The sequence below is a fragment of the Podarcis filfolensis genome, assembly GCF_964270895.1.
Source record: "Podarcis filfolensis genome assembly, chromosome: 8".
Classification (NCBI taxonomy): domain Eukaryota; kingdom Metazoa; phylum Chordata; class Lepidosauria; order Squamata; family Lacertidae; genus Podarcis; species Podarcis filfolensis.
The window spans coordinates 70,264,667-70,387,985 of record NC_139611.1 but is presented as its reverse complement, the minus strand read 5'-3'; the positions used below and the strand labels follow the sequence as shown (position 1 = coordinate 70,387,985).

Below are 123,319 nucleotides of genomic sequence, written 5' to 3'. Positions count from 1 at the left end.
TTCTTTTCTCCGTATATGGTGCTGAAGAGGATGTGATTATTTGCTATTACTTCCTTGTCCCCTCTGTGTCCTCCTCAGAAAGGTGCCCCACTTTGAAAAGCTGTCTAATAGCAGGGTTCTTGGATTGATTTAGTACAGCAATTGTGTGTTAGTGTTAAAATAAATTAGTAGACCAAAGACTACAAACTTGCATCTTCCAAAGTACCCATAGCAAGCGGTTGATAAGAGCAGCCATGCTGCTGTTAGACCTAATTCATTCAGGCAACCGTTCTGAGCATGTTTACAAGGAAGTAAGCCTCATTGGATATAGTGCTATTGATTTCCAAGCAAACATGTATGGGGTTGTTATGTGTGTAGACCTTACTGGTGTGTGTATGCAAAAGTTTCTGGGACTTCGCTCATTGCTGCTGCTGGTATCAAAATTGTTAAGGCATTTTCTCAGTACATTGCTGAAATTTGGTTTATACCCACAGGATCATTGAGAGACTGATTTGTGCAAATTCCCTCCATTGTAGCTTAAGGCTATGTAGATTTGTAGAAACCACAATGGATCTGTGGTGGAAATTAGGGCAAGTTGTAGTGTATGGGATTTCCCCCATTTTAATTTTATTAATGGTATTAATTCTGAAGCTACAGAGACAGACAAGACTTTAGCCACGCCCCCACATTTCTCATATCATGTTTCCTTTCTCACTCCCCCACTCTTGAATCAAAGAATAGGGAAAAGGAAAATGTGGAGAACATTGAAGAGGCATCAAGTAGTCAAGTAGAATTAGGAAGTTCTGCCAGCTACTTTAAAATGTCTCAATGTTCTATTACTCTTGGCAAAAGTCACATTTTGCTGTTAGGCATAGCTTCTGCCTTCTATTTTTGTAGGCGTTTGTTTATTTACTTGTATGAAAATTTCTACCCTGCCTGCATACATTGCTAAGAGTGCCCACAAGGTTAGTTCTTTAGGCCCATTGATTTGTTGTTCTATGCCCAGGCTTTGGAGCAGATTCCAATATCACCTGTGTCATTTTGTAGTCTTGGAATACTTTGTCACTAACAATCTTTGGATAGAAAGAAGAGTGGCTTCCTGTGACACCTGAGAACAGAGCTTTAGAAGGTATATGGTAACTTGTATTTACTGCTATGTTTAAAATATTTCAGAGGACTGTGTACAGGACAACCACCCATGTTCCACTGGAATTAGGACCAATCATGGACTCGGAAACATTTGAGAAATCTCGCCTTTATCAATTGGATAAAAGTGCTTTCAGCTTTTGGTCAGGGCTGTACTCAGAGATAGAGGGCACAGTAAGTATCTGTTTTTCCTCTTAAGTTCTGTGGTTTTTCTTTATTAGTTAGAATGTAAAATCGTATTTCAAAATGTATTGGGAATGAGACTTTCATTTAAGCATCAGAAAATGCACAATATCAAGCCTAATCCTATGACAGGATGTAAGAATCTTCTGGTATTTCAATTTCTTAGGACAGTCTTCAGACTTGTGGGGTTCCTCCTTTTTTTACTAGAACCCCCACAATCCAGCACTGGAGCCTCATGTAAATGGTATACTGATAGATTTAAAGAATTATGAGCGTGGGAATTTTTTTTAGTATCAGAGCTGAATGAAACCCACAGTCTTTTTACATAAAATTTAATTTATGGTTACCTCTCTGCCCCACCCACCCCACAAGCTTCCTTCATTTCAGCAGCACAATTAGGACAGAGATAGTCATTTTGTTGCTATTAAACAAATGGGAGTCATAGATCCCTACGAATCCACTGAAAATCACCCCAGAGATCTACCTTCTGCCCTCCCTTGTGCTAGAACACTGTCCGGCCAGTGATGTAGAATTTAGGGGGTGCAATGCTTTTTCTAGAGATGCTTCTGTCAGGAGATGATGCATGCTGTCTGTAATGATTTTGCTGCTTATTTAATGTTGGGATCAGACTGAAACTGTTAGACTTTGTGACACTCGGCTGGTTTAGATGTGACACCAAACCATGGTTTGCTGCTACATGGACCATGATTTAACATCACATGAGTAAGCCCTGATTTCTTCTCCTACTGCACTTCCTCTTTTGCAGCAAACAATTGTTTGCCATTTATATTCAGGTTGACAAGTGTTGGTTTGTGCTTTGCTTTCAGAAAAGAGTCACATACCAAAATTGAATGCTGTCATATATATATATATATATATATATATATATATATATATATATATTATCAATCTGACTTGGAAGGCAAGCACAAACCATAGCTTACTGATTTGCATATAATGGCAAATGATGGCTTGCCATGAAAGGGAGGAAATTGCCCAAATTTTGTAAATACCTTTACCCATTTACCAGGGCCTCTTAGGCTGTGATCCTATACCAACTTACCTGTGAGTAAGCTACAATGAATCCAGTGGGACTTACTTCTGAGTAGATATATAAGATTGCAGTTGCCTTCTGCTTTCAGTGTGAATTGCTGCTGTTCTCCCTCCCTCCCTCCCTCCCTCCCTTCCTCCCTCTCTACCCTGCCCCGGTTTTCCATTTTGTTGATTTTAGTCTTATATTAAAATCTTGATGGTTTTGTTTTCTAATTGCCTGCTACCCTACGAGTACTTCTTGACCTGAAGGCAAGGATAACAGGTGCATTCAATAAATACAAATAAAATAGACACTAAGCTACTAGGATTTCTTTTCTGGGTGCTTTCCACTGTAGCTTGGCTCAATCATTTCAGTTGTCTGGATAGTTTTAACCGAACTATATCTTGAAGTGGGGAAAGCACTGTGGCATAGGGGACTCATACTTTTGCTTGTGGTTCAGCCTTTCCCCAAGCAGCTCAGAGTGGTGTTTTGGCTTCACAAAATCCCGTGAGATTAGTTAAGGAAGGGAGACCGAAAGGCTTTCCCAAGGATAGCTGAAAGCAGGGTGGAACATCAACTGAGCAGATGGAGCTTCAGCTGAGTGGGCACTGGCAGCAAGATTTTTCATATCCTAGCTCAGCAGACACTAGCCCCTGCACAACACTGACTTTCTGGCTCTGTGGGTGCTATCCAGCCCCCTCATTCTATTAGCACAAGGATTTGTGCTTGCGCAGCACAATTTCCTCCACCTGCATGTGTGGCGTTCGTACGGAGCCCCCGATCATCTCACGGACTATTGACCCGTACACCACTAATCCGCTGCCACCAACCAGGTCCTCCCTGGTAAAATCACTTCAGTCTCAGTCAGATTTTCAATTAATAAAGAAGAGTGTATTTTATTTCAGACATAAAACAAAACTTTTACATCATGCCAAATGGTGTTCCTCTTGACTTTCTTAATCTTATGTTCCTCTCTCTATCTCTGCTACCTCCCCACACTCAAGGACCAACTGCCCTAACTGTCTATTACCAACTGCCTTTCCCAACCAGCCAACCCATGAAATCCAACCAACTACCCACCCACAACTCCCCACAAACTCTCCCCAGAACTAGTTTTATAGACCCGCTGACTCCACCCCCCTGGGTCCTGTCTGAGCATCCTATTTAACTATTTCCCCTCCAGCACTCTCTCATATATGTTAACGTCACAGCATGTGCCCCCTGCTCTCCCCAAATCTGCTCTGAAAGGTATGGGGAACCCCCAGAACAGATTTAGTGGATGTACAGAGGAGGGGGGAGCCTTGTGCTAACAGAATGAGTAACTTAGCACCACTTTGGATTCAAGTCATTGTAACTAGAGGGCAATGGGTTATTGCAGTAGTCTTCAGCAGTTTTGCTGATCCTGGACCTAGTCTGCAGTAAGGGGCCCTCGTTTGCTTTTAAAAAACAAAAAAGCCACAAATATGTCACTAGATTAAGAACTAGCAGGCACGGTTCTTACTCCCTAATAGCTGCACCAAAGAGGGGATTCTGAAAAGAGCAGCTTGCTGGGTGAGGTGTGAAGCGGCGGCTGAAATTCCCTCTTCACGGCTATTAACAGGAAAGACGCTCCGTTCTCTTATTTGCGTCTCCTCTTCCCTTGTTAAGGTGCTCTTACGGTAGTGCAAAGGCGGAGGATGAGAGAGGCTTGATTTTGTTGTTCATGAGATTCCTAAACTTCGGGGCTAGCCTGTTCCATAAAGCTGTGGGTTGGCTTTTTACAGGTGATTCTTCTGTGTGGAGGAATCCCTTTCCTTTGGTCTGTATCTGGAGACATTTCGGCTCGTGCTGGTTTTGGGCCTGAATATGAGGTAGGTCCCTATGTCCCCCACCCCACCTGTAACTAAACTATCCATTTTTAATAAAATTCCAGCTGCTATTCCCTTTGCATTTTTAAATATGAGCAATGAGAACATGGAAAAAGCCCTACCGAATGAGACCAAAGGCTGATCTTGTTCAAGACTATGTTTTCCTGCAGTGGCAGGCCAGATGCCTTTATAGGAAGCCCCTAAGCAGTGCGGGTGGCGCAGTGGGTTAAACCACAGAGCCTAGGGCTTGCCGATCAGAAGGTTGGCGGTTCGAATCTCCGCGATGGGGTGAGCTCCCGTTGCTCGGTCCCTGCTCCTGCCAACCCAGCAGTTTGAAAGCACGTCGAAGTGCAAGTAGATAAATAGGTACTGCTCCGGCGGGAAGGTAAACGGCGTTTCCGTGTGCTGCTCTGGTTCACCAGAAGCGGCTTAGTCATGCTGGCCACATGACCCGGAAGCTGTATGCCGGCTCCCTCGGCCAATAAAGCGAGATGAGCGCCGCATCCCCAGAGTCGGCCATGACTGGACCACGACTGGTCAGGGGTCCCTTTACCTTTACCTTAAGCAGGGCATGGAGGCAACATTGGGATAATCCCCAGAACAGTATGTGGGAGGAGGAGAGAGGCAATCATTCTGTCTGGCTCCCACTAGCACAATGGGGATTGTTCCATCTGGAAAGCAGAGATGCTTGCACTGATGGAACAATCGTAATAGCATGGCATTGAATTCCTCCCAATATGTCTGAAGTTAGGGAAGTACTGACTTGTATTTCCCCCCTCCTTGCACATAGATTGTTCAGTCCTTGGTGTTCCTGCTGCTTGCTACACTCTTCAGTGCTGTTACCGGTCTTCCGTGGAGCCTCTATAATACTTTTGTCATCGAGGAAAAACATGGCTTCAACCAGCAGGTATCTTATAGTATTTGTTGGCCACCAAATTGATAGCAGTTTTCTTTCATTGCCTGTATGATTTGTGCTTATTTGGCTTTTAAATCTGTAAAGGAGCTGTGGGAAGCCTTTGGCCCTCCAAATGTTGCTGAATTACAACCACCGTCATTGGCACGCTTGCTAGGGTTGATGGGAGTTGTAGTTCAGCACCATCTGGAAGGCCATCAGTTCCCTATGCCTGCTGTACCGATTCTCCTGCTTCAACTAACTGTTATCCAATGGCCTGGACGAGTTTTGAGCGGGGCTAAACAGCATGCGATTTTTGAACCTCTTATATATTCACATAGCTGGCTTCTAAACATTTCATCTTAATTATCTCTTCTTCTGCAGACTCTGGGATTCTTTTTTAAAGATGCAATCAAGAAGTTTATAGTGACCCAGTGTATCCTGTTGCCAGTAACGTCACTTCTACTTTACATCATTAAAATAGGTGGAGACTATTTCTTCATTTATGCATGGCTTTTCACCTTAGTAGTTTCTTTGGTGAGTATGTGATGCAGTCTGCTGTGTCCAGAATTCCTTCATGTGTAACTCTTATTAAATTGGGGAGTTGGTTGTCTCAAGTCACTAAAACGGCTTGCCTGCTTATCATGGTTTCCTTTCCATCTCGCCCCGTAAAACTGTAACTTTGCTAACAGGTCAGTTTATCTAAATTATTCTTATTTAGTTAACCTGGCAGCTGTGGCAGGGGGCACAATCTAGTCCAGGTTAAGCGCTATTCAATCTCTGGCTACAACATTTAATTAAAGAATCAAATGAAAATGTGTCTTGATTAATCAGGCAGTTGATGTTTAAGTTTGATACACATTTTAAAATATACCAAGCAGCATTTTAGAGGAAGCTGTTTCTTCTGTGTGTGACAGAAGGGCAGGGGTGCCAACAGGCTTTTTGGGGCCCACTGCAGTGTATATGGATCCCCCCCCAAAAAAGAAGCTGTTGAAGGCGGTCATTAGGAAATTTTGAGCCAGGTGTCATCAGTATGTTGACAATAATATCTGGACCTGAGGTGCACCACCACTGCATTAGTAACTCTAGGCTGGATTACTGCAATTCTCGCTTATGTAGAAGTGCCTTTGACATTGTATTGCGCATTCCTGGAGATAAATGTTAATGATGAGTAAACTGGCCTAAGGTGTCTCTGTTTTAACAGTTGTGCTCCACTATAGGTCCTTGTCACAATCTATGCAGACTACATTGCTCCCTTGTTCGATAAATTCATCCCACTCCCTGAAGGAGAGCTGAAGCAGCAGATTGAGGAGATGGCAAAGAATATAGACTTTCCTCTGACCAAAGTGTATGTGGTGGAAGGTGAGAGTCCGTACATCTCTGGGACAGCACATGTCACAAGGCAGCTCGTGATGATAGGAAAACAGCAGAATATATTATCAGGATCCAACCCCAACGCAACTTAAAATGCATTACACCCTTACAATACATTACACCCTTACATATTTATCATTTTACTATATTTTTTACCATATTTACCACAATCCATTTTAGATTGTAAAAATTTGGGGTGATAGCCAGCCTTCTTTGTAGAGTAGACCCAATGAAGCCTGCGGATGCAAGTATTACTTAGTTGACTATCGCCCTTGGACTAACAGGGTAGACAACATGCAATGCCACCAGTCATGCTTTCCTGGGGAGGGACAGAAGGACCACCATTATAGGGTACCATCAAAGGAAGTGTATTTTATAAGAAGGGCCCTGCTGGGTTGGGCCAAAGGCCCATCTAGTCCTGCAGTCTGTTCTCACAGTGGCCAGCAACAGTCACCCACCTAACCTCCAAGGGCTGGGCCAGCTGACGATCTCGGCTGAAGGACAGATTTATGTGGACTTACCTCCCCACTTAAAATCTGTCCCCAAGATACAGGGGACATGTCCACTCGCTTGCTTCTGTAATGTGATTTCGTTCCCACCCTTCTCCCACCTGCCCCAGGCTCCAAACGGTCTTCCCACAGCAATGCCTATTTCTACGGCTTCTTCAAGAACAAGCGAATTGTGCTGTTTGACACACTCTTGGAGGATTATTCTGCCCTTAACAAAGAGCGCCCTGAGGAGCCTGGCTCAGAGAACCAGGTGGCTGGAGGAGACGGGGATGATGCCGAGGCAAAGGCTAAAGCCAAAGTAAGCATCCAGATTGGGCGGGGGGGGGAGGGGGAGGTTATATCACTAAGGTGCAGCCGTTCTGATCTAAGATTTCCTAGGTGGACTGGAAAGAAGGCAAGGGCAATTGTTCAGGGAGTGCAAGTGTGCACATCAGATCCTTGGCAATAAATGCTAAAGTGGTTGTAGGTGGCTTTTACTCAGGGCTGGGGAACCTGAGGTCCAGAGGCCAAATCCAGGCCTCTCTATTCTGGCCCTCGGGGCTATCCCCAGGCCACACTCTTCACTGACCCTGTTCCTTTGCATCACGTTCCTTTGCATCGATGGTGGAATGTAGCCTTCTGCACAAAGAGAGGTCACCCATGTTCCCCCCTTACTTTTGCCTCTGGCCACACCCACCTCTGCTACGCAGCCCCTGGGAGGTTGCTTGCCAGAGAATGGTTTCCCATTTTTGCAATAACCCCAAAACCTGAATGTGGCTCATAATTCGTTGTAGCTATGAACTTTTGTTACCTGCTATTCTGCACATTTCTTTTGAGGACAAAGCTCTGAGCAACCAGAGCTTTGCTGCAGTAGCTCCATTACTTCACAGATCTCTTCCCAGGGAGTTAAGCCATGGCTTCCTCTCTTATTTATTTTTAGGGAAACCCTATTTTAAAATCAACTTTTGAACGACCTTATTTTTCTGATGCCACTTTGAGCTGTTGCTGTTATTGTATGGCTAGATGTGTTCTGCCGTGCATTAGGATAATACGCTTGAAAATATTTATATTATGAGCCATCTTGGCCTCAGTAACCCTGACAGGAGGCCTATAGATACAGTATTATGGTCCCAGGGTTGGTTATGCAAACTATCAAAATTTAAAAGGGGCTTTCCCGAAGCGTCCAGTATTGACCCTCTGGGATTTATTAGATTGTGCAGCAGGGATGACTAAGGACCCAGAGAGCCAATAGAGTGTCAAAAATCACCCAGGTGTAGGAAAGCTATTCGCAAAGTATCATGTGAAGAATTTCTGCTTCCTGTCCTGCATTCGTGAGCTTGGAAAATGGTCTTTGCTCATGCTTGGATAACATGTTCCTTCTCTCTCCTCCTCACCCCCCTCCCCTTTACTCGAGAATAAGAAGCAAGGTTGTAAAAATGAAGAAGTCTTGGCTGTTTTGGGTCATGAGCTGGGGCACTGGAAACTTGGCCACACGATTAAAAACATCGTCATCAGCCAGGTGAGCAGAAAGCACTGAGGAAATTCCAATGGGTTTTGTTTGAGTGTGCTTATATTGTCATGCAGCATCATTCCTTTAGTTATGGAAGCAGTGAAAAGGAATGTGGGCAAGCAAGAGTGTAAATGGGGAGGTGTGTTAACAGAGAGGTGACTTAGAGCTGAACAGCCCATTACACAGAAATCTGATTGACCTCCTACTTTCCCCCTCTTAAGACTTTAACAGCAGTCCAGGAGGCGGGGGCGGGGGGGGGGATAGAAATGGATTGCATCAGTGCTTAGGTGTCATTGGGGTGGAGGTTAGCTTTTCTCTTATTTCTCCCCTGCACTGTGTTCCTTGGAAGCTGCTATAAGCCACAGTGGCTGGGGATGTATTTACCTGTATTTTGGTCCCAGGTGTGGAAGCTCCAGCTACTGCTGGATGCAGTGCCACGACTGCTGATGCAGGCAGATGGCTAACAGCATGTGATACCTTTCTTAAAACATCTACACTGCGCTACAGGACCAGGTTCAAGACTCTTGTGCTGATCTGCAGAGCCATGAATAACTTGGGTCCAGGACATCTTAAGGCCTGCCTGAGCCCTTATATCCCAACCCGATCACTGAGATCATTTGGAGGAGCACTGTTAATTGCCCCACATGTTACAGTGCCCCGACTGGCCTCCACTAGAAGTTGGGTACTGAGCGTCACAGTCCCCATGGTGCAGTACACTCTTCCAACAGATTCAGCAGGCATCTTTGCTTCTGAATTTCAGGTGCCTATTCAAGGGTTTTTAAAGCCAACTGCAGTTCCACATTTTCTAATTTTAATGATTGCTCCCATACCACTTTAAAAGGTTTAGTAATTTATTTTTATATTGTTGTATACCACTCTGATATTTTATGAGATATTGGTATATAGATACTTTTACAAATAAAAAATGGTTGCTAACAAATCATTAAGGCAACACATGTTGCTCTTTTTTTCTTTTTCTTTCCTAGATGAACTCCTTCTTGTGTTTCTTTTTATTTGCCGTGTTGATTGGTCAAAAGGAGCTCTTTGCAGCTTTTGGATTTTATGATACTCAGCCAACCCTGATAGGCCTGTTGATCATCTTTCAGTTTATTTTCTCTCCTTATAATGAGGTAAAGTTCTGCTTTTGATTGCATACTCAAGCCATTATTGCTGAAATGCTAGTAGTTTCTTTGCGGACTTAAACCCTCCTGTCCCACAATAATGCTGTCAGAATTCTGATTCATTTTTTAATAATTTCCTCAGTGGTACCAGTTGTGTAGCATTTCTTTGTTTTTATTTTGCAGATTTATAAACTGCTTCACACCAAGAAGCTGTTGAAGTAGTATACAATTTAAAGAATTGTCTTTACCATGCAGAAGGCTAGTGGGTACAAGGCTGGGGTTTGGAGGATTCTGAAACATGTTCTTCCCTATATTTTTTCCCTTACAGGTTCTCTCCTTCTGCTTAACTGTATTAAGTAGGCGATTTGAATTTCAAGCAGATGCATTTGCTAAGGATCTTGGAAAGGCTACAGACTTGTATTCCGCTCTGATCAAGTTAAACAAAGATAATCTGGGATTTCCTGTTTCAGACTGGTTGTTTTCAATGTGGCATTATTCTCATCCTCCGCTGTTAGAAAGACTTCAAGCACTGAAACAATCTAAGCAAGACTGAATGAAATAACTACTGGCTCAAAGGAGCTTCCATCCCAAAATAAATTTCCAGTTTTTAAAAACCATCTATACATATATATATTCATTCCATTCCTGAGCACACCATTCTGCATAGCAACATGCGCTGTTCACCTTATTTGAAAGTAGCGCCCAAAAATCCTGTATCCAATTTACGGAACTGAATTTTAAAGAGAAATACCTTGCGGGGACTGAATTGGAAAGGAATGTAACCTGTAAAGTTTTATCTGAAAATCTTAACAAAGCAGTACTTGAGGGGAAAGTTTAACTTGTCACAACCTGAAGTATCCATGCTTGAATTTGTGAAAGCTTTGAATGTGACTTTTGTACCTTTTAAGCAGTTTGTCTGGGTGTTCTTACAGTACGATAAACTTCTAGCTTTCCTACCTCATCCAATGAGGGGGTCTGATCCTGGATAACTATCCTTCCCCCCTCCCCTTCTGACCGTTGGATTTCAAGCATTTAAACCAAACGCTGTCTGGACTGAAAGTGTGAACTTTCCCCTTTAGGTCCAAGTTCATACCGGCAATGAATGAAAAGGCTACTTTTTACAGAGAAAATAAAGTTGCCTCTCTCCCTGTATGGGGAATGGAGAATAAATTGCAGCTCATGAAACATCCTGCTTATGTGTGTCCCATATATTGTGTGTATGATGATGGTTTGGAACTTATCTGGTCTCATCTCCCCCTACCCACTGATTTTCTGGATAGCAGGGGTTTGGAAGGAATAACTATGTAACAAAAGCTATACTCTTTGTCAAGAAAAAAGAAACTGACGTGGTTGACTTGCATCATTGAATAGTCATACTGTCATACCTTGAGTTACAGACACTTCAGGTTGCGTTTTTTTCAGGTGACAGGCGTGCCGAAACCCGGAAATACCAGAACAGGTTACTTTCGGGTTTCGGTGGATGCGCAGAAGTGCCAAATCGCAACCCACATGTGCGCAGACGCGGTGCTGCGGGTTGTGAACGCTGCGGGTTGCGAATGTGCCTTCCGCACGGATCATATTTGCAACCCGAGCATCCACTGTACAGTGGTACCTCAGGTTACATATGCGTCAGGTTACAGACTCCGCTAACCCAGAAATAATACCTCGGGTTAAGAACTTTGCTTCAGGATGAGAACAGAAATCGTGCTCCTGCGGCGCGGCAGCAGCAGGAGGCCCCATTAGCTAAAGTGGTGTTTCAGGTTAAGAACAGTTTCAGGTTAAGTACGGACCTCCAGAACAAATTAAGTACTTAACCCGAGGTACCACTGTATATTCAATCCCTAAAGTGGGTGCTGTGCAGCCATTTACTAGATGTGGCGGCTTGCCATTATCTTCTGTCTCCTTTGTTTCTCAAGTCTGTATCATACAGGCAGGAATTCAACATCTCCTTTCTCTACTATGGCACTAGAGAAAGTGGGGAGGGGGAGCCTTGCCTGTTCATTTAGCTGTTCAGTGCACACAAGTACTGCCAGAAAAAGGTGACATTGCGCGACATCTATAATTGCAAATGATGCAACATTTGAAAAAGCCGAGTTGTGTCACCTGCTCTAGGAAGGCTACGTGTTTCATGTTACATAGGTCAAGTGTTTCAAGAGCCATTTAATAATTATGACTTGTAACTCTTGGATTTTTAGCGTACCTTCTCTATTCTCACCAAAACTGCTTGAAGTATCCCACTTTAAGTATAGTTGCTAGAAAACAAATCTACTTCAGAAAAAAAACATCCCTGCATACTGCTGGATAAAATGCAAAGCTGCATTCTGGTTGTTGTGTGCAATGGTGCTGTGATAATAGGCATGTACTAAACATGTATATTTAGGTTTTAATTATATGCTTAATTTAATTGCATTAAACATTAGACATACATTTTTCTTCCTATTCTGCAGTTACTAGTCTGGCCTTTCTCATTGGCCTATGCAGCAAGGGCATAGCCAACAGCAGATCACACACTGCTGATACATCAAACCTGGATTCCTAGTTAATGCCACTCAAAATCCAACTTTCTCCAGTTGATTCCAAACCGTTGCCAAGTGTTTTGCAGCATTTTGTAACACAAACCCCAAGATTTGCAGCACCCCAAAAAGTGTGCTGCTACTGACTTTCAGGAAGGGGGCCTAATAGTCTCATTCTATCCAACACTTGGATTCATCCACTGATTATTCCAGTGACTACAATACAGAGCACGGATGAAAGCAAGGATAAACACTCCTGGAGCAAACAATTCAATTACGGTAATTTAAATTGGTTTTAAGCCTTCCTGATTTTAACATTTTCCAAATGTGTGGTGGTGTTTTTGTTTTGCTTTTTAGGGGGAGGGAGAGAAATCTTCCGTTTAAATTTATTATTACAATTCATGTAATAATGTTATTATGTTTTATACATGCTGCAAACCGCCCAGAGTGGCTGGGGAAACCCAGCCAGATGAACAGAGTATTACAGTGGTACCTCGGGTTACATACGCTTCAGGTTACAGACTCCGCTAACCCAGAAATAGTGCTTCAGGTTAAGAACTTTGCTTCAGGATGAGAACAGAAATCATGCTCTGGCGGCGCGGCAGCAGCAGGAGGCCCCATTAGCTAAAGTGGTGTTTCAGGTTAAGAACGGACCTCTGGAACGAGTTAAGTACTTGAGGTACCACTGTATTATTACAGGCACTTCTGGACTCATTGTTCAAACCGTGTTTATGGAAGACAATCTTCCTCGGCTACGAATGACCACCAAAGAAGAGAAGGTAAAAATAAGAACCGCTAATAACATTGGGGGGGGGGGCGAGAAACGTAGCCAGGATTAAAACTACATTCATATATAAAACCTATTAAAATCATGCCAATACTATCAATCACATATTAATGGAGAGCCCCATTCTAGGTGAGGGCGGCTGTCCCAGCGGCACGTGCTACGGCGGCCGCTACGGGACTAAAAACGGATCGCTGGTCAAGAGCCCCCGCCCCCTTCCTCCCCCTGGGAACCGCGCGTTCGTGGGAAGGGGGCGGGGCGTCGCGGGCAGTGACGTCGCGCCGCCGCCGCCGCCAGGGGCGGAGCTTCTCTGCGCGTTCGCTCCCTCGCGCGCGCGGGGGCCGCCTTTGTCCCACGGCCTGACTCGGCTCGTCTGAGGGGATGCTGTCTGCGGGGAAGAAAGCGGCCGCGGCGGAGGCTCCGGTAGGCGGCGGTGGCGGCGGCGGCGCAGGAGGCCCGGGGGGCGATGGCTCTGCCGAAGCCCCGGCGCCCCCTCCGCCGCCCCCACCCCCGCCGCCTCCGCCCCCCCCTCCGCCGGCCCTGTCGGGCTCCCTGGGCTCCTCGGAGGGCGGCGGCTCGGGGCCCTCGGAGCGCACGCCCCGCAAGAAGGAGCCTCCGCGCGCCTCGCCGCCGGGGGGCTTGTCCGAGCCGTCTCCCCCCGCGGGGCCGGGGGGGCCCGTCGCGGGCTCCGAGACCCCCAGCATCGCCGAGACCCCCGAGGGCCGCAGGACCAGCCGCCGGAAGCGGCCCAAGGTGGGTGCTCTTGCCCCGGCCGCTGCTCCCGACCACCGGGGCCTTGCCTACCCGGGGCGGCGGGATGGTTGGCTTGGGTGGGCCGGGCGTCGTCTCACACGAACCGGTTTGTGAGGAAATCTATTACTTTAAAACGGTGGAGGTTCAAAAAAGCGGCTTCGGGCTCCCGGAGCCGGTTAGTGGTTTTTATTTTTATTATTTTCGCTGCACGTTATTGCAGAAACCGAGCGGTTGCTTCCTGCAAGGAGAAACGTAAAGGCCGAGCAGGCCTGTAAATTCCAGTTCGCTGGGTGGCCTTCAGCCAGTGAGGATGTTTCTCAGCCTGACCTACTTCCCAGGGTTGCTGTGGGGCCGAAATGGGAGCGGGGAGCGCGCCTTTTATCCACACGGGTCATTTGGGGGGAAAGCGGGGAGTGAAACAACAACGAGAATAATCGCAATAAGTAGAAGGCTGGCATTGCAGTCTTTCCCCGGTAAGTGTTGGATTCCTCCTTATTGGCCGAGTCCAAACAAAAAAATTCCAAAGTGAGATCTCAACACCTAAAGTGGTGCAGCCCACTCTTAAGGATTTAAGGGGGCGGGCGATGGTATTGTGGCACACCGTGAAGAATGGCAGTTCTTGTGGCACAGGTTTGTATAGATTAAAGCTCATATCATCAGATGCAGCTGGGATCTGGTTGACGAAACAGGCCACAAACAGTCTACAGGGCTTGCTTGTGGGGCTTGTGTGTTCTGGATTGCCACGCGTCTGGCATCTCTTGGGCATATACTACCTTCTGCTGTATGTACCGTATATTGGTTATCTGTTATTGTTAATTAGATTTTTTATTCCAAAACGGTACACAAGGTTGATGTGACGTCAGAGAGTAGCTAGAGCCTATGTTGCAAGGCACTAATGAATGTCATTTATTGTTTGCTTCTTAAGGTGTAGGCTAGACTGCTACCTTTGTTTTACAGAAGCAGATTTAATAGTGTGCAATGCAGTAAATGCCCCAAAGCCATCTTAATAAGGAAGGGAAATAGATCCTAACAAAATCAAGGGTTTTTTTTTTCTTTTGGCTCTTGCTTTTCTAACACAAAGGATCCTTTGTGATCAAATAAAGCTTTGAAATATGTTTTGATATGTGTATATTTGTATCATGTAGATGCACAGGGAAGATGTTGAATATAGCTTTGGAGAGCATTATATATTTAACAGTTAGACATTGATTTCATTATGTGATCATTAAGACTTGAGGGTTCTACTTTCTTTAATACAGGGAAATGCTTGTAATACAAGGAAGTATATATCACATGGCTTTGCTAATTTTTAGCATTGATTAATTTGGGCCCTATTCCATTCTGAGTTCTCTGCATGGCTTACAAATAGGAATGCTTTTTTGAAATGAGGGCTTACAGTTAGATCTGTTGGTCCTTTATAAGTAAACTTATAAAGTATTATTATTTAATTTACTTGAATTAGTTTGTACAGAATAGTGGGTACAGGACTTGAATTTTGGGAGGGCTTTGAAAACAAAAATTATGCTGTCTTTCTCCCAATGCTTCCTTATTGATGGCTAGCAGCAGCTGCATAGGAGTTGGAGCTGCGCTTGTGAGGCTCAACAATGCTTTCCATCCCTTCCTGGAATCCTATGCCCTTTGTAGGATTTCATATATAAAGTGTAGCCTACTTTAGTTTGAGTTTATGTGACTTAGGTTGCTACAGAACCTGTACAGATCCATATAAGAAAAAGCTTCAAAACACATTATAATGTACATAGACTGTACATAACATGAAATCAAAGGCTAACTCATTTTTATGGCATAAAGCTTTTGTGGATTAGAGGCCAATTCATCCAATTTTGTGAAGTGCTATTCTCAGGTGTGTGGGGATGCTAAACAGAATAAATATACCAAATAAATTAAAAAAATTACAGACACAGAAAATGTATAATAATAATGATAATAATAATAATTTAGTATTATTTATACCCCGCCCATCTGGCTGGGTTTCCCCAGCCACTCTGGGCAGCTTCCAACAAAATATTAAAAATACAGTAAAACATCAGACATTAAAAACTTCCCTAAACAGGGCTGCCTTCAGATATCTTCTAGAAGTCAGATAGTTGTTTATTTCCTTGACCTCTGGTGGGAGGGACAACCACACAACTTTTATGTAGACTGTTTTGGTGTAAAATTTGCTCATGTATGTGAGATAGAAAGTGGTAAAAATAAACTGTCACTCAGGGTTCAAAATTAGCAGGGTGTTAGGCGCATTTTGCGCCTGAAGATTTTCCATTTGCGAGCACCTAAAAAAGTCTGGGTGGTATTTTTTGCACCTGGCTGACACTCAAGGATTACTGAAATGTATGTACTTTGAAGCCTTGAAGTATATGTTAAGGATAGACAATATGTTAAGTATATGTTAACATATTGTATATGTTAAGTATATGTTAACAATATGTTAAGTATATGTTAAGGATAGACAATATGTTAAGAAGTTTAACAATAAAGAGTGGAGTGTTTTGAAAACTAAAGTATGGTACTGATATTTTTTACAGTATTGTAAACACCATATATTAACATATATTAACAATTTCTGTTAAAATGTGATATTAACAATTTGCCACTTATGTGAATTATTTTCATGATTATCAAAATAATAAATAAAAAGTGTTGCCGACCCCTTCCCCCCAAATGGCGACTAGACATTCTGTTTTGGCGCCCACAACCCAGATCCCAGGAACCATTTGACTGCTAGTTTTTCTATCCCACTTCTGTCACTTCCCAGTATATGTATGCTACTATTATACACAATTTAAAAATGAATTATGCTTTATCACCTATACAGATGTCTGCTATTTGTGTCAATTGTCACATGTCAAACCTGATAAGTGTAGCAGCTTAAGGAGAAACTGAAGGCAGGCTAGATTCTTTTCTAGGGTGAGACGTGTATGTGATGCAGGACACAGTTCATATTGTATGTAAAAATGCTGTATACCAGGCATAGGCAAACTCGGCCCTCCAGATGTTTTGGAACTACAACTCCCACCATCCCTAGCTAACAGGACCAGTGGTCAGGGATGATGGGAGTTGTAGTCCTAAAACATCTGGAGAGCTGAGTTTGCCTATGCCTGCTGTACACCATGCAGCACCATATGTTTTACTCTCCCAGCCACTGCTATCATTGGCTGAATTGCCCCTCTAAGTATTGCAGTATAGTAGTGCCTTATTAGAGGGAGCTTTGTGTACCTGTGGCTTTTGAAGCAGACTGTATTTTCACTAGATTAGGTTATAAAAAAGATTGTGCTAAATTAGCTGATAAATCTAGGGGGATAACTTAGTGGTAGTTGAGAGAAAGCTCTTAGATTTTTATTTTTTGAAATATTTGTTAATTTCCTGGAACAGTGATATTTATGGTGTGTATTGATTATTTGTTGTGCTTCTACCATCTAGGCTGAGAAGTATAACTGAAAAAGGTTCTTCAGTATTTTCTAAATATATTAATAACTGCCGGGAAACACTTACTAATTGCACTGTACACAGAAGCTAAGTTACAGACTGTAGCAGTCTAATGTAGACAATGTTAGAGTGAAATATAGTGTACTTTGCATTTATTTATTTTTAATTTAAGTGGATGAAATGAGATATTCAGTGGATAGTGGGTTAGTCATAGAAAAAGAGAATTGCAAATTTGTGCAATAATGCGTTATGGCACTGTCTTCAGCTTGTGTGTCAGGACCCACTAGTGGGTTGCAGCCTGATCTAAGGTAGTTGCAACAGGAGCACTACCGCCTTGCAAATATATAGTAAAAAAATGGGTCCCCAAATGTATGTTTGTGTTAACAGTCCTGGAAATGAAAAGGTTGACTAAGGTATAGACCCAAGATTCTGCTGAACCACAACCCCCATCATCCCTGGGGTTCAACAACATGAGGTTCACAGGTTCCTCACTTTTGCATTAAAGTGAACCCTTCAATTTACCCATGAGAATTCATTTTAAAAGTTTGTTATGTTAATCACTCTACTGTGCCAATTTGCTTGTTCTGTATTGATTGTATTTGGGGGGGGCATTCTGCTTACAGGTAGAATATAGAGAAATGGATGAAAGCCTTGCTAACCTTTCTGAAGATGAGTATTACTCTGAAGAAGAAAGGAATGCTAAAGCAGAAAAAGAGAAAAAACTGCCTCCTCCCCCTCCCCCACCACCTCCTGAGGAAGAGAATGAAAGTGAGCCAGAAGAGCCATCTGGTGAGTAAAGGGCCCCCATCCAGCAGGACAACAATGGTCTTGCACATTTGAAGGCATTATGGTTGCACAGACACTCCCCCTCCACTGAGTTTAGCTTAGATTAGCTATGGCATGAAGGACTGAATGCCATGCAGAAAGTATGGGTGATAGGCCACACATGAGCAGCATTAATGTGACCCTGGAAAAATATTATTTGCTTTGAACCCGTATCTTCAGATTTATTAATCAACATCCTTAATAGAGTGACTTTACTGACTCCATTGCTTCCTTACCTGGCCTTAGATTTACTAAGAGCCAGTGTGGTGTAGTGGTTAAGAGCGGTAGCCTCGTAATCTGGGGAACCGGGTTCGCGTCTCCGCTCCTCCACATGCAGCTGCTGGGTGACCTTGGGCCAGTCACACTTCTTTGAAGTCTCTCAGCCCCACTCACCTCACAGAGTGTTTGTTGTGGGGGAGGAAGGGAAAGGAGAATGTTAGCCGCTTTGAGACTCCTTAAAGGGAGTGAAAGGCGGGATATCAAATCCAAACTCTTCTTCTTCTTCTTACTATGCTTGCAATCATCTTTCTGTGGTCTGCTGAGAATCCCAGAAATTGGCTGATGAAATTTTCTAGCTTTGCTTTGCTAAATTGAGTCATTCTCATCTCGCTCTTTTTTTGTATTCTGGGTTTCCCGCCATACATTTTAGCTACTTGGCAACACGTTCAGTTGCCTTTAATCCTGTTAATAAAACTGGTTCTGCCTGGTCTAAAACTATTGTGAATCTTGATTTCTTAATAAAAGGGCCACTTTTATTTTTGTGTGAATCTAGTTGTAGCTTTGTTCTCCCTCTATTAAATGTCAGAAGTATAGCTTGAGGAGAGTAAAAGTCCATCCCCAAAATACTGCCTCCAACTTGTAAGAATTAGTGGTTGTGAGCCAAAGCTGCACCCTGGGGAAGTTCCTAGCTGGCTGACAGAGTATGCCCTCTGTATTTCTAAAGCTGCCTATGCCAAGCTTCAATTGTAGGATGTTATGGTAGTATGAATGCAAAATGGCAATTGACATACCACCGTGTGCTTTTGTGGTGGAGCAAATTGCATTCATTCTGCATAGCACACTTGCTCACAGTTTGGGCAGGGGCTGACGAGAAGCCTAAGTGGAGCTGTAGCAACCCTTTAGCCATTGATCTCCTGGCTCTATTATTTGGGTTGAGGAGTAGGCATCAGCTGAGTGAACACAGCTTGTTTTAGGCCACTTAAGTAGGTTTCAGACAAATTATTTTCTAATTGAACTTGTGTAGGTAGACTTCATACTTGAAAGATCCATTTGCCTACCTTCCTTGTTACATGTCATTGTCATCTGTTGCAAAAGGAGAGAAATGTCCATCTCATGCAAAATGCAAGTCTTCTGCAATTGGATATTTTTGTCAATAATTTTCTCTGCCACAAGTTTTTTCATAGCCCACATCTGCTAAGAGTTCAGCTTCATGGAGTAGATGCTAAGGACATTTCCGTTTCCTCTGGTGAAGAGGGGAGTAGATGTTTGTGCCTCTTGCTATGAGAATGGACTAGTCATACAAGGTGCAGCTTCCAATTGGCTGCAGGAGCTTCCTGCACTCAGTCGGAAGCCACATCGGACGTTTGGCTTCCAAAAAGCGTTCACAAACTGGAACACTCACTTCCGGCTTTGCGGTATTCGGGAGCCATAATGTTCAAGTCACAAGGCATTCCTGAACCAAGGTACGACTGTATTTATGTTCAATGCCTTTCTGCTGTCAGTTATAAACATAAATATTTTGGGTTTGGTCCAACCTAAATTAGTTGAATTTGCTCACTGATTTCAAGTTAGTAATGACTTAATTTAGATTGACTTTGAGGGGTTTAGTGCAATGAATGTTGTAAATAAATAACTTAGTTTGGATCAAACCCATTATCTCAAATTTATGAGTATTTTCTCTCCACTTTAAGGCTCCATTCTTTCCCCATTATTCATTTTAGACATTTTGCCAGCTTTAGTCCAAAGTGCTACATATCTGTACTCCTACACTAGTTCACCTGTACATTTCTTCTTAGTGATCTATTTTGCCTCCTTTTTATAGCAGATAACTAGTCACATGCCAGCCTAAAATGGTAAAATCTTCAACCTCACTGCTTTTCATACTGCCCTGGAATGCGTGCCACTCCTAAGCCAAACCATGTCCTAGTCAGAGTGTGCAGGCTTCCAAAGTGGAACTCACAGCTGCCTCCCTAGTTATTTTTGCTGACACGCTGCACTGAGCTAAGCCAAGGTCTGGTTTCATATTTTGTTTGAACAGGCACTCATGGTTGAGCATTCTCTGGACCAGGGTTTCCCAAATCTGGGTCTCCAACTGTTTTTGGACTACAACTCCTATCATCCCTAGCTAGCAGGACCAGTGGTCAGGGATGATGGGAATTGTAGTCCAAAAACATCTGCAGACTCAAGTTTGGGAAACCCTGTTCTAAACTAAACACGAGGAAATAACAGACCTTGGCTACAAGTGGTTGTTAGTTTGGAGAGTGCTTAACTACAAGCCTAGGTCTGAACAACACACTAAACCAAACCTTGCCTTAGCTCATAGCAGCATAAGGATTGGGAGCCAGCAGGTTTGCATTAAGCCATAGCTAGGCTTAGTATGTTGTGCAAACCAGGCTATTGAGATAGGGACTTCTTTTTTGGCTCCTTTCTCAAGAACAACCATCTTCTTATGTTAATAGGACAGCAAGATGTTGACATTATTGAGCACTTCAGTGTTCTGCAGATAGGCAGGAGAGCCAGAATTAGAAAAGTGAGTTGTTTTGTATGGAACATAAATTTGCTTCGTGATTCACTGAGAGAAGCTGTTTCGAAATATCTGAATAAAACATTTTAAACTCTCCACCTGCATTCTTGTGGTTTTTGGAGCTTGCCAGAAATAAATCAAAACTTTATATTCATTTAAATAAACTTTTTGAAATGTATATTTTATTTTATTTTTATTTTTTAAGACCCCAACATATTTTGTGTCATTTCCCTATGTGTGAACATGGTTTTAGAGAGAAACGTTACAGAACGTTTTTATTTTTTTGCCAGCAAAAAGTTAAACTCTATAGTTATAGTTCAAGCACATGCTTTTATATTTTCCTTGCCACAAAAATGGAACGCAAATGAAATATGTTGACTTTGAAGTGAGAGTACTCTTACAAGGTCGTTATGAGGTTAATGGTACAGAAAACTTTTGTTCAGAGATAGTTTGGTTGAGAACCAGTGTGGCGGTAATAGATAGAGTGCCAGTCTAGGGCTGGGAGAACTGGGTTCAAATTCTATGCTAGCTCCATGCAAAACACAGTTGGCTAGTCTGTGGTTTAAGCATTGCTTCCTCTGCTCTTTCTTCATAGTAATGTCCCCTGTAATTTCACAGCTTTAGTCATCATTTCACATTGCGTATGCTCCAACATAAACTATAGATAAGACAACCCATTATTGAACTAGTTTGCACATTACAGCAAACCATTGTTAAACTGTGGTTTAAGAAGTCTGAGCATCATGATGGTGCATGCTACTTATTAATGCCTGCTTTGCTTCTCTGTTCCTGTCTTTGCTGTGCTGAGAGGAAAACAAAACAGAGGCTGGCTTTGCATTTTGTATGAATCCACTTGCTTTGTTTGTTTCCTCCAAAACATCAGAGATGTTAAACCAAGAAAAACCTTGCCTTTTGCTCGTGGTTTGTTTGCAGAGAAGCAAACCATGAATACTAGTTTGCACATAATTCTAAGCTAGCCTCTAATTTGGTACAGCAAAGGCAGGAATGAGGAAGTGGGCACTAATGAACAACACACTACTCATTCTTTTGTAATCAGAGATTGAATTTAGTATACGCATGGTTACAAGGCAATGTGATATGTGTTGGTGCGTTTATAATGCAAAATCATGTTTCATACTGGAAGTGGGGTTGGTTACACACGTGATCCTGAGGTCAGCTTCCAGTTTGCAAACAACGTCTTGCAAGGAACTAGCATTATGTCTGCACAGAACCCAAGTGACTTTAGCCAGTGCTAGGAATTGGGATAGAAAAGCTTGGAGCCAAATGGCTTCTGGGACCTGGGTTGTGGGTGCCAGAATGTCTAGTCGCCACTGGGGGGTGGGGTGGTTGGCAACACACTTTATTATTTTGATAAGCATGAATTAATACGTAATTCACATAAGTGACACATTGGGAGGGTAAAATGTGGGGAAGACCGTAAGGATAAATAATGGGTTACCTAAAGGACATAAATTTAAACACACAGATTTGCTGTGTGTTGTTTTTTTTAATAAAATCCTTTTGGGTAAAACAAATGTTGATGAATTTCCCCATTATGATTGGAGAAATATGCTTGGCTAAGCAATTAAAAATCCTGTTTTACAACTCCAAATGCTTCATAGATATGTGTGCAATAGTATAGTTTGCTAAAAAGAAAACCTTCACATTAAATGTGTTCTGTATTTCTGTGAAGCCCATTTTAATTGAGGGGCAGAGGAGAGTGTTGGTTAGAATTGGAGTTTGCAGGAGGCACAAGGTGTGCCTCTGTTTTCATTTTTTTATGGTCTGTTTTCATTTTTTATGTTAGTAATCAGTAACTGTTGTGGCTGAGGAATCAGATTGAGTACCACTGTTAAGCAGGAAGCCAAATCCCAGGACTCTCCTATCTTCTGTGCTTCCTCTCTGCCTTTGCATTCCTTTCTTAGTACATGTGTCTTTCACTGTGCTGCCCCTTCATGGCCCATATGGAATTTTTCTCGCTATTACTTCATTGGCAACTAAAAAGGGCAGAATGGGGCGGGGGGGATAATATCTGTTCTTTAAAAATTCCAAGCATAATAAAGACACATGTCCATGTGGCCCTTGTATTTTATTGTGATCCCCTCTTCTGAAAAAGGGAGACTGAGAGCAAAAATGAAACAGTGCCAGGAGCAGGTCAGAAATAATTCACATGGCTTCAGTGAAGTTAACTCTTTAGTCAGAGAAACAAGGCAGCTTAGGAGGTCAGGCCTAGAGGGCACAGCAACACTGGGTAGCTCAGTTGGTTAGAGCGTGGTGCTGAAAATGCCAAGGATGCAGGTTTGATCTCCTTAAGGGACAGCTGCATATTCCTGCACTGCAGGGAGTTGGACTAGATGATTCTCAGGGTCCCTTCCAACTCTTGTGATTATGATTATCCTTCCTGATAGAACTTGCCCCTATTTGCAAGGACCGAAGGTCTCCTTCACATCTCCTTTTGTCTCCTCTTCTCCCAGTTCCTGTCCAATCTGAGGCTCCTTTGTCTTCAGCCTGGCTTCCTAACCAGCCTGACTCATTGCTGCCCCTATGCTCCCCTTCTCTTCAGCCTCCTTTTTTGCCTCTTGTTCTGGACTGCTCTCTGCCACAGACTCTTCCTTCTCACTAAACCCTGTTAACTCTTCAGCTTCTGACACCTCCTCCTCCTAGTCTGTTCCCTCTGACTACCCAGCATTGTCCCACCACCAGTCCCCTGGCTCTGAGCCTTCTTCCCTTGGGGGTTCCCCAGCTGATGCCTCTCATCACTCCTCTGCATCCATTCAGTCTATGACAGACAGGTGGTACCCTGGACTACTATTTGCTGGCCGTTTAAACCTTGAATTTTTAGTAGTTCAGCATTAGGATTCAATAAATCCTCTCACCTCCTCATTATACATGAGTGTCTTTTTCCATCTGGTGAGCACCCATGCTTCAACCCAAAGCCCTGCTTTTCAGAAACTACCTTTCCCTTCCCACTTGTAGGTGCATTATCTCCTACAAGTTGAGCTTTTGTGCTTTAAAATAAAAAGTGCTTTAAAATAAAAAAAACAGTGCCAACAGCACATTGCTGCTGCTTTCTGCAAAAAGCTGATGGGAATGGATAGATGTTTGTCAAAGAAACAAGACATAGTCCATTCCTCTTACCTTTTTGCAAGCGACAGGGAGAAGGTGCTGCTTTCTCCCAAATGCCAACCCACAGGGAGAAAGTCAACACTGGTTCTCTGCTGCCCCAAGCACAGGAAGGAAAGGTGGTTTCACTCTGTGTTTTGCCTTTGTTGCCTCTTGTAAAAACCTAAGGGGAAGAGAGTAAAGTTGCCTTTTTCATTAACTGACCTCAATTGCAAAAAGAGCCAGTAGTTGCTTTCTCTTTCCCTTATTTTCTTCACAAAGAATGGGGGAAAGTGAGAAGTGGCTTCCCACCTGCAGATTGTGCTTTTGCAGAATATGCAAAGCATTGTCTTGCTGCTTCTGCCTCCTGGAAACTCGCAACAGAAAGCAAAGAAGTGAGATCTTGTCTTGGCAGAAAAGAAGGGAGGGTTTCTCTTGCTTCCTATTGAGCTTTTAGAGGTGGTAGCAGCACAGACAACGTTCTGCTGGTGTTTTCTGAAAAACCACAGCTTGCAAGATGAAAACCTCTTCTTTCTCTACCGCCACCCCCAGTCAGTACAAAGAAAAGGAGTGTTTTTTCTCTTTTCCCCTTGTGCTTTTGGAGGAGGCAGCACTTGAGCTGATCAATACCCTTCTTTTCTCTGAGTTGAGGAAAAGAGGGTTTTCATCACAGTAATAGTAAGCCAGCCAAAACATGTCACCACTGTTCAAAGTGCCCTTTTCACCATATGAAACAGAAAAGATGGGTATAGTAGTTCATTGAGAATAGATAGCCATGATATGACTCCTACTGGGTCTGATTACCAAAACTTTTGAAGTTTTACTGTGTTCAGAGTAGGCCAGAATGGTCTGGTGAGCTGCTTACTGATATGTTAGTATATGGTTCATATATGCTCCCCTGTTAGCTCCCCTTGAGTCCTGAAAGGTTATTTTGCATGTAGGAGACCTTTATTAATCATACTCGTTCAGAGAATTGGAGCTTCCCATAAGGTACTGTTTTGTAGGCATGTTGATGTAGGCGTAGCCTAGCAATGTGTAGCTGAGGAGCAGCAGTGTATTCCCAATCCTTTTCCTTTTAGAGATGAATTACATAGTTAGAAGCAGTAGAATGAAGCTCAGGCCTGGGGTGTGTGTGTGTGTGTTCACACACATACACTCACACACAACCCCAGATACAGTGGTGCCCCGCAAGACGAACGCCTCGCAAGACGAAAAACCCGCTAGACGAAAGGGTTTTCCGTTTTGGAGGCGCTTCGCAAAACGAATTTCCCTATGGGCTTCCTTCGCAAGACGAAAGCCCATAGGGAAATCTCCAGGACAGCGGGGAAGCACAGCGCGTCTTCCCCACTGTCCTCGGACCTCCTCCGAAGGCTGGCGGCGGGAGGAGGTCTCTCCGCCCCACCGCCAGCCTTCGGAAGGCTGCTCCGAAGGCTGGCAGTGGGGCGGAGAGACCTTCTCCCCGCGCCAGCCTTCGGATGGCTGTCCTGAAGACTTGCGGTGGGAGGAGGGTTTTTCTTCCCACCGCCAACATTCAGAATGCTGTTCTGAATGTTGGCGGTGGGGAGGAAAAACCCTCCTCCCACCGCAAGCCCCGGGAACAGAGGAGAAGCGCTGCGCGCCTTCCCCTCTGTTCCCGTACCTGTCCTGAAGGCTTGCGGTGGGGAGAAAAGCCCTTCTCTGCACTGCCAGCCTGGCAAGCGGTCTCCATAGGAACGCATTAATTGATTTTCAATGCATTCCTATGGGAAACCGTGCTTCGCAAGACGAAAAACTCGCAAGAAGAAAAAACTTGCGGAACGAATTAATTTCGTCTTGCGAGGCACCACTGTATATAGATATATGCTACTATAGTTTAATGGTATACATACATATAACACTAAACTATAGTTTGATGTTACAGGAATGATCCTGTTTCAACTCAAGTTATCCCATCTCCCATTCCTCCTCCCAGGCACGGCTAAGTAGATTTGAAGCATTCAATTCCGGTTTAAATGAACTGTAGCTTCTTATTGCCTTCACTATGATTTATTGAAACAAGCACAGATCAAACCATGGCTTCTCACCCTTGCTTGTTTAAATAAATGGTAGTTGAAACTACAGTAATTACAGTTTGCCTTTATGACCTACAGTGACAAATTGCTGTCACTTTAAACCAACTCATCCTGGTTGTGTGTCTGGTTGTGTGGTGGGCTTACTGGGCGTGCTCATTCCCATAATGTAGGGGAGAGATAATTTAAAGACTTATTTCAGGGACATGTTTTTCATGCTTCTTTCTCAGGATCTGTTGAAAGTTCTAAATCCTGTAGTTCAGTTCTTTATATGTGTCAACAGTACGCTTATGGGTGAATGCTAGCACAGTCAGCGTAAATGTTCTTTAGTATTTGTGTAGTTGTAGCCTGCATATAGAGTCAGTGAGTTTCTAGCCTTAATATGTTTGTAGCTTGTGGAAGAGAAGTAAGATATCATAAGATTGGTTCACGTTTCCAAGCAAGACTTGGCTAAGCCGTAACAGATCCTTGGTGTTTCAAACCCTTGGCTAGACTGTCCATCTACATATTCTTCCTACTGGTCACAGGAAGTATTATCTTTATTTTGTACTAATCTGTTTAAAAAATTGTTTCATAAATTTTTAACAGCTAGGTGCCCTTCAAATACGGTGTATATCTATTCCTCATGCCCCGCAGGAGTCTGACAAAGGTTTCCAACAACAAGGATGAAGCATTAGAAGATTGCAGAGTGTGATGCCCTTGACCCACATTCCAGAAGATGGAATTCTCAGGAAATGTCCCCCCACTAGTTGGTGAACTACTAAACCTGAATCGCTAGCTATCAGGCCTTCATGTCCCCAAATGACTTGAACTTGTGGAGCAAGGTCCCTGAGATCTCCTCTTTCCTTCCACAGGGCAAGCAGGAGGACTTCAAGACGACAGTTCTGGAGGGTATGGAGACTGCCAAGCATCAGGTGAGGGTGGCGTTTGATGCTTGCCACTTAGTTGCAAGAGCCCCCAAAATCAGGGATTGATGCTTGCAAGTGCATGTGTGGGGTGGTGGTCAGGTTTTAGCATGAGGTGCAGGAGAAATGCATTTGCCCACTGAAAAGGAGGGATTTCTATTGCAGCTGGAGAACATGATGGGAAATTAAAAGAACTCTGAAATTCATTGGACAGATTTCATAGCTTCAAACCCCCCTCCCTCATTTCCCTGTGTTGAGTAGAGAAAACAGAGTCACTTTACAAGTTGAAGGGGCAGCTAGACTCCCTCCTTCCAGAGCTGTAGGACCTTTTGCACAGTGTGATTCTGTGTGGGATTCCGAGGAATGATAACGAGAGGAATATCCTTTTTATAATTAGTTGCTATATGTTTACATAGAATTAGGGAGGAAAGCCCCAATGAACTTTGTGAGACTTAATTCTCAGTAAACATGCAGGAGGACCTCAAGTGGATAGTTCTGGAAGGCATGTGGACTCTCCTTCCTTGGAGGTTTTCAAGCAGAGGTTCGATGGCCATCTGTCATGGATGCTTTAGCTGAGTTTCCTGCATTGCAGGGGGTTGGACTAGATGACCCTTGGGTCCCTTTCAACTTTCCGATTCTATGATTCTATGCATAGGATTGTATTGTAAGTGATATAATAACCTCAGGGTATGCAGACTGTTCTAGTTTGGTTTCTTTAAGAAACCTCATATAGTTCCAGTTGATGCACATGGGCTAGAATTTATGTCTAAGAAACCACAATTTTGAAAGCTCTTTTTGGTTCATGAAACAGGATCTATGGAGTTGGCCCTAGGTGCATTTGAAATTGTAAAACCAGTGCCGATAAGACATGGTTTCTAGATACAGTAGATTTAGGGGTGCATAGTTTTCAATTTTTTCTTCAATTTATTTGCAAACCAATGCAAGAGAGCAAGACGTAAATAATTAGAAATTCAGCCAGAAATCTCCATGGTAGTTTAGATATGTCAGTAGTCAGACTGTTCTTACTTTGAAATGTATTGTAAGCATTAGAAGTACTTCTTGAAAGTTCTGCAGTGTTGGCTTTTGAAAGAGTGCTTGGCTGCATTTCTGATGCAGTTTGATGAAGCTTTAAAGATTTAAGGTTTGTGTACAAATATTTCAACGGGTTGTTTTTTTAAAATGTCTCAACAAGGTGTTATATTTGTATGTTCGATTATTTTGAGTCCTTAAGTGGAGACTGCCTTAAATATTTTTTTCTGAATTTGGGGTGAGTGGGTCATTTATTTGTTAAATTGTATCCTGCTTTTCTTTCATAGAGGAGGGAGATCCAACATATTTGGGTTTCCCAGGCAGGCTGCTATTCAGTGCTTGCCTGGCTCACCGCTAAGCGTCAGACTTCAGAAATGGAACTGTGTCAGTACATTTGTTTTGTTTTCTGGACAATCTTTTGGAAGGCAGGAGTTAACACACACATAAGCCAGATATGCACCTTGATTCAGGCCACATGATGGCATCATTTCCAAGTCATGCATTAGAAGTGGATTTCTGTCATTGCCAGAGATTGGTGTGACTGATTCCTATCCTCAAACTTTAGGAACCAGCCAGTATACTTCAAACCAGAGATGGAAAAGCTCAAGCTCAAGGGCCAGCCAAATGCTGATCTCCAGGCCCTTGGGTTTCTGCCCAGACCACAGCCCTCAGCCCTCACTGCTCTACACCCTCCAGTGATTTTACCTGGCTGGAATGTGTGCTGGATCTGTGATAATACCTCTTGCTTTCCTGGATGGAGAGTATTGTGCATCTAGCCACACCTACACTTCAACCATACCCACCACTTGTGTGTAGCCCGCAGAAGATCACACATGGAGTGTTGCCCTCAGGCAGAAAGGGTGCCCCAGCTCTACTTCAGACCCATGGGACCCTGCTAGCATTTTCTTTTTCATATACAGTACTTCCATTTTGGTTGAATGCTGCTAGGGTATATTTTTGTCTTTGGCATAACTGCACACATTGACATAGAGGAGCTTGCTTTATGAATTGCTATTCCAAACAAAACATTTGAAAATAGTTTCACCTGTATCAGGATTTATTTAGCTGGCTCCACACCAGGAAGACTTTCTTAAGTGAAATCTGAAAGCTGTTCATCATACTGATCTATATTAAAAATGTGCACTGTGTGCTGCTGATTATATTCTACACACTTGACTTGATTTACAAGTTACTTCCTCAGTGTACAATGAGTTCCTGAGCAAGATAAAGCAGACGAGCCTTTAATATGTGGACTTGGGAACTAGTTCTTTGATGTTACACTGAACTGTGTGTTGATGGCTGCTCTGTGCTAAAACATCTATGCTTAAATAAACTCTGCAAGTTTGCACTCTTCCTTATTTTGTGTGTTTCTGCCGTACAATTTTAAGCTTAACTGCAGGTATAAGGCCTAGAGATCTGATTACTTAAAATAAAATTCAAACATCTCAAGGTACTGAATTATGTGGCAGAAACCAAATTCCAGCAATTGCACTCTGTGGCAGCAAATAATTGAACATTGAATTGTATCAAATACCTTTCCAAAATATGTAACCATAATGCACTTGCAGCTGAAAGAGACTGATTTTCATAGGGGAGAACACGATGCTGGACTTAGATGGGAAGATCTAGCGCAACTCTTTTCTGTTTAATTTGTGTAACTAGTAGACTGCAACTTCTCAAATCTGCTGGCTGGATTTATATATTTTTTAAATATAACTGTGCTCTTGGGAGCTTGCCATGTTATGAATATTTATGTAGTGAATGTGTAAACCACCCTTCATGACAAAACTGTCGGTGGCTTAGGTGGCTACAGCAGGTGGTTGCCAATGTGCCTGCATGCCCATCAGTACCTCCTCTGGCACCCATGAAGGGTCTAAATAAATATCCCCTCAAAAATCCACAATGCATGGGAGACGGTGTTCCTCTTGGCACTAGCTTGACCTCATAAACACGCTCCCATTCCTTGGATGGCAGTGTTAGTCACCCACTTCTGTTTCATTCTGAACAGAAGAGAAGTACAAAGTGCTTCTCTCTGTGAAGCTGATGTACTTTTCATTTCCCCATTGATGTGGGGCATTCCGGTACTATTTTGTTGTCCTGTCTTTACTCTGTTCTTTTAGATGTGGCAGCCATTTTGTGTTGTGCTACCACTACCACAATTTTGTACTATGCCATGCCCTACTGAAGCCATTTTCTGACTGGTACCCTTGGCACTTCCTCAAAATTCCAAATGTGCTCTGTAGATTTAGTTGGCAAAGGCAATTGCTCCATCCTCAGGATGCCCACTGTGAAGTTCTTTCCTGATTTTCCAGCATATTTGAGAGAAAATGAGGAGGAAGGGAGTTCCCCTCCCCTCCATGTTGTGGTTTTCCAGAAAGCAGAAGCTTTGAGGGCAAACTGTGCAGGAAGTGAGTCTATACAGCACGGGCAGATAAGCGAAGACAACTGGGATTGGGGGCTGTCAGGGTGGCGAGGAAGGGACTGGTGACTACTATGAAGTCAATGCTTCAGTGTGGATATATGTTTGAAAGTACAAGGTTGGAATGTAGTTACCTGAAGCAAGCATTAAAAAGTACAGAAAACTTGCAAGAAGAAAATGTACTCCTAGGAGAAACAGTTACCAAGGGAAAGGAAGGTGAAGCAAAGCTTGTGGCGAGCAGGAAAAGGAAAGTTTGCTTACCCAGCCACAACTAAACCCAACATTATGGCCATATTTGCAGGCACATTTCCTACCATCGGTGGACATCTTGCTAAGAATATTTATAATAACTGTATTCAGTTGTCTGAAAGGTAGGGCTGCCATACTTTATCTAACCAACTGAGCTAACTGAGTCCTATTGTTTTAGATTTCCATTCTGTTGTTCCCCACAGAAGATTAAGTTAACCAGTGGGGTATAACACCCGTCACTTGTTTTGGACTGTCACGTTTCTTCCTTAGTTGACTCATTTTCTCCCAGGTTTAGTTTGTCCTTTGAATGCGTTTTCAGCAATGCCAAACTGAAATGCATTTTCAGTTGTCTTGTGTCCGTCTGAAGAGCATGGTCTGTCTATCCCTAACTCATCATTTAGAGCTGTCGTTATTGCTCTTGCAGGAGACATTTATCAGTGCATTTGTCACTACATGTCTGCCATCATCTCTTGGGATTGTTCTTCACAGATATTAGCCAGTAGCCTTTACACAAGGCTTGTTCTTAGTCCTGCAGGTGTTGCTTATTGTCCAGATCACTCATTGTATAAAGGCACAGAGTATTTGGGCAGAATTCAGTAACTTAGCCACTGAAATTTGAGTTAAACTTGGAAGCTATTTTGTTTTTAAGGAACTTGCACAAGTTAAATTTAGCTTTGATGGCCTAATATGTATTAGAAAAGCAATTTATTTCGCTTATCACATTACAACTTTTAAGTCCATACTGTGTTTCTAACATTGTTAAGATTCCAAGTTTTTTCCATTTTCAGTGTAGTGCAAATACTTAGGCTGTCATTATAAGTTTGCATATTCAGCCTGAATTCCTAGAAATACTTAATAGGGAATACAGTGAACCTTACTTGGATACAGTGGACCTTACTTCTGAATAAGCATGCATAGATGTCTGCTTTCAGTTATATTCCCATTGATTGCAGTGGATAATGATCTACATGCAACTGCCTCAATGAACATTTGAGCAATCATGTAAATTATTTGTAGGATTTTAATCTTATGCACTCAGGTCTGTGTTGAAGCATCAGTGTAGAACCAATTACTAGATCTGTATTTTGTGACCTTTTAGCACTTTACAGGATTTAGCTGTTTTCATTTCTGAAGAACTTAATATCTAAATGATGCTCATTCTTGCAATAGGAATGAGTGTTATTTTTAGGGCATTTTATGAATTCAGAGAAGCCGTCTGTTAATTGCACATGAAGTTGTTGCAGAGTTTTAGCCCACCCACTTTTGGGTAGGTGACATTAAAAACAAAAAACATTTCAACATAAACCTGCAGTTGTTTTTACTTCTGGCAAAAACCACTTGCTATTTCAATCAATCACCTTCTCAGCCTTACTAATATCTGGAAATGTCAACGATAGCTTAACTGTTTTTGACATTGTAAAATCGGAAATGAGCAATTTTGTGCACTCGGCACAAGTTGTTGTAGAAGAGAAGGGCTTCTGCCATAGAGACATTAAGACCTCAGTCCTAAACCCACTTATCTGTGGGTGAGCCCCATTGAACCTTCTGTGACTTACATGTGGGTAAACTTACTTAGGAGTGCCTTGTAAAAGGTGGGATTTGGTAGGGCTGTCTCCTGATATTTAGAAAAAAATTAAATGATAAAAATTGTAAGTAAATCAAATTAATATTTGTGAACATTTGCATATGATTAAACAGATGTTGGATGACCATCTGTCACAGATGCTTTACTTGAGATTCCTGTTTTGCAGAGGGTTGGACTAGATGATCCTCAGGGTCTCTTCCAATTAGTGTTGCATTGTTGCCCTCAGATTAATAGTCAAAAAACCTGTTTGGGGGACTTGGGTGGTGGTGTGAGGAAAAGAACTTTGCTAATGTAAATTGGATTCCCCCCTGCAAGTAATCCTGTGTAACAAATACATTTTGGCATTCTTGATTAGATTGTTGCATTGATGCTGGTTGCAAATCGCTTGGGTTTCTAGGTTAACCATTAAGATGTACCTTGACGTGATAGCCTTCTTCCTCAGTCTTCATGATCCTGGAGTCTGACCCCTTTTTTTTACTTCCACCATTCTGTCTTCCCCCTATTCCTACAGATGTACCAGACAACTTAGCCTCTCCTGAGGTCTGTGATTGCCTCCTGGTCTCAGTGGGTTGCTGCTGTTGACCGAACTGCCCTACACTCCAGGTCCTTTTGTGCTCCTTGCCTCCTGCCACCCCATACCTGGTCATGCCTGACCTGATTCCTTTGTTCATCTGTGTCCTTGCTGTTTCTGAGAGGCAGCTGTGCACTCACACAATGAAGATAACTTCTCCTATCCACTATTGACAGCGAAAGTGCTCTGCTTTCTGTACAAAGCATTTTGGTAGTTGCCTGCTGTTAGGCTGGCTATATGAATGCTTGCCCAATCCCCCCCCCCCCGCACCCTGTTCCACAGTTGTCCACAGTGGCTAACTTTTAAATGGGCAATTATTGCATTCTCTGCACTTTACAGTATATAAAACCAAGAACTTTGCTGTTGGTTGATCTGCCTAACTGCACTGTGACACTGTGAATGTGTTCATACACATTTGAGTGCTAGCTTGTTAAGTTGTGTCTTGCATTAATAGTTCAAAGAACTAAGTTTTAAAAAGTAAGGAGGTCCAAATATTTTGCAGGCAGGCACAGTTTGAGGTGACACACTTGCACTTCTTAGTCAGGGATGAAAGTGTCTCCGGAGTTGCAGCATCCTGGTTTCCTAGGTGTTTCGGCAGTACTTGTCACATGTGGGTTCTTTCATTGTAGGTGTGGAAGGTGCAGCTTTCCAGAGCAGACTTCCACATGATCGGATGACGTCACAAGAAGCTGCTTGTTTTCCGGATATCATCAGTGGGCCGCAGCAGACTCAGAAGGTGTTCCTTTACATCCGAAATCGGACGGTATGTTGATTGCTAAAAGTTTGATGGAATATTCTCAGTGGTCTTTGGTACTGGGGTCTTTAGTTTTAGGTGATGGTGGTGGTTGTTAATTGAATTTATATACTGCCCTATACCAAGAGGTCTCAGGGCGATTCACAGAAAAGATTCACAGAAAAGGTTGTGTATGCACTATTTCTTCAAAGCACAATCTTTCTCTCAAAGAATTCTGGGCACTGTAGTTTGTTAAGGGTTACTGTGAATGGCAGTGGCGTAGCGTGGGTTGTCAGCACCCGGGGCAAGGCAAGTAATTTGCGCCCCCTAACCGTGGATTTGCGCCCCCTAACCCCCAGATGTTGCGCCCGGTGCGGCCGGCCCCCCCTGCACCCCCCACGCTACGCCACTGGTGAATGGTAATTCAGGGCGGGGTTAAACCACAGTGCCCAGAATTCTTTGAGGGAAAGAAGTTTGGTTTTTTTAATGTGCTTTAAAGGTATAGCGTTTACACAGACTAAGACTCCAGAGTGAGGAAGCCACACACAGTCCTCAGGGCCAAATATTCAGATGCACCAGCTTCTTAAAAAAACTACAACCAACCAGTCTCAGGAGGTCTGGATAAAGAAAGCTGGTAGGCATGGAGACGAGTTATAACATTGCCAGGAATTAAAATGTTGAAAATATTTCAGATTCTTTAAAGAAGCCCATTCTGCTCCAAACCCAGCTGTCCAAATACTGATTCTTGTGGCACATCCTGACAAACATTCATTTTATTAAGAACAGAATTTGTAGCCTTCCATGGCATTTGCATTTTAGGGCATTGACTACTCAGATGAACTATGCAGCCCAATTAACTTGTTTTTCATTAGCCATATTCTTTTCTGAACATCACTGGGGAAGCATGCCAGTCATTTCACTTCATTAAGAACAGGGGTCAGGGCACTTTTTCAGCTGGGGGCTGGTCCATTGTCCGTCAGACCTTGTGGGGGGCCGGACTCTATATATATATATTATTAATTAAAATGAACGAATTCCTATGCCCCACAAATAACCTGAAGATGCATTTTAAATAAAAGGGCACATTCTACTCATGTAAAAACATGCCGATTCCTGGACGTCCACGGGCCGGATTTAGAAGGCAATTGGGCCGGATCCAGCGCCCGAGCCTTAGTTTGCCTACCCATGATTAAGAAAGTTACCCATAGGCAGCATAATCACTGCACATTAGAATTCTTAAGTGGCCACAAAGCATATATATGAAGGGTTTTCCCCCTCAATGCTTTCTAGTAATTACTAGCTCAGTTACAGAATTTACAACAGTTTTGTATGTTTGTGTCATTCAAATAGTTGCAGCTTTGGTTGGATAACCCAAAGATTCAGTTGACGTTTGAAGCAACACTACAACAGTTGGAAACACCCTATAATAGTAAGTTGCCATTCTTACCTTGCGCATAATTGTAAGCTCCTTGGGATGCTTGACTAGTAAAGCTGGATAAAGAAAATAATAGCAGTAACCCTTTTCATGCACAGTCGTACCTTGGTTTTCGAACAGCTTAGTTCTTTAACGTTTAGACTCCCGAACGCTGCAAACTTGGAAGTGACTGTTCCGGTTCACGAACTATTTTTGGAAGATGAGCATCTGACGGGGCTTCCGTGGCTTCCAGTTGGCTGCAGGAGCTTCCTGCAGCCAATCAGAAGCTGCGCTTTGGTTTTCAAACATTTTCGAAGTCGAACGGACTTTCAGAACTGATTCCGTTTGACTTCCAAGGTACAACTGTAAATCCAAACTGCTGTTACAAATAGACATTTGTACAGTCAAGTCTCTTCTTCAGGTGCTGAGCAGCAAAAGCCTCTTGTGACTATTAAAAACATATTTTGCTTGTGGTTATTTCTAGGAAAGGAGTTTCCCAATTTGTGTGTGCATTGGGGAAGTTCGCTCTGAAAATGCCTTGTTTATGTACATGCCATTCAGAGCCCATGACTCCCCCATCCAGTAGATCAATATGCGAGCTATTACTGCAGGGAGATATCTAAGGATATGAATTCAAGCTAAAGCATGGTATTTCAGAATAAGCTTTCCCCCCACTACAGTGAAACTAGCAGCATTGTAGGCCTGCTCTTCAACAGTTTGTATATTAAGAGAGTTTTCTATTTTGTAGGTGATACTGTACTAGTTCACAGAGTCCACAGCTATCTGGAACGGCATGGCTTGATCAATTTTGGCATCTACAAAAGAGTGAAGCCCCTACCAAGTAAGGAGTTCAAGTCAACAATTGTGCTTTGAATCAGAACGTGTCATTTACTTCATCATTACAATAAAGATTTGGCGGTGGGTGGGATGGTTAATTGTTCATTTTCAGGCTTGATCTGTCATACGTCACTGTCTGGAGTGCAGACTCACCTTTGTGGTTTATGCCATATATACATTCAGTTTGAAGCCCAGTGCTCTTTCTGCAGCCCAGCATGTCTGTTTGCCTCCTATGTTGCAGTCCTTCATTTGAAGCTATTTGAATACAGTTTTCAGACTAGACCAAACCCTTCAGCTGCTAGTTCTCGTCACTAATATATTTCTCATTCATTTATTGTGTTTACATCTTGCCTTTCTTTCACTAGAGAAATTCAAGGCAGTTAACTATAAAATCAAAATGGTTCAAAGCAGTCCAGTGGAAGGAGCCTCATCCTTTGTTTTCTCCTGCAAAATAGTCAATCACTGACGAAGCAAGAGAGGGAAGGGGTTGGAAGGCAAGCAGGCAAATGTGCTTTCTGATAAGCTGCATCATCTGTTTACTGTGTCCTTCTGTAGATCTGAGTGCCTGGCCTTGTGGTGCTATGTGCCCGTCAAGTTCAGAGGGTTACTATTTATGGAATTCTGACCCTTTGGAACAATTACTTTTCTGTCAGGGTTCTAGGTTTGATCCAAGAGTTTTTTTCCTGGTTGCTGATTTGCTAATATTTTCTGATGCATCTGAAAACTTAGTTCAGGGATTTGTTCAGACAGGGGCTTGGTTTGCTTTCCTTCCTAGTGCTAGCATGCAGTGTTAAGCAAATTTCTTAATCTTGTAACCTAAAACCTCCCTCCAGCTGACAGAGGGAGAAAGAGAAAGAAACAGAAACAGTGATCATAGCTCGTATTGGTCCTAGCCTTGCTTATTTTGCCAGAACCTAGCCTGGGCTAATCAGTTCACTAACATACCATTGTTTATCCATGCATTTGTGCTTTTAGCTAAGAAGACTGGAAAGGTGATCATTATTGGTTCTGGGGTCTCCGGCTTAGCAGCAGCTCGCCAGCTACAGAGCTTCGGAATGGATGTCACACTTCTAGAAGCAAGAGTGAGTGTCCTGTGCAGTATGTCTCAGCCTTGCAATTAAGTCCAAAAGTTACTGGTCTACAGTATTTTTAACTAGGAGCCTGCTTACCCACACATACCTGTACAGATCATTTGTGGCCTACTGACAGTTCACATGATGGCACCACACATCAAAACCAGTAGAAAAACTCTGCTGAATGAGAAGGAGGAGAGGAGGCTAAGATATCCCTGGAAACTGCCTGAACATCTTTACATCGCATTTCAGTCCCTGTCACATGTATCTTTGAGCATGGCCTCTTCTGCACATCTATGTTCTGTCTTTTGCAAAAGTGTAAGATGCAAGGGTTATAAGGACAGACTTTCTCTGCAGTGGCATTTGCAATCTGTGGCCCTCTCAGGTACACTAGGGGGTCCTTGCTGATCATTTTCCATCACTACGTAAAAACCTGGCTTTTTGAAAAAGCCTCCCATGCAGGGTGATCTATGCTGTTGTAAAACAGTAATGGCCACCAGCTTGGATGGTTTTGATTAGACAAATCCATGGGGTATAAGGCTATAAGCAGCAACTAGCCACGATGGCTGTGCTCCGCCTCCATGATTTGAGGCACTATGCTTCTGAATACCAGTTGCTGGAAGCAGCAGGAAGGGAGAGTGCTATTGTGCCCATGTCCTTGCAGGTTTCCCACAAGCATCTATCTGGTTGGTCACCATGGCAACAGGATGTTGGACCAGATGGGTCATTGGCCTCACCCAGCAGCCTCTTCTTATATTCTTAAGTGGCAGTGTATCACTTTAATAAGCCATATTACCTGTTTTATTTTACTGTAGATGGTTTACCATTTTTATCGTAATATATATTTTATTTTTTTGTTATTTTATTTTGTAAGCTGCTTTGGGGGCTGTGTGAAGAAGAGAATGAGGCACAATAATAATTTGAATAAGCACATGAAAAACTTGTTTGTTCTTATGCAGACCTGTTTCTTGTTTACAAGCCTCTTCATTTCCCCACACAGGATGCTACAGGGCCTGAGAGATGGATTTGATTAGACACAAATTACAATGAATTCAGGCAAGAGATGAGAAATGTAGAATGATTTTGTCACCAAGGGTATAGTGGTGTAACAAAAAAACAACCCCAAAAGTTTTCTGATTCCCTGGCGTTTTGCTTCATGTTTTTAAGATACACACCTAAAATACTTTCTGTACATCTAAAAGTGCAGCTTGTATAACATGGAGTTTGGATTGACAGTGGCTCCCAATAGTGGTTTTAGGCATTGGAACTTGACTTTGCCACTGAAAAAACTGTGAAGCAGCCCACATTAACATTCATTTTTATGACTGAAGAATATCAGTGTTAAGCTTTAACCAATAACGTGGCCTTCAGCCCTCTTTTTCAGTGTCCTCTTATCCTTGACCGTACCTAATTCTTCCCGTGCCAGAGCGCTATTGCCAGTCTAGGGTAGACAATACTGAACTAGATAGACCAATAGTTTGAAATACAGGCAACTCTGTAACTGCTTCCAGCAGTGTATTTGAAGTTAGATAAATATTTACTCTTAATTAATACTGAAATGGAGCTCCCAAATAGTTTTCCTATTCATGCACTGACCAGACTGAGACTTAGGTGTATTACGTGCCTTCAGATCATGCTTGGGATTGATGAGAAGTTCAGAGTGTGGCTGCAGGGACAGAGTTAATAAAGAGAAAATTAAGACAGGTGTCAGGGTAATACTTTACAGGTACAATTCTCCATCAAGCTGCTGCAGTCTGTTTCCTCTCAAGGCGCTTCCTGTTTAGTTTTAAACTTATTTGGATTTACTAACCTGTTGCCAATTTCAACACTCTTGTTTCCTATTCTGTTTGTTTTGTTTTTTGTTTACAAGAGGGTTGAGTTTTATTTAAAATTCGCGGCCCAACACTTTTTGAAAAATAAAGCATTACTGCTAGTGTTTCAGAGGGTTTACTAAAATTAGCATATAGTTTCAGCGAAAGCCCTGTAAATGTAACCCCCGGAATTTTTCTCTCTTAAAGGATCGTGTAGGGGGCAGAGTTGCCACTTTTCGCAAAGGAAACTACGTTGCAGACCTAGGAGCCATGGTGGTAACAGGACTTGGTGAGTCTGAAAAACAAGTCTGAATTCAAACTCTGCATCTATGGGCTTATTACTGAGTAGTTTTGCACATTCCTTGGCACCCAATTTTTATGATTGGCAATAGCAGTGCTCCATGGCTTCCCCACATGAATATTTTTTCTCCCTTTTTCTCTCTCTGGCCTTACTTGGTGGGCCTGTGGCCTAATTCAGATTTTTAGTTTATTTCATCAGACAGTTGATCAGTCCTAGATCATTCTCTCTCCAAAAGGGAAAGGTGAGAGAAAGCAAAACTAGAAGGAGAGAAGGAGAGCCCTTCCTAATCTCACTACTGGGACTCAGAGTAAACTATCCAATATTTGTGATTACAGTGGTACCTCGGGTTACATACGCTTCAGGTTACATACACTTCAGGTTACAGACTCCGCTAACCCAGAAATAGTACCTCGGGTTAAGAACTTTGCTTCAGGTTGAGAACAGAAATCGTGCAGCAGCGGCAGCAGGAGGCCCCAATAGCTAAAGTGGTACCTCAGATTAAGAACAGTTTCAGGTTAAGAACAGACCTCCAGAACGAATTAAGTTCTTAACCCGAGCTACCACTGTAGTTTTATCTAGCTGTATTTTAAGAATGAGATGTGTTCCTTCTGCAAGTTTTCCAGGTTTCAGTTCCTTCATTTGCTAGATACAATCCCTCTGGAAATGGGAATCGAAACGATTATATTCTTCTCTGTACAATCTCTCTCTCTCGCTTTTTAGGAGGAAACCCAATGGCTGTGGTGAGCAAGCAAGTAAATATGGAACTGGCCAAAATAAAACAGAAATGTCCACTCTATGAAGCCAATGGACAAGCGGTAAGTTTTATGTTTCTTGGAAAATTCACTTGAGAGACTAGTTTGGAGCAAAATTACATACTGGCTTGAAAATATAAGTCTGTTGCTAAGCTGTTGTTATACTAGATAATATTTCCTTACAGTTTAATCAAACTCTTCCTCCTACAACTTAACGCCTTTAGCTGTTCTGTCCACATTTTAAAAGGTCTGGGTGGTATATAGTGTGTGAGTGGAAAGTGCTTCTTGAGCTTTTGTTGCTGTTTTACTTATGATTAATTTCAAGGATCCTTCTTGCAGGTTCCAAAAGAGAAAGATGAAATGGTAGAGCAAGAGTTCAATCGTTTGCTGGAAGCTACTTCATATCTCAGCCACCAGCTGGACTTCAATGTCCTTAATAACAAGCCTGTCTCCTTGGGTCAGGCTTTAGAAGTCGTCATACAGTAAGTGAGGTTACGTTTCATTGATAACTCTGAAAATGTCCTCAACTGTTGCTGCTGCTGTTGATGAAATTTATCTATGTGAAGAAAGAAGCCTAGCTTAAATTCAGTGGATCTGACCACTGTGTGTTAAGTATATTTTGCTGGAACATGTCTTCAGGTTTGTAGTATATTAACTTTCAGATCTCACTTTTGCCCGCATGCCTTCAGAGAAGCCCTGTATAAGCAATGACAGTGACCATTTCACGTGGGGGTTCCGTTCCAGGCCCCCATGCGTGTCGGCAAAGTGGGTAGAAGCCTGCCCCGCTCCTTTACACCCCACCTCCCTTCTGCTGCCTTAAGGGTCCAAAAGGACCTGTGCGTTGGCAATCACATGTCAATTTGACGCACCTAGAATGGTTGCCACTTGTATTCATGTTTGATTCTGCCTTGAACCAAGGAGGAGACTGCCAGTCAGTGGGCTTTACAGCTTTCCTTGAGTGTTAAATACGGGTTTCTTGTGTTTTTGAAATGCTTGCCAAACGTTTCTGTATCTCCCACTGCTTCATCTGGGAATTTGATGGAGTTGGCTGCTGACAGAAGGCAGTTTCACACGTAACCTGAACAGTACTTTGAGGCAGCTGCTTGAACTGCTGTCTAGCAAGTGTTGCAATATGCCCTAAGCCATGCGTGCAGAACTTCATACCCAAGGGCCAAATGCAGCTCTCGGGGGTCTCTCTTTCTGGCCCTTGGGGCTTCCCCAGACCACCCCCCTCACTGGCTCTGCTTTGCACCCTCCTTGAGTGTTTTTTTGTTGGTAGAACACATCCTTGAACTCTGGGAATGCCTCTTGCTTGTTTGTGTGGAGGATAGGAATGGGTGTGTGAGTGTGTGTAGAAACTGCCCGATACAAAGGTAGTATTTGCATTTGTCGCTCAAACCCCTTTTGCCTTTGGACCTGCCCACAAGAGGCATGTGACTTGTAGAAGGTTTGCAGAAGGGAATGTGGATCCTGGGCTGAAAAATGTTTCTCTAAATCCTGGTCTAGGCCCTAGATGCTGCTGCAGCCTGAAATCCTTACTCTACCTCTTGTTTTGCCATCTGCCATTCTTTTTCTTTTCCTTACGTAGATTGCAGGAGAAACATGTGAAAGATGAACAGATTGAACACTGGAAGAAGATAGTGAAAACTCAAGAAGAGCTTAAAGATCTTCTTAATAAGGTCAGGTGCTTATCCCAACCTGAGACATGCACAGCTCCGTTCCCTTTACGTACAACTTCTTGGTGAAGGAAGGTTTTGGCCCCATTTTGGGGCCAGTGCAGTGGCTTGGAAGAGTCCTTTATCTGTGCAGTCCTACATATAAGAGTATGATACGCCATTGCTGTAGAACAGAGCTTTCCAAACTTTTCAGGTTGGTGACACACTTTTTATACATGCATCATTTCGTGACACAGTAATTCAGTTTTACTAGCAAACCGGAGGTTAAACTGACCTCCTTCCAGCCCTGGGCAGTGCGTGGGGAGCATTTGCCCAACAAACCTACAGTACACCTTGCAGCTGACACACTAACATGTCGTGGCACATGGTTCAGTAAGCTCTTCTGCAGAGTCCTGAAAGGTACAAAAGGGCTTTTCCCCTCTCTTCCTGCTAAGTGTTTTTTCTCTCTACCCCACCCGCCTTTATAGATGGTGAACTTGAAAGAGAAGATAAAGGAGCTCCACCAGCAGTACAAGGAGGCATCTGAAGTAAAACCGCCTCGAGACATCACTGCAGAGTTCCTTGTGAAGAGTAAGCATAGAGATCTTACTGCTCTGTGTAAGGTAAGGATCAATGTGAAAATGGCTTTGCCTACTGAATATATATATTTTTTAAAAAAGAGTCCTCCAGCTGTTTTATATCACAGCTCAGGTTGTTTGCGCTGCTACATATGACTGAATTTTGCATCTCATTTTTGGATTGGTGCGTAAAAAAAATACATTTCATGAATCTGTGTGTGTGTGCGTGTGTGTCAAGGCAAGTTACAAAGATGTCATAGAAGATAGTTAAGCATTGTTTCAAAAAACATCAAAAATAACTGAATGTAGTGTTAAAAACAATACAAAATGAACAACTGAGGCAGAATTCTTTTTTATCCAGCTGAAGAAGCCTGTTGAAACAAAAAATGTTTCCAGAAACTGCAAATGGTGGGCTGGTCAGTGCTAAAAGTTACAGTAGAGAAGGAAGATGATCTCCTATCCTCCTCGAGCTTAATAATTACAGAGACCTGACTAGCTTCAACCAGAAATCAGACAATTTAGTGTTGCCAGTCCCATGCTATGGAACACTCTTCCAGCAGAGATTCAGCAGCACTCTCGCTTTTGACTCTCAGAGGTCTCTTAAAGACTTTTTTATACTGACAACACCAGTTACAGCTATTTAAAACCTCTTGACTCACCAATCATTTTAATAATTACTTTAATGTTTTTATATTTCCATGTATGCATATGGCTGTATACTAGCCCAATATTTTATCAGAGGGTAAATACTATTATAAACTAAATAATAAGAGATTACTTCAACATTGCCCTTCAGTAATGTTCTCTTTATCTATGCACTTATCAGGAGTATGATGAGCTGGCTGAAACACAAGCAAAACTGGAAGAGAAGCTGCAGGAACTAGAAGCCAATCCTCCAAGGTAAAAAAATGTAGACACACTCATCTGGGTGGCTGGATGCTAGTGAAGGTGCTTTTTTTCTTTTCTTTTCATTACGTCTTCCTTGAGTTCTGCTTGTCAAAGAGATGAAGTGGAATAGTTCAGGTGATGAAGGATAAGCCACTGCTTCTTGAACTGTGGTCTGAAAACCGACCAGAGGGTTTTGTTGTATTCACAACTAGTCCCCAGGTTCATGGTGAAAGTAACATTCTGAAGAGCTGGTGGTTTCTTGGAGGCTCCCACCGCATGTCGAAGAGGAAATTCACTTCTCAGCCTAATGTTAGTTTTAACCAAAAGTGGTTTACAGTGGTGGAAGCATCAAAGAAAGCTTTGGCCGTGTGCACAGTTCTCTCCTGTGTGCACATAGCGCTTAGTTCAGTTGCAGCAGAAGGCAAATGCAGCACTTGAGCTCTAATTCATACTGCCTTTCACAGTTGGCCGTGTTTTATTTATTTCATAAAATTTGTACACGACTTGATTGTAAAAAAAAAAAAAAGCACACCCAAAACCTCAAAGTGGCTATAAGGGGAGTAAACGTGGTCCTCAACAGAGCCGTGTTTAAGAAAAACTCTCAGTAAATTTATTGTGAAGCAAAAAGCCTTCACGGTAGGAGCAAGCTGCCATGGCACATAAAATCTGGAAGCTAGAAGTCGATATTGAAATGTTGACAACTTGAAAGAAGAGGAGAAGGAACAATGGGGAAAGGAGGTCAGGGGGAGGGTACCCTTAAGAAGGATAGGGAGAATTTCAGTTGGCTGGCCATTAGGATAGTGTGGAAGCTATAGGACTGGATGTGAAAACAGAAAGAGGACAAGGATATGAAATGGTGAATTGTATATGGCAGAGAGGGTGTTGGCTGCTCTTCAAGGGACTGGATGAGTCCATGTTTCACCTTCTGTTTTTTCTGTGGCTTAATGCTCTTATGAGTCTTCAAGGCAGAGATCAGTCTCTTCCTCTTTATAAAACCACTCTGAGCTGATAGGATAATATGCAATGCAATAAAATTAATAAAAAACTGGGTGCTGTTATCAGCAACATTGGATGAAATCTGACTGAGAGGTGACCTTACAGCAGTCTTTCTTTCTCTGGTCAGTAACATTTCAGCCATAAGGTGAAAAAGTAGTGAATGAGCTCCTGTCAAAACTGGCTGTAAGCACAAGGGATATTCAGTTGTGTTGAAGGGCAAGAGGTTTGCAAACCACCTGATACAATACCATGCACTGGTAGCATCCCCCTAACAGCATGTTTTGTTTTTCTCTTTGTCAAATTTATTTGCAGTGATGTTTATTTATCATCAAGGGACAGACAGATCCTGGACTGGCATTTTGCAAATCTTGAATTTGCCAACGCCACACCACTCTCTACTCTGTCATTGAAACATTGGGACCAGGTAACTCCATGTTTTCTCCATACTGACATTTAAGTGAGTGTTTCAAAAGAAGTTTGAATTTATCCGTATGGAAAGATGGAATTGTGGAGCAACTCATGACCAGGATTGTGTATATTCTGCCCTGAACACAAATCTGCTCCAGGGTAACACAAATTCTGTACCTCCAAAGAGCCTGAATGTTGATTTTGCAAAATTCTTTTTTTAAAGTTATTTTGCAAATAATTATGTAAAGCACTGAAGTCCCAACCTTTGATCACCGAAAGTGCTCTTTCCAAATGTTTCCTCACAGGCACACACACTTTCTATGGCTTAGCAGTATGATTGCAGAATATACACAGCCCTGGCACCGTTTCTAAAATGCAGCTTTGAGACACAGTACACACTCAAATACAGACTGAAAACTCCACCTGCACTTTATTGGTTTCTTTTGCAACGTTGCCAACCATAGCAGATTAGATGCTACTTGGATTTTTTACTTCAGCATTCTGGTTTCCCCTGGGCTGGATGGAATGTTGCCTGGATCAGCTCCCCTATGCACACATGGTGGGGAATGAGAGAGCACCTTCCTCCCCACTTATCTGGTGCACCTTCAACACTACTGAATGTCCATGGTATAACATTCTTAAAAGGGATATATCCCAATAAAATCCAATAAGGAATATAGCCAATAAAATCTAACGCACTCAGGCCTAATCATGCAAATGATATTATATGAACTGACTATACAATCTGGGTACGGGAATTTATACTTAGCATGGCTTTTAAGAACGTTGTTCCCTTGTGTAGATGCTCACAGGTGAGACAAGCACACTGGGTGGGCAGGAAGGAAAGACGTGCTCCTGCTGCTGCAGCTGCTTCCGCCTTCCTAAGATATTCCTCCCTGATTTGGCTCAGCTTAGGCAATTTCCACTCTTTTCAGAATGCTCCCTGCTTTCCCCCAGAGAGACCCGTTCACTGCAAGTAGCCCAATGTTCTGTTTCACATAAGCAGTAGCCTTTCGTCATTTCCATCCGTGGGAATTTGTCACCACTTTTTGTCCATGGGCAACGTGAGGGGAATTCACCAGGACCAATTAATTGCCCTACAAATTCACTGATGGGACTTCTGAATCTCCCCCTCTCCATTTCAGGATGATGATTTTGAGTTCACAGGCAGTCATCTGACTGTGAGAAATGGTTATTCCTGTGTGCCCGTGGCTTTGGCTGAAGGATTGGACATTAAACTTAACACAGCCGTTCGGCAGGTTCGCTACACAGCCTCAGGTGAGCAAAACTTGCAGTCATCTATGATGGTCCCGTAGTTTTAAGGCTGCTGTTTGCTCACTACCTCCAGGGAAAGCCAGTGGATGGTGTTGCACCCACTAGTCATGTGCCTTCCGTCACTGTTTGGTGATGAAGGATATTGGAATGTTGACAAGGTCTCAGGATGTGATGTACATACATAGACAATGAAAGGGAGCGCCACAGCTTGAAAGTGGGTGTGACAAGGATGGGTGAGGTTTGTGGTGGACAAAGACACAAAGAGACCACAAATATTGTGGTTTGGGGGGAGTATATAGAGGAGAAGAGAGGCAGTTGAAACTGAGAAAGGGTGACAATTCAGGTATGAGGAGTCATGTCCAAAGATGTGAAGATAAATAGGGGCTGCTGTGGATGAGCTTGCATGGAATGAGGACAGCCAAAATTGGGAATAAGGGGAGATGTGCAAAAAAGACCTATAACTGGCTATCATTCAGTGGCTTCAGGGCAAAGACAATACAGTGCCAGTAGGAGAGTTTGGTTTGGAGAAGGGAGAGGCAGATTTGAATCCCAAGTTAGCTCTAATGTCCTAAGGTGGAATTGAGCAAGCAATTTTGCAGAGTGATTTTTGAGGCTCTTGGAGATGAGGATTGTGAAGCAGGTTGTACACAGGAAGGACCAATAGACATGATGCTAGGATTGTGAGCCGGCAGAATCTCAGTCTACCTAATATTCAGGAACTAAAAAAAAGGGTTACTAGTACTTTAAGATGTCTGAGCAGCCATTCTTTCACCCCTATAAACCTACCCAACAATACTAGCGATTTTCTTTCATGGCATTCTCTTCTCTCCCCCCCCTCCTTTTTCATTTTACCAGGATGTGAAGTGATAGCTGTCAACACCCGGTCCACTAGCCAGACATTTATTTATAAGTGTGATGCTGTTCTCTGTACCCTTCCCTTGGGAGTGCTGAAGCAGCAGCCTCCTGCTGTACAGTTTGTTCCTCCTCTTCCGGAGTGGAAGACATCTGCTGTGCAGAGAATGGGATTTGGAAACCTTAACAAGGTAGCTTGAAATGTACAAAAGTGGAGCAGTGGGGGGTGGGGTGGGCAGCAAAGAGCAATTACAGTAGCTATACCTTTACCTGCTGTGGATAGGTGGAAGCTTTCTTCCTCAATTCATTTCGGTGTTCCTTAGCTGAGAATAGAGCACAAAACCATTCATATATAGCTTTGCCTTTTTTGCTTCAGGCAGGGCCTGAGTAGTGCAATGTATACCACATGCTGAAGAAAATCATGCCCTAGAAGAGATGAATCAATTCCAGCAGCATTGAATCAGAAAGCTTAGCTTGCTTTCCACTTACACTTGATAGCGTACTGGGGGTGTCAATGAACGTTGGCTGGAAATCGGAGAAACACTTCCCGAAGCGAATGTATCTTACTCTTGTAGTCTGTTTCATATATATTAAAACATACATGTATGTCAGGGTCTGAAGTATTTTCTGAGTTTATTTTGTGAAAACACAAAACTTGTATATAGATTTCTTGTGACATGAAAGAAGGAGGGGAAATTATTTAAAGCACAGCTTGAAACTGGTGAGAAATGTAAAGTGCCCCCTTTCCCTTGCGATCCATGTGAAAAAGACAAGCGGCAGCAAATCTTAAAACGCTGAACCAGACCAGAGTCTTTCCTGAATCCTAACGTTTCCTTCCTTTTTAGGTTGTGCTGTGTTTTGACCGTGTGTTCTGGGATCCCAGTGTAAATTTGTTTGGTCACGTTGGCAGCACAACAGCCAGCCGAGGAGAGCTTTTCCTGTTTTGGAATCTTTACAAAGGTAGTTGGCACCAAAGCATGTAACTATTTTCATAGGCGCCTTTGGCTGAAATCCAAACTGTGGTGGTGGAGTTGGATGGAGTGGGACTCTGCCCAGCTCAAAAAAGCTCTGCCAGCCCTCAGGGGGACACCAGGGTTCTGCCGTCAAAATTGTGTGCTGAAGTACAGGAATCCCCTGCTCTGGGATAGGGCTGAGCTTGCCTGGCACCCACTAAATCCCGAGCCAGCCCTGTTGCTGTTAGCTGACTGCATTTGATCTGATCCAGCCCCCTGCCCCCTTGCTATGCCAGCTTCTGGTTGCATGTCTCACCATAGAAACTAAAAAACTATCAGTCCACCTTGCTCAGTGTTGCTCAATGTCACCGGCAGCAGCTCAGCTGGGCAGTGAGAAGTCTTTGCCTAGGCGATTTTGGTTGAAGTGAGCTCCCTTTTCTCACTTCTCAGTTGGAGACACTGCGTTTATTGTCAGAAGCAATATACATAACATAAGAAATTCCTGAGTGGTTAGAAATGACTCCTACTTGGCACCATCTTTGCCTTCTGTGCCCTCTTAAGATGATAAACTCTGTCTCCTTAAGAAACAAAAGCCATCAGTTTTTGTTTGGGTCTTTATCCCAGTGAGAAATTTTGTTATTTAGGCTGTTTGCCAGAGGACCTTAATAAAGCACATTCCTGTGCAGGATGAAACTAAAGCTATTTGGCTAGCGTTTGCGTTCTGCTGATGTCCCAATAATCTTTTCCACAGCACCAATTCTTCTGGCCTTGGTGGCAGGTGAAGCAGCCGGAATAATGGAGAACATCAGTGATGATGTCATTGTCGGGCGCTGTCTTGCAATTCTCAAGGGCATTTTTGGCAGCAGTGCTGTCCCTCAGGTATCAAATTGAGCTCTTTATACTTCCATATTCAGGTAGGTAGCCGTGTTGGTCTGACACAGTCAAAATATATATATATAAAATTGTTGAGTAGCACCTTAAGACCAACTAAGTTTGTTTCTGGTATAAGCATGCACACTTCTTCAATTCCATATGTTCAAGATCCTAGCCAACCTTACCTTTATCAGTGTGTGGCACAATATGAGCCTCTAGATACCACCTATAGCATGATCAAATTTTCCAGCTTCCTTAAAGGGATTTATGATTAGAAAAAGCCTTCCAACAGAGAAGGGCCATTTCTAAAATGAGAAAAGAGCCTAAACCCTATAGGTTAGGATTGTGTACTTTAGGCTGGCTACTGGCTGCAAAGAGAATCACTTCCGTAGGCTTTGTTTTCACCACCTGCTGCCCTCAGCTAGAACTGCTTGGACTCCTTTCCCTCACTCTGGATCTTCCTGCTTTCCATTCTGCAGACATGGGCCAACCTTGAAAGCATAGCTGACAGGAGAATAATTGGGCATTGCTTTCAGGGCTTTCTGTTACTTGCAGTTTTCCTCAGCCTAGGAAAAAAACCTGTGGGTATGTGTGCCTGCACACATCCTCCTAGTATCAGGGACTTCACGAAACGTTACACACTTGAGTAACCTCCCCCCCCCCTTTGTCCTCAGCCTAAGGAAACAGTAGTATCTCGTTGGAGGGCAGACCCGTGGGCCAGAGGATCCTATTCCTATGTAGCAGCTGGATCTTCAGGAAATGATTATGACTTGATGGCTCAGCCAATTACTCCGGGACCAGCCATTCCAGGAGCTCCCCAGGTGAGAACTGCATTCAGATTAGCACCAGGAAGCAGCAGGATCCTTTGACGTTGTACCACATTTTTTTCCTGGAACATTATAATTATAAGTTTATTTTTATTATTAATCTCATCCCACTTGGCTTCCCTGTCTAGCATGCAAGTAACATGGGAGGGAGCTGCTTTTTTTTCTTAATTACAAGTATCAGTACAACTCCTCATGAAAGCAACCATTTTACTTTTCTTCGGTTTTTTTTTGGGGGGGGAATCAAAAGGGAAGATCAAAAAACATTGCAACTTTGCTGGTTGTTAACATTGACTAGGAGCAACCCATAGCTGGGTGCTGTTCAGGCCATAGAAGGATCTGATGCCTGCCCTTTGGGCTCACTCTGCAGTAGGTATAAGGAATTATGAATAATGGGAATGAAGTAACAGTTCCCTCTTGCCACTCCCCACCCACCAAATGTGTGTGTTTGCAAACTCTAGAAAGGGACATGAGACTAAATTTAAGGTGCAACTTGGGAATTGGTCCTGCTATCTGCTTCTGAAACCAAGCAAGCGGCCTTACCCCAGTGCACTTGGGTCATTCTATTCAAGCACACACAGAGAAGTAAGTTTAAACCAGCTTGAGATGCTGAATATGTTGTTCAAGTGGCTAAATTTGCACTCTGCTTCCCTTTAGACCACAGGGAGGAAAACTGGTCCTCTGCCACATTGAAATGCCGAACACATTTCTTCTACTCTCTCTGTGGGCAATCCATATGGGATGCTTGATTCTGGGAAAAACAAATGATGAAATTACTCCCAGGCGTCACTTGGAGTGACAGCTTTTTAGGAAACCTTCCTTGTTTTGCAGGTATGCTATATTCAGCAGGTAAACTGGGGCTCTTGTAACATTGCCAATCTCTTATTTCTTTTCCAGCCAATTCCCCGCCTGTTCTTTGCAGGAGAACATACAATTCGCAACTACCCAGCGACTGTTCACGGAGCTCTGCTGAGTGGACTGAGAGAAGCTGGACGCATTGCAGACCAGTTTCTCGGTGCAATGTACACACTGCCTCGCCAAGCTACCCCTGTTGCAGCTGCACAGCAGGCTCCCGCCATGTAACAATGCAGTGGGTTATGAATGCCTTGCATGGACTCGTGATTAGAAGCAAGTGGCCTTCCTGGTCTGTAGCACTACCAATTATAAGGCGTAACCAGGAGTCAAAAGCATCGCCCCTGTTGAGCGGCCTTCCTAGACTTCAGTCGTCCAAGAACGCAGTTCCTGACTGCCACAGCAGCCTCGATTCTCTGGAGCGGTGCACCTTCTCCCCCAAATCCAGACTTCTGGTCTCTCTTGACAGAGATCTCTTTTGGTACAGATGCATTTTTGTTTGTTTCTTTCCAGGGTTTAGAACTCTTGTAAGTTAGCTGCTGTTAGTCACTAAGGTAAGATTGTCTTACGTGGGTTTTGTTTTGGGAAGCAAAAATAAAACTTCCTTTTTTATAAAAACACGGACAACAGAAACACAGTTTCTTTTCATTTTGAGTATGTTGCAGGATGCAATGCCCTACTCTCTGCTATATGCAACTAAAAAGTTACAGATTAGATGCCAGTTAAGGATCCTCACAGATGTGAGGGGAAATGGCTGAGTAACTCAAGGCGCTTAGAATGGGTACTTGGAGGAGGCACATTGAATCTGGGACAGTTACAGATAAATGATGGTTCTTGCTAGGAAGCTAAAAGGGTGGAATCAGTTTTGGTGCAGGCAAAGTATGTGCTGGGATTTGGTACTAAGTAAGGGGATATTCAAAGGCCAGGACAAGGAAGAACAAAATTGGAGGACACCAAGGACCGAGAAACTATATTTATACTTGTTTTGTAGTGAGATTCCACTCTCCTGGCCAGGCTCTGAATCCTGTGTTTCGTGGCCCAGTGTCTCATCCAGTCCTGTCTTCATTTGACAGGGTTGCCAGAGGTACCTGATATGCACAAAGGCAGGTTTTCTTCTAAATCCTATTCTATTATTGGGCTTAATTTCAGGGACAAAAATAGTATTGTGCAGGTCCAAAAAATGCCTGAAAAAGTGCTAACTATTTAGCAACCATGTGGATCTTGAACAAGTCAATGCAGTTCTCTGTACTTACGAGCTGTTGCCAAAACACTGTGGGTGGGGAATGCAAAATTGGCTGGGCTTTTTTCTTCTTCACAAAAAGCAAAAAGTTTTTTCCATCTCAAAGCAATTCACACATTTGAGTAACATACAAATAGTTTTATTGATTAAGTACTGTAGAACAGACAGCATTAGTCAGAAGATAACATGCGGACAAATGTTTGCATTTAAACGTAGCATGCAGACTTGTTGCTCTGTGACTAGCAGGCTAGCACCACCTGCTGTCCCATGTGCAGGCAGGTTTGGGAGGTGAAAGAGCAGGGCCTTTCCCCAGCTGAACATACTAGCACCACAGTGCTTCCTTTTGAGTCAGGAGTGGAGTGATTGGGACAGTGCTGGTAGCTTCCTGGGCTCTGGAGGGCTGGCAAATGAGGATCTCTGAACACATTTTGCTAAAAATTGCACTTGCTTTCTCTTAACCTGAAAGCGAGGGAATGTTAAGGCAGGAGATGCTCATCTGCCTGCAAGCACACCATGTCAGGATTCGACAATCCCTTTCCACCCAGTCTTAACATTAGCAAGTAGAAAAAATATATTTTCATCTCTTAAAAATACATTCCACACAATCTGAAGGATTCTCAAGTGTTTATAAATGGCAGGAAGACCGGCGTGCCTTCCCCCTTGTGCAGACGTGGAAGGAGTAGACTGTACTCCCAACAGCCACAGAAAGGTTGAGCAAATCCTTTGGTCTCTAGCCAAGAGGAAAGAGAAAGGGGAGGAAGGATGTGGGCCCTGCACTGCAGTACCTTCACCACTTTATCCCTCTTTGGATATAAAGTTGGGGTTTCAACTGAAGCAGCAAGATCTTTTGTGGGGTTGTCTTCCACTGATGCCCAGGGTAGAGGGGTGGCATCATGTAAGCCTCTCTCATCTCATATACACATTTTGAGAAGGGAAAATGTCAATTCCAAAAAGCCTGTGAGACAATAAATGTCCTGGCTGCTTGCATACATATGGGTCCCTTCTGACAAATCTATGGCTAAAACTCTAGGTTCTTGGCACTCTTGACATCTTGTCGTAAAACCAGAGCTGCACGAATGGCCTGAGGAGGTATGGCGTTACCTTACACTGGGCTGGCCTACCCAAGTATTGTCAATGGACTGGCTCTCTTGCAAGGCCTTGTGAATCCAGGACTGTCTGCATGCAAATCATCTGTTCTACCACTATGGTCTCTCTCTGGCTTTTCATCGGAGAAGCGGTTCTGCTTTTTGCAATGAAGGGAGGTGAAGGAGCAGATCTTACTAGGCTATGCAACATTGTGCGGGCTGTACATGAGGGCAATTCTGACCTCCAGTTGGAAGAAGTTGCTTTTTTTTTGTTTCTCGACATAAAAAGGAATAATCACATGCAGCACATATAATTACAACACTGGAATTGTTTTTTGTTTTGTTTTATACACACAAATTTTCAGCATTAGAAAGTCCCTGGGGGATTCCTACTGTATTTATATGCTACAGTTAAAACAAAAATTAACTTGCCAAAATGCTGGCAAATATTTACAAATACACTTTACAGCTGTTTATTTTTAAAGTGTGCAACTTGAGCCAAACAGTCTCTTGTTTCCTGAACTCACCACTGCTAGTTCAATAATACAATCAGCTCCTATTGCACTCAGGGTTAAGGTCTCCTTAGGGTTCTGTCATCCTTTTTTATGGGGCCATCAATAAAATAACCCCCAACCGATACTGTAACGGATATTTACATTCATTCCTTATGCTTAGTGAAATGTAAGACTATCAACAGACCCCAGGCCTGAAAAACATAAAAGGGGGGGGGTGTCCTCTGCCCTGAAGCAATAAACTAGCTAAAATAACTCTGGGCAAATTCATTTCTCTTTTACGGGGAGGTGGGGGATCCATAATGTGCCTTCAGAAAGGAGGCAGCAACCTCATCCATCAAGCCCTATTGCCGAAGCTGAGGCAGATTCCTTGGTTAAGCAAGGCCAGGTGTTACTGTTATAAAAGCTTCCTATCTAATCTGAAGGGGTTGGGGGCTCTTCCCAGCTGCTCAAGTATGTTCTAGGAATGTGGAACCTGTGGCCTTCCAGCAAGTTGACTCACAACTCCCATCAGCCCCACCCAGGATGGTGGTCAAACTCTAGCTGGAGGGCTCACAACGCCCCCCATCTAGGGAACAAAGGCCTAAGACACAGATAACTGGTTCCTTTAAGTTTTCCCTTTTTGTAAAAACCAGCTGTATCAGTGCAGCTTTCAGAGGTGCTATCAGCCTAGGAACAAGGGACACTTGCCCTCATCCTTCTGTGTCTGGCTCAAATGCCAAACCCTTTATTCTTGGGCGACTTTTACTTGGACCCAGATACCTAGCTTTCTGACCCTGAGCACTCAAGTCCTGGAGAAAGTGTCGTTCAGAACGATCTGCGTGTAGGGTTAAACTTGTGAACGCATTAGTCATGCAGAAAATAGTTTCAAATTCAAGTGAATAATCTCTAGCTCTTATGGTAAATGGAGTGTTCAGAAGGGGTGGAGCATTTTCCAGATCCTGTGAGAAGTTTGGAGTGTTGAATGTGGACAAGCCAGCTTTCCAACAGGGGGGAAAAAATTACCTGGGTTGTTGGGGCTTCTTTTGCACCAGAAAATCAGGCAGGGCGTTCTAAGGGCACTCAAAGTGTCACTGCTTTGAACAGGCACAATGAAAATGGCTCCAATTTCATCATGCAGAGGAGGGGCAATGTCCATTAAGGCTGCATTCCTAAGTATAATTACAGATAAACAAGTCCAAGAGGAACTTATTTTCATATAAATACGTTTCAGTAAGGGGCTATTTTATCACTTAATGAGCTAGTGGTCTTGGAGCTGGTGCACGTCACAGGAAATTCTAGGCATTTATGACCCAGCCAAACAAACGGCTCAGATAGCAACACCCCCCTCCCCATTGGTTGGTGGCTTGCTTTAATTTTCAAGTAGGCTGAGATCCAACATCAGCGTTGAATTGAACTTTTCAGGTGCTAAAGTGCTTTCTTGAATCAACTACGACATGGCTTTAAAAATTTTTTTTTAGCAAAAACAATCACCATCCTACTTTGGATTAAATCACAGCCCGCCGTTGAACGCTAGACGGGCACCATCTGAGCATAACGGGGTGCATCAGTTCAAAATGGCTGCTTACAGATCAGTTATTGCTCAGACCTTTATGTAAACAGACTACCCATCAATGGAAGCAAGCTAAAATCTGTGAATTGGCCCCCCCAGGGAGAGGCCTGTAATTAGTGAATGAAAGTGGGACCACAGATATGCTGTGATTCTATCACAAAGAGACGGGAGCATGAAACACAAGGTTCTAGACCTCAACACTGAAAATATGCGTGAAAGAGCGTGGGCAATACTTGAGATGATCTCATTGTTTGGCTTCTGTGCCTTCCCCAGTCCACTGACATGCGGGAGAGCATGTGAAAATGTGAATGATGCATACAAGTTGCAGAAGTTAACTTTTGTTAGCACAGTTCGGGTAATAATTATTTTTAAAAGATGGTGCACACCCTTCTGCCCACCTCTGTGAGAAATCAGTACGTAACAATGGTGGCTTTTATAGCATTGCTAGCCAAACTCAGGGGCATGTAAACTTATTCTTAGAACACTCAGGCTTCAAGGTCCTCCTGAAGCTTGTGAACACTTTTAACCACTTGGTCCGATAAATGGCACCATTGTCCGCCTTCTGTGCCTCTCACATCTGAATCAGTTAAAATACGTTTTTTAAAACCTTTGGCTGAATTAAAAACTGTTGGGTAAAGGATAGAGTAGGAACCACAGCAAACCTCAGTTATTTCTAAAGGTTCACAATGTGTGTGTTTTTTTTAAAAAAGGCAAAGTAGTGAATTCAGGGTGTTTTTTCCGTAAGCCAGGTTTTCCATCTGAAACCCTGGAAGCCTAGCCTGGAAGCTCTTGGCTTTTCAACAGTCGTAGGCCTCCCCTAACTGTGCATGTGTGAACTCCGGGCAGAATGAATGCGCTTTATGCACCAAACCCATGTGGCGATGCATTGCTAATGCACATTAAACTCTCTACCTAACTTTTAAAACATTGTTGTGTTCCCAATTCCTTTTCATGGGGAGTGAAACTGAGCTGCCTCCTCCTTAAGTCTGACTGGATTATCTCTGCTTGGAGGGAGAGTGGCGGGGGCACTGTTCCGCGAGGGAACAGTGCTGTCCAATCTGCCACCAAATGGATACCTAGAAAGGCCTGGCAGGGGAGGTGGGTACAAAACACTTACGTTTACAGCAGCATCTAAGCCTTATGTGCCAAATGCATGGGGGAAGACTGAGAAGACTAGGCCAAGGTGAACAGCTGCCGTGGCACTGGTGGGGGGTCCAACGTTCTGTCTGCTGACTCGGGTGCAGAAGAGGGCAATCGCTGTGTCTCTGGATGAGTCTCCGCTGGTCCCTTTGCCCATGCAAGTGAAGAGTGAGGTAGCAGAAATAAAGGAATAACACCCCCCCAGATATGTTGAGGTGCTGAACAAAGGAGCCTCTTCTTCCCCACTTCTCTGAGCAGGTTGTGCCAAATGCCCCGTGGCCGCCCCAGTCCTGAGGTGTGTTGTAGCCCACACTGAGGCCTCAGGCTGTTAGTTCAAGTAATGCGCCACAGGCTCTTCCAAGCAAGCAAGGCCCCACGGAGCACTCCGCCTCCTTTGGCTGACAATGACAATGGGCTCAGGGTGTCGGCGAGGTTTCTTGCTCCGCCTGATTTGAGTCCAGCCAGAGTTTGGATCCTGCGAGGCTTGCGGGCAAGGAAGGAAGCGAAGGCAAGAACTCAAGCGCTTGGGGAGGGAAGGGGCTGCTTCCTCAGCACGCAGCCTGCAGAGCGGGAGATGGGCGAAAATCTTGGATGTCATGCTTATTGCTTATGTGTCAGGCTCAGGCAGAAGTACTTGCAAATGGCCAAGCCATTGCAGTGCAGGTATGCTGCGAGAGAGCTATGGCTGGTGGGAAGCAATGGCCTTGGAGTGCGGTTCCTGGAACTGTGTCATTCCCCTCCCCGCACCATCCTTTCTGGAGCGGCATCTCAGAGAGTACTTGCGGCACACGGAAACCAGCTTCAATGTAAACTTCTTTCAGAAGATGGAACAGCAAAAATCCGGCGAGGAACGGAAATTCTCAACGTGCCATTCTGGGCTCTTGAGATCCAGCAAGCAGGTGCATCTGGGGCAGTTCTCGCTTCTTGCAGTGGTTACCAACACTCACCCGCACACACAAAACCACACCTCTTGCTTCTCCAGGAAAAAGCGCGGCAGATGGCAGAGGTCAAGGCTGTTCGCCTCAAAGGTTTGTCCAACCTGATCCAAAGTTATTGGGTACCTCCTGGAGAGATGCAGAGCCGTTCACCAGCCATGGGTTACCATTGATTCAAGCTCAATAAGATTTCAGAGTGGGATTCCCCTGAGCGAAGTGTCTGCAGCCTCCTCCAGGGAGGAGAAGGAAAACACAAAGCCACCTTTTAAAAAATAAAAAAATAAAATCCACCCAAGGCTAGTGGGCAGAAAGGACCTTGAGCACTGAAGGGGTTAAAAGTCAGGCACTGTACATGTCCCTGTGTTGGACTGGCTGCAGGGAAGAGACCAGTGTAGGGATGAAGAATGAAGCTCAGCTTCTGGAGGTCATGCAGCTGGAGGGGGAAAGACCCTAGGGAGAGAGAGAGAGAAAGTCACTACGTTAAGTTGCAGGATCACAGGCAATAATTCTTTTTCACAGATCACTATTGCTTTGCTCTTCTTGGTCTGCACAGTCACACCTATGGGGGTGGGAAGGAGAGGACTGCAGGGTCAGATCAAATCCCCATCTAGTCCATCTAGCATCGTTTTCACAATGGCCAACCAGAAGGGAAGCCTGGAAGAAGGACCTGAACACAACAGCGCACTTGTGACTCCCAGTAAATATGGGTCGTGGGTGGCGCTGTGGTCTAAACCACTGAGCCTCTTGGGCTTGCCGATCAGAAGGTCAGCGGTTCGAATCCCCATGATGGGGTGAGCTCCCGTTGCTCTGTCCCCGCTTCTGCCAACCTAGCAGTTTGAAAGCATACCAGTGCAAGTAGATAAATAGCCGGGAAGGTAAACGGTGTTTCTGTGCGCTCTGGTTTCCATCATGGTGTTCCGTTGCGCCAGAAGCGGTTTAGGCATGCTGGCCACATGACCCGGAAAGCTGTCTGTGGACAAACACTGGTTCCCTTGGCCTGAAAGCAAGATGAGCGCAGCAACCCCATAGTTGCCTTTGACTGGACTTAACCGTCCAGGGGTCCTTTACCTCCTCCCCGTTTTTTACTCCCAGTAAATGTTATGCTTAAACAGACTGCATACATTTGCAGGCCCAATTCAAAGTTCCAGCTCTAAACTACAAAGCCTTTTTACAGATTGGGATCCCAATATCTCAGGGAACATTTCTCCCAGTATGCATTGATCTCTTGGACCCTTATGTAATTATCTGAGCCTTCCTCTTCATGTCTACTCCAGGAGAAGTACAGAAGGCTGCCAAGAAAGAGGGACTTGCCAGGAGTGGCCCCTCCGACTGTGGATTGCTCTCCCCAGAAGGCCTGCCTGGCATCAACCTTGCAATTCTTTTCAGTGGTAGGTTAAGATTTACCTCTAGGTGGTTTGCTAGTTTTTGTTACTAGCTGTTTTGATGGTGATTATGCTAATGTTTGTGCGGGTGGTTGGAGGTTTTCAGTTATTTGAAGTTGTGGTCAGTTTGTTCATGGTTTCCTGAAATGGAATCCATTTTTATACGACTTCTGTCCTACACAAACCACCTTGAGATCGCACGGCATGAAGCCATACATGGAGCAATACATGATCATTCATTATCATCACCATTCATGGAAAGCCTGAGACATTTTTGCATATGCAGGGAGACTTCGATCAGATGCTTTCAAGCAAGTGGTTTGCATGCTGCCCCGTCCAACTTGAGCACATGGCTGAGATGACACAGTCAGGCACTACCCATAAGAGGACAAAGTGGGAACAAGGACCTCTTCTTTAAAACAACACAAACCTACCTCAACATCAAGAGGCTCAGTTGTCTTCTGAGCAGCCTTTGGTCCAACGCCTCCGCTCCTCAGCCTTGCTGTCCGACAGCTGGCGTGTGGCCTCCAGCCTGGCGTCTGGCCTCTTCCTCGGTGTGTCAGCCCGGGCAAGCTGCTCAGAGGAGCCAAACGGTTTTCTTCTGGAACTGGGAACAAAATCTTTGTTTTCCTCCTGTACCAGAACCGGGAAAAAGGTTGGGTGCTTTAATATGATGGAGCCTCGCAGGAGTTGCTTCCAGACACAGAGTCTGGGTAAAGCCATCGAGCCCTCCCCTCTCACTTCCCCCAGGGTGAGTTTTCCCTCCCCAAAGCCCGACTCCGTGGCTTGGTAGGAAGGCTGTGAGCTTTTCTAAAAACATAAGCCACACAGTCCCCAAGTCTCCCTCTCCAGCCCTGCTTTCCCTTTTGGTCAGCAGCCACAGGGCTCTCTCATTTCCTTTCTTCTCGTTGCAGCTAGGATATCAATAGTGGGAAAGTGAGAAACATCCTCAGCCCCCTCCACCGAAAACTGGTACCAGGCGTATTTGATGTCTGGCTTTGATGGAGAAACTTACTCATAATTTGAGACTGGCCAAAGGCCAAGCTAAACCAGACACGTTGGAAAATGTGCGGTTTCCATTTCTGACTTTTATTAATTCCACCTCCAAAGGTCTGAAGCCCTCTGCTCTGTATGCTGGCTTCACCATTTTCTTGTTCTGTATTTGGCACACTGGCTTTGTAGCCCCACCTGCCATGTATCTTAATTCACGGGGGGTGGGGGAGAATGAGATCTGCATTTGTTCAATTGTACTTTACTGATCTTTTGTTGATCTTGGAGGAAAAATTGCAAAAATGGTCTAAAAAGCAAAAGAAACAAGGAAGGGTAGCAGCGGCCAGCAAGCAGCCTCCTCTCATTGCCTTCCAGTGGACTTAGAAATGCCTATCTGCGCAAACACATTGTTGAGACACGGAAGTTAAGAACTGCTGCAGCACTCACAGAGTCAAGGTGCACTTCCTGGGCCAGCAAATAGGAGAGAAATAGGAAGATCAAAACATAATAATACTAATAATAGTTGTTGCAGCATGTATATCACACCTTTTTCTGCAAGGAGCTCAAGGTGGCAAACTTGTTTCTCCCCTCACCTCATTAAATCAACAACAACCCTGTGAGGTAGGTTGGGTTGGGAGGCAGTGACTGGCCCCAAATCACCCAGCCAGTTTCATGGCCGCATGGGGATTTGAACCCTAGTCTCTCAGGTGCCAGTCCAACCAGCGTACCAATGAACCGCTCTGGGCATAACAGTCTGACAATTTACAATTTATGAAGTGGTCCAATATTTCCCTCCCTCCCTTTCTTTTTTTTAAAATCATCTTCAACTTCTTTGGAGCACCTAGTAAGTGAAGCACAGCACCACGTGCAGAAAATGTCTTTTAAAATGCTCTAGGAAGCAACCTAGGGACGCGGGTGGCACTGTGGGTTAAACCACAGAGCCTAGGACTTGCCAGTCAGAAGGTCAGCGGTTCGAATCCCCGTGACGGGGTGAGCTCCTGTTGCTCAGTCCCTGCTCCTGCCAACCTAGCAGTTCGAAAGCACGTCAAAGTGCAAGTAGATAAATAGGTACCGCTCCGGCGGGAAGGTAAACGGCGTTTCCGTGCGCTGCTCTGGTTCGCCAGAAGCGGCTTAGTCATGCTGGCCGTATGACCCGGAAGCTGTACGCCGGCTCCCTCAGCCAATAAAGCCAGATGAGCACCACAACCCCAGAGTCGGCAACGACTGGACCTAATGGTCAGGGGTCCCTTTACCTTTACCAAGCAACCACACATCATATTGGGCAGGCCCCCTCCTGGGGTATTGAAAGGAGAAAAAGATGTACAGTACCTTTTAGGGGCCTTGTATTGAGGGGGAAAGGTGGCTGCCTCCATAAATTCAAAAGGGGCAGCAATCTTTTTCTCAGGAGGGCATTCTGCAGGGTGGATAACAATAACCAAAATTTCCCTGCAATTTCACTTCTTACAAAAGACGGAACTGCCAGAAGGCCCTCAGAGCTAGACCTTGGTGTCCAGGCTGAATGATGGAGGTAGAGATGCACCTTCAGGTATACTGGGCCAAAGCCATTTAGGGCTTTAAAGGTCAACATCGACACTTTGAATTGTGCTCAGAAACGTACTGGGAGCCAATGTAGATCTTTTAGGACCGGTGTTATGTGGTTCCAACAGCCACTCCCAGTTGCCAGTCTAGTAGCCACATTCTGGACTGGCTGTAGTTTCCAAATCACCTTCAAAGGCAGCCTCATGTAGAGCGCACTGCAGTAGTCCAGATGGGACTTTGTTGGGGTGTGCGTTAAAAATAATAATAATAATAATAATAATAATACTGCACTTGCAGGCTACCACCAGCAGAGGGAACTACAGCACAAGGCCGAGCTTTAATTTCAAGCTGGTATTATTCAAGTAGGGGCAGTAGCCAAACCCAGAAACGTTCAAAAATCATTCCGTATGCGTCCCTCAGAATCACATGTCCTTTAAAACAAAAAGTGCATGCACGCACGCACTTTTAATTGTTGCCTTCTGCTTCCTTGAGCATTCGGAAGGCTGTGCGCTTGAGGTCTGCAAAGTCTTCGCTCTACCCGAAATCATCTCCGTGTTATGAATGTTTCGCTGATTATATTATTCGAACAAATGGCTATCACCAGAAAGGGAAGACCCTCCCTAATGTCAGGGCTTTCCCATTTCCAATTTTTCCTGTACACACGCACACAGGTGGACAAAAGCAACAGGATTTGATTCTCATCTTCCATGTGTTCAAGAGACAGCTGCGAAACAAGAGGTCGTCACTTAGGAACATAGGAAGCTACCTGATACTGAGTCAGGCCAGTATCCCCAGCTTTTTAGGGGAAGCGGACAATCTCAGCAGTACCTGGAGATGCTGGGGACTGAACCCGGGACCTTCTGCATGCAAAGCACGTGTTCTACCACTGAGCTATGGCTCCTCTGTTAAAAGCTTTTGTTCAGGAAAATGGCACAGAAGTGAGTGGAACTACGCGGCATTTTGGTAACAATCAAACTGGAATGTGATTTGTCAAGCTGCCTGGTCTTAGTAATCTGCACTATTGTGACAGTACTTTAAACGGTCATGATTTCCACCAAAGCATCTTGAGAGCTGTAGTTTGTTTAGGACAGTGGGAGTTCTTAAAAGGTAAAGGGAGCCCTGACCATTAGGTCCAGTCGCGGACGACTCTGGGGTTGCGGCACTCATCTCGCTTTACTGGCCGAGGGAGCCGGCGTACAGCTTCCGGGTCATGTGTCCAGCATGACTAAGCTGCTTCTGGCAAACCAGAGCAGTGCATGGAAACGACATTTACCTTCCCGCCGGAGTGGTACCTATTTATCTACTTGCACTTTGACGTGCTTTCAAACTGCTAGGTTGGCAGGAGCAGGCCCGAGCAACGGGAGCTCACCCCGTCACAGGGATTCGAACCGCCGACCTTCCGATCAGCAAGCCCTAGGCTCTGTGGTTTAACCCACAGCGCCACACGTGTTCTTAGGAGACCTCTATTCCCCTCCCTCATAGAACTACAATTCCCAGAGTTTCCTGGGAAGAGGGACTGTTAAACCACACTGACAATTGTAGCTCTGTGAAGGGAAAAGGGATATATCCTAACAAGAGAGTCAGCAAGAGATTCCCCCGCTTAAGATCTTCCAAAAAAACTTTTGGTATATCTCAGTGTCTTTTGCAGCTCCTAAGATACAAATTTCTTAAAAAGGGATAAAACTCAACAAATAAATCCCAGGGCATGACTTTGAAGGGATACGATGCAGCAACTTTGCTGAAGCTAAGCAGGGCTGGGTCTGGATGAAAGACCCCCGTGGATCAGAGAATCGTGGCGTTGGAAGGGACCCTAAGGGTCATCTAGTTCAACTCCCTGCAATGCAGGAATCTCAACGAAAGTATCCGTGGCAGAAAGAAAGGAAAGCTATAAATGAAATACCATATTGGCCCGAATATAAGCCGCACTCAAATGTAAGCCGCACCTTTAAAATTGGGGGGGGGGGGGGAGAAAAAAAGAAAAAATACCCATAAGGTTGTGAAAGAAGCCGCACTTTAACTTTTCAATGTCAGAATTTGGGGGGAAAGTGAGGCTTATATTCAGGCCAATACGGTAAATGAAATCCTTCAGTAGCCAATGCTGATTGCGCTTTATGCTCATGATTCAAGTTGTTCTGAGATTGATCAGTTTCCTGTTGAGCTATATAATGCACTGTCGTTAGACCCATTTTCCTATCGTTGATTAATCCGCAGATAACGCCCTTGTAAGCTGGGCGATTAAGACTCTTGTTACACTATATTTGCTAATGATTTTGAAATACGTTTACTTGTGTATCAGTGTATCCTTAATGCACTTATATTTCCGTGTACTTTTTTTTTTGGTCCATGCATTATGTATATATGAGGTGTCGCTGTGGTTGTTTTTCATTTCCACTGTCAGCAGGTGTTTAAGTTTGAGAAACGATATATATCTCCTACCTGTGACAGTATTGGGGCAATGGAAGGAACTGCCTAGGAGAGTCACAGGATATTTATAGCGCAGGTGTAAAAGAGCACAGAGAGGCAGCAGAGCTGATTTGGATTGAATAAGTGCTTCCTGCCTTGCTGCATTCTAAATTTAAGGTGCCAAAAGTGTAAGAAGGGTTTAAAATTTCATTTCTCACTGACATGGTTCCTATTAGCACTGTAAATACTGCCTACATAATTTATTTTTAACAGATGGGATGGGAAGTGCTGCAGTCTGGAATGCTTCTGTTCAGTCACGCCCTCTTCCAGGAAACTCCATTCCACACACAAACACACCCCCATAGTTTTGTGTGAACACCCAACAAACGGCCGGTCGTTATTCTGTGCCCAGTGGTGGGGTGGTTTTTTTACATTCTTCTCTTCTTCAATTGAACTTATAACCCCAAGGCCCATTGATTTCAGTGAAACCTAGGCACACTTTGGGCTGGTTAAGACAAGCCCCCCTTCACATATTAGTCACGTGATGGGAGATCACGTGATTACAGGGCCTTGGGACTGCACTGCCACCACGGCTGAAGCAAAGCTCCCCTTGGCTCTACCTGTCTGAAGCAAGAAAGCCTATATGCATAAAAGTCTACATTTTGAATACCATTCTGATCGCCTCGCCTCAAAAAGGATATATTTAGAGTTGGAAAAGGTTCAGGAAAGAGCAACCAGAATTATCAAGGGATGGAGCAACACTTCTGGGCTGCATCAACAGAAGTATAGTGTCCAGATCAAAAGAAGTAAGAGTACCCACTCTATTCTGCCTTGGTAAGACCACACCTGGAAGACTATGTCCAGTTCTGGGCACCACAGTTTAAGAAGGATGTTGACAAGCTGCAATGTGTGCCAAGGAGGGCAACCAAGATGATCAAGGGTCTGGAAACCATGCCTTATGAGGAACGGTTGAAGGAGCTGGGTATGTTTAGCCTGGAGAAGAGGAGACTAGGAGGAGATATGATAGCCATATTCAAATATATTAAGGGCTGTCATATGGAGGAGGGAGCATGCTTGTTTTCTCCTGCTATGGAGGGTAAGACTCGAACCAATGGCTTCAGGTTGCAAGAAAGGAGATTCTGACTAAACATTCAGAAAAAACTTTCTGATGGTAAGAGCTGTTTGGCAGTGGAATTGACTCCCATGAGAGGTGGCAGACTCTCCTTCCTTGGGGGTTTTTAAACAGAGGTTGGATGGCCATCTGTCACGGATGCTTTAGCTGAGATTCCTGCATTGCAGGGGGTTGGACTAGATGACCATTGGGTCTAAGATTCTATGCTCCTATGCATTTGGGTGGGTTTTTTTCATTTAGCAGTGGTTCTCAACCTGTGGGTCCCCAGATGTTGTTGGACTACAACTCCCATCATCCCTGAGCTCTGACCTTGCTAGCTAGGGGTGATGGGAGTTGTAGTTCAACAACATCTGGGGACCCACAGGTTGAGAAAGGCTGATATAGAGGAAAGTCGAGCAAGAGGTGACACGATAGAATTTTATAAAATTATGCAGACAGTGGAGAAGGTGGGCAGAGAAGAGTTTACTTTGCTCCCTCCTAACACTAGAACTCAAGCGCCAATTAGTAATCTAAATATCGACAAGAATCTCTCCACTAGATTAGGTGCTATACTGACACCCCATCCCCAATCAACTGCACACAGAGAATATAAAGCAACTGACTGGATAGGGAGGGCTTGGGATATTTTGGTGCCTGAGATAAACAATCTAAGTAGAACTCCTTCCCCACCTCCTCCACAGAGCACAATCACTGTAAGATGAAGAAAACAACTCATTTCAGTTCATGAAATAAATATGAAATTTATGACAACTGTGTGAAATAGTAAGAATTATTTAAAAGTGCACCCATCTCTCCCTCTCTCTCTCTCTCTCTAATTACCGTATTTTTCGCTCTATAACACGCACCTGACCATAACACGCACATCGTTTTTAGAGGAGGAAAACAAGGGAAAAAACATTCTGAATGAAACAGTGGATGTATCATTTTTGTGCTTCATGCTGTGGCCACAGACATGTGATCTGATGGTGAATTTGGGGTGACCCAATGCAAAAATCCTGAGAATTCCTGTGGATCCATGCTTTGTAACCACGTTTTTGCACCATTGCAGCCCCAGGCAACAGTGGGTGCGTGATTTTTCTGGTGCAGGCTGTAGCCATGGACATGCTATGTGATCTGATGGTGAATTTGGGGTGACCGAATGCAAAGATCCTGAGGATCCCTGTGGATCCATGCTTTGTAACCACATTTTTGCACCATTGCAGCCCCAGGCAACAGTGGGTGCGTGATTTTTTTGGTGCAGGCTGTAGCCATGGACATGCTATGTGATCTGATGGTGAATTTGGGGTGACCCAATGCAAAAATCCTGAGAATTCCTGTGGATCCATGCTTTGTAACCACGTTTTTGCACCATTGCAGCCCCAGGCAACAGTGGGTGCGTGATTTTTCTGGTGCAGGCTGTAGCCATGGACATGCTATGTGATCTGATGGTGAATTTGGGGTGACCGAATGCAAAGATCCTGAGGATCCCTGTGGATCCATGCTTTGTAACCACGTTTTTGCACCATTGCAGCCCCAGGCAACAGTGGGTGCGTGATTTTTCTGGTGCAGGCTGTAGCCATGGACATGCTATGTGATCTGATGGTGAATTTGGGGTGACCGAATGCAAAGATCCTGAGGATCCCTGTGGATCCATGCTTTGTAACCACATTTTTGCACCATTGCAGCCCCAGGCAACAGTGGGTGCGTGGTTTTTTTGGTGCAGGCTGTAGCCATGGACATGCTATGTGATCTGATGGTGAATTTGGGGTGACCCAATGCAAAGATCCTGAGGATCCATGCTTTGTAACCACATTTTAAATGGAGAGCGAAGGAAAAACAAAGAAGGGACAAGAGGTGGTGTGCAGAGAAGCAGCTGGCTAAGAATGCAGGAGAGGGATTTAACGGGAGGGAGAAAAGAAAGGCAAACGTTTCCCCCCACCCCAGCCATTTCTTTCTTTCTTTCTTTCTTTCTTTCTCTCTCTCTCTCTCTCTCTCTCTCTCTCTCTCTCTCTCTCTCTCTCTCCCTCCCTCCCTCCCTCCCACCCTCTCTCTCTCTCCCTCTCCCCCAGCAGCACCGGAGCACAGAGAGGAAATAGAAGGAACACAGTCTGCTTTCCTCTCTGCTTGCCGGGAGGGGAGGGGCTTTCCCTGCTCTTTGTTCCGTTTCAGCAAACACAGCAAGGAAACAGAGGCGGGTGGGCAGTAAGACCCTGAGGCAGAATGCAGGAAAGCCGCAGCTTCCTCTTTTCAGATTTCCCTTCTCCGTGAAGCGCGATTTGATTTTTGCCTGATTTTTCGGCTCCAGGGACCACACATTCGCTCAATAACACGCACACACATTTCCCCTTCCTTTTTAGGAGAAAAAATCTGCGTGTTATAGAGGGAAAAATACGGTAGCATGGATTATGCTGGAAAGCTCCCCAAGGACCGTGCCTCAACAGGTCAGACATGTTAAGAGTACATTCTATAAATGTCTATGCAGAAGAAAATCTCACAAGAATTCACTGAAGCTTAGTCCCAGGTAAATTGGTACAAAACTGTAACCACAGTCTCTCTCACTTAGCCATCGATGATGACATCTTGGGTTTGTGCTTAGCCAGGCTTCCTCAAACTCTGCCCTCCAGATGTTTTGAGACTGCAATTCCCATCATCCCCGACCACTGGTCCTGCTAGCTAGGGATCATGGGCGTTGTAGGCCAAAAACATCTGGAGGACCAAGATTGAGGAAGCCTGTGCTTAGCTAAGGGATGGGGACAAGTCAGTATAGCACCTGATCCAATGAAGAGGTATGGGTTGCTGGTATTTAAATACATATTTGGTGTTTATTAGAATCTGGGTGACTCTGTTATTTGGGCGCTGTGGGTTAAACCACAGAGCCTAGGACTTGCCGATCAGAAGGTCGGCGGTTCAAATCCCCGCGACGGGGTGAGCTCCCTTTGCTCGGTCCCTGCTCCTGCCAAACTAGCAGTTCGAAAGCACAAAGTAGATAAATAGGTACCGCTCCGGCGGGAAGGTAAACGGCGTTTCCATGCGCTGCTCTGGTTCGCCAAAAGCGGCTTAGTCATGCTGGCCACATGACCCGGAAGCTGTACGCCGGCTCCCATGACAAATAAAGCGAGATGAGCGCTGCAACCCCAGAGTCGGCCACGACTGGACCTAGTGGTCAGGGGTCCCTTCACCTTTACTTTAAGCTGGGTAGTGACAGGGCAGGGGGCCTTTTTCAGACATGGCAACCCATTTACAGAATTCTGTAGCCAAACAGGTTTGCCTTACACTCACTTTGTTGTCTTTTGAGAACCAGGCAAACCCAAGAAGTTTCCTTTCCGCTGGATTTTTTTTGAGCAAGAAAGGAACAACAGGGCTCTCTTCCGAGCAGCGGGAGCAACTCCCTCTGTTTCTTTCATCTCCCACGGAAATGAGAAAAGCCCCCGTCTCTCCCCAATGCCAAATAATGCAGGGAAGTGAAGTGATGACGAGCACAAATGACAGCTGGCTCATAAGCCAAGTCAACATTTGTGGAGCCCTGCCCAAGGTCATGTACAGTGGTACCTCGGGTTACATACGCTTCAGGTTACAGACTCCGCTAACCCAGAAATAGTGCTTCAGGTTAAGAACTTTGCTTCAGGATAGAACAGAAATCGTGCTCCGGCAGCACGGCGGCAGCAAGAGGCCCCATTAGCTAAAGTGGTGCTTCAGGTTAAGAACAGTTTCAGGTTAAGTACAGACCTCCGGAACGAATTAAGTACTTAACCCGAGGTACCACTGTATTTTATATTTTACTATTTGACCGTTTTTATAATTTAAAAAGAGCTCTGCAAGCGGCCTTCTATGAAGCTGCAAAAGGCAAATATATTATACGAATAAACACATACATAAAATATGCCAATGTTATTATTGTATTATTACATATCGAGAGGGGTGGGGAGGCCCAGACTGAGACAGATTCCGACTTTCCTAGCAAGTGTAGCCCATGCCCTCAAAAAAGTTTCATCTTCCCCTTGAATTTTTTTTAAAAAGATATTTCCCCACCTGTCTTGATTTAGGAATGCAAAAGTTTTACAGTAAAAGTTTGGAGCACACTTACCGGTAATACTGTGCAGCTCCAAGGGGAAGCAGTCGCAGGATCACTAATGCAGCTCCGCTGGCCGAGCATCTCGGATGCAGTTAAGCTACTTTTGGTCCTTCTAGAGTCTAATTCCAGAGCATTCCAAGAGTTTATACCAGCGCTGGCCCTTCTGGAATTCTGCTCAATTGCATATATGCGTGCACTAGTCCCTTCTGGTTTGTGGGGGTCCGTAGATGACCTATATGGATTTCGAGGGGTTGCATTTTCAACCGCCTTCGTCGCAGAGTCCTCCGACGATTGCAAGCCCCGCCGCGTTCGCCACGCGCTTCTCACCGTGACGTGTTTGGTGTCGGGTGAGTTGGCCTCTGAAGCACCGTGGCTCTTCCAGTTGATTGTCTCCATGGGCGGTTCGCTGTTCTTCTCGCCAAATTCAGAAGGTTTTATCGTGATGCTGCTTTTTGAGACGACTGTTTCCACCCTGCTCCTAGGAGCAGGGTCCCCGTTCTTCTCAGTCTCGGGTAACTTCAGGGTTATATTGCTCTTGTTAATCGGTATCTCGTAAGGTGTGCTGGTCGCGTTTGTCCCCAGCGAAAGCTCGTTCGGAAGCACTCGGATGTTGCTGGCAGATATGTGCTGCTGCTCTTTTGTGGCATCGCTCGCGCTGGTCCTTTGAGTCACAGGCTCAGATGGGTAAATGGTGATGCTGCTCGTCATTTTGTGCGACACCGTCTTAAAGACAGGCTGCTGCTTTTCAGAGCTGGCTTCTGGCCCTGTGCCACCCATGACTTCCTTCACGTCCTTTTCCACAATCGCAGGCTTGATGACGGCTTTAGACCTCAGTGCTTCTCTGGGACTGAACTGCCTTCTCGATTTCGTCCCTGTAAGGGCAGCGGCTGAAGAAGCCCTGGAGGACCTGCTGAGCTCTTCCTCGCTGCTAGTACTTTTATCGTTTTCAAAAGGAGATGTTCGAATACCCCTCTTGGAGCTTGCGAACTCTCTAGATGCAGGTTCCCTTTTCAGCCCTACGTCAGCAGCAGCAGAAGCAGTTGCCATTTTACTTGTCTCTGCATTGGTGCTGAATTTTTCATGGCTGTTGGTGTTGATAGCTCTGGCCCTTGCAGAAGTGGGTTTTAGGCCCCCGTTGTTAGAGTTTGCGGCTGAGGCAGCGGTCTGATCCATTTCTTCCTTCTGAGGATCTGAGGGACTCTGCAAGAGATCTTCCTGACTTCTTGAAATGAGCCAAGACTTTGCTAAAGGTGAGGGCTTTACCATTTCGTGCGGAGGTTCTCTTTCCTGGGAGTTTACTGCCTTTGGAGAGCTCTCTTCCAAGTGCTGCCTGCGAGATGAGACCAAAGCGGTTTCCATCTTTGAGGTGGCAGGTTCAGCAGCTAACGTCTCCGTAGAGAGATAATTCCTATAGGACAAAGCAGTTCCATTGGAGGCCCCGCGGTTAGTTTTTGAGATGCGAGTCTCTGTCGAAAGAGCAGGTTGTTCTGCAACCTGCGTCTTAATTCCCTTTTCAGAAGGCGATATGGAGGTTTCCGTTTTGCTGGGCTTCTCTTCAAGTTCGTCAGACTTACAGTGATGAGTGTCGTTTGGTGATTGGGAGGTTTTTTCCACTTTGCTCCTCAACGCACTCTCGTTCTTGGGTTTCGAAGAGGCTTTCCAAGACTTGTGCTCCTGTGCTGCAGGCGGGTAACGACTAAGCACAGATGGCTGCTCTCTAGATTTCTTCACTTCAGCTGGTGGGTTTCCACTGTCTTTCTGCGAGGAAAAGTGCATGCCCAGCGTGGATTTGTCTTCTGTCCGTTTAGCATCAGTTGCTAAGGTGTCCAATAACGCTGATGTGCTCGATGCTTTGGCTGCTCTCCTGCTATTCAGGTTAGGGCTTGTGACCCTTTTGCTGCCTTGGCTCTCACTATTAAATGAGAATTCTCGGTTGCGTATTCTCTCCCGCCTGTGCTGAGGAGAAAGTTCCCGAGACTTATGCTTAGAAATAGCTGACTCCGCTGTGACAGCTCTGTGTTTGGGTCTGTCGTGCTTCACTCGGCTAGGTAAGTTAATTTCCTCTGTTTCTGCCTCACCGTTCTCCAGCTCTTTCTGCTTCTTCATCTGCGTTTTTATTTCTTCAAGTTGACCTATGAGGAGCTTATTTTTGTTTTGCTCGCTCAAGTAGCTGTCATGCAGGTCATTATTCTTTGCTCTCAGGGTTTTGAGCTCCTCTTCTAAAGACTCAAAGTGTTTGATCTGAGTCTTTAGCTTCTCAATTTCTTGGTTGAGGTCCTTCACTTTGTTGTCTTCTTGATTCTTATTCTTCTGATTTTCTGATTTGTTCCGAGTTTCGTTTTCCACAAGCTTTAGGTATTCCAAACTCCCTTTTCTCCTCGTTTCCTTCGAGGACAGTGCCGAAGTCGTTAAGTCAACTTCAATCCTCAGGTCATTTCTGTCCAGAATACTATTGGAAGATCTTTCCAGCAGGTTAGATGTGTTTCGCGTTTGATCTGCTCGGTTCAGTTTATTATTTTGCTCAAGCTTTTGTGTCAGCTCTTGTATTATTTTCTCATTCTGCTTCTCCTTCTCAGTGAAGTGTTTCTTTTCGTTAACGAACGTGAGAGCTAGCGACTTAAGTTTTTCCAGTTCACTCACTAAGCTCTGCTCAGTTTTATCCAGCCTGTCTTCAGATTGCTCAAGTTCTTTTACTTTAGCCCTAAGAACTTCCAGTTCCGTCGAGATTTTCTTTGTCAAGTTTTTCTCCTCGTTGAGGCTGAGGCAGAGCTGAGTACAGTCATTCTTGCTTCTGCCAAAAGCTTCCTCCAGCTTCTCCAGCTCTGCCATTCGCTTCTGAAGCCGCTCGATTTCGGATTTCAGCTCCCGAGTGAGACTTTCCTCCTCCTCCAGTTTCTCCTTCATCAGCTGGCAAAGCTCTTCCGCTTTCCTGATCTCCTCATCCTTCCCTTCAATTTTCAAGACTCTTTTGCGCAAAACTTCCACATCGGCCAGCATGCTCGAGTTGCTGCCTTCTGCCTGGATAACTTTGTCCTGCAAGTCCAGCAACTCATCCTCAGCTTTCTGGAGGTTTTTCGTCGCTTCCTCTAGTTCATCGAGACGGCGGCCAAGACTCTGGAGCTTGAAACGTAAGTGACGATTCGACGTCTCTTTATAAGCTGAATAGTCCGCCATGTTTGTTCTACTCCCCTGCTTTCAGTTTTTTCCCCCCAGATGGGAGCGAGGAAATGGATTTTTATAACTCTTTATTCTTCTACTTGTTTCATTAAGTTCCTTGGGAAGATGACCAGCACCTGGAAAGAGAAAGCAGGTGGTAAGTATAATGGAAAGGGTATTTCTAACTGCTTTCCTTTTCAAGAGCTGTGATTCAAACTGATCTGATGGGTAGAGGAAGGGCTACTGCACAGTGGCAGAACATAGGCTTTGCATGCAAAAGGTCCCAGGTCCAGTCCCTACCATTTCAAAGTAGGACTGGGAAAGACTAATGTAAACCCCTCTCCCTGAAAACTGCTGCCAGTCAGTGTGTAGACAATGCCAAGCTAAATAACACTTTTCTGTCACACATGCAGAACAGGTCCCTGCAAGCCTGGATAGCTCAGTTGGTTAGAGCGTGGTGCTGATAATGCCAAGGTCACAGGTTTGATCCCTGTAAGCTGCATATTCCTGCATTGCAGGGGGTTGGACAAGATCCTCAGGGTCCCTTCTAAACCTGCAATTCTATGATTCAAGGATTGTTATATTGCCACCAAGGATGCTGGACAAGGGCGATGCAGAAGCAGCCAGCCCTTATGTGTTTATCCTCACAAGGCTGTCATGAGGCGCATTAAAGGCCATTGCGGCGCCTTTCTGCGAAGCCTGTTTAGAAATGACTCACATCCCGCAGGCAGAAGGTCATTTAGCAGCAACTCGGCCACCTGCGGCCTCTGCGAAAGCAGGCCACGCTCTTTTCCTGAAGTTGCCACTTTGAGCAGAAGGCATGGGCAGTGTTCCATGTCCAGAATTTCAAGATAATGCAGCCCCTCGCCTCCCCAACTCAGCCTTGAAGGGGTGGGGGTGGGCTATGTATTTGCAAAGGTATGCAACATTCTCAGCTCTGATCATAATGAGTCCCATTATGCCAAGGGGAAGAAGGAAAACAACAGAGAAAGCCCCCACAAAAGTGACAAAGGGGGAGGGAAGAGAAGGGAATGCCCAATTTTATGATGACAAAACATATATGAGCAAGCCAAAAATATACTCCTGTATCCTCCTTTTATTTGGCAGCGACCTTCCTTTCCAATGGTATCCTGATGCCATCTGTTTGCAAGGGCAGAAGTCTCTGTCCCAATTCCCACCTCAGGTGTGAGTCACAAGGTTATAATGCAGTTCTACAGTTTCGCAAAGGGGAGCCGCTGCTCTTCTCCCAAAAAGGTCAGGAATTTCCTCTTCCCTGCCCTCAGTACCTGGGGGCTGAGAAAGGTGCAAAAAGGGGGCCTGGAGGAAACGAGAAAGGGGTTGGAGCAATTCGCCTATTGGGAAAGGTTGCTTTTTAGTTTTAGGAACATGGGGTATGTGCTAGAGGTGCATATTGTTTTACATGGCATGGAGAAAATGGGACACAGGCCTCTCATGTCATCCTAGATCCCAGGAAAACCCAAGTTGCATGTTGGGTGGATATCACACAGCTCATAGCTAAACTATGGGATTCAGTGCCGCAAGGTGCAATGGTCCACCAGCACAGATGGCTTTAAAAGGGAAAACAGACAATTCATGGAGCATAAGTCTACCAATGGCTACCAATCATGACGGCTGTGTACTACCACCTCATGTCTGATCTGAACCCATGGAGAACCACTGCCGGTCATTATAGAAATAACAGTGGTCTTTAATAGTCCAACTTGGCAGAAGACAACTCCCTATGTCCGTATGTTAGAAGGTGTTCTGTGACAGCTGAAGCTTCCAAGTCATCTTGGATGGTAGTAGCCCCATGTGAAACCAACTGCAGTAATCAAGGCTCAAAGTTTCAGAAGCACGGATTGGCATGTAGCAAGGTCTCGCCTTGCCATAAAATGGCATCCTAATTAGTCCAAGATGGGGGGGGGGGACACCTCCTGGCAACAGCACTAGGATCCAGTATTACTGGATCCAGTATTACTGGATCCTAGGCTTTTAATGTGAAAACCAAGGATCACAAAAACCCTATTGGTCACCGGTAGGCTGATCCCCTCCAGACTAAGGCTATTTCTCAACCACCCCCACCTCCAGCTTGTCTAGGTTCAATTTTAACTTATTCACCCTCAGCCATCTGAACATGACACTCAGACCCTGTTTCAGGACAAAGATAAAGCTTGTTCACACATTACACTGAACCCAGGTACAGGCTGTCTCTGTACATGTTCAAGTCGTTGTGTGAAAGGGTGCAGCTTGTTCATTTGTGCAGTTCAACTATTTGTGTACAGTGGTACCTCGTGTTATGTACCATACTCCTTACGAATGCTTTGGGTTACGCCCTCCACTAACCCGGAAGTAGATGCCCCTTGTTGCGAAGTTTGCCCCGGGATGCGAGCGGAAGTCGTGCTCTGGCAGTGCGGCGGGCGGCATTAGCGAAAGCGCACCTCATGTTACGAGCGTTTTCTGGTTACAAACGGACCTCCGGAACTAATTAAGTTCGTAACCAGAGGTACCACTGAACACAGATTGTGCACTCACTATCAGCTGTAAACAACCCTGTAACTTGATCCTGAATGTTCTGTTATTTTTAATTGTTTCATTTATGGGTCACTGTACACATGAACAGTCCCAAAGCAACTCAAAATATATTTAGAGTGAGGTCTCACCAGTGTAACTATATATATTGATCACCCTCCTATCAATTCCTATCAATTTAACATTGACAGATGAAATCAATTGGATCGTTCGGTGGAACTGCTAAAGCAAATCATTCGGAAGGCGTTCCCCTAAACACTTGTCAAATGTAGCAGGCAACGCAACAGAAGATCATGGTCTACTGTACCAAAAGCTACAGGCAGATCCAGCAAGACCAGAAATGAGGAATTTCCCTCAACAAGTTCATAGAATCATGAAACTGTAGAGTTGGAAGGGACTCCGAGGATCATCTAGTCCAACCCCCTGAAACTCAGCTAAAGCACCCATGACAGATGGACACCCAACCTCTGCTTGAAAACCTCCAAGGAAGGAGAGTCCACCCGCCTCTCGTGGGAGTCTGTTCCACTGCCAAACAGCTCTTACTGTCAGAAAGTTTTTTCTGAATCTCCTTTCCTGGAACTTGAAGCCATTGGTTCAATACGAAGCTCAATACAAAGATCATACACCGGGTCAACTAACGTCTTTTCCATCTCACAGACGGTGCAGAAACCACACGGGAAAGGATGACTTTTGAATGTGACCTAGAAGGACCCAGCACTTAACAGACACCATGGGAAATGTAACTGCAAGGACCTTTACTCCTAATGTGCTTCTTGACTGAAGGCTCCTTCGCACAGCTATCCCAGAGGGATCTACCAGGACTAGTCCTCTGCAGCAAATCCCCATTCATTCCTACATAATAAAAGGGGCCACGGCTAGCCTTCTGGTCTGATTAGCCCTGCTGCGATAGCCTTGCGACATTTTGCCTTCAGTTGCCAAAGAGCTATGTGATGCTATCCCAATGAGCAATCTTGTGGTGCAAATGGCTATTTGATGTTATTCACAGGGTTCCTTGTCTGCAAACCTTATGACTACTGAAAGTCACTGAGAGCAATTACGGTGTTTATCTTAAGAAACATGGGTAATGATGGCTGGCACCTGTGATTTTAGTAGGAGCCTGTCACAAGTCCATTGCTGTCTGGGCTGTTGTTTCCTTAGGACCTTTGATCTCTTCAAGTGCTAGACAGGGAAAATTCACAGACAATGAAGGGAAGAAGAACAGAGGGAGAGGGGGCAGGTGATGGACTTGTGACATGCCCCCACAGACATCACCGCCTCCTGGCTGTCAGTTCTTTTACAGGAGGAATTCAAGTGCACGCTGGTACTTTAGGTTTGTGCATTTAAAGTGGATTGAAGCACGGACAAACCCACTTTTTAAAAGTAAAAAGTGTGGTTTGGAAAGTGACAGGGAAATGCATTGAACTAATGATTAACAGGATGGTGTATAAACACCCCACATGCAAATCAGGATGAATGGAAGATTGTAGAGTTGGAATAGAGACCCCAAGGGTCATCTAGTCCAACCCCCCACAAAGCAGGAATTTCAGCAAGAGGTCCTGCATCCAATTTGAAACCATATCGGACCCTGCTTAAAATTGCAAATGTGCTAGCAGTTTTTGAATGCTTATTGTTATGTAAGTGCCCTGTAAACAAATCAGAACAAATGCTCAATAAAGACCAGACATAATCTAACCACCATGTAAGCCTTGTGCAAGCAAATTAGGATGAATACTAAATAAACAGGTCGTCTTGAGAAGCCCTCTAAAAATAACCACCATCTGCACACCAACTCCACATTAGTTGAAGGCAGCAAGACTGATGTTTACACTCTATCAAGCATGAGTGCTATTTAACGGCAAGAATTATTTCCAACTAAGTTTTACTCAAAGTAGTTCCATTGAAATTAATATGCCTAACTTACTCATTGTTCATTAATTTCAGTAGGTCTGTGCAGACTAGCATTAAATACAACCCTAATATTCCCTCTCAATAGGAGGCGTGTTCCCAGGATCATCAACATTGGGCTGCTCCAGTCACTATAAGTCACAGTTCTCCGGGGAAAAGGACAGAGTCTGGAAAGGCCCCCTGCACTAGGAAATCAGTGGCGGCAGCAGAACCATCTTCCATTAGCCACACACTCAATTTCACTTGGAATATCCAGGGAATAAGCATATATATAGGCTTTGCAGCCACTTTTTTTTGTTTGTAGTTCCTTTCACCCAAACAGCATTCTACCAATATTGATCTGCACACTCTGCGCGATTGTGCAATATGCATCTCTGCAAATTTCGGTTTAATTACCCTTCTGGCTCCTTTTGATTTGATCAGGCACACCTTTCAAAGTTACCTATGCAGCCTTAAAGGACAGAAAATAGACAATAATGCTGAATTCTTCACTAGCACGGTGTGGTCCCAGAACTGTGGAATACACACAGAGCCCCGGTTACTATAGAAAACTGTTGTGTTAAAGAAGGTAGAACAGAGGTAGGGAAATGGGCCTGGGCTGCTCCCCTGTCAATCACCTAGCAACATAATAATGCCAGGTGAGTGTGCAGCTTGAAATCAAACTGTGTTGGCCGAACAGTGAGCAAAACACCAACCATCAACTAGCTGGTGGTGTGTGCAAAGCCCTTTGCACAGTAGGTCTTCTCAAATGTCGAAGATCAGCTGATTGTCAGTGCATGAGAAACCTTACAGTGCTTCCCAAGTTCTGACTGTCAGCTTATGCCTAAGGCAGTGTTGGCCAAACTTGGCCCTCCAGCTGTTTTTGGACTACAACTCCCATCACCCCTAGCTAACAGGACCAATGGTCAGCCATGATGGGAATTGGTAGTCCCAAAACAGCTGGAGAGCCAAGTTTGGCCAACACTGGCATAAGGAGTCTTGCATGCACCACCAATCAAGGGACACAGGTGGCACTGTGGGTTAAACCACAGAGCCTAGGGCTTGCCAATCAGAAGGTCGGCGGTTCAAATCCCCGCAACGGGGTGAGCTCCCATTGCTTGGTCCCAGCTCCTGCCAACCTAGCAGTTCAAAAGCACAGTCAAAGTGCAAGTAGATAAATAGGTACCGCTCCAGCAGGAAGGTAAATGGCGTTTCCATCCAATGCTCTGGTTCGCTAGAAGTGGCTTAGTCATGCTGGCCATATGACCCGGAAGCTGCACGCCGGCTCCCTCGGCCAATAAAGCGAGATGAGTGCCGCAACCCCAGAGTCGTCCGCAACTGGACCTAATGGTCAGGGGTCCCTTTACCTTTCTCTCTTATCCTGATAACACCAGCAAAATTTAGCCACTTAGGTGCAGCTCCTGCAAACATAGGCTTAAGTGCCCTTCTAAGGGGTGAAGGGGGAATAATCACGAACACAAGTTTTTTTCAGCTATATGCACATAGCTGCAGGAAGAATTTTGGTTGGGCATGTCAAGGTAAGCCGGATGTTTAAAAAGAGAAGGTACTTTCCCGTCAATGGAAATAGCCAAGAGATATGCATCCAATCAAACGAAATTGACTGGGATGTTTCACAATGTCATCTCCTCTTAGCACATTCCTCCCATTGCTAAATATATTTCTTGTAAACACACACACACACACACAGACTAGGAACTTGTTTACAAAACCAGCTTCCCTGCGATAACCTCTTCAATCTTCATTAGAAGGCAAAAGAGTTCAAAGGACTTTAAGGGCTATTTAGTCCAACCTGTGTCGCAAGCACAGCTATTGTCTTGTCTCACGCCCCATAAAACCGCCCATGCAGTGCAGGCTAGAGTATATCTAACACGAGCAGAGAGCAAGCACACCAGCAAAGAGAGGTTAACGGCTCCGTACACATTAAAACCAAGTGAGCCAAACCAGTTTCCAAAGCCGTGAACTGCCTTGTACTGACTCATTGGTCCTTGTAGCTTAGTACTGTCTACACTAACTGGCAGCAACTGCCCAGTTTGAGGCAGCAGCTTTTCCCCTGCTCTCCCTGGGCTTGAACCGGGGACCTTCTAATGCAAAGCAGACTCTCTACCACTGAACTACAATATAACGAAGGAGAAGGGGCTTTACCAAGACCACAACAATCTGAGCGGCCAAAAACTGTGAGCGCGCACAGTGCTCAGAATGGCTGGCAATGGTTGAAGAAGAGTGAGGGAGATAACCCAAGATGACCTCTAAACACAGAGCCAGCTCCTCTTTGTGTGCCAAGTGCAAGCTTTGGGAGCTCGCAGCAGCAGAAGCGACAGAGCAGACTTAAAAAGATGAGCCCAAGCGGCTTTAGAAAGGTGCTGGGGCAAAAAGAGCACCTGCTGGATCAGATTCAGGGCTCATCTAGCCATGCATTCCCAACACGGCCAACCACAAGCAGGGCACAGAGACAAAACATTTATGTTTGCTTCAGAGTGGCGCTGTGGGTTAAATCACAGAGCCTAGGACTTGCCGTTCAGAAGGTCGGCGGTTCGAATCCCCGCGACGGGGTGAGCTCCCGTTGCTCGGTCCCTGCTCCTGCCAACCTAGCAGTTCGAAAGCACATCAAAGTGCAAGTAGATAAATAGGTACCGCTCTGGCAGGAAGGTAAACGGCGTTTCCGTGTGCTGCTTTGGTTCGCCAGAAGCGGCTTAGTCATGCTGGCCACATGACCCGGAAGCTGTACGCCGGCTCCCTCGGCCAGTAAAGCAAGATGAGCGCTGCAACCCCAGAGTCGGCCATGACTGGACCTAATAGTCAGGGGTCCCTTTACCTTTAATCTTTTTCAAAAACTCTCCCATGCTGTCCTCCCTGCGCCCTAGTATTCAGATGTTGACAGCAATTCAACATGGAAGTTCCATTACCCGATCTAACATCTGTTGACAGACCAATTCTACTCCACAAATCGGACTAATCCATGGGTAGGCAAACTAAGGCCCGGGGGCCGGATCTGGCCCAATCGCCTTCTAAATCCGGCCCGCAGACGGCCCGGGAATCAGTGTATTTTTACATGAGTAGAATGTGTCCTTTTATTTAAAATGCATCTCTGGGTTATTTGTGGGGCATAGGAATTCGTTCACTTTTTTCCCCTTCAAAGTATAGTCCGGCCCCCCACAAGGTCTGAGGGACAGTGGACTGGCCCCCTGCTGAAAAAGTACCCCTGGTCACTAATCCCTAAGTAAAGCCATCAAATAAATCAGGGTCCATCTTCACATCTCGGGGCACTTCAGCAAGCAATAAATTATTCCGTCACCCATCCAGCCTGGAACCAGAGACAGCCCTGAGTTAGCCTAGAAGCCGAGTCAGGAGCAGGCCTGTGTACTATGGTCTGGCCTTGAAGAATGTTGTTCTGTACTTTTTGTGTTTGCACAGCGACTGGGTCGAAGAAGTGTTCCCCCTTCATAGCAGTGTGTGCTTTATGGCAGAGCTGGGATTTGAGGTCAGGTCTCCCCACTCCTAGTCCGCCCCTGAAACAGGTGGGGGTGGGGAACCTGCCTCAGCTCGAGGGCCACATTTCCTTCTGGGAAACTTTCCGGGGACCAGATGCCAATGCTTAAAGTTGAACGCAGCAGCAAATGTGCATTTTACTCTTGCATTGTAGGCCTGTTTCTACACACATTCCCGCAGCCCTCTCTATCCACCATTAAGGCAAGCAAGAGGTACGATCAGAGTTCAAGGACATATTCCAGCCAGGCAAAAGCACTCAAGGAGGGTGTGAAGCAGGGCTTGTGAGGGACCTGGCCTGAGGAGAAGGGGTGTGGTCTGAGGAAGGTCCTGGCGGCCAGATAGAGAAGCTTGGGGACCACATTTGGCCCCTAGGCCTGAGGTTCCCTACTTCTGGTCTAATTCAACTTCAGTTTTTGCTCTGCGTGATACCAACTGCACAGAAGAAACACTTACAGCAGGATTCTAGGCTTGCTGACTGAAAAGGAGATTATACTGCATCTATTGGGGCTCATTCCTAAGTAAGGATGCAAAGGATTGCAGCCTTTTGACAGAAATATGGGCTGTTAGCAAGAAGAGGTGTCAGGGTTTTTTGTCTTCAGAGAAAGCAGCACATTTGACAAATAATGTTTGTCTCTGTGATAGATCCTAAGTAGTTAATGCACCAGCTTTGAAAGACGAGGAAGGAAGACACTGGCCATTTGAGGTTTCTCAAACCTGAACTTTGATTTGTTCACATATTATCATCACTTTGGACTGGGCTCCATTGGCAACCTTCGTTCATTGGCTGCAGCCTAAAGTCCTATTGTAACCTTACATTTCCCCTAAACCCAAAATATACTTTCAGAAAAGGGAAATGCCCCCGTTTGTAACTGTAGTGATCTCACAACATTAAGCATGAGTCTTTCCTGTCCTCCAGGCCCAATTTGCATGCTCAGCCCCTCTGCAGGCTGTTTGAGAGGGCCCTTTGGCCCCTTATCTTTCTCCCCTCTAAAGTTTGTTGTGCTTCCGCAAAGCTTGGAGTTCCCCCCACAGCATGCTAATGCCTACTTTCTTCTGCAAGATAGTGCTGTTTTGGCTACATAAGGATCCACACTTGGGGAAAGAAGTCACTATTAACACATTGCTGGGATGGGGAAGCTGTCGCCTTCCCATCAGCCCTAACCGGAGTGACCAATGGCAAGAAATGATGGGAGTTGTAATACAACAACACCGGGATTGCAGGCGACTCAGGTTTTCTGCTCCTGGTATATGGGGTGACCATTAGAATTTCTCGGATACTGCTGCTTACAGTGCCTATTCTTATTATTTATTGCAAGAATATCTAATCCACCTTTCTGCAATGGAATGCACCCAATGCGGTTCACAACAACCACTAAGTCAATTCAAAGATTTTAAAAGCCAGCACATGCATTTTACTAATTCGGCCTCTTTTATGTCTACTTCAACTGCTGCTATTTATATGTGACTGCTTGCATTTTTTGTTCTTTTAATATCTGCACCAGCTGCCTCAATTGTGTTTTGCTGCAGAAAGAGTGGGTAGAAATCCTGGCCCCAGATGAACTTCTCAAAACAAGCCGATCCAAGGTCTGAGTGCCGTAACTGCAAAGGCCAGCTCACTTGTTTGCTGTACTGCAAAAGCCACTCTTTAGCTGTACATTGAATCAAGGTCACAGCTCCCATCACCTGCATCAAAGCACCCTATATATTCATCATCATCATCAATATATATCCTACCCTTCCTCCCGAATGAGCCAAGGGAGGCAAACAGATCCACATTTTTTTTGGGGGGGGGGGACATATTCTAAAGAAGTTATAATATCAAAATGCAGTTTATGTTTTGACTTTGACCAAGAGCCTGCTGCAAGTCTTGAAATTCTTTTAGGACAGGGATGGGGAACCTATGGTCCTCAGGATGTAGTTGGACTATAACTCCCATCACTCTGTGATCATTGGCTGGGGCTGATGAGAGCTGAAATCCAGCAACATCTGGAGCCACTGGTTCCCCATTCCTGTCTTAGGGGCTTCTCACATGCAGCCGTTGACGAGCAACAAGATTGCAGGCCTCTCTCTTCTCTTCTTAGCCCAACTTGATTGAACCCTTCTCCTTGTTCCATTCAGCAACCGGTTGCCTCTGAGAGTGAAGGACAGGCCAAGGGGACAGGCAAGTCAAGTTTTGATTTGCACGTCAGGAAGCCCTGTCGTCGAGTTAATCAGAAATGACAGATACCCCACCCATTTCAGCCAGAAACTGAGTCACAGCTAGGCACCTCGCTAGCTAAATGCCCCCGCGCGATTTCACTGGGACTGTGTTTTCGTTAGGCGGAGGACCTAAAATTATGTGCTATGGCAGGGTGAGTAAACTGCTGGATCCTTGACACTTTACTGCTACGCTCCGGAACTCGGTCGCTTGGCTCCCAGCCTCACACACTCTGCTTATTGTTCTTGTACTTCCTTGTGGCATTCGAATTCCTACTGCGAAAACAATGCCAGGCTCTTGCGACACAGCTTTAGAAGATGCAGAATTCCTGTCTACATGTTGATCAGGGCTGGACGGCTGCAGGGGACACAGATCCACAAGGTTCCACACGGGCAGAAATGCAAATCACGAGCAACGCTGCCAGTGGAACAACGGGGTCTTTCGTTCGCTTCTGCCTACTTTTGGGTTGCCTTTGTGAATTAACCCAACAGATGCATGGAATTTAGTATCTGGAGCAAACGTCAACAACCTCGAAACACACAGCTCTTAGGTTTTGTTTCTTTAAGACCTGCTGGGATTCAGAACATTCAAAGTGCTCACAACTCAAGACCCCGGCCAGGGACCTGTTATACGAAACAGAAAAGACAAACCTAAGGTATCACAGCTCCACTTTTAGCCTTCCTTGCAGGCAGCAGGCAGTGGCTGAATGTGCTTTATTCACAGGACACATCAGAAGGTTGTAATGGCACCCTCACTAAGTACCCAATATGTAGCTTTTTTTTATCTACCATACTGAAAACACATTTACCGTATTTTTCACCCCATAGGACGCACCGGCCCATAGGACGCACCAAGTTTTTTTGGGGGGAAATGAAGAAAAAAAAATTTATTTCCCCCCCAGGCGCTTGTGGGGCCGGCAGCGGGGAGAAGCACTCTTCTCCCCGCCGCCCGCCTTCAGACCAGGTCCGGGGACAGCAGGAAGACGCGCTGCGCCTCCCAGCTGTCCCCGGAGCTTGCGGGGCAGGCAGCGGGGTCTCCACACCATCAGCCTCCAAACCACTTCGGGAGACAGCGGGATGGCGGCGTTCCGCCTCCCTCTATCCCCCGACCTTGTGGGGCTGGCGCTGGGACTCTCCTGAAGCCTGGAGAGCAAGAGGGGTCAGTGTGCACCGACCCCTCTCGCTCTCCAGGCTTCAGCGAAAGCCTGCATTCGCCCCATAGGACGCACACACATTTCCCCTTCATTTTTGGAGGGGAAAAAGTGCGTCCTATAGGGCGAAAAATATGGTAATCATTCCACTGAAAAGGAAACATTACATAATTGAATGTTATGTGTTAAAATTATTTTTTAACTGGTAAATGTCCTTAGCACATTACAGTTTTATCAATAACTATAATTAATTGCAAATATTATAAGCCATACTACAAAATACAGAGGGACAGTGTTGCCCTGGTGAAGACAGGTTAACTGCCAACTCCTAACAAAGCTATGGATTTCAGTTCTTAATGCATTATAAACTGATACTTTACATTTGTCCACAACAGTACTTTTTTTGCTGTACTTTGCTTTTTAAAATCCATCTTACCACAAAGCTTTCGTACCTTTGTTTTTGTTCTCTATATCTAAGAGAATGAGCCAATTTAGCCAACGCAACGAACTCCCAAAGTTTCTCCATTCATTATTTCAATAGAAGAATGTGTTGCTTTGCTTATGTGCCACATGCCAGCAACACCACTGCTTTTATTTGAATCGGCACCAAGCAGAGCCGTGAACAGTGGTGGGCCAGGGCATCTCAAATTCCGCCCTATGCAACGTGAAAATCCCGCCCGCGACCCACCTTCCATTGGATGCCGTAGCAGTGGTTCCTGCTGTAGCACCCCAGAAGCTCTGCATCTAGGGCCTAGATCTGCATTTGTGGTGAAAAAGCAGTGACAAGGTCCTGGGAGAACAGACTCTGTGTGTCCTTTAGCCTGCCCTGAGCCTGTGATAGTCAACTGCCCTTATATGTGGGTGGCTGGTGCTGCAGTGCACCAGTGTTGAATTAAGATTCAACGACCAGGCCAATTGGTTTCTGGGAGAGGGAGGAGCTCCATCTTGTCTTCCCCAGGCAACAAAATGACTTGGGCCAGCCCTGCAAATCCTCACATGAAGCTCACTGCATGGCCCTTGACCACATAATCATCCTTCAGTCCAGAGGGCTGCTGTGAGAGGGAAAAACAGAATGAGATCACCCACGTCCACTGCCTTCAGTCCGTGGGAGGAAGGGTAGGGTAAGAACATAACTCCCAAAATCAGGTGGAGAGTGAGAGATGGGAATGGCTCTAATAACCCTGTGACACCTACTAGTTTAGAAATCCACGGCCTACTTTATCTAGGTTTATAAAACTCTGACTAATCGGAATGGAAGGCAGTTGTTGAGAGCAGGAGCGTAGGCCTGGCCTGTTGTTCCTGTCTTACCATTCACTCTGTCTAACATGTCATTGTTGTTGACGTTGCTACTGCCCTAGGCCAGAAATGATGAGTCTGTAACCTTCTAGATTGTTGTTGGACTCCAACTTCCCTCAGCCCCAGCTACCAGCATGGCCAACAGTGAGGGTTGAAGGGTGCTGCAGAAACCATCTGGAGAGTGACAGATTCCCATAGCTTGGTGTAGGTCTGTACCCAGTAACCATCACTGAAATATCCAGAACTGGCAGAACATCACAAGAAGTGCATTCTTGTCTCCCTCTCTGTGGCCCTTCTCAGCACAAGCTGTAGGGCAGGGGTATGAGCTTTTTAAAGGATTTAACCCTGAAGTTGTCGGGCTTCTTTTTAGGATTGACGTTGTTGACCTTCTTTTCGGATTTTACCCCAAGAAATAAACTGCCACCGGGGCCAGAACAAACCGACCAGTGGGCTGGATTAGGCCCCCAAAATGGACTTTGGACATGCCTGCTGTAGGGGCTTCAAGGTGAGAGAGAAGAAATCAAGGTAAGAGAAGCAAGCACTTGAATCCTCAACTTGGCATTGAGGGCAGAGCGGGGACAGGGAAACTATAGCCTTCCAAATGATAAATAATTTTTTTTTCCAATAGCACCTTAGAGACCAACTAAGTTTGTTCTGGGTATAACCTTTTGTGTGCATGCACACTTTTTCGGATACATGCACATAAAAGCTTATACCCAGAACAAACTTAGTTGGTCTCTAAGGTGCTACTGGACAATTTTTTTATTTATTTCGACTGCGTCAGACCAACACGGCTACCTACCTGAACCTCCAAATGATGTTTGACTACAGCATCCAGCATCCCTGACCACTGGCTATGCTAGCTGGGGCAGATGGCAACCGGAGTCCAGGAACACCTGGAGAGCCACAAATTCTCCATTCCTGGGTTAGCATGTTGGAGTAGCCCAAATACAAATCTCCTCGCAGCCGCAAAACTCAGAAATACACTTGAGAAAGTCACCCATCTCTCAGCCTCATCTGCTTCACAGGTTGTTGCAAGGATAAACTAAGGAAGAACAATGTCTACAGCCCTGAGCATCTGGGATGACTATAAATATAATAAATAACTACAAGTGATTTGGAAGCCTATCATCACCCATCATCCAGCAGAACCAGTGAAACTGCCTGCAGAGACAGATATTCAGAAGTTTTCTGATGATTTCCAAAGTCATCATGTCTTTGCTAATGGAAGCTGAAAATCACGGGGAATGCAATATTTGCAATCCATAGAAACAGAGGTTAGTCCAGGGTTGTGTTTTGTTTTGGGAAGTGGGGTTCTCCTGAAAAGCAGTCTCATATTAATTTACTTATTACTGCAAACGTGAAACATACTTGCCACCAAAGCCAGCTAAAAATGCAGTTTAGATTTTGTTTTTATGTTTTTGCAATCATGCACCTTGTTTTGATTTTTTTATATATAAAAAATACCAACATTTTTTTCTAAGTAGAAAAACTGCATGTGGAGGGGTTGGACGTGATGACCCCAGCTGCTCAGAGACAACTTCTTTCTCCAAACTGATACAACTACAGTGGTACCTCGGGTTACAGACACTTCAGGTTACAAACTCTCCTAACCCAGAAATAGTACCTCAGGTTAAGAACTTTGCTTTAGGATGAGAACAGAAATTGTGTGGCGGCGGTGTGGCAGCAGCGGGAGGCCCCATTAGCTAAAGTGGTACCTCAGGTTAAGAACAGTTTCAGGTTAAGAACGGACCTCCAGAACGTTCTTAACCTGAGTTAAGAAGTTCTTAACCTGAGGTACCACTGTAGTTTGTTTCTCTTGAGCTCAGTCCTCGAGATAATAGAATCACAGCATTGGAGAAAGACTCATGGGCAATCTGATCCAAACTCTCCCACCCCTCTCAATGCAGAAAACCTAGTGCTCGAGCATCCCCAAGAGTTGGTTCCCATGAGGAAAAGCCCATAAGGAGTTTTGTCCCTCCACAGAAGTCCTATTACTGCTCAAGTTATCTAGGTACACACACCCAAAATTTATTTACACCAATTATGCAGCTCACATTGCTCTGGGCCGAATCAAAGAAGGGGACCTATTTGGCTAAAAATAATATTTGATCAAAGCCCTTTAGCTTTGTCCTTGGAGTCTACCACCTGCAAAAATCTAATTACATCCATCCTGTTACATTAGTCTTGACCTTTGCGAGCTTGGGGGGGAAATGAAAGCTGTTAAAAATACAAGGGCAACAACAACAAAAAGGCTTATACCTACTAGCCATCAAAATCAGAATTAATTCTGCTCCGTGTTTCCATCTTCAGATCACCCTAGAGCAGGAGTGGGGAAACTTTTCCAGCCCTCATTCCCTCCTGGGCAAGCTTCCGTGGGCCACATGCCAGTGCTGGGGTGGGCCAGAGGCAGAACTGGGCAGAGCCATGCATGCAAATTTTACCTTTCTACAGGAAACCAGTTTCTACACACACTCTCTGGCCTCCATCCAGACATGCCTGAAGCATTCAAACACCAGGCATAAACAACTGGGGTGTGAAGCAGGGCCAGAGTGTGGCATGGCCTGTGAAGGGTTCAGAGGGCCAGGTAATGAAGCCTGAAGGGCCACTTTTGCACTCCAGGGTCTGAGGTGCCCCAACCCTACCCCACAGCTTGTGCTGTATTGTCAAAGATACTTGCGACTGAGCTAAACACCTGCCATTTCACATCTTGGCCAAGAACAATCTCCAGGAAGGCAAGACTGTGATTATTTTTTTTTAAGGGGCAAGAGGGAGAGAAAATGAATTATTATTGCCCCGTTGTACAATACGCAACAAAAACAGTCTTTCGCCCAACAAGCATCAGATATAGGCTTCAGACGACTTGCCAAGGGTCCAGAAAACAAATAACAAAATCCCCTGCCCCTAGTAGCAGAAGTCAAGTTCAAGCAAGCTATCTGCAACCAGATAATGCCCCCTGCTGACTCATCAGAAAAGAAGTCCTCTTGTTTTCAGCAGGGACAGGCACTCTATGGTTTCTGGCTGGAGGCAAAATACGTCTGCAAAGCAAATTGCTCTTCCTGAAATGAGGAGCGTTCAGTCTTCAGTGGGACGGAAGAGCTTGGCTTCAGCTTTATTTCATATCTGTCAGATGCCTGCTATTCTCCTCCAGATGAAATGATTAATCTCTGATTTCCTTCTCAGGCCCACCTGATGGCATCAGGGGTTCCCAAAAAAAATCGGAGGGACAGACGAGACAGTACAGCCCCTTCCCTCAGCCTGGCGAAGACTAATTGCCAGGTAGCTCCTCCCCTCCCAGAACTTGCCTTCATCTTCTACCATCTGAGTGAGAAGTGAGATACTGGGGCCCTCAGCACAAATCTTCCTGGGTTCACATGACATTTGTCTCCTCCCCTCCCAGAACTGATAGCCGGATGAATGTTTTAGGAACCTACATTTGCTTATTTTGCCTCTTCCCTTCCAAGTCCTTTCCCCTTTCATGTCATGTTCCTTGGATTGTAAAGACATCATTTTATATTGTACAATGCCTTGATTTCTGTGGCAGAAAGACAGCATATTATTTATTTATTTATTCATTCATTCATTCATCCAGCCATCCAATTTACAGATTGCACAATATTTTTTAAAGCCTCTGAGTGGCTCACAAAGTAACAAAAACGGAAAATCAAGACTAGAATACAAATAAAATGAAAATACATGATGTCAGTAAAAATCCAGAATCAAAATATTGAAACAAAATACAGAGCAAGCTAAGAATTAAGTCAGAACATCAGTCTAGAAAGTAAATAAACACTATCTGGCAGTCACACATATTCCAATCAGTAGAGCCTTACTACATAAATTTTAAGCAAGTCTACTAGCATGATTAGATTTATTTATACACATGACTTAATCCTAACCAGTCACATCCAGTATGTCGATGATGGTCTTGTAAGATAAAGCTGAAGCCTTTTTCTCAAATCCACCAATTTTCTAACAAAAATCGGCAATTTATTTAGTGGGGGGAGGGGCAATTCACTTGTGCACAAGGTCAAGTGATGATGTATATGTGCGCAATAGCCATCCTAGATTAAGCACAACTTCACTCCGAGCACAATGCTTTTCAACGGGGGCGGTTCACATCCGTGGCTGCGAGTCATCAAGTGGATGAGACATTAACTGATGTACACTTATGTATGAATCACTCCTTAATTACCAACAACTCAAGCTGTGGTTATTACGCCAATATACGGGTGGGCGGAAGCCACTCTCCTGTTCCTGGTTTCATGCACAAGTGATGCTACCCAAAAGTCAGGTCTGGCTGAACAAGACAGGAAAGCCAGGCAACCAATAGATCAGGACACTGCCATTTAGGACCATTAATCCTAAATGGTGGGTTGCCATATCTTCGTCATTTGTATGGGCTATTTGCGCATTTCAAGAAAACTTACTTTGGCCAGAATTTGTCCAAAATTTAAGCTTTGCTTTGCTCAAAAGATGTTAAGGACACCTCCAACCAATAGTTAGTGCCAAATACAAAACAGAATCGCAACTAAAATTCAGCAAAGCAGCCAGCAGACTACCAGCCAGCAGCTCACACTAGGTGCTGCAATGCCTGGGGAAATAAAACGCGTCTTTGCCTGGTGGTAGAAAGACATCATGATTGGAACCACGAAGGCAAACCTCCCAACAGAAGGCATTACATAAAACGGGTGCCATGTCACAGAAGGTCATCTCTGGCCGCAACTCATCTAACTTTAGGAGGTGGTGGGTTCTGGAAAAGAACCTCAGATGATAAAAGGTAGTGCTTGGGCAGAACTGTGTAGCAATAGAAGGCAACCCCTTAGACACCCAGGGTCGGCAAGCCACTTAAGGCTTTTTAAGTAAGCACCAATATTTTGAATTATGCTCAGAACAGTAAGTAGCCCGTATAGTTGCTTAAGACCTGGTAAGATAAACTGCTCCCTGTAAGTAGCATAGTAGTTGCATTTTTTACTAACAGGTTTCATTGTGGGTTAAACCACACAGCCTAGCACTTGCTGTTCAGAAGGTTGGCGGTTCGAATCCCCGCGACAGGGTGAGCTCCTGTTGCTCGGTCCCTGCTCCTGCCAACCTAGCAGTTCGAAAGCAGGTCAAGTGCAAGTAGATAAATAGGTACCGCTCCGGCGGGAAGGTAAATGGCGTTTCCGTGCGCTGCTCTGGTTCACCAGAAGCGGCTTAGTCATGCTGGCCACATGACCCAGAAGCTGTACGCTGGCTCCCTCGGCCAGTAAAGCGAGATGAGCGCTGCAACCCCAGAGTCGGTCACGACTGGACCTAATGGTCAGGGGTGCCTTTACCTTTACCTTCTGGGAAGTCATCAAAGGTGGCCGGCCCCATGCACAATACACTGCAGTAGCCTAGCCTTGAGGTTACCAGGGCATGAAAAAGAGCAGCCAGGATCTCTTTGTGCTGTCATCCCATGAGCTGCCAGAGTCGGCTAAAAGTTAAGACAAAATGCTTGCATGTTCAATGGCGTCTGTGGTTGAGAAGTGTGTGCACGGGGGTGGGAATTATTTGGCCCATACCAAGGAATACCTTGAAAGTGAATGAACAGAATACTTTCACAAACCAAAGCAGAATGATTTATTTTTCCCTGCCAGGAGGTGGAGGAAAGGCAACAATGAAATATCACTGACTTTCCAGCTCTCCTTTCTCCTCTGGTATGTTTTGCTAAGGATTAACACATGTAACAACAAGTTCACAAAGAAAATTCATCAGCTATGCGTGTGCACAAACACACACCACACACACACACCTTCCAGGTTGCTTTGCACACTTCCATGAGAAAGGGGATGGGCTGGCAAGACATCAGCCAGCAGCTGAAAAGTACTGCAATGGAATCAGGTGACTTGCTTGCATTCCCAGTGTCTGCAATCACCTCTGCTGAGAAAGTCTTTCTCCCTCCCTCTCTCCCCGTCCCCCAACCCCGGCAAATCACACATACGCAGCAGGCATCCCTTGGCTTTTGGAAGACGGAGTGAATTAAAAGCTTTTAATACAACTGATGACTAAAAGGGAAATAAACAACAACAAAACAACAAGGGCAGACCCTGGTGTAGGGCACAACAAACTCGCGGCACTGCAGCAAAACCAGCTACCCAGAATGCTAAACTGTGTTGCTGAATGCAGTACAGCTACAGCCTGCTAGGAGACAGCTGTACTTGCACAGCCAGCTTGGGAGGAACTCTGCCTTTATATCTGCTGACATTTATACGAAAGTTTGCCTTCTACAGTGAGGTGTAGTGGCTGTGTCTGTGTCAGATGAAGGAGTCTTGGGTTCAAATTCCAACTCAGCCGTGAAGCTCGCTGGGGTGACTCTGGATCAGTCCCACCCTCTTAGCCTAACTGACTGAGCCTAATTGTGGAGGGATAAAAACAATGCAATAATGTGTTTTAAAGCTATCCGTGCACAAATAACTGAAATAAAAAATAGTTCTCACTTTTAATTTAAGGTGAAAGAATTGCCACTGGTGAACTGTGCTGCCATCTAAAGCAGGGAAGTACTCTCCAGATGTTGCTGGACTCCAACTCCCACCATCCCTGATCATTGGCCATGCCAGCTGGGGCTGATGGGAACTGAATTCCAACAAGATCTGGAGGGTCATAGATCCCGCCCCCCTTCCCGGTCGGCCTGCTAGAGTTTTGGTCTATGACCAAGGAGTTCTGGGTTGAATTCCTATAAAGATCACTCTGGATGACCTTAGCTGAGTTTCTTTTAGCAGCCTAATCTACCTCAAAGGGTTGTTGTGAGAAAAAAAGTGGTTTTAAGTTCATGGTAGGTAGGTTGGGAGAAAAAAAGGTGGAACAATAAAGTAAGCATAAAACTCTGGATGCAAAGGACTGGTTTAGAGACTACCTAGACACGTTAATCCAGTATTGAATTGGTTTAACTATGGCCCTATTTGCTCCTAACCGTTAAAGCAGTAGGTATAACATCACTTTAACAGTCATGGCACCCCAGAAAATCCTGGGAACTGTTAAGGTGGCTCAGAGTTGTCAGGAATTCCCCTATTCCCATCACTGAGCTATAATTCTCTAAGTCATTTAACAACCAATCCCTCTTCTCAGGGAACTCCGGGAATTGTAGTGCTTTGTGATGGAAATAGGGGTCTCCTAACATGTCTCAAAACCCTTTACAAACCACAGTTCCTGTGATATTTTGGGGGAAGCCATGACTGTTAAAAGTGGTGAAACAATTCTTTAAATGTAAGGTGCAGATGCAGAGTGTTTCAGATTCTCAACCCTGGAACCCTGGGAATGTCAAGTTCTGTGAAGTCTTTTAAATAAATCTTAGCACCTATTCAAGGCTATAATTACTAGGGTCAAAGAAACAACAGGTAGCGAGATGGGTTTCAAAGCAGTTTAAGATTGTAGGCTATAGACACATCCTCAAGATAAAACACATCAGCTCCAAAATAACAATTTTCTCCTGGTGCTTCCTGGAATGATGTGAATAAACCTTGCACCAGAATGGATTTCTTTTCCCCTGCATTTTCCATTCTGGTGGTATGTTTATCCATATCATACCAAAAAGCATCCCCATGGAGAGTTTTTTTAATATATTTTTTTTAATCCTGTCTCCCAAACACACACACCCTCTCTAAGCAGAGGCACTGACAGCCTCACCCCTCCTTCCCATTTGCCTTTGCTTGCTGCTTCCCAAATTAGACCAGTTCAAGGGATGCAGTTCAGTGGCTTCCCATGCAGAAGGGTGCAAGCTTCAACCCCAGGTATCCCCAGGTAGGACTGTGAATGTCCCCTGCCTGAAACCTTGGAGCGCTGCTGCCAGTCAGGGCAGACAATACTGAGGTAGATGGATAAGCTTCCTATGTTCCTTGTGTTCCTATGTATCCCCCATCTGCTGAGATCCTGTTTGCTGCAATGTGGATTTCTCGGGCAAAAGAGCCATGAACTGATCAAATGATGACTCACAGCTCAATACATGAAACTCCCTTTTTTACAAAATACTGCATGTGTATGTACGTATGTATGTGGGATGGGGACAGGAAGGCCTCTCTGTCTGCAGCGTCTTATCTGTATCTCGCAAGTGCAAGTCATCCCACAATGTGACAGTTACTGACCACATTCAGACAAACACATGAGTTTTCTAGCCACAAACACACACAATCCATCCCATCCTCCCTTTGCATGTGTGTCTTCCATTCACTATAATTTCCCAGCTTATTATTGGAATACAGTGGTACCTCGGGTTAAGTACTTAATTCGTTCTGGAGGTCCGTTCTTAACCTGAAACTGTTCTTAACCTGAAGCACCACTTTAGCTAATGGGGCCTCCCGCTGCTGCCGCGCTGCCAGAGCACAATTTCTGTTCTCATCCTGAAGCAAAGTTCTCAACCTGAAGCACTATTTCTGGGTTAGCGGAGTGTGTAACCTGAAGCGTATGTAACCCGAGGTACCACTGTAAACCAATATACTAAATCAACTTAAAAACCATGGTCTTACTATTCTGCCTTGTTTGGAAGTGGAGTAAGCATAGTTTCCCAGCTCATATGAAACAGGAAACCATAGTTAATGGGCGACATCCATGTTTATTGGCTGGCTTGTGCAAAGGGGCTGTGTGATCAGCAAAAAAAGCTCCCTCTGAACTCTCCCACCGAGTGATGAAGATGTGAATGTCTCAGCTTTCCTAATCTGCCAAAAAAAGAGGGTGGAAGGTGGCCTACCTCACAGGGTTACTCTGAAAGTGAATTATTATCACTCCATCCCCAAACCTCTGGGATAGGACCATCTGTAGGTCTAAATGAGTCATAACATTCCTGTGTCACTCCCTTGAGACAAACGCAGGGAACATCCTGTTCTCTGCAGAGGTCAAGCAGGCAGGGCTTGATGCTGCTTAAAAAAATTAACTGCCCCCTTCCCCAACTGAATGGCAAAGGCTAGTGCATTCTCTCCCCCACCCAAAGTCTCACTTGTCTGTGTGTGCCGAACTTTAAACTTGCTCTGAATAATGCAAAAAAGGAAAAGGAAAAGGGGGGGTAGAGGTGTCACGATCCAACCAGTTTGAATTATCCTTGATTTCAATGGGAAAGCTATAAAAGACACACACTGCTTCTTCAGTATGACTTCAAAGTGCTTAACTAGGGCTGAAGCATGCACCCACGTCATATTCTGGGTGTGTTTCAACCCACTCCCGATTTTTCATGCCAATCAAGCTAGCAAGTTGAACAACAACAACCTGGTAGCGGGCAGGCAGCAGAGCAAAAGCAAGGGGCCAAGAATGGTACCCAAATTACTGGGTGGGGAGGAGGAGAACCAGAGGGGAAATACACACACACACACACACACACACACACACACACACACACACACCCCGCAGCTGATGTTCTTGGAAGGTTACAGGAAGGCTAAGATTTGGCTTTAAAAAATGGAGGGACCACAGGGGGTCAAGAGAATGGGGCTTGTAGATTTCACTAAGCACCCCCCTTGCCCCATAAATGATGCACTGGCCTAGAGGATGGGGGGCATGTCGTGAACTGTATATTGCATGCACTGCACTAGGAATACACTGAATTAAAAACAGAGCACTGCAGTTTTGCAGGAGACAAGTTGCCTTGGCTCTCTCCAGTTCCTCCTGGGAAAGACCCACTGAGCTCAAACTCAGGACTGCCGCACAAATGCAGAAGAGTGAAGTGAGGATAAGGAGACAGAAAGGGAGGGACGGACAAATCTAATGATTTTGGCTTCTCTCAGTTTCTCATTTCTCCATTCTTAGATTCAGATCTCCACATTTCTAGATCAGTTTGCAGTGGTGTGTTTTTTTTTTAATTTAAAAAAAAGTCGTCATGAAAATTCACCTCCATTTTAATGAAAACTTCTCCTACTTTCAGAATGCTACTTTGCCTAATATACACACTTTTGCAAGATGATTTTCTGTAATGTAATAATGCTTTTGTATGCTATCTTCATTCATATACACACTCCCCAGAATGTGAATTTTTGTTTACATTACTTGGATGGAGAACTATGCTGCAAAATCAGAGAAATGTGAATTTTGAAGCTTGGCGGCATTTTGGTTTGCGTATTTTTTCAGAGAGTGCAAATTGGGTAGGTTCAACTTTAAATGCAAACTGAACCAAATGTCTCTCCCATCCCTACACAATGGGCCGCTATAAGTGGAAGAAAGCATTTTTTAACACCACACACACACACACACACACATAAAAAAACCCAGCACAGAAGGCAAAAGCCTGGGAAATAACCTTCCTCCCTGATATCCTAGTTTTCTCTTTGCAAGGAGTTTATTATGCACTGAAGACCACTGAGACGCTAAACGCTTTCTGCCTTCCAGAGTACACAACATATGGCTCGATGGACAAATATGTCACTCTTCCCCCAGCACAAGCAACAAGCTACTATTCCTGACTCAGTTATGCCCAAAATGGAGATCATTGTTTATTTCACTCCAAACAAACCAGAATGTTAAGCCAAGGTTTACTCTTGGCTTGCCAACAGCGGTTTGAGCTAAACAAACCACACACTTCAATTCGGACTTAACGCTAAGTTGGGGATTGTGGGTTTGACGGAGGTGTGAACTCCAGCCTGGTGGAAAATGGTTTGCTATGGTTTCCTATGGTATTGGTGCCACTGCCTTGCCTTCAGGAATGGCCACAGCTCAGTGGCAGCAAAGTGTCCCAGCTTCTGGCATCCTCAGTCTGGGAATACTGTCTGAAAACCCTGGAGAGCCACTAAGTGGAGAACTGGGGTAAAACAAGGGTAGCCAACGCACTTCTATTTTGTTATATTGTTGTATACTTCCTACTGTGAACCCCGGGAAGTCCCCATCTAATGGGGTAAACCTACAACAGCACCACGAGTAACAAGTTTAGCCACTGAATCATGAAGCTTGCCACCTCTGAATGCTCTCTGATCCACCTGTGTCTGCACCACTGCTCACATTTTGGGCTGAGCTGAAACATTTGGGTTACATTTTCCTAAAACTGGACATAGTCGCAGGGACAATCCATGCTTGCATCCTTCCTTTGATTTTTGCAGGAACCTCCATTCAGCCAAGCAAATGTCTCAATTTTTCAGCTGTTGTGTTGCAGAAGCCTAATTAAGAGCAAATGCTCACATGGATCCACCATGCTTGCAAGGCTGTTAGAAATGTATTTTTGTTTTCTGCTGGGGGAAAACCTGGGGTGAAGCTCCAAGCGGATAATTAAAACTCAACTTTAAAAGATTTATTTTGTATTAGATTACATTACAGCATAAGCCTGATACAGCCTATTAAAATCCATTGAGCTATATTACACCACAAAGCGCACAGACTCATAATCCTCCATCCAGCTTCCAAGCAGCAGCAAATTTACCTGGTGAAATGACATCATAGTGCAACATGGATGACAAAAAGGCCAAATGACTATGGTGGGACCCTAGTGGAAGAACCAGGGCACCCTGTTGCTTTCTTCTAAACTGCAGTCAACAGCAAAAAGAAGATGGGATATGTTTGTGCACGTATGTTTGCGCACAAGAAGACAAAGACTTCTACTCTGTATAATGGATGGCACAAGGATACAGTGGTTTATGAACCACCAAGGCGATACAGGGTTTAGTGTTTTGAACTAGGAACAGGGAGATCCAGATTCAAATTCCCACTCAACCATAAAGTTCATATTTGGTCTCCCCTTTCAGAGTTTGTAGGGGTTTATGAATGTCTTATGTAGATTTTTTAATTTCAGTGTTCTGCATGGGACAATGACAATAAAGATATTGTAAATCGTAAAATTTTATTGAAGAAGAACAGGATGTTTTAATGCCATCATCATCACAGAGGTGTCTGTGGAGGGGATATATTCACTGAAAATGTTATCTTGTTTTTCTTTTAATTTTTTTAAAAGGAACCCATTTGTTAAGTCTGGCACCAGACTTCTATATATATCCCTGCCACTCTGTAGGTTTCCAAATAATAATTACTATTATTTATATGCCGCCACCTGACTGGGTTGCCCGGAGAGCCATGTTTTAGACATTTTCATTCATTCATATATATATATATATATATATATATATATATATATATATATATATCCCCCAGGATTTTAACTGATACCTGCTGCTTTTTGTATTTTTACTGTTGCTATGATAACTGCTTCTGTTTCTGATGTTTCTGATCTGCTTTATATTTGTTTTATGGTTCTCTTTAATTAAAGATTCATTTATTTTTAAAGTTCAGCAGCTGATATTGTGGCAGTCACTATCTCCGCCTCATTTCCCTCACAGGAGACAAAACAGAGTATCCCTTTATTTAATTTAGCATGGAGATTTCTCAGCTTGTGGAAATTCCTGACTAGGCTCAGATCACATGTAAGCTACCTGGTGTTGCCCTGCGATTAACAACTGGTGCACACAAGGTATGTCACGCCTTCCACATAACTGGTCCAGCCATCCTTTATTGCACACATGAATGAAGAAAGTGAAAGGTAGACATATTCAGGTGCCTATATCCAGTGATAAGGAACCCCTGGCCCAACTGGCCTCCCCACTTGGCTTGCAAGTTCCTATGACTGATGACATTTATAATGGCAAGTTGGGGGGGCAGAGAAATATGCAGCTCCCCCAAGAACAGATTGGCAGGCACTGCTGATCATCAGCAACTGCAAAGGAATATGGGTTGCTTGATGTCATTGTGACATCATGTGACTGACAGGTGCGTAACCCTACCCAATGGTCAAACATGGCCTGTGGGAGTGGCCTACCAGTTGGACCCCATTCCACTCCCTGCATTCTTCTGAATCAGATTATCTGGCCTGTCTAGCTCAGCATTCACTTTTCTGACAGGCAGAAACTCTTTCACCTGATCCTCTTATAGCTAGAGATGCCAGCGGATGAGCCTGGGACATTCAGGATGGAAAGTGTGGTGGCTAGCTTTGAGTTACTAGGGGACCAACAATGGGATAGGTCGGTTGGCTTAATGTCCCACAACCTCCACTAAATTCTCTGAACACCTGCATGCCAGCCCTATAAAATTCATCCGATGCAGCATTCTCACTTCCAAGTTAATAATAATAATAATTTTTATTCGATTGTGGTGTCAAGTTTGGTTTCCTAGAATAAACAAAAGTACGAATTCAGCTCTGGCGACTTCCATATGCAACAGCAGTTAAGTGCTCTTTCACTCCACTGAATTGAATTTGCTGTTCTGAATGAAGCTGACTTCTGCCTGATCATGCGAATGAGGACTGAACACAAGAAGTGACCGGAAATAAACACAAAGGAGTCAATGATTGCACCAACAGAGCTCTGAAGAATTACAAGGAGGGTATAAGCGTAGCTCACTTTAATGAAAGTGTAGGTAAATCTAATTAAATAGTCGTGATTGAGAATCTCCCAGCACCCACACACATTATTATTATACTATGGTGCCATATGGCCTGAGTTCACATTTACTAGGGCAAAAAGTCTTACCACTCAATCTCCTGAAATTTCAAATACATCCGCCTCGCCACAAAAACACCTGATTTTCAGTTTCTAGGGGGAAAGTCTGAGTTGACCACTGTGAAGAAAAGGTTACTAAACTGGATGGTTCACTGTCTGATCTTGTGTTCTTCCAAATTATGGCTCCTCCCCAGTACTGATGTCTTGGTGTGCATTCTGTTTTTCTCTAAAACATTTCTTTCGACTGAAGATTCCAAGGCAGCTTGTAGATGATTCTGAGTGGATGAGTCCAGGCCCAAATGTGTTTTGTGAAATACACTTTTAAGAAAATAAACTATGTGATTTACTACCGTATTTACTCGAGCCTAATGTGCACCTCAATTTTCAGAACCTTGAAACAAAAAGGAAGCATTTGCTGGCAGATGTAAATGTGCCATCAAATCTAATGTGCACCTTAATTTTTGCAACCTAATTTGGCCAAAAAAATGTGAGCATTCGATTCGAGTAAATGCGGTATATTTTTAGCCTGCTTTCTACCACATTAATCAAGAAAGGATATAGGAACACAGGAAGCTCCCTTACACTGAGTCAGACCATTGGTCCACCTAGCTGAGTATTTTCTACAATGACTGGCAGTTGCTCTCCTGGATTTCAGACAGGAATGTCACCCAACCAACCCTACCAGGAGATGCCAAGGTATAAACTATGAAGGATCTAATGTCTGCTCAAATCACTGACCGAGTGGCCTTCAGCAAGCTAATCTGCCCCTACCCTAGCCTGCAGTACAGTCATCCCTCGTGTTGCATCCGGGTTTCGCCACTCGCACATGTGCAGAAGCGCCAAATCGCATCGAGCGCATGCGCAGACGCAGCGCTTCGAGTTGCGGGCATTTCACATTACGGACAGGCCTCCAGAATGGATCCCGTCCGTAACATGAGGTACCACTGTATGTGGATGGTAGTAATAGCAGCCTACTTTACAGAGTTGTTGTAAGAACATGAAACCCTGCATTACATACCAATATTACTATTCTAAACACATCTCCCCACAACTAAAGCAAAATCCTTGCGCCAGTGAAGCACATTTATAGTGTAACTACTCTGTTGTTTCTGCTTTGCATTTGCCCCGAGACGTGTTCAGTTATATACAATCTTCGCTCTTATACAACAAATACCAGAAGTATTATATTACCCACATTACTGCAGCCAGGATTGAAAAGAAATAAAAGCGAAAAGGGGGAGATCAAGTGTTGCAGAACCAGGGTGCTGTAGAGATGAAACGCGTTAGAAAACAGGGAGCCCGCAAAGTCTCCTAAGCCAGGCTCCCTGGAACAAATGAAAAGTCACGTAAGAGTGTGGTTCTGTGCCATTTGCACAGAGTGCATGTTGGAGACATAAGAGCCATCACAAGAGAGAGCATTAGCTGTGATTTTGCTGGCCACACAGACCTGCAAAAAATACATTTCAAAGAGTTAAAAAAAAAAAGGAGGGAATGTAATGACTCTTGAAGGATTTAGAGCCCAGGCAGAAGACAAACTCCGGGTGGGGGATGGACCACATCATGTGAATTCATGGAGGATTATGCAGATAAAGGTGTCCTCACCCAATATCAGGAATGCTTCTGTTCAAGGGGCCAGCCAGTCAGCCATGCCTTCCTCTGGAATACAAAAGGGGCTCAAGCTTTCAACTCACTGTTCACCCACCTCCACCCAGGTAGTCTTTTTCAACTGAGGACTGGTCCGCACTTCCGCTTGTCCCGTGCCTGGAAAGCACAGGTCCAAGCGGTTTCCCTCTTGCTCTGCTCCTTTCCTAGGGAAAATCAGCTCTTTAGTGCTAAATTGCAGTAAATGTCAATGCAGAGAAAACCCCAATTGCTGCTTGCTCAGCCTGAGCACTTTTCCTTGGTGGAAAGCAGGGGGACGAGGAAGTGTGGGTTAAGTCCCGAAACACAACATCCTTTGCCTTCTGGAGGCCACTTCGAATTATTTGTCCTCATTTGGCTGGGGTTTTTTTGGGGGGCAGAGTGGCTTTTGCTCTTTGAATGCTTTTTTAAAAAGCATGTTTCATACATGTCTGCCTGAGATCCTGGAAAGCTACAGCTCCAGGTGGAAAAGCAATACTGCCCAATAATAAATGCTGGAAATGTAAGGAAATGTAAGGAAATGTAAGGAAACTGAAGGTACTTTCTACCACCTTTGGTGGACGTGCCCAAGGATCAAGGCCTTCTGGGAAATGATCTATAATGAAATTAAGAAGGTACTTAAGTGTACCTTTCATAAGAAACCAGAGGCCTTTCTCCTGGGCATGGTAGGCCAATTGGTGTCAAGGAAAGATAGGACGTTTTTTATGTATGCTACAACAGCAGCAAGAGTTCTTCTAGCAAAGTATTGGAAGACACAAGAACTACCCACGCTGGAAGAGTGGCAGACGAAAGTGATTGATTATATGGGACTGGCTGAGATGACTGGCAGAATCCGTGACCAAGGGAAAGAGACGGTGGAAGAAGATTGGAAGAAATTTAAAGTTTATCTTAAGAACTGTTGTAAAATTAATGAGTGCTAAAATGTCATGGGTAATGTAAAACAGAATTGCAGTGATAAATAATTGGGTAAGAGGAAAAAGATTAGAAACTGAATTACAAGTACTGAAATTAGGGGTTGCTGGAAAAGTTTAAAACAGGGATGCAGAAAAGGGAGGTATGGGGAAGTCGTGGAAACAAGGTTCAAGAAAGAGAGGTTAAGAAATTATACGTGTTTACATGTTTGTCTGTTTATGTGTCGTCAATTGTTAGTTGTATTGTGTTTTAATATATGTTGTAAAATCAATAAAAATTTATTATAAAAAAAAAAAGAAAAGCAATACTGGCCATGTATAAAAAATGACAGGATTGGCTCTGGTGAGGCAAGATTTGGGGTCTTGCTGGAGACCTCCAGGCTCAGAATTTGAGGTAGAAAAATATCTCTGTGAAGCGAAAATAATAATACAGTAATGCTTTTCTGGCTTTCAATGGCTTTACACTCAGAGAAAAATAAATGCTGCTAGCAATAGCACAGCCCAACTATTCCTGGATGAATTGCAGAACTAGAGCTGTTTTGGGGAAACTGGGGGAGGGGTTCTTCAGTTCTCAGTGATGGGACCTATTTTACTCTTGCATTTTATTAATGGGAAACAGTAGTTTGCTGAAATCTGCTGGTGACACCAAGTTTGTAGGCGGTCTTGTCACAGAAAGAGATCAGGAAGCTTCCTACACAACAAGTTAGGTGACCTCATGAATGGAGCAAGAACAGAACGAAAAGCAAAATATAAGGTCATGCACTTTTGAGGACTAATGGTAAATGGACTCAACAAGAAACTGCAGAGGAGGAGGGAATCATGGAAGGCAACAAAGATGGTGAGGGTCCCAGAGACCAGGGCCACATTTCCACCATCCATTTAAAGCATTATTATACTACCTTAACAGTCATGGCATCACCCAGAGAAACCTGGGAACTGTAGTTTCAGGATGCTGCAAGTTGTTAAAGGTAAAGTTAAAGGGACCCCTGACCATTAGGTCCAGTCGTGGCTGACTCTGGGGTTGCAGCGCTCATCTCTCTTTATTGGCCGACGTACAGCTTCCGGGTCATGTGGCAAGCATGACTAAGCCACTTCTGGCGAACCAGAGCAGCGCACGGAAACGCCGTTTACCTTCCCGCCAGAGCGGTACCTATTTATCTACTTGCACTTTGACATGCTTTCGAACTGCTACGTTGGCAGGAGCAGGGACCGAGCCAACAGGAGCTCACCGTGTTGCGGGGATTCAAACTGCCGACCTTCTGATCGGCAAGTCCTAGGCTCTGTGGTTTAACCCACAGAGCCACCCGCATTGCTAGGAGACCCCTATTTCCCTCACGGAGCTACAGTACTCAGAGCGGTTTAACAATCAATCCTTCTTCCCAGTGAACTTTGGAATTGTAGCTCTGTGAGGGAAACTGGGGTTTCCAGACGCGTCTCAACAACCTTAAACTACAGTTCCCGGGATTCATGAAGGGGAAGCCATGACAGTTAAAGTGGTATAATACATCTCTAAACGTCAGGTATGGTTGTGGCCCTAAGTCCTATTAGGAAAGGTTGAAGGAGCTGAGTGTGTTAACCTGGAGAAGAGATTATCAAGAGATGATATGATAGACATTTTCAAATCTCTGAAGGCCTGTCACACAGACAAAGGAATACGTTTGTTTTCTGTTGCTCCAGAGGGGAAACTGATCCAGCAGGTTCATATGTCAAAAAAATGAATTTAGAAAGAACCTTAGGAAGAACTTCCTGAAAGTACAACCTGTTTGACAGTGGAACAGACTGGCTCAGGAAGCGATGGGCTTTCCCTCATTAGAGGTTTTTAAGCAGAGGCAAGGGTGTTGAAGTAGCAATTTCCTGCATCAGAATGGAGCTGGTCTAGATGATCTGTGAGGTCCCTTCCAACTCTATGGTTTCGTAAGTTCTACCATATAACACTTCCGTTTGGGCCCAATTCACAAAAGCCTTCCCACCCTCCATGTTCTGTCTACATACAGTAAGGTGTAGAAATGAATTTGGGCTCATATCCAACTTCCCCTCCCACAGAACATATGTGTTAGAGCCACATGTGAGGTCACAGGCGTCACTCATGAGATCCAGCAACCCCTTTAATAAACACCATGAACTGATCCAGCTGCCACAAGATGGAATAATGAAATCAACCTGCAGCCCCATCCCTAAAATTCAATCACAGTCTCCAACAAAAAAAATATCATTACCAGACCTCATGATTAAAGCAAGCGGGTCCAACAAGGTGATGAAACGAATCTCAAACGAACCATAGTCATTTTGTTTCTTCAATTCACAAATTTTTAGATCCATTTGCTGGCAAGATTCTTCAGGGCCAAATCAATGAGTGCTATTCAATGTCAGTGTTACGCAGCACAGACCCAATTAAATTAATAAAGGTAAAGGACCCCTGACAGTTAAGTCCACTTGCAAACGACTCTGGGGTTGGGGTGCTCATCTCGCTTTACTGGCCAAGGGAGCCGACGTTTGTCCACTGACAGTTTTTCCAGGTCATGTGGCCAGCATGACTAAGCCACTTCTGGCAAAACCAGAGCAGCGCATGGAAACACCGTTTACCTTCCTGCCGGAGTGGTACCTATTTATCTACTTGCACTTTGACGTGCTTTCAAACTGCTAGGTTGGCAGGAGCTGGGAATGAGCAAAGGGAGCTCACCCTGTCGCGGGATTCAAACCACCGACCTTCCTATCGGCAAGCCCTAGGCTCAGTGATTTAGACCACAGTGCCACCCGCGTCCCCGCTAATGAAATTAATAGACATGACTAATTTAGGTTCATTAATCTCTATGGGCCTACGCTGAGTAGGCCTTAGCTGAATGCAACCCAATGTTTTCGACATTCAAAAATATTCCAGAATAAGATTATGCAAGTAATGCAATGTGTCTACAGCCTGTGGACATACCCCATTAATCAAGATGGAAGCTCTAGGTATGTAATTTAATAACTCTCTAAACTCTCAATTATTCTGTTGGCAAAGACAGCCCCATACAATTGTTCCAGTAAGACTGACTTCCAAGTGAGTGTGCTTAAGATCCCAGCTGTAAGGCACCAACCAGATCTTTTCTCTTACACACTGGGCTGATCTGCCCTTCCACCTTCCCATCACTGCAGGCAGCCAAGCCCTGGAAAAATCCCAAGCATGCCTGGGAGCTAGAGAGTGGAGTCACAGAACCACCACCAACACTTCCCCATTCCTGGCTGAGATGTTTTGCAACTGGTTGAACCAGTCACAACAGCCCCCAGCCTAAGAATAGGGTGCTGCAAGCCTGCAGCTCATGGAATTTTGCTTTCCTGGCCACAAGGCCACAACTCAGTGGTAAAAAGCATGCTTTGCATACAGAAGGTCCGAGATTTGGTCCTTTGCTTCCACGGTCAAAAGGATCGATGATGTGGAAGACCTCTTTTTGCCTCGGAACTTGGGAGAGCCACTGCCAGACAGATAATACTGGCCAATATGGACAAATAATCTGACCTGGTATAAGGCAGCTGCTTATGTTTCTAAGTGTTGCTAGAAGAAGCCAGGCCACGCAGCCTCTGGATCCAAGATACAGCTGGGTTTAACTGGTGAAAGGGGCATCTGCACAGGACCTTTCAGTGCTGTGTGGTGCAACAAAGCCATGCATTAGAGCCTGAGACTCTCATTTGACGAACCATAGTTAAGATTGAAAACCGTTTTTTGGAATTAAGAGGCACAAAAAAACCTGCTTAATCGAAAACATAATGTGCAACTGGCTTGTTTCCACAAACCGTAGTTAAATTAAACCACAAGGTTCTTGGTAATTTTATCAGGTGTCCCTCAATGACAACATCAGAAACAGCCAACAAGCTTGAAAGTGAGCCCTAAAACTCTTCTGCGCTATGCAAGGGTTCATTGGCAGAAACACCAATGCAGAATGTGCCACTGAAGATGCTAAGTTCTTCTTTCTTGAAGGAAAGAAAATGCTGCCACCCCCAGCACCATCTGTCCACAGATCCTTAAGGAACTAATTCCAGAGGTCTAGCCAGGTGAGTCTGTTACAGCAAACATTAAGAGACACTTGTGGCACTTTAAATACAACAAATGTGTTAAGTCTTCAAGGTGGCACAAGACTCTTTACGTGCATTTCCTTAGGTAAATCCATCTCCCAACACAACTCAACCATGTGTGTTTGTGTACACGAAAGAGAGACTTCTATCTACACCTATCACAATTGTGACCACTTCGCTAGGGAAGAGGGATGGAGAAATGAAGTGATGAAAATCTGATCCTCGAACGGCCTAGGAACTACACACTTTAAAAGCTCATCCGAGTTTCTTCAATCTGATTTAAAAGCTCCTTCAGCAGAACATCTAAAATTTTTTACCAAAGGCAGAGGGATGAAATTTGAACACGTTCCTTATTATAATCACAAAGACCTTTGTGAATATCCAGGTAATAATAATAATAATAATAATAATAATAATAATAATAATAATAATATATTTATACCCCACCCATCTGGCTGGGTTTCCCCAGCCACTCTGGGTGGCTTCCAACAAAATATTAAAACACAATGGTCTATTAAACATTAAAAGCTTCCCTAAACAGGGCTGCCTTCAGATGTCTTCTAAAAGTCTGGTAGTTTTCTTTGACATCTGGTGGGAGGGCGTTCCACAGGGAGGGTGCCACTACCGAGAAGGCCCTCTGCCTCTGCCTGGTTCCCTGTAGCTTGGCCTCTCGCAGCGAGGGAACCGCCAGAAGGCCCTCTGCACTGGACCTCAGTGTCCAGGCAGAACGATGGGGATGGAGACGCTCCTTCAGGTTCAGAAACAGGATACTGGTGAATACTGATGAACAACATACAAAAGAAGGGATATTGGTATTGCCCTTGTGTCCCAGTTGTGGGCTTTCTGGAGGCACCTGGCTGGCCATTCTGGGGTGTGGGCTCCTGGACAGGACATTGGTCCAATCCAGCAGGGCTATTCTTATATTTACTAACAGAGCACTCAAGACCCGCTTCTGGCTGGGTGCCTGGATTGCTCTCATCCCTGCAAGCCACCGTCAGCCTCCTGCTGCCCACCACTTGAAAACTGTCATAAACTCCCCATTCCAACCAAGCATGCAAGCAGAAGTGCCTCAGGAAAGCCCTAAAATGGGGCTTTTCAGGGGTGGGCTGAGCCAGCCCCATTCCCATCATATGACTGCATTGTGCAACAGCTTCAGTCTGGCACAATAATCTGCCTGCCCACCACTGTCTTCTACCCCAGCCACTGTGCATGGAAGACGTGCAGATGCCGCCATGACTCCATCAAGCTTTGCTGGCCTGAAGTGGTGTGGAAAGGAGTTAGGATTGTTTCCTAATAACTCAATGGGACACTTCCAAAAAGAGATGTTTGGAATCAAGCTATAAAAGAAAGAGTGCTAATAATGTTGTCGTTTATTTGTGTGTTTGCAATATTTCCTGCTAGATGGATCTTTTAGTCTGATCAAGCAGGACTCTTCATTGAGTTCTTCCATGGTGAAGATGCCTATAATCCACATTGCACAGTAGCTAGTTGTACGGGTGCCATGTCAATGTTGTTTTCCATTATCCTCTCTTCCACGCCGATTTTATTTTGTGGGGTTAAACCATGATGATTATTTTCTTAGTATTTGGAACGCACAATACCTGGAACCTTTGTTACTTCAGCCAGCAAGACTGGACTTGTCCACTCTTATTCATGCAGATTGCTAAATACGTGAAGTCAGCTCAGGATGAGTTTGCAAGACGCTGAACAAGCTGCCTGCCCCTGATGTGAAGATTAATGAAATAGATAGATTTCCACGTTGCATGACTGTTCACCCCTTAGGTCACGGCAGAGCAAGAAGCCCAGCCAATTAGAAGAGACCCCCTCCAAAAAACCCCCAATGAAGTTCAAATATCCCTTGTTACCCAATGCATGAACTACATGCTTGAAGTTCCCAGTTCAAATCTCATTAATGCAACCACTTAGGCAAATCCAATCCCTCGCTTAAGAATCTTCAGTCCCTGGAGTGAGCAGATGAAAAGCCACTGGGAAATGGATCATAGTGCAATAGTAGATCATTTGCTTTGAATGCAGAAGGTTTCAGGTTCAACCTCTCCAAGGATGACTGGGAAAGATGCCCTGGAGAACCCTTGCAGTCCATTTTCCTTCAACCTCAGTGGTGTTTACCAATCTCTCTCTCTCTCTCTCTCTCTCTCTCTCTCTCTCTCTCTCTCTGTGTGTGTGTGTGTGTGTGTGTGTGTGTGTACTATATATTTTGGAACTTTGCCCACTGTCTTTGAGTACCTCTTAAGATATTGTAACCAAATTATGTATGATGGTACCTGCTTCAAGGAGCAGGTTTTCCTATGTTTGGAAACAACGGGATGCTGTCTAAACCAGGGGTTGGCAAGGTTTACCTTTCCTGGGCAGGTTCACTCCAGCGGAGATCCCTCTGTGGACTCGCTGAGCGGGCGGCTCGGTTCGGGGGCGGCTCATGGGCCAGTTAAACAACTCCCGTGGTCCGCTTGTGGCCCATGGGCCTTAGGTTGCTGACTCCTGGTCTAAACCAAGACAGTGGACTGAATCTTTCAAAACGGCACTGATTTTTAACCATTGATTTCAAAACTGCACTGATTTCTTCGGCTTCGTAGAATTCCTAAGTAACACCAGGTATGAGGCTATGTGAAACGTGGGATAACCCTTTATTTCAAAACTGATAGAAGCTAGAGGGATGAGAGGTGGGAGTGCAGAGACTTGTTGTATGGAGAAAGAATAAAAGTTTTCACTCTTTCCTTGCACTTTTTTTTTTTTGTATGTACCATTATTCAGCCCTGAAGTCAAGATCCTTATGTGGCACTGGCACAAGCAGACTTGACAACTGACAAATGTCATATGGCAGAAGCTTTCATGGTCCAATCATGTCATCAGATGAAGTCTGAGCAACACAGAGTACAGGGCCTTAAGTGAAACTTGGGATAACACTCCATACATCTGATGAAGTGGTCGGTCGTCCCTGAAAGCTACTGACCAAGTTCAGGCATGTTCATGGGACTCAGAATTGAAGCAAAAGTATCTCGTAAGTGGTGGTCCTTGGAGGCATCAAGCCGAAGGAGGAAAAAAGCTGATAACTCTACTCTCCCCTGCAAATGGCCTGAGGCTTTTTCCTGGAATACCTGGGAGCAGAAGGGATTGCCACCTTTTTAAAAACCAGCCCTATGAGTTTAGCAGCAGCAGCAGCCGCCTGATATGCAAAAACTAAGCTGCTGAAACTATGCTCCTAGTCTAAAGAGTGAATCCTCTTGAACACAGTGGGACTAAGATTAAGGTTTTTTCCCATGCCACAAATAGCTTTGCTTGTTTAATTTCCACATGTCAGGCTGCTGTTAAATGTAGAGGAGTGGGACCAATAGGAAAAAAAATGGCAAGGGGTTGGGAATGGTCACACCTACTTCTGGCTCTGCCTATTGCAGTCCCAGGTTCCCCCTACAATTTTTTGCCTACCTTCCTCTCCACCAGGATCAATGGGGACCAGCCGCCACTGACATCTACATTTGCTGAACTTTCCCATTTAAAAGGCGCAAGAGCCTTGTCCTCTTTTGCAGCAAGCCGCCCTATCCCTTGTGGGTATTTTGTTGAACAATAAAGATCTGTCTTTTTAGAAGGGCATTTGTTTTCGTAGCCAGCTGATAAGGTTTTATGTTGTTGGGATGAGGTGCTAATATAGTTATTTTATTTTCTGCTGCCGCCGCCGTTATCCTTTTATCAGTTGTGTTTTATCTCACGGTTTCACGTTGCTTAGCCTTTGTAACTAAGCTTTCCTCCCCCAAAGAATCCTGGGAAGAATAGGTTGCCAACGGCGCTGAGAGTTGTGGGGAGACCCCGCCCCCATTCACCTCAGAGTGACGATTCCCAGAGTTCCCTGGGAAGTTGGATTGACTGTTAAACCACTCTGAGAACTGTAGTTTTGTGAAGGACTAACTAACTGTCAGCACCCTTAACAAACTACAGATCCCAGAACTATTTTGAAGCATTCATAACTGTTTAAAATGGTATGATACTGCTTTAAATGTGCAGTCCAGATGGGGCTCAAATTAGTTAACTCAAGTTTTGTTTGATTTCAATAGGAATGAAGTTCAACTAATTTAGCCACCTTGAATTGTTTTTCTAGGCAAAGCAGGGTATAAATCCTGTAGAAATATTGGGATCAATGAGACTTAGTCCCAGGGAAGTAAGTATAAAACTGCAGCCTTAATTAAATAATGAAAGAAAAGTAATGTGTGCCTACTATTATTACAGTAGAGTCGTATATTCTCAGATTTCTTGCCAAAAAACCCAAGAAGTTTAAGCAATTCTTCAGAACTACATCTCAAAGCGTCCATGTCGCAAACCAAAAAATTCAATGACTGACATTTAATCGCAGATGGAAGAGAAAATGAATAATGGGGTAACTCATATAGCCTTTATGATTAGATAATTTCAAGATAACTACCATTTCAGAACTGCTGGGTGGATTAATTTAGTCATTGTTGTCCACACTACGGCATAGATTCCTCTTCTCTTCAAATTCGCTTTTAAAATGTGGACTTCATTTTCCATAGTGACAAGGCATGATCCTTTAGCGAACAAAAGAGGGAGCTGCAATAAAATGTTGCCGTGTGAAGGCCTGTTCACTCTTCTAGTCAGCCTGAAATGCTCCACGATATTTCCATTTCCCCACCACCAGCAATCCAGTCCTAGGATATTGGTTCACAGCTACCGAGCATGTTCAGTCATCACTGGGCTTTTGGGGTGATTTCCCCCCCTCCTCACAATGTCCCCCCAAGAGCTTAAAAAAACAACCACTTCTACAACCATATACAGTGGTACCTCAGGTTACGTACTTAATTCGTTCCGGAGGTCCGTATTTAACCTGAAACTGTTCTTAACCTGAAGCACCACTTTAGCTAATGGGGCCTCCTGCTGCTGCCGTGCAGCCGGAGCACGATTTCTGTTCTCATCCTGAAGCAAAGTTCTTAACCTGAAGCACTATTTCTGGGTTAGCGGAGTCTGTAACCTGAAGCGTATGTAACCTGAGGTACCACTGTACATTCCTCTTGTGCCCGGATGGTGACATTTTCCCCTACATAAACATGCTTCCCTACATAAGCATCGGCACTCACAACTGGGCATTGGAAACAGGACAAATGGAACAGATAATTTCAAGACGATTACCAGTTCAGAACAAAATGAGTGGATTTTCCTTGCCTACATAATTGTGCAGCTTTGTCCTTATCCTACCCCCAATAAATTTCATGTCCAGTATCTATAAGAAGTGTCTCTTCTGTGATCACTTCAAGTGCTTTGGAAAGGTTTTCCAAACACGTGACAGCTATCCCAACAAAAGCGGTTGTTAAATTTCAGTTTCTGTTTTCCTTGATTCCTACAGTTAAGATTTTTTTATTATTATTCTTGAATGGGCCTGTTAACTTATGGACACACATACACACCCAGTTCCAATCATCCTATCACTAGCAGCTACATATTTCTGTTGTCTGGTGGAGATCAACTGAGGAATTACTTTTCCATTCCTTTCTCTAATCCTAAAGCATACCCTTGTTCTCTTCTGGTCCTTGTTTTCGCTATTTCCCACCAATCTACTTGCCTCCACACCTTGCAAAACAGTTGGCTTTATCTTCATAGCACAGGTGGGCTGGGATCAAGCTTTTGTTTCTTGACTTAGGAAAGGCTTATTGCAAGAAAGTTTGAAAAGCCCAGGTATAACTGGTTGCTGTCCTACAACCTTCAAAGAAGAAAAAATTCGGAATAGCTATGGAAACATCTTGTTACTCAATCATCCTCCCTTATGGTGAACAGTTCAGCCGATTTTCGGCCAATGTCAAGATCCCTACATAGATGCTCAATCAAGCACTTCAGAAGCTTTTCATCTAGACCCCAACACACACCCCATCCTCATCATCACTATGAATAGCTATACCAGCTTTGGGGCAAAGGCTTTTAGTCATTATGGACCTCAGCTGGCCAATATTCTTTACCCCCTCCTCCCAACTGCTGATAGCCAAAGCATCTGATGCTGAGCCCTTACATTTTCCATGCATCTGAGATGCTCACTTTCATTTGCTTCTGCTCACACACAGGAAGCAGCAGCTAAACGGACAAGGGAGGCCTTTGCCCAAAACTATCCACACCAGGACCAAAGGGGTTAAAAGAGCCCTTTGCCCATGTCTCAGCTTGTATAGGACCCAATTCAGCAAGTGAAGCCAACTGAAAGGGGCTGTGGACTCAAAATGAAGTGACTGCCAGTTCCCTGTTGAACGTACGGAGCTAGGGTAGCCAACACGGTCTCCTCTCCCCCCAATCCAATGTTTGGACTACAACTCCCATCAGCCCCAGCCACCATGGAACGGTGGAAATTGTAGTCCAAAACAGCTTGAGGGCACCACGTTGGCCACCCGCTTGCACACAGCAATCAATGCAAATAAAAAAGTGAAAAGAACTACAGGAATCTGGAGCCTGCCTTATGTTCCTGCCTCCGTACAGAAGTATTCAAACAAAAACCAAAAACATGTTCCTTTGTTTCATCTTCTACCAGCCACTGCTAGTGGCCTTCAGTATTTGCTCAACTAAAAATATGATATACAGTGGTACCTCAGGTTAAGTACTTAATTCGTTCCGGAGGTCCGTACTTAACCTGAAACTGTTCTTAACCTAAAGCACCACTTTAGCTAATGGGGCCTCCCGCTGCCACCGCGCTGCTGGAGCGCAATTTCTGTTCTCATCCTGAAGCAAAGTTCTTAACCTGAAGCACTATTTCTGGGTTAGCAGAGTCTGTAACCTGAAGCGTATGTAACCTGAAGCATATGTAACCCGAGGTACCACTGTATGGAACAGATAAATTCAAGATGACAGTTGATGGCCAGCTAAGGAACACACACATTTTGGGAATCCACCCTTAACCAATGTGCCCATATGTATTGGCAAACACTACCTGTAGGGACTAGCTGCAGGGGTAGCACCGGGGGGGGGGGCAGCCCCCAATATTTAGTTGCCTAGAGCACAAATGGTACACACATACAGAGACGCTTATGATTAGGACCAACATTGCTTTTTTAGAAGTCTTGCCACACCTTTCATATACCAGTTCCTGCTTTCAAAGAGGCTGCCTTATATCGAATCAAACTATTGGTATCATCTACTTCAGTGCTGTCTACACGGACTGGCAGCAGCTCTCTAGGGTCTCAGGCGGACATTTCTTCCCACCCTACCTGGAAAATATGAGGTTTGAACCTGGGACCTTTCACATGCAAATTACATGTACTACTACTGACCTACAACCCTTCCCTATCATCCCTTGCAGCCTGAAGGCAGAATGTGTTGCATGAGAATGGGGGAAACACCTAACAACTTTCAGTCTCACAACTGAAATGCGCATGTACGAAAATGATAAAACAAGCAACCAGTTTATGTGGTCCTTAAAATGAGAAGACCCACAATCATTCCTTGCTTAATATGTGCATGTTCCTCATTTTGTATTACCAGAAAACAGGCACAGAGAACACACAGAACATATGAAGCTGCCTTATACAATGTCAGATTATTTATCTACTGTTGCCTACTCAACTGGCAGCAGCTCTCCAAAGCCTCAGACCAGTGGTGAAGAATGTGTGGCCTCCTAGATGTTGCCAAACTACAACTCCCATCACTCCTGGCCACTGACCATAGTGGGCTGGGCTGATAGCAGTTGCAGTCCAACAACAAATGGAGAGCCAGATGTGACCCACCACTGCTTTATGCCATCAGTTCCATAGAAACATAGGAAGCTGCCTTATATCATATCCGAAACCAGTGTTAGAAACTGGGATAGAAAAGCTAGGAGCCAAAGGCTCCTGCAACCTAGCTTGTGGGCGCCAAAACAGAATCTCTTGTCGCCATTTTTTAGAACAGGGTAGGCAAGACTTTTTATTTATTATTTTGATAAGCATGAACTAATATGCAATTCACATAAGAGACACATTGTTAATATCACATTTTTATCAGAAATCATAAATGCATGTTTAATTTGGTGTTTACAATAAAGATATTGGTACCATACTTCGGTTTTCAAAACAGTCTACAGTCGTACCTTGGTTCTCGAACAGAATCCGTTCCGGAAGTCCGTTCGACTTCCGAAAACATTTGAAAACCCAAGGCGCAGCTTCCGATTGGCTGCAGGAGCCTCCTGCACACAATCGGAAGCTGCGGAAGCCCCATCGGATGTCCGGCTTCCAAAAAATGTTCACAAACCGGAACACTCACTTCCGGGTTTGCGGCGTTCAGGAGCCAATATGTTCAAGTCACATGATGTTCAAGAACCAAGGTACGACTGTACTCTTTATTGTTAAACTCCTTAACATAGTGTCTATCTTTAACATATTCTTTGAGGCTTCAAAGCACTTACATTTCAGTAATCCTTGAGTGTCAGCCGGGCGCAAAAAAAAACGGCACCCAGACTTGTTGAGGTGCCCACAAATAGAGAATCTTTAGGTGCAAAATGCGCCTGGCGCCCTGCTAATTTCGAACCTTGCATCAGACCTCTGATCCATCTAGCTCAGTACTGTCTACACTGACTGGCAGCAGCTCTTCAAGGTTTGAAGGTTTCCTACCTGTAGATACCTAGGTTGAACCTGGGGCCTTCCGCATTCAAAGCAGATGCCAAGACCACCGACCTACAGCCCAGCCCCACAAGCCTGCCTCTTTCATCCACTGCAAGAGATATCCTTAAGGTCAAAATCCCCACCTTGCAACACCCATTTATTTGTTTTGACTCCAACACTAACCAACGATAATAAAGAAAAGGTCTCTTATGTGACAAGTACCTGTCTTTCAAATAAGTGCAGGGTTCTAGCTATGAGAGTGAGGGGGTGCAAGTCTGGGAGGCATCTCCCCACCCCAGCCACCCCCAGCCTTGCCTACGGCTTGCTGAGTACCTGTAGTTTACTCCTGTGGCCCTGAATGAGAAACCAGATGCAATTAATAATTAAGGAAAGCAGAAACCCTTGGCCTGCTTTTGCTTGCAGACAATAGCCCGGCCACAGCCAAAAGTGCTAAATTCCATTGCTCTTTAGTGAAAACAAATGCCATGTTTCCTCTCGGAGTAATGAGTCGTCAGTCGGCTCGCTCGTCAGCCCTGAATGAGCAAAAATGGACTTACAAGGCAATAAACATTGCTTAGCTTCACACCCAGAATCTGCCCCTGTGTGCGAAGGAAAGATGGTTTCATTTTAGAAGAAGCTGGAGAAGAAGAAAAATTCCTCGGAGTAAATTGAGCAAAAGCATCTCTACCCTGGGGGTGAAGTCTGATTAAAATAAGTCTTTTTGACGCAGAACAATTCTCGGCTCTCTACTACATTTAAAGATTCCCTGCTCTGCCAGGCCACAAGAAGATTTGCTCTCTCTTTCACGCCAGACCTATTTTCTTACATTTATATTTCACCTTTCCTCCAAGGGGCTCTAAGTGGTGAGTAAAAATATAATAATAATAATTTATTATTTATACCCCACCCATCTGGCTGGGTTTCCCCAGCCACTCTGGGCGGCTTCCAACAAAATATTAAAATACAATAGACTGTCAAACATTAAAAGCTTCCCTAAACAGGGCTGCCTTCAGATACCCCCCTCCCCATTTTCTCCTCAAAACAACATTGCACAGGAAGGTAGGCTGAGAGACAGTGGACTCGCCCAAGGTTACCCCATGAGCTTCACGTTCGAGTAGCGATTTTGACTCCTTGTCTCCTAGATTCTAGTCCATCACTGTAACCACTACACAACACTGCCAACCAAGCAAAGCAAAGACACACACCCAGACATATCCCTACAACTGACAGTGCCTTGCCTAACCAACATTTTCCAGTGCTTTTCCTTACTCCAAAGTACTCTCCTCCTCTGGAGTAGTCCAGCTTCTGTGTTGATCCATTTTTGTTTAAATGGAGGTTGCTTGGAACTGTATCTGAGAGCAAAGAAAACCAGGACTCCTCACATGTTATTCTGTGTTTGTTTGTTTATCTTAAACCTTAGAGCAAAAGCTGCAGTCACCAAGGCTGGGGCAAGGAGCAACAGGTCTCCTCCACCATTTTCACCCAAATCCTTTCCATAATTGGTGAAGGGAAAGGTTCAACTCAAGTAGGTGAAGACAAAGTTTGCAGCCCCCACTCAGAGTTTGGCAAGATGTAGCAAAGAAGAGTGGGGAACCTTGGACCTTCAGTTATAGTGAGGCTCCAGCTCCCATCAACTCCAGCCAACATGGCCAGTGGTTGAGGATGATGGGAGCTGTAAAACAACAACATCTGGAGGAACACAGGCTCCCCACCCATTGACTAAGAACCTTGAGTGGCATTTCTACCACGGGCAGTGTTGCATAGTGGTTAGACTCTAGCTGTTAATGGTGTCAGACTGATCCTGAGTTTGAATCCCTGCTCAACCCGTGAAGCTTGTGACATGACTGTGCCATGACTGTGCGACATTTGCTTTCTTCCACTCTAACCAACTTCACAGGATTGTCATAAGGATAAAAGAGTGGGGAAGAGCCGTGTGCCCTGAACTGCTTGGAAGAAAGGTGGGATAGAAACACAGCAGTGCAGAACTACAGAAATATAATCCAGATGAAAAAAGTGATTCAAAGCCACACTAGCGCTAGCAATGACAAGCCTACCACAGGGAAATCCATCTCTCAAATTCTTAGGCACACAGGCCTGATTGCAAGAGTCCAAACACAATTCAGACAATAAGATTTAGCATCCTCCTTGTAGCCCATGCTACATTGCAACCTTTTTTCTAGCTCAGCTTCCCTGTACTTTTAACAACTGCATAACAGGCAGAAATTCTACACATGCAGCTTTTGCTGGCACATATATGCATTCAATGAGGGAAGCCATATCTGCTGAATGTCTATCGCAACCCTGTGAAAGGCACCAACAGAAAATAGAAAAGGTGGTGGCAACCATAATGTTATTCCACCCGCACAAATGTTCAACAAACCTGTGAAGTATGAAACACAATTACTCTCCTTTTCAGGCCTGGGAAAGTTTGTCCAAGACAAAGGGACTTTTCCAAGGGTACTCAGGAAGTCGATAGCAGAATCACAATATGAGGCAGAAGTTTTTTTCCAGCAGCTTTGTTCAAATGAGAAGCAACACCCCAAAAGGGTACTTCCTCTGAACCATATTCACCGGATTGCAATGAGGACCTGCTCTAAGCTTAGTACATTCAGGATTGCAGCCTTGCGGCCCAATCCTATGCATGTTTATTGAATTCAATGGGGCTACATCATGGTGTGCTGTGATGGTGGGGAGATCCAGGTTTATATCCTGCTCTGCCTCGCAGTTTACTGGGTGATCACATGCGCACACACACACAGTCTCAGTCCAACCTACCTCACAGGGTTGTTGTGTAGATAAAAAAGTGAAGGAGCCATGTCCATTCCAACTCAACAATTACATATTCTTTTCTTTAGAGAATGGGAATAATAACAATGATACAAATCTAATCCAACAAGAAGTCTTAAGAAGATGCAACTGAAGCCAATCCCTGCGGCTGTGTAACCCTAAATATCCTTCTAGAGTTAAGCTTCACTGAAATCAGTCGGGTTTACTTCCGAGTAAACCCGCTTACGGTTATGCCACCAAAATGAAAAATCCGATGCGCACCTCCTTGCTCGCAACTCCCACTGCGTGACATTTACTTCTGAGTAAAGCATGGCTAGGATCGGGCCGGAAGCCGATCCCTTTCGCCTGCGCTTGCATCCTTGGGAACGGTGCACCATCCCCGACTCTTACCGCCGAGCCGTTTTTCCTACGAAGCATTTCCTCTGCAGGAAAGGGCCCGGCCTCTCCTAGAGACACCCGGGCAGAAACTTGGATGCTTGGGAAGTTCCCAGAGCGAGCGAACGAGAGAGAGATCCTCTCTCTCTCTCTATCCCAAGCTAAGATTTCAGGGGCAAAAACTCGAAACATAACAAAAAAAGAAGAAAATAAGTAGTCATCCTTTTTTTTAAAAAAAAAAAGATGAAAAAGAACCCAGCCACAGGAAACCCTCCCAGTTTCCAGTCGCTAATTAGTTTTTTTAAGGGTCTGTCTACACACACTGGCAACTTGAACAAAGCGGATGCCTTGAATTCCTTCCCAGCCCCAGCTTGGTTTTGGCAGCGCTCTTGGAGCCCAGAAATCAGCCCAGGAGGAGGAGGAGGAGGAGGCGGAAAGGGGCGATCGGGAGGCAGGGAGGAAGAGCCCCCCGCAACTTCCCCTCCTGCCCTGACCCCCAAAGCGCACCCCGATCCCACCCTGACCCAACTCACACATAGCAACCCCCCACCAAAATAAATAAATAAATCCCCTCGCCTACCTCCTTCTTCTCCCCGCCGAATCCGCCACCTTTTTCCTTCCCCTAAGGAACTTAGCCGGGAATCGAAGGATCCAAGTCCGCCAAGGACTTTCTGGAGGAGCGGCGAAGGCGGCAGCCCCGCCACCAACCAGCAGCAATTGCAGTTGCAGCAGCTGCAGTCCGGGGTTTCGTCGCCTCAGGCTGCGGCAGCGGAGACCGCCGGGGCTCCCCACTCCGCGATGCGCGGCGGCGGCGGCCCGCTTGGATCCGGCCCGCTCGCAGGGCTGCAGTGCTTGGGGCTCCTCCTGACAATGAGAGGCGGGGAGCAGCGGCAGCAGCAGCCCCTGCTGGCGGGCGGCCCTGACGTCAGGAGGAAGGAGAAGGGTGGCGAAGGAGGAGGAGGAGAAAAGGAGGGCCTGGCCGCTCGCCTCGCCTCCGCAGACTTTCCCCCAGCCGCCTTCTCTTGCTTCCCTCGCCCGCCAAAGTAGGGCCTGGCGAAGGGCCGCCTCGCGCGCCGCATTCGAGCCAGGACGGTCCCGCGCAGAAGCGTGGTCGTGAGGAGGGTTGCCCTCCTCCCCGTGTCAGCGCCACGCGCGGACCGCGGTTCCTTAAAAGGCAACGCTTTTCCTCCTCCTCTGAGGAAGGTTTCGCGCGTTCCATTTGCTGCCTTTCCTTTCCTAAGCCCGCCTTTCCCCCCCACTCCCTCGGCGTTGCTTTTTTCTTGCTCCTTTCCCTTCCTCGCGCGTTTGTCCTCAGAGCAACCCTGTGAGGTAGGTTAGGGTGAGCGAGACTTAGCCGCAAAGTCACGCAAGCGAGCGGGGGGCGGGGGTACGTTCAGCTCAGGGCTCTTTACTCCGGGGACGCGGGTCGTCTGGATCTCCAGGTGTGGGTGGTTTTCCCATCATCCCTGACCATGGATTGGCCGGTGCTGATGGGAATTGGAGTCCAAAGGACACCTGGTTCCTCATCTGCACCCTGCTCTTCAACCAGCAGTGTGGGCACTAAAATAAATTGGTACGGCGTTATCTATCACCACTGTGGCAGGTGGGTGGCACGTGCTGGCTACACTCACAGCCAGTGGCGTAGCGTGGGGGGTGCAGGGGGGGGCCGGCCGCACCGGGCGCAACATCTGGGGTTAGGGCAAATCCATGGGTTAGGGGGCGCAAATCCACAGGTTAGGGGGCGCAAATTACTTGCCTTGCCCCGGGTGCTGACAACCCACGCTACGCCACTGCTCACAGCTGCAATATCTGGGACTGTGGCTATTTCAGATCAACCCACTGAGCTTACAAGAGTAGCAAAAAGTATTTTTTTATAAAGAGAGACACCTTTGATTAAACCTCCCCCCCCTTTCTTTTCATACATCAGAAAAGCAAAACAAAACAAAAATTTTCTTCCAGTAGCACCTTAAAGACCAACTAAGTTAGTTCTTGGTATGAGCTTTCGTGTGCATGCACACTTCTTCAGATACCTGAAGAAGTGTGGATGCACACGAAAGCTCATACCAAGAACTAACTTAGTTGGTCTTTAAGGTGCTACTGGAAGAAAAAAATTTTTTTTGTTTTGACTATGGCAGACCAACACGGCTACCTATCTGTAATCAGAAAAGCAGATAGCAAATTTCTCCCACCGGTTTTGCAAACCTGTCTCTGGAGAGCCTATATCGACCCATGAATGCTCTAGGATTATGTAAAATAACATTATAATCTTAATGCTATGCTTATTTTTTTGTGGAGACTGTATTAAATTTGATTTAATAAATAAATGAGAAAAGGAGCAATTGTGAGATACAAGAGGCAGAGGCAGACAGTTCTATGCAAAGCGTTAGTACATACCAGCTAAGCACAGTGACCTTCGTTGTATTTGTTTTCCATGGGGGGGGGGACACACAACTTAATTTGGAACAGAGCCTACAAGAGCCTACCTTATAACCTATTTCTAATGTTGCCAGTCTTACCCCAAAGTCGAATTCTCCTACATCTTCCCAAAATTTTATACAGTATATGGAAATCATTCATTTGCCACACCTATCCTCACATCAAGATTGATACCTAAGACCACCAACCCTCTTTCTCCATCCTGCTGTGGTTTGTGCTAGCCTGCCTGGCACTGGCTTCCGAAACTGGCCATAACTTCTTTTCTTTAAATAACTTTAATAAAATGATAGAACAATTAGTCACAGAAAGGAAAGGAAATCCATATTAGGGCAAAACCTTTATAGGATGGCTGCAGGTCAAAATATACTCAACAATATTCACTGTTTGGATAGGTGATTATGGGGAGGTGGAAGGGAGGCAAGATAGAGCAGGGGTATTTGGGAAGGTACCATAGCTCAGTATCAGAGCACATGGTTTATGTGCAGGAAGTTTGAGGGTGTATCCCTGGCATTTCCAATTAGAAGGATCAAGCAGACCTCTGCCTGCTACGCTAAAGAGCTGCTGCGAGTCATAGTACATAGCATTGAGATAGATAGGACAAACAGTCTCATCAGTTAATTCATGTTACTTCATGTGGACTAGAGGCAAGATGCATGCATTACTTATTTGGAGATTTAACTGCTTAAAGACCCAAGAAAAGGGGCTGATAAAAAAAAACCTCCCCAAAAGAGAAAACACTGTTTTGCAAGTGGCAGATAACAGAAAGCAGATGTTGCCCCCATCAAATAGGAGCAATGTGCACATATGGGCCAGATTCACATTTTCTATCACTTGATTATTCAATCCTTGGGACTAAAATTTAGTACACATAAGAAATTCAGCAGCATTTTGGCAATTGAAAACAACATTAGCAATTGTTAGCATCTTCCATCTATTGTTTTTGAAATTCAGCTCTTAAGGGACACTTTAAAAAAACAAAAACCCTGCAACCTTGTGATTATTATTCCTTTTCCTGTTCATAGAAGGAAAGGGGTGGGAATCTTGCATAAGATTGTTGCTCTGACAATATACACTGCCCATGAGAGTACAGCTGCTCAAATGAGTAATTATTTGCAGAAGGGAGCAGCAAATTGATAGTCAGTGCAAGAAGTGAGTTTGCATAATTCTACTCTTCCCTCTACATCCTGATTTTTAGAATGTATGCTCCTTGGGACAGGGTCTTGTCCCTCTTGTAATTTGTAAAGCACCATCTATATGACATTTCTGAGTCCAATGGGACTTACACCCAGGTAAGCAGGTAAGCCCTGGATCTCAAGAATGTATTAATGCATTACACAAGGCAAGAGGTATACATTGGTTCTTAATACATTTCAAGGAGATGCTTATATCAACCTGTTTGACATAATGGTTGCCACTTTTACACAGATGTTACACACCATGTTGCACTAGTAATGTTTGGAAGGGTGAGACTGTGCGGGACAGGAAAAGATGTTATGGTTATTTCCATGCCAATGCTGTCTGTCGCCTGGGAGTTGAGGTACTGGAGTAGAAAGTTACAACTTCATTCATCTATCCCATGTGATCTCCCACTTTCAAGCATGACCTGTTTATTGCATATCTCAATCACACGCAAGCAGCTATCGTGCTATACCACAAATGGTGTAAGAATCAGTTCTCAGGATCCTTCCTGTCCTGTTGCAAGTTGATTTTTCTTAGGGTGGCAATAATTGCTGCTGTCATCATGCAGTTTCCTAGACAAGGGATCCAGCCCTGAGGTCTCTCCACTGCCTCTAGGGTCAGATCCTAAGTTGGCTGGCCAAATATCTTCTAATCATTTAGTTCTGGGGTGGGAAAGCTAGTGCCCTGTGGGTGATTTGAGGAGCAGACCTTCAGCACCTGCAGGTTCCCCACTCCCTGATTTAGTTAAATAAGTACATGCGGGTCAACTCCTGACGTCCAAGAATCATAGAAAAAAAACCAGTGACAAATTTCTAAACATGTAAAGTGTATCTTAGCTTGTATTTCTTTATTTGTTGATATTTTATTTTTAAAAAAAACAGTGACACACATCAATATATTGGAAACACAGGTGAGTACCTGAGACAACACCTAAAGCAGCCCAGGTGACTATATAGACACAAGTAAGCCCCAAGCTAAGATGGGGCCTAATATCAGCATCACAACATAAAAAAAAAGTGTCTGTCTTCCCCCACCCCACCAAAAAAGCCTTGTAGGACTGAACCCTATTGAAAGTGTTTAGAAACTTTTATCAAAATACAAGTTATATTTTAGTCTTGGATGCATGCAGTTCGACAATAGATCCTTCTTAAATTGGTACAGAATTTGTTATGCACACCACGATGCCATCATTTCCCAAATTGAGAGATACAGCACCAAGGAGACTTTTTACCAGAACTTTCCCATGTTCCCTTTCCCTATCATATATATATATATTCCTTTCATTTACCTTCCTTATCTCATTATAAAAGCTCACACCCTTCCACTCATGTACTGTAATAGCAGACATGAGAGGAGGAGGGGTGGGATGCAGAAGATAATACGTTAGGTTTGCAGAGTATTAGAACAATGGCTTTATTCAGCATTGACAGAAGAACGTTGCACTTGTCTTGATGCTTTGTAGTAGCTTTAGTTACATGTTAATAGAAGGTTAATAACAGTTAACAGCAAAAAAGGGGGACTAAAATTATGACATAGAGACTTAATTTGACACTTGTTCCCCCCCCCCCCAGCCCGGTATCCCCCATAGCACTGACTGCATGAACTAAGAAGGCATGTCAAAGAGGCAGCTATAATGTTTCTAGAGAAAGGGAGGCATTCAATAAAAGCAACGTCCTCCCATATGCAATTGTCCCATAAAATGTCCCAATTTTTATTTTATTTTTAAAAGAACCTATCCAGAAATACAGGTGGGACAGAAAAATGTATTTAAATATTAGCAAATCCAGATCTTTTTGTATGAACTGTCTTGATTTGCTATGTTGAGGTGCATTGTTCCATCCTTTGCTAATTCAGCATTATTATTAATTCTCTACTTCCCATTCTTGTATAAGCCATGCAACCCATTAGGTGTTTTAGACTGCATTCTCAGTCTGATAGAGGAAAAGATGCTTGAAATGAACCTAAGTATTAACTGGGGAAAAAACACAGCATATACTCCATAAGCTTCAATAATTTCAGTTACATCCATATTACACTGGGTGGATAAGCAATGCAAGGTAGTTTTCTACTAAACCATGCTTGCAGGGTGGGTGGAGTGTATTATTTTATGAAACCTCTGAGTTCTGAAAATCTCGTTGGCAAACCTGTGCAGATAACTTAAGCCATCAAATCCAAATGACTTTAGAGTAGTCCCACTGAAACTTACTTTGATATATACGAACTGAGGACTGCAGCCTTCTTCACTAGGGAGAATTGTTCCTAAGAGTGCAAACCTACCTGAAAGTAAATCCCATTGAAATCTGTGGGATTTACTCCCATGTAAATCAGGATATTATGGTGCAACACATAATCCTTGGGAGGCTTGCTACTGAGTTCGATTGCAGCCCTAGACTCCTAAAACCCATTCGCTTGGAAGCAATTCTCATTGGCGTGTCAGTCACATATAGCTCTAAGTGTGCTGAATCACAGGGTTCTAAATGGCTCATACAGTACTCTAATATCCTGCTCAGATTGCGCACACACACACACACTCGCTACCGTCTTATATTCATAGCATAATGCAGTACAAGAAAGCACAACAGAGAGAAACCACCGGATTTTACAAAAGCCTGTTTTCAACTTGGCAATAGGAAATAAATGGGGGCGGGGTGGGGGGAAAAGCCTCAATAATACCTGGAAGTAGGGTGAAGAAGTCTTGCTTCTAGTCATGCTGGGGCAGGCTGCTGCTGCTGCTGCTTTTGTGAAATGCGGCATTGCACAACGGATCCCAGCATGGAGGCACGGGTGCGCTGCTGCAGTGCAAAATCCTGCCAGCAATTACTTGGTTAAATCTCTGCTCTGCTTGCTGATTCCAAAGGCTCAGCATAATTTCTGAGGAAAGGAAAGACAGTCCCTTCTGACTGCTTTGCCAGCTTTTGGAATCCGGATAATCTTCAGAATGGGCAGGTTAGGAATGCACTCACAAAGCTGGGATAGGACAGCTCTTCTTGCCCTGAACTCTTCCCAAAGCATTCATGCTTCATCCGGAATGAGGAAATGTGCTAGCTCTGGCAAACAGGATGCTCTCCACCATTTGAGAAGCAATGCATCATCACACGCTCCCAATACTTGAAAAAGCAAGGAGCATTTCTCGATGACATATATGGTGGCGATGTTGCAATTTGGCTTCCTTTTGGCACCTCTGCTTTTTAGAGGATTCCTGGTTTTGAAAAATAACCATGATCCCATGGCAATTATGAGGAAGTGTGATCAGCATGAGGGCCGCATACAATTCTGGGCAGCATTCCAAGGGCCACATGCTATTGGCAGGCAGAGCCAGAGGCGAAAATGAGCAGAACAATGAATGCAAACGCAACCTTTGTACAGTAGGCTGGGATATTATCAAGCAGGAGGTATTATCCCGATTTAAGGACACATTCCAGCCAGGCAAAAACACTTGGGAGTGCAAAGCAAAGGGGTGTGGCCTGGGGAGAGGGTGTGGCCCGAAGGGCGTTCCAAGGACATGATAGAGAAGTGTAGAGAGCCGTATCTGTCCCCGCTGCCCTATGGATTCTATGCCTGTCTCTGGCTCAGTTTAAGGAAAACCTATTGTCGCATGATCTCTGGGACAGATAACATGCCAGTATAAAGCACCTTCATCCATGTTTGTGGCAGCTTGCCATCTATGCAAGTTGGTACATGGAGACATGTATGCTGGTGTGTGGAATTAAGTAATGAGGTTTGAAAATAGGGGAACCCAGCATGTTTACTGTTTATCCAAGTCCTTCCCAGCTTCATCAGACTACCCATAACCTCCCCTTCTCAGGATAGCAGAGCCCAGAATGTTAACAGAGAACTACTGGCAGACATTGTTCTCAACCTGCAAAAGATACCATGTGAGCAATTGCAGTTGGGAAAGATATACCCAAACCTATGGAAGTTGCAATTCTACCTCTACTAGTAAATCCCACCTTAAGAGTAATGGGATTGGGCTGGATGGTTCAAATCAGTTTGCATTTTATTTTTGCTTGGATAAAATGGTTGTGCGGCATTTATGATGGTTGACATGGACCGGGTAAGGTAAGCAGACAGAAAAGTACAGAGATGTGAAAGTATGTAAATAGCCGAATGACGTTCACATCTAGCAAAGCTCTCAGAAAATGTCTCATGTTGGATTGCTGATGTTTTGCAAAGTTGCGGGCCTCCAGCAGTTCTACATTCTCCTTACTTGGTTGTTGTTGTTGTTGTTTGCCCTGCCTTTTTCCTTGACAGGACTCAAGGCAGCTTACAACAGATAAAAACAAGAACCACTAAAAACATAGAAAAAAACCACCATTAAAAACAAACAAACATTAATAGAATGAAAACTATTTATATATATAGTATCTGTTTGAAACGTACAGATAATTACAATAAAAACTGCATGGCACCAGCCCTTTCATTAAAAGCAGTCAGTTTTCAAAGCCTGTTGGAGAAGAAGGTCCTCACCTGCCAGTGGAAGGACAAGGAGGGAGCCAGTCAAGCTTCTCCAGGTAGGGAGTTCCAGAGACTGGGAGCAGCCACTGAGAAGGCCCTTTCCCACCAAGTGGGCCTGTGTGGGTGATGGCACTTAGAGAAGTGTCTCCTCTGAAGATCTCAAAACTCCAGCGGGTTCTTATGAGGAAATATGATATTTAGGATA

The 123,319-nt window shown here is 44.6% G+C and overlaps 3 protein-coding genes across 5 annotated transcripts in view; 2 read left to right on the top strand and 1 right to left on the bottom strand.

Moving 5' to 3' along the window:
• Nucleotides 1-10,758, top strand: part of ZMPSTE24 (zinc metallopeptidase STE24) — an 11,998-nt gene extending 1,240 nt beyond the window's left edge. The window contains exons 2-10 of the mRNA XM_083627526.1: nucleotides 1,153-1,299; nucleotides 4,105-4,191; nucleotides 4,979-5,095; nucleotides 5,465-5,617; nucleotides 6,301-6,442; nucleotides 7,074-7,261; nucleotides 8,357-8,461; nucleotides 9,439-9,582; nucleotides 9,902-10,758. Coding sequence (XP_083483652.1) covers nucleotides 1,153-1,299; nucleotides 4,105-4,191; nucleotides 4,979-5,095; nucleotides 5,465-5,617; nucleotides 6,301-6,442; nucleotides 7,074-7,261; nucleotides 8,357-8,461; nucleotides 9,439-9,582; nucleotides 9,902-10,126 — 1,308 coding nt within the window. The 3' untranslated portion in view covers nucleotides 10,127-10,758. The remainder of the gene's footprint in view (nucleotides 1-1,152; nucleotides 1,300-4,104; nucleotides 4,192-4,978; nucleotides 5,096-5,464; nucleotides 5,618-6,300; nucleotides 6,443-7,073; nucleotides 7,262-8,356; nucleotides 8,462-9,438; nucleotides 9,583-9,901) is intronic.
• Nucleotides 10,759-13,236: 2,478 nt separating this feature from the next.
• Nucleotides 13,237-50,233, top strand: KDM1A (lysine demethylase 1A). The gene is made up of 20 exons (XM_083626961.1): nucleotides 13,237-13,623; nucleotides 17,688-17,853; nucleotides 26,637-26,696; nucleotides 33,170-33,303; nucleotides 34,624-34,702; nucleotides 35,436-35,528; nucleotides 36,500-36,606; nucleotides 38,616-38,697; nucleotides 39,430-39,524; nucleotides 39,801-39,943; nucleotides 41,050-41,140; nucleotides 41,605-41,739; nucleotides 42,521-42,594; nucleotides 43,891-44,002; nucleotides 45,132-45,264; nucleotides 46,117-46,304; nucleotides 46,959-47,073; nucleotides 47,818-47,945; nucleotides 48,614-48,760; nucleotides 49,661-50,233. The coding sequence occupies exons 1-20, from the start codon at nucleotides 13,252-13,254 to the stop codon at nucleotides 49,844-49,846; spliced, it is 2,640 nt and encodes an 879-aa protein (XP_083483087.1). The 5' UTR covers nucleotides 13,237-13,251; the 3' UTR covers nucleotides 49,847-50,233.
• Nucleotides 50,234-50,978: 745 nt separating this feature from the next.
• LUZP1 (leucine zipper protein 1) lies at nucleotides 50,979-121,449 on the bottom strand. Of its 3 annotated transcripts, none has more exons than XM_083626869.1 (4): nucleotides 121,333-121,449; nucleotides 67,589-70,869; nucleotides 57,896-58,094; nucleotides 50,979-56,529 (listed from the first exon to the last, which is right to left on the bottom strand). In XM_083626869.1, exons 2-3 carry the CDS (start codon nucleotides 70,748-70,750, stop codon nucleotides 57,912-57,914), a joined length of 3,345 nt encoding a protein of 1,114 aa, XP_083482995.1. In that variant the 5' UTR covers nucleotides 70,751-70,869; nucleotides 121,333-121,449; the 3' UTR covers nucleotides 50,979-56,529; nucleotides 57,896-57,911. The 3 variants fall into 3 exon arrangements, with proteins under 3 accessions (XP_083482995.1, XP_083482993.1, XP_083482994.1); XM_083626867.1 differs by lacking the exon at nucleotides 121,333-121,449 and adding an exon at nucleotides 115,625-116,398; XM_083626868.1 differs by lacking the exon at nucleotides 121,333-121,449 and adding an exon at nucleotides 91,779-91,926.
• Nucleotides 121,450-123,319: the final 1,870 nt, after the last annotated feature.

Coding starts and splice junctions, on each gene's coding strand:
- KDM1A (XM_083626961.1), top strand. CDS start 13,252: ATGCTGTCTGCGGGGAAGAAAGCGGCCGCGGCGGAGGCTCCGGTAGGC. Junction 34,703..35,435: donor GTTGGAAACACCCTATAATA/GTAAGTTGCCAT, acceptor TCTATTTTGTAG/GTGATACTGTACTAGTTCAC. Junction 39,944..41,049: donor GCTTTAGAAGTCGTCATACA/GTAAGTGAGGTT, acceptor TTCCTTACGTAG/ATTGCAGGAGAAACATGTGA.
- LUZP1 (XM_083626869.1), bottom strand. CDS start 70,750: ATGGCGGACTATTCAGCTTATAAAGAGACGTCGAATCGTCACTTACGT. Junction 58,095..67,588: donor GGAGCTGCACAGTATTACCG/GTAAGTGTGCTC, acceptor GTTCTGGTACAG/GAGGAAAACAAAGATTTTGT.